The sequence below is a fragment of the Bos taurus genome, chromosome 10, assembly GCF_002263795.3.
Source record: "Bos taurus isolate L1 Dominette 01449 registration number 42190680 breed Hereford chromosome 10, ARS-UCD2.0, whole genome shotgun sequence".
In the NCBI taxonomy this organism is placed as follows: domain Eukaryota; kingdom Metazoa; phylum Chordata; class Mammalia; order Artiodactyla; family Bovidae; genus Bos; species Bos taurus.
The window spans coordinates 64,507,343-64,651,521 of NC_037337.1; the positions used below are offsets into that span (position 1 = coordinate 64,507,343).

Here is a 144,179-nt window from a genome sequence, read left to right on the forward strand (position 1 = left end):
AACCCCCACAAGACAATCAGCAGATTTTTCAGCAGAAACTTTACAGACTAGAAGGAAGTGGCATAATATGTTCCAAGTGCTGAAAGATATAACTGCCAATCAGTAATACCTTACACAAAAGTTGTCCTTCAAAACTGGAGAGACAAAGAATCTTCCAAACAAGCAAAAGATGAAGGAGTTCATAACCACTAGACTAGCCTTACAAAAAGTTAAAAAGACTTCAAGTTTAAACAAAAAGGCTATCATTAGTACCAGGAAACATGAAAATATAAATCTTATTCGTGAAAATATATATTTAAATTCAGAATAATGTTGTAATGGTAGAAAGTAATCACAAATTTACTGTGAAAGTTTAAAAGGCAAAGGCAGAAAGATAACTATAACTATAGTTATTTGTTATAGGATACACAAAGTAAAAAGATTTAAACTGTGACATAAAAATACAATGTGTGCAAAAGAAAAAAACATAATATGTGGGAGGGGTGAGAGTAAAAATGCAAACCTTAATTATGTGTTTAAATTTAAGCTATTATCAGCTTAAAATAGACTACTCTAAAATGTTATACAGTTCTAAAATGTTATATATAAGCCCCATGTTAATCACAAACCAAAAAACTATAGTAGATACACAAAAGATAAATAAATCTAAGCACACCAGAAAACCATCAAATCACAAGGAAGAGAGCAAGAGAAGAAAGGAACAAAGAAACTGCGAAATAGCTAGAGAACAACTAACAAAATGTCAATCATCCATATCTATCACTAATTGTTTTAAATATAAGTTGACTAAATGTCCAAACAAAAAAATACAGTAGCCCAAAGGACAAAAAAGATGCTGCCTATAAAAGATTAATTTCTGCTTCAAGGCCATACAAAGACTGAAATTGAAGTGATAGAAAAGATATTTCATGCAAATGATAACCAAAAGAAAGCAAGGTTCATTATATTTCTTACACAAAATAGACCTTAAGACAAAGACTGAAATAAGAAACAAAGAAGGGCATTATATAATATAAAAGGGTCAAACCAAGAGACTATAACATCTGTAAAAATATTTATGCACCCAACATAGGAACACCCAAATATAAGAAGCAGATGTTAACAGACAAAAAGGGGGAAACAGAACAATAATAGCATAGGACTTCAATATCCCACTGTCAGTGGATAGATCACCTAGACAAAAACCAATATGGAAATATTTGATGTAAACACGACTAAGCAACTTCACTTTCACTTTTCACTTTCATGCATTGGAGAAGGAAATGGCAACCCACTCCAGTGTTCTTGCCTGGAGAATCCCAAGGGCAGCAGAGCCTGGTGGGCTGCCATCTATGTCGCACAGAGTCGGACATGACTGAAGCAACTTAGCAGCAGCAGCAGACCTTTACAGATTATTCTGTAGACAGGCCTTTACAGAATATTCCATCCAAAAGCAGGTGCACATTCTTCTCAAGTACACATGGAACATTTCTCAAGATGCATCATATGTTAAGCCATAAAATAAGTTCTTAATAAATTTAAGGATGAAATCATATCAAGCATTGTCCCAACCACAAATTGAAAGAAATTAGAAATTAGAAATAAATTCTGAAATTAGAAATAACTTACAAGAAGGAAACCAAAAATGTGGAGATTAGACAATAAGTTACTAAACAACCAATGGGTCAAAGAAGTTAAAAAATATCTTGATATAAAATGAAACTACATCATACAAAACTGAGGGGATGAATCAAAAGACAGTTCTAAGAGGGAAGTTCTTAGTGATAGATGTCACATAAAGAACTTACACCTCAAGGAACTAGAAAAGGAACAAATTAAGCCCAAAGTTAGAAGGAAGAAAATAAAGATTAGAACAGAAATGAAAGAGCATGACAAGAAAATAAAAAAGATCAATGAAACTAAGAACTGTTTTTTGAGATGATAAACAAAATTAACAAACCTTTAGCTACACTCACCAAGAAAAAAGGAAAAGAACTCAAAATCAGAGAACAGGAAACATAGTACCTGATACCATACAAACACAAAGGATTATTAAAAAAACTACTATAAACAGTTATACAGCAAACTGGAAAACATAGAAGAAATTAATAAATTGCTAAAAACATACAACCCACCAAGACTGAGTCAAAGGAATAGTGAGTCAGAACATACCAGTAATGAGTAAGCAGATTGAATCACAAATTAAAAACCATTCAACAAAAGTTAACGACCAAATGGCTTCACTAGTGAATTCTACCAGACATGTAAGAAGAATTAAAACCAATCCTTTACAAACTCCTCCAAAAAAATAAACAGAACACCTCTAAACTCTTTCTACAAGGATAGCATTGCCTAATAGACCACTTACTTGCCTCCTAAGAAACCTGTATGCAGGTCAAGAAGCAACAGTTAAAACCAGACATGGAACAACAGACTGGTTCCAAATTAGGAAAAAAGTATGTCAATGCTGTATATTGTCACCTTGCTTATTTAACTTATATACAGAGTACATCATGTGAAATGCCAGACTGAAAGAAGCACAAGCTGGAATCAAGACTGCAGGGAGAAATATCAATAACCTCAGATATGCAGATAACACCACTCTTATGGCAGAAAGCAAAGAGGAACTAAAGAGCCTCTTGATGAAAGTGAAAGAGGAAAGTGAAAAAATTGGCTTAGAACTCAACATTCAAAAAACTAAGATCATGGCATCCGGTCCCATCACTTCATGGCAAATAGATGGCGTAAAAATGGAAACAATGACAGACCATTTTCTTGGGTTCCAGAATCACTGCAGATGGTGACTGCAGCCATGAAATTAAGACACTTGCTCCTTGGAAGAAAAGCTATGACCAACCTAGACAGCGTATTAAGAAGCAGAGACATTACTTCACCGACAAAGGTCCATCTAGTCAAAGCTGTGTTTTTTCCAGTACTCATGTATGGATGTGAGAGTTAGACCATAAAGAAAGCTGAGCACCGAAGAATTGATGCTTTTGAACTGTGGTGTTGGAGAAGACTCTTGAGAGTCCCTTGGTCAGCAAGGAGATCAAACCAGTCAATCCTAAAGCAAATCATCCCAAATATTCATTGGAAGGACTGATGCTGAAGCTGAAACTCCAATACTTTGGCCATGGGATACAAAGAACTGACTCACTGGTAAAGACCCTGATGCTGGGAAATATTGAAGGCAGGAGGAGGAGAGGACGACAGAGGATGAGATGGCTGGATGGCATCACCGACTCGATGGACATGAGTTTGAGCAAGCTCCGGGAGTTGGTGATGGACAGGGAAGCCTGCTGTGCTGCAGTCCTTGGAGTTGCAGTCAGACACGACTTGATCTACTGGACTGAACCGAATGCCAAAATCAGAGAAGGACCACACAGTAAAAAATATATATATACATATAAACAAATATTCCTGATGAACATAAATACCAAAATCTTCAACAAAATATTAGCAAACCAAATTCGAAAATATATTAAAGGATCATGCACCATGATCAAGCAGTATATATTCCAAGGATGCAGGGATAGTTCAACATATACAAAATTGATGTGAAACACCACACTTGTAAAATGAAGGATAAAAATCATATGATCACCTCAACAGATGCAAAAAAAAAAATAGCATCTGACAAAATTCGACACTCATTCATTAAAAATCTCAAACTTGGTGTAGGGGAACATACTTCAACATAATAAATGTCATATATGACAAACCCATGGCTAGCATCATACTAAACAGTAAGAAGCTGAAAGCTTTTCCTCTAAAACAACAGAACTGAGGATATACAATGGAGAAAGGATAGTCTCTTTAACAAATAAGATTTGGAGAACAGGACACTCACATGCAAGAGAATGAAACTGGACCCATATCTTAACAACACACAAAAAAACTCAAAATGGATTAAAGACTTGAATATAAAGTTTGAAAACATAAAACTCCAAGAAAACATAGGAGGTGCGCTCCTTAATATCAGTCTTCACAATGATTTTTTGTGTTGACCAAAAAAGTTAAGGCAACACAAGCAAAACCAAACACGTGGGACTACATCAAACTGAAAAGCTTCTATTAAAAAAGAAAAAGAAAATGATGAACAACATGAAAAGGCAAACTACAGAAAGGAGAAAATATTTGCAAATCATTTATCTGATAAGAGGTTAATATCCAACATACATAAAGAATGTATTCAACATAACAAGAACAACAAAAACTCAAATAATCTAATAAAAATGGGCAGAGAAACTGAATAGACATTTAGTGAAACAAGTCAGACAGAGAAAGACAAATACTGTATGATTTCGTATATATGTGGAATCAAAAACAAAACAATAGACTCATAGATACACGGAAGAAATTGGTGGTTGCCAGAGGTTGTGGATAGCATATTGAAAAGCAGAGACATTACTTTGCCAACAAAGGTCCGTCTAGTCAGGGCTATGGTTTTTCCTGTGGTCTTGTATGGATGTGAGAGTTGGACTGTGAAGAAAGCTGAGCACCGAAGAATTGATGCTTTTGAACTGTGGTGTTGGAGAAGACTCTTGAGAGTCCCTTGGACTGCAAGGAGATCCAACCAGTCCATTCTGAAGGAGCTCAGCCCTGGGATTTCTTTGGAAGGAATGATGCTAAAGCTGAAACTCCAGTACTTTGGCCACCTCATGCGAAGAGTTGACTCATTGGAAAAGACTCTGATGCTGGGAGGGATTGGGGGCAAGAGGAGAAGGGGACAACAGAGGATGAGATGGCTGGATGGCATCACTGACTCGATGGACATAGGTCTGAGTGAACTCCGGGACTTGGTAATGGACAGGGAGGCCTGGTGTGCTGCGATTCATGGGGTTGCAAAGAGTCGGACACAACTGAGCGGCTGAACTGAACTGAACTGAGAGGTTGTGGGTGGGTGAAATGGGTGAAGGTAGTCAAAGGTACAGACTTCCGGTTATAAGATAATTCCTGGGGAATGTAATGTACAGCATGGTGACTAAAGTTAATAATAATATATATTTGGAAGTTGCAACACCAAGTCTTAAAAGTTCTCACCACAAGGAAAATAGAATTTCCAACTATACGAGGTAATGGATATCAGCTAAACCTATTGTGGTAATCATTTCAAAATATATATTCATATGAAATCGAACTGTACATCTAAAACTAATACACTGTTATATGCCAACTATATCTCAATAAAACCAAAAAGAAAAAAAAATGATACATAGCAAAGTAACTAACATATACACAGAAACAGCCTATTTGATTTATTAATGAAATTCTTACTCTGTTTTGAAAAACTGTTTAGGCCTATGTATGTATTATATAAGTATATGTAATATAAGTATAATACATATAAGTATATATGTAATCCATATACTTTGTTAGGGCTAGTGGGTTTTAAGGCCCATTTAAAGCAAAACAAATTATTGTAAGATCATAGGTTTCCCAGTCAGGAACCCAAAAGGTGTAAGAATCTCTTTGGGAGCACAGGTCATTCATCAGTCAGTCATGATCCCAGCAGGAGATGAAAGGCACTCTCAAAAGGCATAACTAGATCACTTGCAAAGGGTTTAGGGAAAAGTTAAGAGAAAACAAGGCAAGATGAAGCTACTTCCTCTTTCTCCTTTTGGCCCAGAGGTGGTAATACCATCTGCCTATTGCTAGGCTTGCTGCTGCTGCTGCTGCTGCTAAGTCGTTTCAATCATGTCAGACTCTGTGCGACCCCATAGACAGCAGCCCACCAGGCTCCCCCGTCCCTGGGATTCTCCAGGCAAGAACACTGGAGTGGGTTGCCATTTCCTTCTCCAATGCATGAAAGTGAAAAGTGAAAGTGAAGTCACTCAGTCGTGTCCAACTCTTAGCGACCCCATGGACTGCAGCCTACCAGGCTCCTCCGTCCATGGGATTTTCCAGGCAAGAGTACTGGAGTGGGGTGCCATTGCTAGGCTTAGGGTGCATTTATTCCAATATAGTGAGATTTATGAGGCTTCCCTTGTGGCTCGGCAGTAAAGAACCCACCTGCCAATGCAGGAGACATGGGTTCGATCCCTGGGTTGGGAAGATACCCTGGAGAAGGAAATGGTAACCCAGTCCAGTATTCTTGCCTAGGAAATCCCATGGATAGAAGAGCCTGACAGGCTACAGTCCATGGGGTCACAAAAGAATTAGAAAAGACTCAGTGACTAAACAACAGCAACAAAACAAGATCTATAGCTGTAGCTGAAGGAGAAAGATCACTCTCTGAGATCTGTGACATCACTGAAAGGCAACCACTGCAAGTCTGTGGCCTGAGAGGGAGGAAGCAAGGAAATAAATACTCCCGCCTCTCTTCCTGCTTGTTGATCTAATGATTCCTCATGCTGGCCAGAGGACAAAGGAGTCGCATAGAACCAGATGATAGAGATCAGTCTTCTGGGAAAGAAAGCAGGGAGGAGAAAGGTGAAGAGTAGATCCAGAGGGAAAAATAAAAAACCATCCCTGCTGGCAAGCTGTCTTCATACCACATTTCTGTTATCATGGGGAAGAATGAATAATCTACATAAAAAATAAAGCTAGACTGGCCTTTAGGTTCTCCATCCACATACGGAGGGAAGATGGCCGCTCTGGAGCTCCTAGATTTACTGGTCATCTGGTCAGGAGATCAGCCCCATCTCATTGCTGATCTCTAGCTCTACTTCCAAATTCCTGAGAGAGAATGTTTGGCCCAGCTTCATCAGGTTGTCATCACATCTCATTCAATCACATGTGACTGGGGCATGCTGGGGTATGAACGCGACTGCCACATAACCTACACTATCAGTAAAAATGTCAAAGATCTAGGGCAGCACAGGCATTTCCAGGGAATCTGCAACTGAATCCTAAGGACAAATACTTAAAAGCGACGTCCTCAACTCTCAGTCACGGTCATCAAGTTACCCATGAGTTCATAAGGAGAAAAATAAACTGGAAATTAGGGCAAACCTATTCTCTGGGCCCCATCACTAAGGCAGCAAAGTGTGGTAACCACCCTAACAGGCTCTATTGCAGCCAATGCATTAAAAGGAACATTTTCATTTACCAACAGAACTCAGTATTCAAAACACGCTTAGGAACAATTTCTGTTTATTTGCCTCAAACTCTGCCCCAGGCTCACTGAACACTGCTTCTTGAAAAGAGCATCTCAGAAATAGTCCAAGGCAAAATCCCCACCTTAGGAAATGTATTAACAACCATTTAAAAAACTGGGAGGAAACAGCATGCCTGAAAATCTGTCTTCACTATGGAAAGAGCAAGTGACTCTTTCATCATACTGTTGCCCCAAGACGTACTAGCAAATGAACATTACAGGAATCTAGTATCACTGTGCTTTACAGTTCCTTGTCCCCAAATATGTGTATGTTAGATTGAACAGACTGAAAGAGCCAGAAATTGTTCCTTCTAACAGACTAACTCTATTTTGAATAACAAGACAATCTGAGACCCGTATCCCGTGTCCTCCTGAGTGGTTATTAGCAGAGAAATAGTGTGTTGCCTCTGCTATGTATTCTTCACTTTTAAATTTAATTTCCTCAAAATGAAACCAGCTATCCTGAAATTAACTCAAGTTCTATGGCCAGACTTGCACTCAAATTCTGAATCTGTCAATTATTATGTGACTGACTCAATCCAGAAAGCAGAACTGGGGTAAGGCTTAAAGTGTGAACATCTTATTTGGGGCGTGCAGATGAAGGGGAAAGAAGTGAGCAAAGTGTGATGTGACACATTACCAAGCTGGCAGCTACTCACAACAAACTGCAAAAAGACAAAGCAAATTAAGCAGGAGGTGCATTCCTTTGGCGGGTGGGACTTCTTTGGAAGAGATACAAAGAAAAGAGAAATTAGAATAGTCCACTGAGGGCGAGGGGAAAGAGTGAGGATTGGTGCTTCTCTTCTTTCTTTCATTCCCACTGGTCGATCTTTCCCACGTGGACTTAACTGCCCTGCATTTCTGAGCTATGTCATCTGACTCTAGCAGTCACTCAGGAGCCAGATCTCATGCTCCAAGGTGTTTCATCTTATATTAGTTTCCTATAGATTCTGAAGGAGATCAGCCCTGGGATTTCTTTGGAAGGAATGATGCTAAAGCTGAAACTCCAGTACTTTAGCCACCTCATGCGAAGAGTTGACTCATTGGAAAAGACTCTGATGCTGGGAGGGATTGGGGGCAAGAGGAGAAGGGGACGACAGAGGATGAGATGGCTGGATGGCATCACTGACTCGATGGACGTGAGTCTCAGTGAATTCTGGGAATTGGTGATGGACAGGGAGGCCTGGAGTGCTGCGATTCATGGGGTCACAAAGAGTCGGACACGACTGAGCAACTGATCTGATCTGATCTGATAGAGGCATATCAAATTACTACAACTTATCTTCTTAAAAACACAATTATTCATCTTACAGTTTTTGCAATTCCTCTGCCCAGGGTGTGTAAGGCTGAAATCAAGGTGTCAGCCAACTGCAACCTTATCTCAAGGACTAAGGAAAGGTCTGCTTCCATGCTCCATTGACATGTTGACAGAGTTCATTTCTTTGTGGCCCTGTGACTGAGGTCTCTTTTCTTACTAGCTGTTGGTGAGGGAATCAATTCAATCTAGAAGCCTCTCCTGGAACTCTGCCCAGTTGCCGTCGTCACAACTTGGCAGTCTGTTCCCTCAAGACCAGCAGAAGCATCTCTCTGAGGCCCCATCTTCTAAAGGTCAAGTCCACACAGAATAATTTCCCTTATAACTTAAAAAAAAAAAAAAAAAAAATTGGTGAATAGGTAATGTAATCATGAGAATGACATCCCATCATAGTCACAGATTCTGAGCCCATTCAAGGAGGGTATTATTATTAGACAAATGCAAATCAAAACTATAATGAGGTAACACCTCCACCAGCCAGAATGGCTATTGTCAGAAATTTCACAAACAATAAATACTGGAGAGGGTGTAAAGAGAAGTGAACCCTCCTACACTTCACATTGGTGGCAAGGTAAATTGGTGCAGCCACTAGGGAGAACAGTATGGAAGTTCCTTAAACTAGAGTTACCATACGACTCTGTAATACCATTCCGGGGCATATATCCAGAGAAAGACATGATCCAAAAGGATACATGCATCCCAGTGTTCACTGCAGCACTGTTTACAATAGCCAAGACATAGAAACAACCTAAATGTCCATCCACAGAGGAATGGGTAAAGAAAATGTGGTACATTTACACAATGGAATACTACTTAGCCATTAAAAAAATGAAATAATGTCATTTGCAGCAACATACATGGACCTAGAGATTGTCACACTGAGTGAAGTAAGTCAGACAGAGGAGAAATATCATGTGACATCCTTACATGTGGAATCTAAAGACAAATGAAACAAACAAACTTACAAAACAGAAGGAGATTCATAGGTTTAGAGACTGAACTTGTGGTTGCCGGTAGACACCGCTGTAGTTAAAATGGATTATCAGCAAGGACCTTCTGAATAGCCCTGGAGCTCTGCTCAGTGTTATGTGGCAGCCTGGATGGGAGAGGAGTTTGGGGGAGAATGGATACATGTGTATGTATGGCTGAGTCCCTTCTCTGTTTACCTGAAACTATCACAACATTGTTTATTGGCTATACTCCTATAAAACATGAAAAAGTTTTTTAAAAACTGTAAAAATAAAAAAAAAAGAGAAGGATATTACATAGGGTATATATTTAATGGACAGAATCTTAAAATTCTGCCACCACAAACTCCAAAAATAGGATGATGACTGGGTGTTTCCAGGGCATTTAAAAAGAGAAAAAGGAGGAAGTCAGGGGGTACTGAAAACATAAAAGTTTTGTCTTAATACATTGATCTTGGCCAATTTTCTCTTGTATCTTTTCCACATTAAAAATGGGGGAAATGAAGCTAAAAACTTGTATCATTTGGTGGAAGTATTACATTAGAGTACATACTAGTTATCATTTATTCCTATTTCCTCTGTGTCAGACACTAAGCTATGCACTTCACATGCATTCTTATGTAACTACTTCCTATTTTGATAAATCAGTGAGTCTGGTTTTCAAAGCATTTCACGGAAGCTATCCACTTGTTACTGCCTATACATCATGTAATATAGTGTCTCACATAAAAGCCTATTTTAAATGGTGGCTATTATTTTAGGAGTTAGGTGTTTTTGGTGAATCGTACTTTTATATTTGTATAGAACTGAAGCAATACGGGCCAACAAGAACCCTCATGCCTCCTGCAAAATGGAAGAAATAATTTAGGCAAACTCATATAAAATCTTCTAGTAATTAACTAAATTTATCTTTCGGTTATTTATGTTACTATTTTAAGTATTGATCTTCAATGAATAAAATAAAAGCTTTATTTTACTAAGCGTACGAGTGTATGTGCTGTGCTGTGCTGAGCTGCTTCAGTCGTGTCTGACTCTTTGCAGACTTATTAACTGTAGCCCATCAGGCTCCTCTCTCCATGGGATTTGCCAGGCAAGAACACCAGTGTGAGTTTCCATTTCTTTCTCTAGCATGTGTGCATATGTGAGTGTAACTGTGTGAGAATCCAACAAATGTATATTATCTTTAAGGGGAGAGCTAAGTGCAAGAAAACTTTACATTTTTTGCCTTGATCCTACCAGATTGCAGAACAGACTACTTATAGCATTACTTTCAAAAGGATTAACAATACATATCATCAAAATATGCAAATTAAAAATGAAAATTCTTGCTTCTAATTACAGAGTTGTTATTTCCACCCATTATCTCCCTGCCCTCCCCAGTCACGATTTTTTAACCAGTTTACCTTCCCTATGTCCCTGTCTTCCTTTCTTCTCCTTGTCTTAGCTATTGTCATGAAAGTGAAAGAAAAACAAAACACTGAAAGGACCAGATTATAGGAATAAAATACAAAGGTAAATTTCACTTTAGCAATATTCCTACCAGACAGAATTATTACAGTCTAGTGCCCCTTCGTCATGGAAGTACGTATATCAAGTCTCCACATGGAAATTATACCAACAACGAAACCTATGAAATTAAACTCTATCAATCAGTTTTATCTAAATTATACTGTGGTAACAAGCAACCCTGGAAAATTCTAGTATCCTACAACAGCAGAGGTTTATTTCTCACCTAGTGCATTATCAACACGGGTCAGCTATGACTCTGTTCTGTGAACCTTTATGTCAGGGCCCAGACTGCTAGAGCAGCCCCTAACTGGAGCATTTCTGGGAAGAGGAAAAAGGGGCCAAATCACAGGCCATGCAATGATTCTTAAAACTGCTATTCAGAAGTGACACATGATTTTTACCCATTAGCCATTTTGCTTCATTGCAACGCACATAGCCAAGGCTAATATCAAAGGATCATGTGAGGATATATACACATAATCCTTCCTTAGGGAGAAAGCAAACATTCTGAACAACAGAATCTACCATGGTAATTTACATTAATGCCACAAAGGTAAATTACTCCACCATCCTGAAAACAGAAGTAAAATCACACTTCTTTGTATATCACCAATGAAACAATTACTTAAAAGACTGATTTTTCTTTTCACCAATTTGAGTACATAGGCCCCCTGAGCTAGGTCCATTTCTATTTAGGTAAAAATCAACAATGATAATAGAAGATATAGCTCAACTACACAAGGTCCTATTACATTAAGTTTTTATCAAGTTATCACACTATATTATACTTTATTTCAGCACAACATGGACAAAGCGATATACATCCATGGAGATAAGTTAATTAAGAAAATCTAAAAGTGAAACCTGAGCTCTGAAACAGAAATAAATATACCGGCAACAATCAAAGTCTATAGGCTAGTTGAGGACTTAAACACCACCATATAAGCTAAATGAAACTGCTCTAACTTTAAACTTATTTTGTGAGTAATTGACTAGAGTTAGTAATGTAACCACAGGACAAAAACACATTTTCCCTTTAAATGCACATGCCACAGATTACAAAGGCAATGGACTAGAGTGTGAACATATAACTCATTAGTCCCAAGTGTATTGGGGAAGAAGGAAGAGGAGGAGGGAGAGGGACATGAATGCATTTAGTTTTTCTCCTTTTTTTCCACAAAGATGCAAGACAACTTTCATCCCATCTCCTAGTGGGGATATACCTGGTATCTCACCAGAACCATCCAAAGCACTTCTGTATTTCTTGCTCTCTAATTCTCTGTTCAAGTCCTTCTCCTTCTTCAAACCTCAGCAGTAGCAGGCTAGGGACAAAGTTGCCTTTTACCCTAAAGGAAAAGATTAATACCTTGATAATAAGTTTTCACTTCCCTTTTCTTTCTACTTCCAAACTAGCAAACTTCTTTACAGAGTCAACTTGCTTTTCAACCCAGACCTGTTGTTTTGTCTCTTATATCTTTCTTTTGGAATTTGGGATTTATTTTTAGGGCTTCTGTGTTTTTGATGGGCTCCCCTGGTAGCTCAGACGGTAAAGCGTCTGCCTACAATGCGGGAGACCCGGGTTCGATCCCTGGGTCAGGAAGATCCCCTGGAGAAGGAAACAGCAACCCACTCCAGTATTCATGCCTGGAAAATCCCATGGACTGAGGAGCCTGGTGGGCTACAATCCATGGGGTCGCAAAGAGTCGGAAACGACTGAGCGATTTCTGTGTATGTGTGTGTGTGTTTTAGGGAGAATGGGAATTACTATCTGTTCCTTCTGTATTTTACTTCCCTTTTGTTATAAGCTGTTTTCCCCAAGAAGCAGCCTCTGATGGAGTTTAGTACTCAGCATGTTTATTATGGAGTGCTCTTAGGATTAAGCAGGTAGAAGGAAGGGGAAGAGCTCTGAAGTGAGCAGAAGTCAAGCCATAACACAACCCAACAGCCCCACCAGCTAGAGTGCTGGAGGGAACTCGAGGGCAGGGCAGACCCATCAGAGTTCTCTCAAGTTCGGCTAAAGCGGCTAGACCTTTGCATTCCCACCTTGATTAGTCCTTAAAATGTAGTTCAACTATATAATTAGGATTCTATAGAAAAAGAGAGAAATTAAGCTTAAACAATTGCTTACCGAATTGCGGAGGCCTGGTAAATCCAGGATTCACAGGGTAGGCCACAGGATGGAGACACGAGGAGGTGCTACAGTTTGAGCCCAGAAGCAGTTTACTGTAGAATGCTCGCCTTTGCCGGGGTGATCATCTGTTTTCTATTAAGATCTTCAACTACTTGGATTAGGCCCACCCACAGTATAGAGGGCAAGGAGTTCTACAGGAAGTCTCCTGATTTAAATGTCAATGTCATCTAAAAAGATACCTTCACAGAAACATCTATGATAAAGTTTGACCAAATATCTGGGTATAGTGGTCTAGCCAACTTGACTCATACTTTTAACCATCACACCACCCTGGAAAGGCAAGATCTTGAGAAAGCAGTCTCCAACCTCTGAAAGGGCTGAGAGCTGAAAACAGTCTGCTAATAGCATTGCACAGTTAGGGAAACAAAACCTTTCCTGGAAAGGAATCTTTGCAGCGCCTTTCTGTGTTAAGGTTAATTAAATGTATTCAACAATTAAATCCGCAGTTTAGAAGTTTATTTAATACAATGTTTCAAAGCAAAGGTTAATAAATATATATTAAGATAAAGACATAGAGGATTACATATACTTTATTCAAAAGAAATGACTAAGGGTGAAATCATTATTTACATATGCAGTAAACCAAATGTAAGGTCTACACTGTCTAAGCTACACAGATTAGTTACCATCACTGATCCACGGTAACTGGTAACCCTGGTAACTGATCCAGGGTTATCTTATATCTCATTCCTTTCAGAGCTTGAAGCGGTGCTCTATTAAAATGGTTGTGATGAAGGAGGGGCAAACAGACAGCTTAGAGAAACTTACCCTGTGACTTAAGCAATTATTTGATAACATTGCTTGGAACAACTAGGAAGTGTTGTTCAAGGATAGCTTGTCAGGACTCAGAGCAGAAGCACAAATACACAGAGATCTCAGTTTCTCTCTCTCTCATTCTTTGTTTCTTTCCAAGTCCTAGCAGGCTTTATACCAAACATGAAAGACTGTCAAACCAAGAACTGGGTGGATAAAGAATGATTAACGTGGAAGAATGATCACTTGAGATGTCCCTCCCCTGTGTCCCCATCTACTGGAACTGGTTCCATTGCAGATTCATCTGTGCTCCAAATTCAGCTAATGAAATTTTCATGGAAGTGAGTCCTCTCCACCTTGGCCACATTGATGAGCTGAGGAATGGGCATGTGATGCAGAAAGAGCATGAAAGATAACAATGAAATATTTACTGAAGTTTCTGAGAAAAGGGAAGGAATATCAGTGGGTGAAAGTTGAGATTGTTTCAGCCACCCTCAAAATGAGATGGGATGACAGAGAAGAGCCTTTTTGGCAATGATTGAACTTCTAAATTAAATATACTTAAAGTTAGTCCCAGAGAAGGCAATGGCACCCCACTCCAGTACTCTTGCCTGGAAAATCCCATGGACAGAGGAGCCTGGTAGGCTGCAGTCCATGGGGTCGCTAAGAGTCAGACATGACTGAGTGACTTCACTTTCACCTTTCACTTTCATGCATTGGAGAAGGAAATGGCAACCCACTCCGGTGTTCTTGCCTGGAGAATCCCAGGGATGGCTGAGCCTGGCGGGCTGCTGTCTATGGGGTCGCACAGAGTCGGACACGACTGAAGCGACTTAGCAGCAGCAGCAAAGTTAGTCCTTTCTCTTAGTTTTTCAGTTTTGTGAACTATTAATTTTCTTTTTTGCACTTTCTGAGAAATAAACCACACACACAAAAGAGAATGTGAGGTTTAAAGACAGAGAGCAAACAGCAATGTAATCACTAGTCAAGGCAAGAAATTGAACATTGCCAGTATCTCAGAAGGGTCCTGTACACTTCTCCCATCCCCCACCCCAGAGATGACTGCCTGCCTGCATGTTGTGATCATCATTTCTCATCTGTACCCCCTAGCTTCTGTTTATGTTGTGTTAGTCACTCAGCCGTGTCTGACTGTTTGAGACCCCACAGACCACAGCCCCCAGACTCCTCTGCCCATGGAATTCTCTAGGCAAGAATACTGGAGTGGATTGCCATTCCCTTCTGCAAGCTTCTGTTTACCCTCCAGATATACTATCCATCCTTCACCTTGCTCTATATCCCAAGAGACACAAATCCACGAATTATATTAACAGGTCCTCCTGTCCTCTGGTTTTCAGTGAAGTGTGACCAAGACAAGGTATTGAAGGAAAATTAGAACATGAGAGGAGAAACCAGGGAGTTTCTTTGTCAGTCGCTGTAGGACAGTGTCCAGCAGCAGCTCTGTCTCTTCTTTGAAGCTTCTCCCAGGCATAGCCCTTCCTTCCGTGGTCCCCACGCCACCATGGTTCCAGCTTCTATCAGAGGACCCCAGTGACTAGGGTCCCACATCACTCCAGTCCAAGTGGTTCCTGCTGTTTGTAATCTCTGATAAAATCCACCACCCCTCTCTGGTTTCTTAACTCTTCTTTGCCTGTGTAATACTTAGAATCTTTTTTCCTGACTAGACTATGAGATTAAGAGCAGTAACAGACTAGCCATATTATCAGCCAAAGGGAATGCTTTGAACATTTCAAAAACTGTAGTTTTTAATGAGGGTAAGGAAGTTTCTTCTATTCATAGATTTTTTAAAGTTTTTATTATGAGTAGATGCTGAAATCTATGATAGCATTTTTCTATATCTATTGAGATTATCACATGATTTTTTTATCCTTTAATCTATTAATGTGGTCAAGTTATATTAATATTTTGTTTTTTCAATTTGATCCTCCCCAAAAGCAGAGTCTGCTACAATGAAAAACAAAATTAGGACATGGTTCTTCATTTTCTTCTGTGCTTAACTGCCCAACCCCCCTCTTTTTTTTCTTTCCTGTGTGTCATTCAACTTAAAAATGTTCTTGCAGAAAATTTTTCAATACCTACAATAAAGGGACATTCACCCAAAGATCTGGATTTCCTTCTGCCAGTCCTGGACTACCCGTTGAATCAACAAAGTGATACATATTTAAGCTAAAACTTTACTTGATGGCCAATATATTGGTCAAATTTCTCAGGGTCTTTTACCTCCCTGCTTTGCTTACCACAAAGGTTAAATCTCCTAAGGGCCCTGGAGGTAGAGATCTAGAGCATATTTAATCCTGAAGCACCCTTACTCTGAAGAATGGCCTTTGGAGTCTCAGCTTTATGGAGGGAGGGTCTACCATGAGGTGCCCCATCCTGGGGAAATGCTCTGCTTTGCCTTCTGAGGCCTGTCCCTGACAAAGCTGCTCCCCCAAAACCAAAAATAACGGCAACAATAAAAACAAACCAGGCTTTGTAAGTGTTCTTTGAACAAAACAAAATTTAACGCTCAATTTACCTTTCTAGATTCCCACCTTCTTTGACAATGACCTTATAATTCTTCACTATCTTCAATGCTTTTAAGAATAGCTTCTTAAATAGTTTTAGCCTCTCTTCAATACTTTTAAGAGTAGTTTTTACTTAATATAGCATTTTTGCCTTAAGAAGAAACGTCAGTTCAAATACCTAACTAGCCATATTCTCAGAGATGGGATTCTATTCTCTTTTGTTAAAAGCCAAATTGAGTTAGGTTTCCTGTCACTGGCACATGAAAAAGTCCTAATAATTTAGAGGGAGATATGGCTACCCATGCATCAAAATGATGTACTAAATGACTGGCCAGGTGTAGAGGACACAATGTCGCTGCATGGTCCTTTGTCACCTGATTGCTCCTTGAAATAAACCTTCTCAGAACTCGAGGTACACTGTGTACACACTGTATTCTGTGCACATGTTTATATCACCCTCTGGCATTACTGGGTGACATTTATCTATGTTTTCTACCTGTCCATATAGGCTATAAGGGCCCTCAGGACTATGGACCAGACTCATTCATTTATGATTCAGTCAACAAATACCCATTGAATGTGTACTGAACAGACACTGAAAATACAGTGGCAGACAAAGCAGCCAGGAGCAAGTGAGTAAGATGGCATTCAGTAAAATAATCAAATAACAAGACAAGACGTGATGCTATGATGTCTATAATGAGGGAGTGCTCTAGAAAGTAAATCAGGAAAGGCTTTGAGGAAATAATATTTGAAGCTGTTAGCTTCTGTGGAACATGTTATTGACTTTTTAAGGTATTAAGAATTACAGGGAAAATTTTTCCTGTTAATTCTAAATTGTTGATCTAAAAATAAGTGTGAACATGATGGTCTCCACGTTGGGTAATTTGAAATTTAATCAAGTAAATTGTTTTAACCCCTGTCCACTCCAGCGAACTCTGTATGGGCTACCTTTAAATCCATAGGGCCCTGCCCTAAATCTAAGCATTCAGCTCACACAATGTGTCAGGACATTTCTCTGGTACCCATTCTTTCAATTCTCTCTGACACCCTTCCCCCAGAAGAATCACTATTGTAAAGCAAACTAAGGCCATCACCATCAAATACTTAAGTGATAAATTAAAGATGTCATCCCATTTATCCATGTTATCCTAGTGTCTGTCATTTCAGATGAGGTACAACTGGCCACGGATTATTTGCCAGCTAAGCTTAAGAAAATGGCTCAATTGAACAACTCAAGGAATCTCTGCTTCCTCAACATGAAACACTAATACATGGTAAGCATTATTTTCTGGACATGTTTTTTCAGTGAAGTGTTTAAGATTTATGGGGTCATTTTTTGTGATTATTTCTGATGTTTCCTGACTACATTCACCATTTTCAGAACTCAAAGCAGCAGCTCCAAGTCACTAAATCATGTCTGGACTTCTCATAATTCATTCTAGCAGGATACTAACTGAACCAGAACCATTCTGTGTTGCCATCTGCAAAGCAAGGTCTAGGAAGTAGAAAACTTGTAGTATTTGAACCAAAGTAGAACCATTCAATTTTTTTATAAAAGTCACCTTGAATTTTCAACCCCCGGATACATCTATTTCTCTTCCCTTCACCCAACTCTTTGTAATCTGTAGAAATTCATTTTTAAGGGATGCATTTTAAAATAAAGGAACATTTGAAATACCACAAATCTGTATCATGTTCCTATTAAGCCAATAGGCTTAAAAATGTTACTTGACTACACCAAGATTTAATTCCCAAATATGAATATTCTATTAAGAAAATGCTCATATTATGTTAGACACATAACATGCATTGCAATTACAAAATAAACAATTCTGCAATACTGTCAGCTGTCTAAAATTCAAACCAGCAAGTCAAGGAAACAATCTGTTCACACATCGTAATGTATTTAATCACATTAAAATGAATATTGATGATTTTGATAGTTAAGCTGATGGTGATATTTATTTTTTCCATTTCTTCATTAATGCCATACTTGTGCAGTATTAGACAATAATTTGTCAAGGTGCTAGAACACATTTTATTGAAAAGAGTGTAAATGTCTTTGTCAATTATAAGAACCATCTGTATTATAAAACTGTTCTTCACATAACTCAGAGAAACTTTTCAAAGCTGTTGTTCAGTAACTTCTTAAGTGTAAATTTCATAAGTTTTAGGTAATGGTCATGTTCTACTTTGCATTATTTGAAAGAAAAAGTCTATAAATTGATCATGAAACAAAAAGGTATTTTACAAAATGAAATGTAATTAGCAGGCTGTTCAGTCCATATTTGTCTTTACATTTGAAGAACAGGACGAGTGATCAAAAGAAAACTTCAGTCATCACTTAAAATTGCCAGTGTCAACCCAGAATGACATTTTATGGGACTAAATAATACTTTGTGATGCTCTATGTGTGCTTTCATGTCTCCAGCTTATCTATACCAGACACAGAGATCAATAAATCAAACTTCAAAGTAAAAATTTTATATCATCTCCCTTCCTGAGTCCCCATCTATCTCTGCTTCCCCTCCAGTTCTTCTCAAAAAGACCAGAAAAGTGGAGAAGGGGACTGAAGGTCTTGGCAGAGTGTAAGAGGTTTCAGCTAGTGTGTTACTAGAAAATAAATTATTTTAAATTCACCAACAAAGATGAATTACTGATTATTTTAAACCTTTCTGTCACTGCAGTCATCTGTCTGTCTGTCCACTATTGTAGGCGCTGCACCCGCGTCTTTTACCAGGCTGGTGTTTAGGGCATATGCATTATGTGGTGGTGTATAAACCAGGGCTGAGCAAATATTCAAAAGTACTGATGCAATAGTCATTAGCCCTTCCCTTCTTAGGATTAGAAGTGTGGCTGTAAACACCTCAAGTCCAAGGCTATAAATCCTCTTTCATTACCTTCTACAACGAATCCCACTTAAAAATACCACTGCTGCTGCTGCTAAGTCACTTCAGTCGTGTCCGACTCTGTGCGACCCCATAGACAGCAGCCCACCATGCTCCCCCATCCCTGGGATTCTCCAGGCAAGAACACTGGAGTGGGTTGCCATTTCCTTCTCCAATGCATGAAAGTGAAAAGTGAAAGTGAAGTCGCTCAGTCGTGTCCAACTCTTAGCAACCCCATGGACTGCAGCCTACCAGGCTCCTCTGTCCATGGGATTTTCCAGGCAAGAGTACTGGAGTGGGGTGCCATTGCCTTCTCCATAAAATACCCCAACCCTACCCAAAGTTGCTCTTGAAGCCTTTACCAAACAAGTTTAAGCTTTTAATTTTTGTTTTTAATTTTGTTATACTGAGCTCTGCCAAGATAAGACTCCAGAAGGCCCTATGGGAGAAGTACCTTAAGAAGATGGGGAACCTGGGATAGAAGCAAGAGTGCTGCCTGGAGAAGTTGTTCAAAACCCAAACCAACATTCTCTCCCTGAATCATTGCATGTGGGCTTTGGCATTTGATTGTCTCATTGTGCCAACATATGCTGGCATCAACCGGGACTGTGTTTGTTCAAACTGAATACAGTAAAGCTGGTTATGAATATGGACCTAGCTTATGATTATCTACATTTGGAAGAAGCCATGAAGTAGTGGTATCTGCTTGGTTCTTCCTTGGGAATCAACAGAAACAAGATGGGTGTGTGGGTGGGTGGGTGTGTGATTATTCCATAGAAAATATTCCATTCCAGTTGGAGGGTTTGCATTTTCAAATTAAACTGGCTACTGAATGAATGGATGAATAATGGGTACAATGGAGAAGTGACAGTGATAATACTCTGGCTTCCCAGATTGATGCTATTAAAATGTAAGTCAGATCATGTCACTCCTCCAATGACTTCCCACTTCATTCAAGGAGCATGATATTCTGTCAAAAGTAATCAAACCTTCATTAACTACCAAGTACCAGGTACTTCCCTAGGCCCTGGGGATACAATACAGACAAAAATCCCTGCCCTCATAATATAAGGAGTTACTGGAAGATAATGATAATAAATTAAAATACCATACTACATAGTGATAGTTGCCAAGAGGAAAAATAAGTGACTCAAACTAGTTAATCTTCAAGGAAATCAACCCTGAATAATCACTGGAAGGACTGATGCTGACGCTCCAGTATTTTGGTCACCTGATACCAACAGCCAACCCATTGGAAAAGTCCCTGATGATGGGAAATACTGAGGGCAGAAGAAGATGGCATCAGAGGATGAGATGGCTGGACGGCATCACTGATGCAATGGACATGAACTTGGGCAAACTCCAGGAGATGGTAAGAGACAGGGAGGCCTGCTGTGGTGCAGTCCATGGGGTCACCAAGAGTCAGACACAACTGGGCGACTGAACAACAGATATGAATTCTTAACAGGGTGTTGACCTTTTAGGTAAGATGGTAAGAGAAAACCTCAAAAAGGTGGCTTTTGTTTCAATTTCTGAGTATATTGAGGAACCTAAACATATACATTTCTTGGGGAAGAGAATTCCAGGCAGAAGGAATCTTTACTGTTGCTGATGGTGATCTGTGAAAGGAGTTCTGAAAATTCAGGGACCCTTTTGACATCTGATGAATGAGAATTTGAGGTTACTTTGGGGAACATTTCCTTATTAAAAACAATGTCTATTAATCCAGGACTTAAGTGCCAGGCTCTGTGATAGCCCTTGATAAATAACTTAATCCTCTAGTATTCCCACACATTTTGATATTATTTTATTTTACAGATGAGGAAATTGAGGCTCAGAGCTCTGTGATCCAGCACACATAGCTAGTAACTGGTAAATCAGGACTGGAATGCTGGTCTGAATGATGCCAATCCTGGAACTCATTACCACTATTCTCTACTATCTCCATGCTGAAAGATTGCAAGACTGTTGCCTAATTAAGAGCTGTCAGTTGCTAGGCCAACCTTCACCAAAAGGAAACAAGGAAACTAAGCTTATAGCCAAGGCAGACCTGTAGGCACTTCTGTTGATGAATTTCAGGAAGTGTTGTCTCCAGTCCTGGGACCTTCCTTTCAAAAAACTACAAGAATCAAAAATCCCCATGTGAGGGCCTGAGGATACCAATCTCTCTGACCCACTGTGACCAGGTCTGGGACAGAATCTACAGGCTCTATATCCTGGAGAGAGATGATTTCCCTCATTGGATAGAGTTTCCGTGCTGCTGCTGCTGCTAAGTCGCTTCAGTCGTGTCTGACTCTGTGCGACCCCATAGACGGTAGCCCACCACGCTCCCCCGTCCCTGGGATTCTCCAGGCAAGAACACTGGAGTGGGTTGCCATATCCTTCTCCAATGCATGAAAGTGAAAAGTGAAAGTGAAGTCGCTCAGTCGTGTCCGACTCCTAGCGACACCATGGACTGCAGCCCACCAGGCTCCTCCGTCCATGGGATTTTCCAGGCAAGAGTAAGAGTTTCGGTAGCAGTGGGTAAAAGGAGGCTGACACACAAAACTAGGAGCAGACAACCTAAGCAAATGAGCCCACACAGTAGCATACAACCCAGTAGCTGCCCTCCCTTTCGATGACCTAGCAGCACACTGGGAATCAGGATAGCAGACTCTTCCTTCATCTTGGGTGTGGTTTTGGTAGCCCCAGCAATGCACTAGTCAGAAAGGAAGTGAAGAAACAGAATCCCTCTGGGATAAGAGATATAATGGCCCCAAGCTAAGCAGCCGGAGTTTGTCCCCTGTAACCAAAACTCCAAAATAGCAGAAGGGAGAAAGGAGCTGAGCTCTGCCCAGAAGAGATAAAAGACCACATACTCCTCATTCTCCAAGTCAAAGAAACCTTCTTGACTACACATGCACAGAAAGGCTCCTTGGAGGTCAAAAAGGGAGACCTACCCAGAGGCCTCTTGGCCGGAATCCACCTTGGCTAAGAGATGCATGTGAGTACACACACAGGAGGGTCCTGAGATAAACAAAATATGGACTCAGAACGAGGTAAAGCAAGATGATTGGCCAAAGGAAACCCAGAAGAGATGCCCCACATAAGTGATCTGAATTACCAGAAGGGCATGACTCTATGAGCCTGCCTGTGTGTCTATCCACATGTACTCTTTTTCTACCTAATAATTATTTTTCTAGTTTTGCTACTTCCATCTCTTTTTGGGAATTCATTTCTGCCCTGCTGATGGAGCAGGTCCTTGTCACTGCCCACTGGTCTAGTGGTCAGAATTCAGCTCTCACTGCTGCAGCCTGACTTCAGTCTCTGGCTGGGGAACGGAAACCCTGCTTCAAGCCACTGCAAGCCAAGGCCATCTGAAATCATCACTAATAAAGCACAGGGTACTCTTCAGTCCTCAGTCTCCCAGTACCTCTCCAGGCAGTAGGAAGGTGAAGTGTCTATTTGGTCTTTTCCAGTTCAGTCAGCTATAAATGTTAAGTCTTACTACCCTCAAGATTAGGCTCAGCTGGACCCTGAGCTAATGAGGACAGAGGTAGACAGTACTTTAATAAACAAAGCCACCCACCCCACAGCAGAAACTGCAGGAGTACAAAGGTGAAAAATTCATTGAACATGATCTCACTAAACAGCCACAAATGTTTTTCCTATCCTGATAACTATTAACTTTAATATCTTAAATGTCTTTCATTCCTTGTAAAGCTAGTTTGATGGTGCTGAATTCTCTTAGCTTTTGTTTGGCCTATAAAGCTTTTGATTTCTCTGTCAAATCTGACTGAGTCTTACTGGTTAGAGTATTCTTGGTTGTAGATTTTCCCCTTTCATTAACTTTAAAGTATTATTCCCTTCTGGCCTACAGAGTTTCCACTCAAAAAAAGTCAGGTGATAACCTTATGGGTTTCTCTGTATGTTATTTGTTGCTTTTCCTTTGTTGCTTTTCAAATAATTCCTCTTAAAACACAGGCAGGAAAAAAAATAGGCAGAATACTCTCTGACATAAATTGCAGCAGTATCTTTTTCCCAGAATAATGGAAATAAAAACAAAAATAAACAAATGGGACCTACTTAAACTCAAAAACTTTTGCATAGCAAAGGAAACAATAAACAAAATGAAAAGACAAGCTACAGATTGGGAGAAAATCATTGCAAATGATGTGACTAATCATTAGTCTCCAAAATTTACAAACAGCTCATGACACTTAACAGCATCAAAACAAACAGCCCACTCAAAAAAATGGGCAGAAGACCTAAATAGACATTTCTCCAAAGTAGACTACAGATGTCCAATAGGCACAGGAAAAGATGTTCACTATCGCTAATAATTAGAGAAATGCAAATCAAAACTACAATGAGATATCACCTCACATCAGCCAGAATGGCTATCATCAAAGAATCCACGAACGATAAATGCTGGAGAGAGTGGGCAGAGAAGGAAACCCTCCTACACTGTTGGTGGGAATGTAAATTGGTACAGCCACTGTGCAGAACAATATGGAGGTTCCTTAAATAACTAAAATAGAGCTATCATATGACCTTGCAAGCCCACTCCTGGGCATATATCTTGAGAAAAACATGATCTGAAAGGATACATGCACCCCAATGTTCATTGCAGCACTGTTTACAATAGCCAAGACATGGAAGCAACCTAATTATCCATCAACAGAAGAATGAGTAAAGAAGATGTGGTATATTTGTACAAAGGAATATTACTCAGCCGTTAAAAAGAATGAAATGCCATTTGCAGCAACATGGATGGACCTAACGAGTGTCATACTGAGTGAAGTAAGTCAGGCAGAAAAGGAGAACTATCGTATATGTCCCTTATATGTGGAATCTCAAAGGAAAGGATACAAACGAACTTACAAAACAGAAACAGACTTACAGACTTTGAAAAGGAACTTAGGGTTGCCGGAGCTGGGGAAGGGGGGGCGGAAAGGACAGTTAGGGAATTTGGGATGGATGTGTACACACTGCTTCATTTAAAATGGATAATCAACAAGAGCCAACTGTACATGCAACCCTGCTCAATATTACGTGGCAGCTTAAATGGGAGGCAAGTGCGGGGGAGAATGGATACACGTATGTGTATGGCTGAGTCACCTTGCTGTTCACCTGAAACCATCACATTACTTGTTAGTAGGCTATACCCCAACACAAAACAAAATTTTTAAAGTTTTTCTTTTTAACTATCCTCTTTATGGACCTTAAATGTCCTCCATTCCTTCTTATCATTCCATGTGTTTTCTAGACACAGAATGGCTCAGCAATGCCTCCCTTTGAGTCCTTACTCAGTGACCCCAAAGTGCTCTAGATAAAACAGTTGCATGCTTTCATTATAGAAAGGCTGTGTCACTGAACGAACGTAGAAATGGAATTTTTCCACTCATACCTCATAACTTGAGATTCATTTCTAAAGGAATGATTCTGGCCCCAAGATGTCACTGAAAATCATACTAAGAACATAAAATGCTATTTAATGAACTAACTCTGATAAAATATTTATAACACCAGTTGAAAACCATACCAAAAGGCCGGACTCTAGACATTCAGGAGCTGAAGTGACCACTACTGAGTTGTGAGCATGAGGCCTCACTTCACCAGAGGTGCACTTAGCAATTTGTGTTACAAAAAAAAACTGCTCAGAAAATTAACTACATCAAACAAATGTTCTTCCCATTCAGTTCCCTGAGAAGCCATTATTAACTGTCCTTGAAATGTTCAGGTTACATATCTGACTGCATCTACTTGACAGGATTGCAAATCTGCCTTCAATTGCCCCAAAAACTTCTGCTTTGACACTTGAACCTAATTAGACTAAAGCCCTCCCCAAATTTACTGATTTTTAAATTCTCTTAATGCAGATGATGAAGCCTTAATGGAATGCAAAATACTTCACACAGGTGCCCCAGAAAGTTCCTTCTCTCAAATCTAAGAAGTATGAAACTAAGCCAGAATTACTGCAGTTCCTACAAGCATGGGAAACTGGGGAAGCTTCGAGAACATAGAGTTGGATGGAATTCGGATCTAGTGCCTCAGCCAAGTCAAGCCCCAGTCTTGGCCAACCTCTGAGTTCCCTATAAAGAGGACAATGTATAGTTCACAGATTTGTGTAAGAAAAAGAAAAGCCTTTATCCTGGAGTATGTGACACATAGTGGGTACTCAGATGCTGACTGATTAAGTCCATTCTTCTACACTACAGGTCACAAATACAGTGCCTGTAGGACCAGGTAGAAGTGTTCAGAGTTAGCAGCTGGGCTGGGGGCAGGAGGTGACTCGCTCCCTCTGAGGGAGTAACAGACGCTACTAAGCACTCCTGGGGAGGGTGGCTCCAGTGTGGAGAGTTCTGATTTTGCCTTCACCATGGCTTCCCTGGTACTTAAGATGGTAAAGAATTTGCCTGCAATGCAGGAGACTCAGGTTCAATACCTGGGTGGGGAAGATCCCCTGGCAAAGGGCATGGCAACCCACTCCAGTATTCTTGCCTAGATTTTTCATGTGAAAAGTCTCTATTTTTAACTATAGCCTTTTTACAACAAAACATACCTGCTATACCAGACCACCAGCTTTATATTTGCTCCTGTTGTTTGTTTAATCAGAAAAAAAGCCAGAAACAGAAAGAAGACCAGAAAAGGGAAGATAATTCCACAGCAAAACACAGAAAGGAAGACATTTATTGACATGACCTTCAGACGGGAAGGTTTTAGGCAAAGTGGATAAACTTTATTAAAGTAATTTTATATTACAGACTTTTAAAACTGCATATATTGAATTATCTGGACTAAAGCACTTGTTTTCAAATGTAGCTACACTCTAGATTCTCTTTGGAGGCTTTTTTAAAACACCGATGCTTAATTCCTACACATTCAGAAATTACTTAATTGTATGGCCAGCCCCTCATGTTGTATTTTTTTTTTTAAGAAACTCCCCTCCTCTCTCCCCCTTTCCTCCATGCTGGGGCTTTCAACCAAGATTAAGAACAAGATACAAATCAGTGACTCTCAAATGGGACAGTTTTTTGTTTTTGTTTTTTTTTAATAGCATCTGAGAACTACAGGAACAAAAATCAGTAGCTCGAGGGAAGGCCCAGGAATTTGTTTTGTTAGTTTGCACCCAGATGCAAGTGATCCACAGACCACACTCTTCCAAATATTGCTAATGTTTTGGGTTGAAACACAAGGCTTCCACCCTACTTAGCGTGTTCAGTGTGTGCACACTCTGACCTGAATATCATTTCATAAAGAGGAGTAGCAGGTAAGGGCCGTAAGTGTACTCACCAAGAAGCACGGTAGGGCCGACACTGGAAACTAAACCTGACTGAAATGAACTTGGGCAACAGAGTGGCAGCAAGGGCAAAGCAAGTACAGCCGAGAGCTGGGCAATCGTTGGTCCCAGAGGTCCTTGCCAACACAGAAAACACCAGGAAACAGAAGCATAGGGCCATACTTGATGTCAGGAAGGTGGGGGTTGTTTTGAGAAAGCCACCAAAACACAGGACATATAGCAGTGAGAGCAACGAGGAGGATGGAGGTGATGTGAAGGCGGGCAGCAGAGAGGCACTGAGGAAGGGGGCGGTAGAAGGAAGGCAAGTTCAGAGAGCTCAACCATCCACTGGTGCTCACAATAAGTCCTGCATCTTAGTCGGATTAACAAGCAAAAATCATACATGTAGAATTGACTGCTAGTGGGAAGCTGCTATATAACACAAGGAGATCAGCCCAGTGCTCTGTGCTGACCTAGAGGGGTGAGATGGGTGGGGGGAGGCTCTAGAGGGAGGAAACATACACACGCTACACACACCCACACCCACACGCAACTTACGGCTGATTCATCTTATTGTATGGCAGAAAACAACACAACATTGTAAAGTATCCTGCAGTTAAAAATAAAATTAAAAAAAAAAAAAAGGAATCATATGTGGGAAACAGAACCCAGTAGAACAAGCATGTGTCTTGTTGTTTTCTAAGTCTAACATTTCTTAAGTCTTTTTCTCCTGGCTTCCCTGCACTGGGAGTTGAGTACAAGGTTTCTGGTTGGTTCGATATATTTGGCTAAGTAAATGGACTCAGCTTGCTTATAATTTACAAGCATGCCACATTTTTTGTTAAGCATCAAATCATTCTTAAAAGATTTGCCTTCACGGGTCTCTCAATCAGCATAATTAGTTCAACACCTGTTATGTACACTGAGCTGTGGCCTAGGTATTACAGTGTGAGACAGAGGAAATAAAGACACAAACAAATGTGTCTTATCCCTGCCCCCAGACCTTCCCCATCAAACAAACACAACTGAAAGTGACAAGTGAAGCAACTATACCTCAATTAAATTTACATATATATATATGAAAGTGAAGTGAAAGTTAGTTGCACATGTCCAACTCTTTGTGACCCCATGGACTGTAGCCCCCTAAGGCTCCTCTATCCATGGAATTCAACTATCTCATCCTCTGTCAACCCCTTCTCTTCCCGCCTTCAATCTTTCCCAACATCAGGGTCTTTTACAATGAGTCGGTTCTTTGTATCAGGTGGACAAAGTATTGACGTTTCAGCTTCAGCATGAATATTCAGGACTGATTTCCTTTAGGATGGACTGGTTGGATCTCCTTGTAGACCAGGGGACTCTCTAGAGTCTTCTCCAACACCACAGTTCAAAGGCATCATTTCTTTGGCACTCAGCTTTCTTTATAGTCCAACTCTCGAATCCATACATGACTACTGGAAAAACCATAGCTTTGACTAGACGGACCTTTGTTGACAAAGTAATGTCTCTGCTTTTTAATATGCTGTCTAGGTTGGTCATAGCTTTTCTTCCAAGGAGCAAGCATCTTTTAATTTCATGGCTGCAGTCACCATCTGCAGTGATTTTGGAACCCAAAAAAATGAAGTCTCTCACCGTTTCCATTGTTTCCCCAAGACATATCCTCTTTTAAATCGCTCTCTCCGGTGCTTCTCAAACTCTAGCATTCATCAGAGTCATCTAGGGGACTTATGAAAACTCAGATTGCTGGGCCCTATCCCCAGCTGCTGATTGAGTGGGTCTGTTGTGGGGCCTGAGAATTTGTATTTCCAGCACATTTACAAGTGATGCTGAGACTGCTGGTCCAGGCACCACACCTTGAGAACCACTGCATTAAACCAACATCCAGTTCCTTTGCATTTATGAACTGAGTGTAATGTCACAGTGAGCTTGCAAACAGCATCAAATAGCCACCAAAAATCAGACACTGGAGCTGAGTGTATTTGTTCCCCTCAGAAATTATCTTACCTTGAGCCTGCACTTCCTAAAGCACCATTTTCACTTTTCCTGCTGGATTTTGTATATTCTGGCTTTAGTGATGAGAATTAGAATAGGATGTTTATTAGACTTTTTAGATAGTCACCATGTTATCATGTCTCTTCATCTGCTGAACCCAGTGGCTTGAGAAATCTTTAAAACAAACCTTTAGTGCTGTTTCCAACTAGCTTTGCAAAGCATAAAATAGGAGATTGCAGGAGCAGCCAGACTAGTAGCCTTAGGTCCCCCGAGCATCTGCCAGGTCAAAATGCCTAATTGCACTACCATAATTACAGTCAGCCTTGAGTTCTCCTCACACATAGGGGTTTCAAATAAAGAATTATTAAAATATTGCTTTTAATAATTATGGGCTCAAACTTGGCCTCCATCAATCCACCCTAGCAGTCATGACTTTTAAAACAAATTTTAAAAACCCATTTAGTCCCTGGACAATAATAAGTATTGGTTGAAATAAACAATATAAAATACAAAAGTGTTTATTTGCCAAGCAGCAGACATTTATGCTTTGCTCCAATTAAACCAAAATTTTAATGATATAAATGTAATCATTCGGTGAGCTAGGGCTAAAACTCAGTAGAGGAACAATTACAAACTGCTCTACTGTTGAAAGCCCTTGTTCTAACTAACTTGGAGAATAGGCTTAGTGCTTGAACCACACAAATCTAGACTTTCTTCACTGCTTCATCAGTTCAGTTCACTTCAGTCACTCAGTCGTGTCTGACTCTACGACCCCATGAATCACAGCACGCCAGGCCTCCCTGTCCATCACCAACTCCCGTAGTCCACCCAAACCCATGTCCATCGAGTCGGTGATACCATCCAACCATCTCATCCTCTGTCATCCCCTTCTCCTCCTGCCCTCAATCTTTCCCAGCATCAGGGTCTTTTCAAATGAGTCAGCTCTTCGCATCAGGTGGCCAAAATATTGGAGTTTCAGCTTCAACATCAGTCCTGCTAATGAACACCCAGGTCTGATCTCCTTTAGGATGGACTGGTTGGATCTCCTCACAGTCCAAGGGACTCTCAAGAGTCTTCTCCAACACCACAGTTCAAAAGCATCAATTCTGCACTCAGCTTTCTTCACAGTCCAACTCTCACATCCATACATGATTACTGGAAAAACCATAGCCTTTACTAGACGGACCTTTGTTGGAAAGTAATATCTCTGCTTTTTAATGTGCTGTCTAGGTTACTCATAACTTTCCTTCCAAGGAGTAAGCGTCTTTTAATTTCATGACTGCAATCACCATCTGCAGTAATTTTGGAGCCCAGAAAAATAAAGTCAGCCACTGTTTCCCCATCTAGTTGCCATGAAGTGATGGGACCAGATGCCATGATCTTCGTTTTCTGAATGTTGAGCTTTAAGCCAACTTTTTCACTCTCCTCTTTCACTTTCATCAAGAGGCTCTTTAGCTCTTCACTTTCTGCCATAAGGGTGGTGCCATCTGCGTATCTGAGGTTATTCATATTTCTCCCGGCAATCTTGATTTCAGCTTGTGCTTCCTCCAGCCCAGCGTTTCTCATGATGTACTCTGCTGCTACTGCTAAGTCGCTTCAGTCGTGTCCGACTCTGTGTGACCCCCACAGATGGCAGCCCAACATGCTCCCCCGTCCCTGGGATTCTCCAGGCAAGAACATTAGAGTGGTTGCCATTTCCTTCTCCAATGCATGAAAGTGAAAAGTGAAAGTGAAGTCACTTAGTCCTGTCCAATTCTTCACGACCCTATGGACTGCAGCCTACCAGGCTCCTCCATCCATGGGATTTTCCAGGCAAGAGTACTGGAGTGGGGTGCCATCACTTTCTCCAGATATACTCTGCATATAAGTTAAATAAGTAGAGTGATGGTATACACCCTTGACATACTCCTTTCCCAATTTGGAACCAGTCTGTTGTTCCATGTTCAGTTCTAACTGTTGCTTCCTGACCTGCATACAGGTTTCTCAAGAGGCAGGTCAGGTGGTCTGGTATGCCCATCAAGTAATAATCTAGAGTTGAGAAATGTTAGCATGACAGGAAGTCAAGTATTTATAAAGCCTCAGGTAAGTGGTGGGGGTATGGGGGTAGGTAAGAGGCCAAGAATGTGAAAGATTAGCATGCAATCCCTTACCTGCAGCAGCCCTCTTCACTGAGACAGGATTTACAGATGCTAGTTTTGGGGTTTCCAAAAGATCCTTTTTCTTTCGGCATCCTCTCTAAAACTGTAGCTGAATCGAAGGCTAACAAATTGTTCAATATTCAACAATATTTAACTAGCACCTACTGTGTAAGCACTTAATAATACACACATTAACAACTGTTACTGAGCACTGAAGAATTGATGCTTTCAGATTGTGGTGCTGGAAAAGAGTCCAGAGGGTCCCTTGGACAACAAGAAGATCAAACCAGTCAATCCTAAAAGAAATCAACCCTGAATATTCATTGGAAGGGCTGATGTTGAAGTTGAAACTCCAATACTTTGGCCACCTAATGTAAAGAACTGACTCACTGGAAAAGATCCTGATGCTGGAAAAGACTGAGGGCAGAATGTGACAGAGGATGAGATGGTTGGATGGTATCACCAACTCAAAGGACATGAATTTGCACAAACTCCGGGAGATAATGAAGTATAGGGAAGCCTGGCATGCTGCAGTTCACGGGGTCACAAACAGTTGGACGTGACTTAGCAACTGAACAACAACACTTATTGACACAATTCAAATGTGTCTTTAAAATTTCCTCTGTTCTCGTAAGATTTTAGCACTAGAAGAGGCATTCTGGGCAAATCTAGAACAAGAACTAGGCTGTACAAGCTGTTACCTGGGGCAAATAAACCAGCCTCTCATCTCAAGTTCCTTCGTCTGCAAAAAGACCGTATCAGTGGTTCTGAAACTTCAGCAGGCATCAGAATCACTTGGAGGACCTATCAAAACACAGAGTGCTGAGCTCCACCCTCAAGTTTCTAACTCCAGAAGTCTTGGGTGGAGCTCAAGAATCTGTATTTTTAACAAGGACCATACTTTGACTAGGAGAAGGAAATGGCAACCCACTCCAGTGTTAGGGTTTAACAGTTTATGTTTAAAAGTTTTCTGTCTTGCCAGGCTGCTCTTTCCTGGTCCAAGACCAGACTTTTTCTGGAGAAGTTTTTTTTGTGTTTGTTTTTTTTTTTTTTTTTGGTCTGTGGCTGTTTGTGTTTCTGGGTTGCCAGTAACTTCAGTTGGAGGTCTATACATGAAGCTAAAAGAGAACTCAGGGAACTCATCACTGTGCCATTTCTTGGGCTCCTGATACCAGTCTGCCTTCTTTTTCTCTTATAGACTCTTAACGTTTTCTTTACAAAAAAGTATCCTGAGTGTTTAGTTGTGCTTACTAAGAGAAATAGTGGGAAGTGGATAAACACCTCTACTCCATAATCCCAGAAACAGAAGCCTCTGGACCACATTTTGAGAACCACTACATTAGATGATACCTCAAAACTAATCAAACTGACCATATGGACCACAATCTTGTCTAACTCAATAAAAGTATGAGCCATGCCATGCAAGGCCACCCAAGATGCATGGGTCATGGTGGAGAGTTCTGACAAACACGGTTCACCTAGAGAAGGGGATGGCAAACCGTGTCAGTATTCTTGCCTTGAGAACCCCACGAACAGCACGAAAAGGCAGAAAGATAGGACACTGAAAGATGAACCCTCCCAGGTGCCCAGTATGCTACTGGGGAAGAGTGGAGAAATAACTCCAGAGAGAATGCAGAGATGGAGCCAAAGCAAAAACAAAGCCCAGTTGTGGATGTGACTGCTGATGGAAGGAAAGTTCATTGCTGTCAAGAGCAATATTGCATAGAAACCTGAAAAGTTAGGTCCATGAATCAAGGCAAAGTAGAAGTCGTGAAACAGGAGATGGGAAGAGTGAACATCAACATTTTAGGAATCAGTGACCTAAAATGGACTGGAATGGGTGAATTTAACTCAGATGACCATTATATCTACTACTATGGGTGAGAATCCCTTAGAAGAAATGGAATAGCCATCATAGTCAACAAAAGCTTTCAAAATGCAGTACTTGGGTGCAATCTCAAAAATGACAAAATGATCTCTTTTTGTTTCCAAGGCAAACCATTCAATAGCACAGTAATCCAAGTCTATGCCCCAACCAGTAATGCAGAAGAAACTGAAGCTGAACGGTTCTGTGAAGACCTACAAGACCTTCTAGAACTAACACCCAAAAAAGATATCCTTTTCATCATAGGGGACTGGAATACAAAAGTAGGAAGCCAAGAGGTACCTGGAGTAACAGGCAAATTTGGCCTTGGAGTATAAAATGAAGCAGGGCAAAGCCTGACAGAGTTTTGCCAAGAGAATGCACTGGTCATAGCAAACACCCTTTTCCAACAGCACAAGAGAAGACTCTACAAATGGACATCACTAGATGGTCAATACCAAAATCAGATTGATTATAGACTATATTCTTTGTAGCCAAAGATGGAGAAGCTCTATACAGTCAGCAAAAACAAGACCTGAAACTGACTGTGGCTCAGATCATGAACTCCTTATTGCCACATTCAGACTTAAACTGAAGATAGTAGGGAAAACCACTAGATCATTCAGGTATGACCTAAATCAAATCCCTTATGATTATACAGTGGAAGTGAGAAATAGATTCAAGGGATTAGATCAGATAGACAGAGGGCCCAAAGAACTATGGACAGAGGTTCGTGACATTGCACAGGAGGCAGTGATCAAGACCATCCCCAAGAGAAAGAAATGCAAAAAGGCAAAATGGCTGTCTAATAAAATCTGAAAAATAGCTGAGAAAAAAAAAAAGAGAAGCTAAAGGCAAAGGAGAAAAGGAAAGATATAGCCATTTGAATGCGGAGTTCCACAGAACAGCATAGAGATAACAAAGCCTTCCTCAGTGATCAATGCAAAGAAATAGAGGAAAACAATGGAATGGGAAAGACTAGAGATCTCTTCAAGAAAATTAGAGATACCAAGAGAACATTTCATACAAAGATGGTCTCAATAAAGGACAGAAATGGTATGGACCTAATAGAAGCAGAAGATATTAAGAAGAAGTGGCAAGAATAGACAAAGAACTATCAAGAAAAGATCTTAATGACCCGGATAATCATGATGGTGTGATCACTCACCTAGAGCCAGACATCCTGGAAGGTGAAGTCAAGTGAGCCTTAGGAAGCATCACTAGAAACACAGCTAGTGGAGGTGATGGAATCCCAGTTGAGCTATTTCAAATCCTAAAAGATGAGGCTGTTGAAAGTGCTGCACTCAATATGTCAGCAAATTTGGAAAATTCAGTGGCCACAGGACTGGAAAAGGTCAGTTTTCATTCCAACCCCAAAAAAGGGCAATAACAAAGAATGTTCAAACTACCGCACAATTGCACTCATAGCACATGCTATCTAAGTAATGCTCAAAATTCTCCAAGCTGGCTTCAACAGTACATGAACCGTGAAGTTCCAGATGTTCAAGTTGGATTGACAAAAGGCAGAGGAACCAGAGAGCAAGTTGCTAACACCCACTGGATCATAGAAAAAGAAAGATAATACCAAAAAACATCTACTTCTGCTTTGTTGATTACACCAGAGCCTTTGACTGTGTGAATCACAACAAACTGTGGAAAATTCTTCAAGAGGTGGGAATACTAGACCACCTTACCTGCCTCGTGAGAAATCTGTGTCCAAGTCAAGAAGCAACAGTTAGAACTAGACATGGAAAAACAGACTGGTTCCAAATTGGGAAAGGAGTATGCCAAGGGTGTATACTGTCACCCTGCTTATTTAACTTATATGCAGAGGACATCATGTAAAATGCTGGGCTAGATGAAGCACAAACTGGAATCAAGACTGCAGGGAGAAATATCAATAACTTCAGATACGCAGATGACACCACCCTTACAGCAGAAAGCAAAGATGAACTAAAGAGGCTCTTGATGAAAGTAAAAGAGGAGAGTGAAAAAGATGGCTTAATACTCAACATTCAAAAAACTAAGATCATGGTATCCTGATCTTATCCTTCATGGCAAATAGATAGGGAAATAATGGAAACATTGACAGACTTTATTTTCTGGGGCTCCAAAATCACTGCAGATGGTGACTTCAGCCATGAAATTAAAAGATGCTTGCTCCTTGGAAGAAAAGCTATGACCAACATAGACAGTATATTAAAAAGCAGAGACATTACTTTGCCAACAAAGGTCCATCTAGTCAAAGCTATGGTTTTTCCAGTAGTCAAGTATGGATGTGAGAGTTGGACCATAAAGAAAGCTGAGCACCAAAGAAATGATGCTTTTGAACTGTGGTGTTAGAGAGGAGTCTTGAGAGTCCCTTGCACTGCAAGGAGATCAAACCAAAGGAGATCCTAAAAAAAATCAGTCCTGAATGTTCATTGGAAGGACTGATGTTGAAGCTGAAACTCCAATACTTTGGCCACCTGATAAGAAGAACCAACTCACTACAAATGATTCTGATGCTGGGAAAGACTGAAGACAGGAGGAGAAGGGGATGACAGAGGATGAGATGGTTGGATGGCATCACCGATCCAATGGACGTGAGTTTGAGCAAGCTCAGGGAGTTGGTGATGGACAGGAAAGCCAGGCATGCTGCAGTCCATGGGGTCACAAAGAGTCAGACTTGACTAAGTGACTGAATTGAACACATCCCTTTCAGCTCTAGTCTCTATAATTATGATTTCTGAAAGTATCCTCATGAAGTCGTAAGCCACATGGCAGAGCACACACTGAGTAACACAGAGAAGAGATAGGACTGCCTTTCTGGGCCTCCCTCTATCTTTTCTTTTGTTCTAATTAGCAACCAATTAGCACTACCAGGCATCAGGTCTGGGGAAGCCTCAGCTAATTCTCAGCTGCCAAGGATCCCCTACCACTCCTGTCTAGACTACACCTCCAAGTAAAAATTCTGGGTTCTACAATTTACTAACCTAGAACCCATTCTCTGGGGCCCCACTCTGTGCCAGAACTAGTCTATCAAACCCTTCCCTGTCTGGTACTGATGAGTAAATGGCAATCTGCCTCCAAGTACATACATGTTCAAGGATTTTTCTTTAACTTGGAGGAGAGGTTGGTGATGATTTCAGATACTTTGAACCATCCTGGTCAAAGCTGGCATCACTTCTTCCCTGGTTTTCCACACTTTCTAACTGCTTTTCTTCTATGTATTTTTGCCCCTTCAAACATCCTTTCATCATAGAAGCCTGAGTGATCTTGTCAAAATGAGAGCCTCATGCTCCACTTAATTTTAATGACTTGTTCAGCTCTTAAAACAAGTAGTAAAATATTGGTATGCCCAATGTGGCTCTGCCTGACCCAGGACCTGCCCACCTCCAAACCCTTCTCATACCCCTCCCCTTCTCTGCTCCCTGCACTTAATTACAATAATCTGCACTGGTTTCCTCCTCAACCTTCTTTGGTTCCATACACCTTCCTACCACTGGGCTTTAACTCTCATTGCTCATTCTCTCTGAAATGCTCTTCTATTCAGCTAATTAATTCCTACTTATCCTCCTTTAGGTGTTAACTCAAGGCTTTCTTTAATTACTTAGACCTGGTCATGTCCTGCTGCTATTCATTTATAGCACTGTTTCCTTTCCTTCACACCAAATATTATGAAATAATCACAAAATCTCTTTTATTTATTTATTTCTGCACCCATCACCAGCACCTGCCATAACACCTGGTACATAAGATATGTACAATAAATCTCTCTTGAATAAAGTATATTTGAGCAGGAGAGAATTCCCCCAAAATATCACATCTTAGTCATATGCATTGTAAAAAAAATAATTTTCTTCATTTCAATCAATAGTGCCCATCACTGAGTGGTTTTTCAAACACACTGAAAGAGATAGAAGATTTTTACATTTCATTTCATGTGTTAAAGAACTTGCAAAGTGCTCAATACTCAACATAGCAGAGTTTTACCATTCAGAAGGGCTCTGTCTGGAAACTTTGGTTAATCCCTCAACACATGAACAATTCCATAGCATTTTATTTACTCCACAAAAGTGTGGTTCAACAATGAGAGATAAGCCTTTAACTCCTAATGCTTCAATGAAATGACTGTCGAGCCTCCTGACTTTAAGCCGCATTAGCAAAGAGACTCAGTCATGAGTTTCCTAAGCATATTCTCAACCACTGAGATAACTGCTCATTCAGCATTCACTGAAGTTTTCTCTTATTTGATGAGCCTAACCAAAGCACACATTGCAGTCTTATAAATCGTTTTTATTGTTCCACAGAGTGCATATGGTAAACTTGCTCTGGTCAAGGACAGAATAATAGCAAGAAATAATTTGGGATAAATTAAACATAGAGTGTTGAATTCAACTAAGAATCCTCACTTTCTTTGACCTTGCCTAGAGTCACAAATACCATAAGATGAAGAAGTATCCACCCAGGGCCTCACAGGTGCAAGAATCTTGATAAACTGCAAACTTCAAATTAAATCATGATAATTTAAATGTGAACAAGATCTCAGTTCATTTACTTAAATGTAATTTGAACAAACTATATAACATTAATTAGCATATATTTGCAATTATTTTTAAAAGGAAAAATGTTCTGAGATATTGCATTTATAGAATTTAGCTAAAGATTATCAGACATTCATAGAATCACCAAATATATATACATACACATTATATATATATATATATATATAATATAAAACACATAAAACATGACTCTAGTGTGAGAGTGGTTATTCAAAGCTACACCTCAGTAAGCAAACCTGGCTTAACCTGAAAAAAATCCAACCAGTGAGAATTCTGTAATGTGTAATCACAAATAGTCACACACCTAGAGAAGTCTGTGTCAACTATCAAAATTTAGTAACTAATCTGTAATAGTTCCTACAGTGTTTTAAAAACAAAAGTCAATTAAAGGGTGTGAGCCATCAAAGCACAGATACCAATAAGGAAAAGAACATGGTAAGGTCAGAAAATCTGAAATGAGTTATGGGAAAAAAAAAAGATTAAAGGTAACTTGAGAAAAATTACTTTGGACTAAGGCAAATATGGTTAACAAGTATGTTAAGTGCCTACTCTGATGTATTGATAGAGACTGCCCAGAGAATTCAGCTTAAAATTATTGTGCGACAGGGGCTAAAGTTAGCAGGAAAGAATGAATAGTCAGTCAACTTGCAATATCTGCCATGGGCTTGAGAGAAAAGGATAATGAGACAAATTCCATCTTTGCTGACCCTGACATGTAGAGTCTCTCTAGTTTTGGAGCTACTCCTAACTTCTTGTTAGCAACATAAGCAGTTGGCTTCACTGGGTGTGGCGGGGGGTGGGGTATATTTTTCACAAAGAACTAAAGTACTTTTCCTAAGAGTTAGCATACCTAAGAGACAGCCATGTCCCACCACGTGTCATGCAGTCTACCAGCTGATTCAGCAGCTTGCTACTACCCACTAACCTGACAATATGCTCAATTCCAGATCTTGCTTCAGTATTTTCAAAACTACTACATGGGCGTTTAGGGTCACTCACTATTAGTTAAGTGTGGTGGTTAAATGTGTAAAGGAGCTTTGGTATTTGGTTTATGTATGTGATTAACTATTTTAGACATAATCCTTGATACAAGTTGTCAATTTTGTATGGGAAAGTAGATATAGTAGTAGATGAATACTCATGTAAGTATTTTGCAAATGTCAAGAAAAGAGTCCTCTAGAACTAAATTTTGAAGAATTAATAGACTTTTGAAAGCAGATTATTAGCAAAAAAAAAAAATAATAATAAAGCATTTCAGTCAAAGCAGCCTGGAGAAAATGTTTTCAACTCTAGTTACTGCTACTTCCTCCAACGATCCCATGGCTACTTTACCAATACTACTAAAACTTTGATTTATGTTAATTCTCCACTCTTCTGCTTCATGGTTGTATTAGTGGATGTTAAACTAGGACATACCAGTGAGAGAAAAAAGTAACTTCACAGTTAGAAAACCATTGTTGTGGTCCATGAGTCCCTTTCTAATTTTTCTGGACTTCCACAAGTAGAAGAAACTATGAAGAAGACGAATAATATAGTATGTATCTGAGAAATGGAGTATTCCTGCCATATCAGTAAATAAGGCTGTCACAGTCATCAGCGGCTCTGGTCTCCAAATGTAAATTTCTGAGCCTTAAGGGCACCAAGGAAGGAGAACAATACCTGCAATCTGGCAGCCATGAGGCTGCAGCCACTCCCTATGGTGAACATCAAGGAACTCAGTTTGTGAAAAATGTAAAATACTGGCCCCAGATAGCTAAGATGCGTATGAAGGAAAGGATTTAAGTGAGCCCAGACTCCTGCATCTTCCCATATTTAGAAAAGCACTAAATTTCTTGAGATATCTAGTTTTAATTCACAAAAATACTTTTGATGTTGAGACTACCTGCCCCTTGCTATAAACTTCTATATAACCTGAATCCTCCTCAGAGGAGGAGCTCTCTCAAGGCTACTTGAGATGTTGCCTCCCAGGCTTAGGTCCTAAACATTTCCACCAAATAAAACAAAACTCTCAACTTTTAGGCTGTGGCTTTTTTAAGTTGACATATCCCAATATACTCAGATGATGAAAAGAAATAGAAGAAATTCAATAGATTGATAACAGGACAGACATCTCTTTGCTGCTGTAGAACCCAAGGCATTTTCTGGTTGGCTTAGAACACAAATGGTTTCATGGATTTCAAGCCACAGAGAAAGTTCTGAATGACCTGAATGCAGTTGCTAGTTAGAAAGGCTCCCTGCCTAGTCACACACACTGGTCCAGAACAGCTTCTCGATGGATGACAAAGTTCTCAGATCTGCATGTGTGTGTTCACCATATACACAAGCAAATCCACTGCTTATGATTAAGAAGAATGTGATGTGGTAAACTGCTTTAGCCTGCTTCTCAGACCATAATTTGTAATTTAATTAGTGACAATTTTAATGATCATATTTTCTAAAGAAAATATAAAAGTCACTGTGATCTTAGGTGCTTTGCATGTATTTCCATTAAAAACTCAACTAGATGTACTTTTTGACATTAAATAGCACTGCCTAAGTCAGACTCCATAGAAGCAGGGCTTGAGAGAGGAATTCTGGTTCAAGGTATTTAGTGGGGGAGCATCTTCAGGAGTAGAGGTGTGAGGGAAACAGGATAGGGAAAACAAAGGAACAAGGGAATGTGCTCTCAGCTGGAGACCAGCTTCAGCCTGATCCCTGGAGAAGCCCGGGGGGATGAACTTCATCAGAGAGTTGCTCTCACCTTGAGGGAAGAGGGCCGGCCTTTGTACACATCAGCTGCAGACATTAGTCAAGGTCATTTCTCAGAAGGGAACATCTGCGATGGTTATCAACTGTGGATGAAAAATACTGCCTGCCATATCAGTAAACAAAGGATGGTGCAGCCATCAAGCCATCACACCATAGTCACCCCTACAGTGAGCCCTGAGGGAATTCAGGATGGAGGCAGGATGCCCCCACAATCCAGCAGTCAGTCCTGTAGCCACCCCTGACAGTGTACCCTGAGATGAGAAAATGCAGAATACTGATCCCAGAAAGCTGAGGTGCATATCAAAGGAACGATTTGAGTGAGCCCAGACTCTTGCATCTTCCCATACACAGAAAAGCACTGAATTCCTTAACTTGAGATGTCTGTTGTCTTTAATTAATAAAATTAAACCTGTTCTAATGTTCCAACTACCTGGTCTTTGATGCAAAAATTCCTATGTATCCTGCCCTCCTCCTTGCCTCTCTGGAGCAGTTTCTTAGGGCTATCTGAGATACTGCATCCTAAGCTTGAAGTTCTCAGTTTTGTCCACTGAATAAAATATAACTCTCAAATTTAAGATAGTGCATCTTTTTTTCCAGTTGATATAATGTTCACAGAAGCTGGAGGATGCAGGCAGGGCAGTGACAACACCCACTAAAGGCATTCTCATTGGCAATTGGTCACCTATGACTCTTTCGTTAACCAATTGATTTCTCCTACTCTTCCTCCTTCCCTCTAGTCCAGGTGTCAGCAACCTTTTATGTAAAAATAGATATTTTAGGCTTTGCAGATCACATAGCACTGTCACAACTACTCAACTCTGCTGTTTTGTCATGAAAGCAGCCACAGACAACATGTAAATGGATGAACCTGACTGTACACCAGTGAAACCACAGGCCACTGACTCCTGCTCTGGCTAGTCCTCTCTCCTCTACTTCCTGACTTTATTTCCTTAACTATTCATCTTCGTCTCACATGTAATCACATAAAATCGCATCTATTATTCCTCATTGCTCTCCTTCCTACTCTCTCCCTCTTCTGAAATGCCTCCCAGTCATCATCTGTTCCCTACTATTCCTCTCTACTTACACTCTCATTTGACCTTTGAAATCCAGTATCATTTAGAGTACCTCACACAGTTGCTTAACACAATCCCTACTGTTATTTCTTTCAATGATCTCATCTCTATTTTACCATTACATCCCATTTTGTTGACATCATATTTTGTCAACTGAAAAAAACGCACAAACTAAAAATTGAGAATTATGTTTTATTTGGTGGACAAAACTGAAGACTTAAGTCTAGGAGTCAACCTCTAAAACAGCTCTGAAGGACTGCTCAGAAGTGGTAAGGGAGGAGCCAGGATATGTTGCACCAAAAACAGAGTGGTCAGAATGTCAAAAGATTACCATTAGTTAAAGAAAATCAGACAGCTCAAGTTAAGGGATTGAGCACTTTTCTGTCTTTGGGAAGATGCGAGAGTCTGGGCTCATTAAAATCATTCCTTCAATAGGCACCTTAGGTACCTGGGGCTAGTACCGTGTTCTTTCCCATGCTGAGTCCCCTAAGGGTGCACCATTGGGGATAGCTGATGGGCTTGGCAGCTGGCAGTTTATTTGTCTCCATCCAGAGTTCCCTCAGGGCTCATGCTCAGGGGTGCCTGTTGTGGCTTGATGGCTGCAATAATATATGTTTATGGATATGCTAGCAACATTTTTCATTCACAAGTTTTACTTATTTCTGATTCATCAGTATGTCCATGTATCCTAATATCCTCTCAGGCTGGTCTTCTAGAACACATCAAAAATATTGTACCCACTAATCAGTAACAAATTCTGTACTTATTTCCATCTCCTACAAGAGTCCAGGTTTTCTGTTTGTCTTACATTAGTTTAGATATTTCTCTGATACACTAAATACTGGTTCAAGCTTTATCTGTTTTATTTGAAACAAGAAAAAATATTGATTTTCAACAAGTCTGGTAGTCCAATCCAACCTCACAGCCTCCTCAAGGAGCATCTAAGGACACTATGGGATCAATACTCAGAAAAGCAATCAGAGGTAGAGTTTTCCACCTCTGGATATAAAGTTGTCTTCCATGTATAAAGCTCTTTTATCCTTCCTTTTAAAGATATAACTCACTTCTTCATGTGGTTTTTCTGAAAATAATGATCTAATACTCTTTGCACGTGGCAGGAGGTATTCTTCCAGGGTTGTGATCTCACTGGCAAGAAGGCACTGAGGCTGCAGCAGAAACCCCTAGATTAGTAGTGTTCATATTAATAGTTAGGAAGTTATAACCAATTCATCAAAGTAATATATTAAGAGTTTTGGTCAAAGCTACTAATGATGTAGCTGTTTTCACTAGAAAGGACCCAAGGCATATCCCTGGAGACTAACTAGAGTAGCAACTGTCACAATAGGCAGCAGAGAAAAGATCTGAAAATCCATGATCCCAAGTAAACCTTATGCCAGAATCACACCTGATGGAGTTGGGTATATGCAGAAAAGCACTGGGTACAGGCTCATTCAGAAACATCAAACTGAAGGAGGAACTTTACTTTTCATGGGAAAAGCCCCAGGTGGAGAGAAGAAAATGTCTGGCATTGGGAGATGTTCTCCATCGTGCTTCTAGAAGTAATCTCAGTGAGGATAAGGATCTATCTTAAGGGCTAAAATAAGGGTTTGCTCCTGAAGTACAAATAGTAAGAGCAATATTCTAACAGATCCCAATCTGGAACAACAGGACCTGGTCTGAGTTGGGGACAGAAATTTATTTCTCATCTCAGGTAAGGAAGTGTCCTGGGGGCCTGACAGTATGAAGACAGAGGGCAGGGTACTCTCTACCCTATGCTTGTTTTACTTCTTTCTCTTACATTCAGTGAGAATTGGAGACTAGCATTGCTGGGAAAATAAAGCTGTGAATTTTACTTCTAGATTATCCTGTTGTCTGTGGGGAATTGCTTGCTTTCCAGAAAGTATAAATAGCTAAATTTGAATTCTCTCAGAAACAAGGAATTGAGTACAAGTAGTTTATTTGGGTGGAGAAGGAAATGGCAACCCACTCCAGTGTTCTTGCCTGGAGAATCCAGGGACAGGGGAGCCTGATGGGCTGCCGTCTGTGGGGTCATACAGAGTCAGACATGACTGTAGTGACTTAGCAGCAGCAGCAGCAGTTTATTTGGGAGGTGATCCAAGAAACAGTTGCAGGGAAGTGGGAAGTGAGACAGCTACCACTGTGGCAACTGGAGCATCATTCTGCTGGGAAACTTCAGGAATCAGTGGAGAAGAAGCAATTCAGAGATATCCCATCCAAGTTGTGAATTATGGGGCATTCTAGCCTACCTTAGGCACAAGCAGCAGGGTCCAGGTGCTTTGGCAAGCCCTTCAGCAAAGAGGTACACAGGCTGGCACCTGGAAGTAAGACAGGGAGTGTTACACAAAGGTGAGGCCCAGGAGGGTAGGTATGGCTGGGGCACCAATAACATCTCTTACAAAAGAGACTCCTGGACTCATTCAAGTGTGGATTCTGGAGAGAAGAAGCAAGAACACAGAGTCCAAAAGGGATAGAAAATATATTGGCTTCCCTTTTGCGGGGAATTAAAGTATATGCTTTAAATATGAAATGGAAGAAAAATACCTTACAAGAACCTAAAAAAAGAAATCTTACCACCATCACAAACTTAGAAATTTTATTTTTAAGACTTTTTTTTTAATATGGACCATTTTTAAAGTCTTTATTGAATTTGTTACAATATTGTTTCTGGCTTATGTTTTGGTTTTTTGGCCATAAAGCATGTGGCCTTTGCTCCCCAACCAGGGATCAAACCCATACTCCCTACATTAGAAGGTGAATTTTTAACCACCAGCCAGCCAGAGAAATTCCAAGATTTTATTTAAAAAAAAAAAAAAAAGTAATGTTTCAGAGTTGTGCATATTTTTCCTCTCCCCATCCCTCTTCCCACCAAACATGACAATTACAGTGTGAAAGTCCATTGTAAGAAGAGCTATTGCCTTAGGGTTTGAAATTCAAGGGTAACAGACTAGATAATTGGTATCAATCAGCCAGGCCTTGTGGAGAAACTGTCCGGAGGAGGGCATGGGAACCCACTCCAGTATTCTTGCCTGGAGAATCCCAGGGACAGAGGAACCTGGCAGGGAACAGTCCATGGAGTCGCAGAGTCAGGCACGACTGAAGCAACTGAGCACGCTCACACGTGGAGCAACTGAAAGCCTTTCTCTACCTTCTCCTTTCTCTTCGCCTGGTCTACTTTCTCTGTTTATATCATCTTCTAAATATACTGCAGCTCTGTGCTGGTTTCTAATTGATAACAGCAAATCAAGGTTAGATTTAAGGATTTGTCTTTAGTACTAGAAATATTGGACTGCTTGGGAAATACATGTGCATGAGGCAATTTGTACTCAGACCATGAATATTTAGTTCAGTAGATCTATGTCCTGAAAGTTCCTTGGAACTTTGGAGATATGGGAGATTTGAGATTTCTGGAGGTGCCAAAGGAGCAGTGCCATTTCCTATGGGAAATGCCCCACTTTACAGCTGTTTGGAGAAAAGATCCAGATACTAATCAGATACCAGAAAGATACCACAAAGCTGAGACTCACCCAGACAAGAATACATTTAGGGGAAAAGTACTTTGTATATATTGTTAGGCCTTTAATTCCCTTAAGAACAAGGGACTGACTATGAAAAGCAAAATAATGTTTAAAATTAAAGCAAATAAAGGTGTCAAGTGGATTAATAGGAACTAGATTTATCCTTATAACTAAAAATCTAGACAAAATACATGAAATCTCAGTTTTCAGGTAATGAATGACAAAACAGCAGTATAGAGATCCCTGAGAGAAGAGCCACAAATAAAATGAGCTCTACAACTGCACCAGGTTACTGTTCAGAGGTAGTTATCAGGCCTCAGTGCAAGGAGGGATAACGCAAACAGCCAAGCACTTCTTGACGTGAGAAGACAGAGACTGGAATTCACATGGCCAAGGCAGCTAAATTCTGTGCAGCAAAAAAACAAAAAGGAGGGATATGTAAGAGAAAGAGCTCCAGTTTTCTGCTCTGAGGTCCCCTAGAGTCTTTGGCTAAGTACAAAAAGACAAGTGTAACAGGTAAAGAATCAACAGAAAAGAGTAGGAAGAACAATCCTAGAAGCCTACTCAGAATAGAAATAATCTGTGTTCCTACAGTCAGAGTATAAAGATATTATGAGACCAAAGGCATTATGTAGAAGAGCATCACCACCATGAAAGTGAAAGTGAAAGTCACTCTGTCGTGTCTGACTCTTTGCAACCCCATGGCCAGTATACTGGAGCAGGTAGCCTTTCACTTCTCTAGGGGATCTTCCTAACCCAGGGATCAAATCCAGGTCTCCTGCTTTGCAGGCAGATTCTTTACCAGCTGAGCCACAAGGGAAGCCCAAGAATACTGGAGAGGGTAGCCTATCCCTTCTCCAGCATATCTTCCAGACATAGGAATCGAACCAGAGTCTTCTGCATTGCAGGCAGATTCTTTACCAACTGAGCTATCAGGGAAGCCATAGTAGAGCTAAATTGATGCTCAACTAAAAGATGATTCAGATCAATCCTAACAAAGCTTGCAAGCAAAATTCAAAAAAAGTCATCTGATTCCAAATAACTAACTGCACATAAGGATAAAATTCAGCACTATTTAAATGAAAGCAGCAAAACCCAGCAGCTGACAATATAGAGAGTGTAAAATCACAATGTCAGGTATGCAATCAAAATTTATGAGGCATGACAAGCAGCATAAAATTTTGACCAATTTCCAGCCAAAGCAAAAAATACAATAAATATAAGTAGATCAAGAAATGACTGAGACAATGGAACTAGCACATGATGTGCTCAGTCTCTCAGTCATGTCCGACTCTTTATGACCCCATTGTCTGTGGCCCACTAGGATCCTCTGTCACAAGGGTATAAAAATGCTGCTATAAATATTCTCTATATAATTAAAAATATAGAGGGAAATACGAGCATTACAAAGAAGTGAACAGTATTAAAAGATGCATATATGTTAAAAATTAACAATATAAAAATATGTACAATAAAACACTAATCAAAAGAAAAAGGGACTATACTAAGGAAAAGTAGGTCTCAGAATGAGAAATACTGCCACAAATAAAAATGGACATTTTCTAATAGCAAAAAAGTCAATTCATCAAAAAATACATAGGGCTTCCACAACAAAGTACCGCAGACTGGGACGTTTCAGTGAGAGTGAGTGCTCAGTCACTCAGTCGTGTCCAACTCTTTGCAATCGCTATGGACTGTAGCCCATCAGGTTCCTCTGTCCATGGGATTATCCTGGCAAGAATACTGGAGTGGGTTGCCATTTCCTCTTTCAATTTTCTCACAATTAAGTCTAAAATCTAGGTATCAATAAGGTTGGGTTCTTCTGAGGTTTTTCTCCTTGGCTTGTAGATGGCTACCTTCTCCCTGTGTCTTCATATAGTCTTCCCTCTGAGTGTATTTATGTCCTAATATCCTCTTCTTCTAAGTACATCAATCATATTAGATTAGGTTCTAACCTAATGAAATCATTTAAATTTATTTACCTCTTTAAAAACCCTATCTCTGAATGTAGTCACATTCTGAGGTACTGGAGGCTAGACCTTCAACACACGAATTTTGGAAGGACACAAATCAGTTAGTTCACAACAGTGCATAATAATCCTAAATTTATATGTACCCAATAACAGAGCTTCGAAATACATGAAGAAAAAAATTAATGCACTGAAAGGAGAACAGGCAAATCTATAATGATAGGTGGTGATTTCAACACTTTTTTTTTAGTAATTAATAGAATAAGCACAGAGAAATGTTAATAAGGATATAGAATGCTTGAACATCATTATCAGTCAACTAAACCAAATTGACCTTTATTGCAAAGTCTATCAACAACTAAAAAATACACTTCTCTTTCAAATGTTCATGAGGTGTTCACCAAAATAAACCATCTCCTGGATGTGAAACTAGTGTCAACAAATTTAAGTGAACTTAAACGATTCAAAGCAAATTTTATGGCCAAAAACAGATTAATCTAGAAACAATGGCAGAAAGGTATCTTTTTAAAATTCCTAATATTTTTAATTCATCAACACACTTCTAAATAACTACATGAGTTGAGGAGCTCACAAATGACATTTTAAAATATTTTGAACTGAATGAAAATTAAAACAGCATCTCAAAATTGGTGGGATAGAACTTAGAAGAAAATTTATAGCAATAAATGTGTACACTAGAAAAGAAGAAAGTTCTCAAATAAGTTATCTAAAATTTCCACCTAAATAAGCTAGAAAAAGAAGTGTAATCCAAATAATAAGAAAGTAAATAATAAGGATAAGACCAGAAATCAATGAAATAGAAAACGGAGAAATTTAATGAAATAGGTACTCTCTTAAGATCAATTTTAAAAATTGATGAATCTACAGCCAGTCATACTGATAAAGAAAATAGGAGAGAATACAAAAATTTCCAATATAAAGCAATGAAAGATGGATCATTATCAAAGATCCTATCACTTCAGTTCAGTTCAGTTGCTCAGTCATGTCTGACTCTTGTGACTGCATGAACCGCAGCACGCCAGGCCTCCCTGTCCATCACCAACTCCCGGAGTTCACTCAAACTCATGTCCATCGAGTTGGTGATGCCATCCAGCCATGTCATCCTCTGTCGTCCCCTTCTCCTCCTGCCCCCAGTCCTTCCCAGCATCAGGGTCTTTTCGAATGAGTCAACTCTTTGCATGAGATGGCCAAAGTATCGGAGTTTCAGCTTCAACCTCAGTCCTTCCAATGAACACATAGGACTGATCTCCTTTAGAATGGACTGGTTGGATCTCCTTGCAGTCCAAGGGACTCTCAAGAGTCTTCTCCAACACCACAGTTCAAAAGCATCAGTTCTTTGGCGTTCAGCCTTCTTCACAGTCCAACTCTCACATCCATACATGACCACTGGAAAAACCATAGTCTTGACTAGACAGACCTTTGTTGGCAAAGTAATATCTCTGCTTTTGAATATGCTATCTAGGTTGGTCATAACTTTCTTTCCAAGGAGTAAGCGTCTTTTAATTTCATGGCTGTAATCACCATATGCAGTGATTTTGGATCCTACAGACATCTAAAAGATACTAACTGAATATTATAAGCATTTATGCCAAAAAATTTGACAACTTAAATGGATATTTGTGACTTAAAAATCACAAAATACCAAAGTTCACAAAGAAAGAAACTGAGTAGTCCCATAAATATGGAAGAAACTGAATTCTTAGATTAAAACTAACTCACGAGTAAAACTCCAGCCAGTTAGCGTCACTGGTGAATTCTACCAAACATTTCAAGAAAATGATGCCAATTCATCCCAAACTTCTTCCAGAAATAGAGGAAAATACTTCTCACGTCCTGTTATGACCCAGAATTTCTGACAGAAAATAAGATACCAACATCATAAGAAATACAAAATAAAGAAATGAAAAATCACAAATAGAGATGTAAAATATTGGCAAATTGAATCTAGTGCTTGACAAACCTATATGCAGGTCAGGAAGCAACAGTTAGAACTGGACATGGAACAATAGACTGGTTCCAGATAGGAAAAGGAGTATGTCAAGGCTGTACATTGTCACCCTGCTTATTTAACTTATATGCAGAGTCCATCATGAGAAACACTGGGCTGGAAGAAGCACAAGCTGGAATCAAGATTGCTGGGAGAAATATCAATAACCTCAGATATGCAGATGACACCACCTTTATGGCAGAAAGTGAAGAGAAACTAAAAAGCCTCTTGATGAAAGTGAAAGAGGAGAGTGAAAAAGTTAGCTTAAAGCTCAACATTCAGAAACCGAAGATCATGGCATCCGGTCCCATCACTTCATGGGAGATAGATGGGGAAACAGTGGAAATAGTGTCAGACTTTATTTTCTTTGGCTCCCAAATCACTGCAGATGGTGATTGCAGCCATGAAATTAAAAGACGCTTACTCCTTGGAAGGAAAGTTATGACCAACCTAGACAGTATATTAAAAAGCAGAGACATTACTTTGCCAACAAAGGTCCATCTAGTCAAGGTTATGGTTTTTCCAGTGGTCGTGTATGGATGTGAGAGTTGGACTGTGAAGACGGCTGAGTGCCAAAGAATTGATGCTTTTGAACTGTGGTGTTGGAGAAGACTCCTGAGAGTTCCTTGGACTGCAAGGAGATCCAACCAGTCCATTCTAAAGGAGATCAGTCCTATGTGTTCATTGGAAGGACTGAGGTTGAAGCTGAAACTCCGATACTTTGGCCATCTCATGCAAAGAGTTGACTCATTGGAAAAGACCCTGATGCTGGGAAGGACTGGGGGCAGGAGGAGAAGGGGACAACGGAGGATGACATGGCTGGATGACATCACCAACTCGATGGACATGAGTTTGAGTGAACTCCGGGAGTTGGTGATGGACAGGGAGGCTTGGCATGCTGCTATTCATGGGGTCGCAAAGAGTCAGACATGACAAAATTGACAAATTTGGACAAATTTGACAAAAAACATTGAAGCTGTAAGTCAAAAACTATGAAATATTACTTAAAGAAATTAACAGAAATTTAAATAAATGGAATGAAACTTCTAATCTTCATGGGTTGGAAGACTCAGTAATGCTGATATTTTTATTTTCCTCCAAGTTCATTTGCAGATTGAACACAATGAACATTAAATTCCAGCAGGTGTTTTCATATTTGTTTAACAGATGCTTCTAAAATTTATATGGAAATCCAAATGACCTACTCTAGCTGTAACAGTTCTGAGAAAACAAATAAATAAAGGTGGGACTTCCTTGATCTCAAGGTTAACATATATATATGGAGTAATCAAGAGATGAAGTATTCATGTAAGAAAATAGACCACACATATTTAGCCAACTGCCTTTCCACAAAGGTACAAAAGCAATTCAATGTTGAAAGACGATCCTTTCCACACATGGTGTCAAAACAACTGGATGTTCAAATGCAAAAAAAGACAACAAAGGATCTTGACTATTACCTTATAACATATTTAAAAATTAATATCTCAAAGTAATATTACTTTATGCCAATATTACTTATATACAGAAAATTAATAAAATTACTATAGTCAAATGGATCATATATCTAAGTGATAAACCTAAAATTATAAAACTTTTAGAAGAAACCACAGGAAAAAAGCTAAACTAAATCTTTATGGTCTTGGGTTAGCAAAGATTTCTTACATTAAAACACAAGAAGCACAATCCATAAAAGAAAACACTGATAAATCTGACCTCATAAAAATTAAAAACTTTTAAACATCAAAAGATACTGTTAAAAAAATAAAAAAAAAGAAGGGTACAGACTAGAGGAAGAATATTTACCAAACATATATCTAATAAAGAAGTTATATCTACAACAGAGGTTGGCAAATTACAGTCAGCTGGTTTTTTAAATCAAGTTTTATTACCTGTGGCTTTTTCAAACTAAAATGTCAGAGTTAAATAATTGTGATCCAAAATTTATGGCCTAAAAACATAAAATATTTACTATCTGGCCCTTTAAGAAAAAGTCTGCCAACATCTGATAGAGAATATTTAAAGAACTCTTGCAAAAGAATAGTAAGAAGACAATCCAATTTTTAAAATGGGTAAAAGATCTAAATAGACACTCCATCAAAGAATATATATGAATAGCAAATAGAGTTGAAGTTTTGCTACTTGAATAAATTCTAGAGAGCTGCCGTATAACACGATGCCTATAGTTAACAACACATTTTATGCAGTTCAAAATTTCAGAGGGTAAATTTCATGCTGTGTTCTTACCACAAAACAAAAACAAAGGAACACAAGGAGAACTCTGAAAGGTGTTAGATGTATCTATTGCCTTGATTGTAGTAATGGTATCACAAGTATTTGAATACGTCCAAACTCTAATAGCAAGTGTCTGGTGGCACAGTGGTAAAGAATCTACCTGACAATTCAGCACACTCGGGTTCAATCCCTGGGTTGGGAAGATCCACTGGAGAAGGGAATGGCAACCAACTCCTGTGTTCCTGCCTGGAAAATTCCATGGACAGAGGAACCTGGAGGGCTACAATCCATGGGGTTGCAGAGAGTTGGACACAGTTGAGCACATACACATAAACTCAAATTATACACATTAAATGTGTGCAGTCTTTTATATATCAACTATACATCAATAAAGCTGTTTTAAAATGCCAAATAAGCACAGGAAACTATACCAAATATCATTAGACATTAGGAAAAAAGCAAATCAAAATCACAGTGAGATACCACTACACACAACCAGAATGCTTCAATATAAAAGAACCAACAAACCAAGTGCTAGTGAGGATGTGGAGCAACCAAAACTAATTCTATGCAGGCAGGAGTGCAAAATATTATAGCCACTTTAGAAAACAGATGTAAAGTTTAGCAGATATAAAGTTAAACAGACATTATTTCACCTCCAACTCCTAGATATTTATAGAAGAGAAGTAAAGACTGTGTTCACACAAATATGTTCATAATAGGCACAAACTAGAAACAACCAAATGTCCATCAAGAGGTGAACAGATAAATTGTTGCATGGAATATATGATGGAATATAGTAATAATAAAAGAAAGAACTACCAATACACAGAATAGCCTGGACAGATCTCAAAAGCATTATGCTAAATGATAGAAGTTAGAATTTAAGACCATATACAGCAAAAAGAAAATGAAAGCATCAGTCCCTCAGTCATGTCTGACTCTTTGAGACCGCATGGACTGTATAGCCCCTCCAGGCTCCTCTGTCCATGGGATTTCCCAAGCAAGAATATTTGAGTGGGTTGCCATTGCCTTCTCCAGGGAATCTTCCCAACCCAGGGAACCCAGGTCTCCTGCGTTGCAGGCAGATTCCTTACCATCTGAGCCACCAGGGAAGTCTACAGGTGGTCCATTTATATGAAATTTTAGAAGAGGCAAAACTACAGTGACAGAAGGGAACCAGTGGTTGCCAGGGCCCTAGAAAGGGATTAACTGCAAAGAAACACAAAATGACTTTGGGGGATGATGGAAATATTATTATTTTACTATTATGGTGGTGGTTACATGATTCAACTCATTTGCCATAATTCATTAAATTGTAATTGGTGCATATTTCATAAAACTAATTTTTAAAAGTTAGGAAAAGACAGAAACAAAAGTACAGGGTTTACCTGTGGCTGGCATAATTCTGTTTCACTGTATACACCAGATTCTTGACTCTAAAGATTTTGACAACATATATGAACATAGTTTAAGATGAAAAATAGAATCAGAGAGGACTTCTTGGCCTACCACAATAGTTCCTAACAGATACAAATCAGAATTTTTGGCAATGTAGTCTGAATGCATCTTTCTAGGCCCCTTCCCCAGAGGTTCTGATTTAAGGTCAGGTACATGGAAGATAGACCTCTGTGGGCTCTCCAAGTGACAATGATAAACAGCGAAATTTGAAAACAATAAGCCTAATGCATAGATTGACCTGGAGTAAACTTCACTGATGTCATAACCTGGTCCCTTTTGGAGACTTCTGAGAATAATATCAGAACGTCATAACAGACTTTGAAGCAAATAATTGCATCTGCATTGGCTCCAATAGGAGGCTCAAGACTTGGCAAATTTGCCTCCCAAAGAGGTAAGTCTTCTGATATGCCATTTACCTCCTTCCCCAACCTCAGCCTAGCTGAACGCATACTCAATCCTCCAGCCTTAGCTTTTTCATTGATTATTTGATGAGATCAATAGCATCTACCTATCTCATAGGGATATTTGTCCAGATAAAGCAAATCCATATAAACTGCCTAACACAATGCCTAGTACATAGTATGTACAATGAAACCTGGAAAAATTGGATAGTCCACTTAATAACTCATTCCTGACCTCCACAGAAAGTTCACCCTGGTCATTTCATACCTTTATAGTGAGACCTTGGATTTCATGCTTTTTTAATTATTTGGACCTCATTTGTACCACTGACCTCTTCTCAATAAATGTCCTCTATTAATAGTATCATTATGGGTTATATTTATTATTCTATTTATTAGCATTTTAGTGATTTGGATATCAATAAACCACCCTCTTCCATCATTCCTGGGCTTACTACTGACTTAGTGTTTTGTAGGATTGAAGGCATTCCTCTGTTAATTATCTGGACAGATATCTACTTGCCTACTAGCCACTGCTTACGTATAACAATCCATTTCAGATAGTTCTACAAATGCAGAGGAAAGTCAATTTTAAAACTTAGGAAAATAGAGCCAAGAATTGAATTGGTAATAAAAGAATGACATTCAACTCCCTTCGTGTCTGTTATTTGATAACCTAAAATCAACCCCGATGGTACTCCCAGCCACATTATCTCACTTTTTTCCCCTAGTCTCTGCTCTACAGGGGCTTGGGGGCTTGGTGGAGGTAGTGATTAGAGCTGATGTTGTTGACATAGGTGAAAAGAGGTGATTCATTCAGGCCAGCAGTGACAAGTGACCAGTGGCAAGGAGCCATCAGTATTTTCCTCTTCTTCTCCCCTGCCCTCCCTGGAGCTGTCCTTCCAGTGCGGTCAAAGTCAACCACAAGCATCTTTCCAGTGCACACATCAGGTGGAGCATTGTGTTCAATCTTGGGGATTCTGTATCCTTGCTGAGTTTTGGGCAATGTAATAATTATGTTTGAGAAGTACTTAACCATTTGTAAGATAGGAAGATATTCTCATTTTCTAGGTGAGGTAACCAAGGGTCAGAGGGGTCATCCCTTGGCAGAGATGATCCAAACTGTGATGAGACTTAAACCAGATTTCCTGGCTCCAAATTCTATCGCTTTTTTCATTCTCCTATGACAATTTTCCAATTAGGAGGGAGACAATGTTAGCACCTCTCAGCTTGTAGGAGAGCCAGAATCTTGACATTCCTCAGCTTGGGTGGGAACTGTGTGTCAAGACTGCCTGTTGTCCTCTCGCAGCAGTGGGCAGCCCCTGTCTTAGCAGACTGTGCTGTGCGGACTGTGATGTGGAAAATGTTCAGTGGCACTAACACATGTTACCTGATATTGATGCAGTACTCTTTTTCTGTTTCTGCTCTATACTTTGAAGGAGAGCATTCATACCTGAAAACCATTGGGATTTAGAGAATTCAAAAACTATGCTCCCCTCTGGCCACAAATACTGGTGCTGATGGAATCAGACCTCTGATGGAGACTCTCAACCCAGGGCAAAGGTATTGGTTAGTTCAGAAAGGTCATGGGAAGGTGGAATTTGTACATTATTAATCTCCTACATGTCCTTCCCAGTTATACCCATAGTAACCCATACTTCAGCATCTTGGAACAAGCTATCACACTGAATTATAATGTTCTGGTTCCTTGTTAATTTTTCCCACTAGACTAGCATCTTTCTCAGAACAGAGGATCATTCATTATTACACCCTGGTTGTCTAGCACAGTGCCTATACCATGTGAAAGTGAAAGTGAACGTCGTTCAGTCGCGTCTGACTCTTTGCGACCCCATGGTAGCTACCAACCTCTTTGTATCTATTCTTGCCTTCCTCTGACCTTTCAAGTTTGAGTAAGGTTTGAAAAACTGGGGGGCAGGGCAGGGGAGATCATGGAACCCTCTCATTTCAAACTCCCAAATGATTAGTTGTTCTGCATCTTGATTATGGTGGGGATAACACGCCATTTGATGTTGCTGTTTAGTCACCAAGTCATGACTGACTCTTTTGTGAACCCAGAGAAGACAATGGCACCCCACTCCAGTACTCTTGCCTGGAAAATCCCATGGATGGAGGAGCCTGGTGGGCTACAGTCCATGGGGTTGCTAAGAGTCGGCACGACTGAATGACTTCACTTTCACTTTTCACTTTCCTGCAATGGAGTTCCTGCATTGGGCTGCCGTCTATGGGGTCGCACAGAGTCGGACACGACTGAAGCGACTTAGCAGCAGCAGCCTATAGCCTGCCAGGCTTCTCTCTCCATGGGATCTCCTAGGCAAGAATAGTGGAGTTAATATTTCCTATTCTAGGGGATCTTCCTGACCCAAGGCTTGAACCTATGTCTCCTGCATTGGCAGGCAGAGTCCTTACCACTGAGCCACATGGGAAGCCTTAATATGACCATAGGGTTTTATCAAAATTCATAAATCTATACATCTAAAAGTAGTGAATTTTATTATATATGAATTATACCTCAACAAACTTGATTTAAGTTAAAATCTCAAATAGCTTTCCATAGCATATGAGATCCGCACTCTGCCACAGTTTGAATGGCTGTCTGATTCAGAGTCACATAAGAAACAGAAGACATTTTCAAACTGGGAAAAAGTTGTATATATGCCACTCAGAAGTGTGGGCAGGTTGTTGTGAAGCTATAGGGTAGAGTGGAATCCTCAGAGCTAGTCACTGCAGGGCACTGTTAGCACCCCAGGCCTGAAAGGAAGGCTGATTACCTGAAGACAGAAAGGCTGTGTGGAGCTGAGACTTCCAGTTAAATACCCAGGCCCCTCCTTTCCCATCTGCTAGGACTCGTCATTGGCTGGATCCAGCCACAGGGCAGAGAGCAGGGAAAAGTCACCCCCCAGGACACAGAGTGGAGTGAAGAGCGGACCTAGAGGAGAAAATGGGAGCAATTCACCAAATAGCAGTGGATTCACCTCTATAACTTCATCTCCAGCTCCTTCTAGAAGGCACTAGTCCTGGCTCACTGTGACCCTATCAGGCTGGATTTTTTGTTTCCACCTTACCACATTTACAGTTGCTTATCTCTGTGTCTCCAGTTGTCTGCCTCATATCTTTGCAGACTATTCTCTTTCTTGACATTCAACCCACCCTCCCAATAAAAAGGAAAGCCCCACTTCTCCTGAGCACTCATTGTCTCTGAAATCTTCCTGGTTATTTACCTGCTTACACATTACTCTCCATCTCTCCAACACCTGGAAGAGTGCCCAGAGCACACACACAGTGCTTAAGTGTTTGAAAGAAGGAAAGAACAACAGTGCAAGGTGGGTCCTCTGCCTTGTGCCCTGGGCAGATGCATCTAGAGGCCTGGGGTGCTAAACTGGGGAGGGTGAAGATGTGGGTGGCAGGGTTCGGAGGCCTAAGAGAGTGGCGCACTATACACGTCATGAGAACATCAGAGTTAACACAGACAGATAGAGACAAGATCCATGGGGAAAATGTGCTTTTAGCTTGCTCAAGACCAGTGGAAACCACTCTCTACACATGAGAAGCTTCCCTGGTAGCTCAGCTAGTAAAGACTCTGCCTACAATGCAGGAGACTCCAGTTTGATTCCTGGGTTGGGAAGATCCCCTGAAGGAGGGCATGGCAACCCACTCCAATATTCTTGCCTGGAGAATTCCATGGACAGAGGAACCTGGCAGGCTACAGTCCATGGGGTCGCAAAGAGTTGAACACGACTGAGCGTCTTTCACTTTCATACGTGAGAAAGCAACAGAGTCATGGTCAGAATTAAGGTCTAAACAGTGGACCAGCAACAGTCAAATCACAAACACTCGATAAATATTTGACCAATAATTCTGAATCACTGAAGCCCAATCAGGAAAGAGAAAATCTCCCTTTTCTAAGGGAAAAAAGAGATCATAAAGAGATCTGACTTCTTAGTGTGGTAAATATTAAGTCAACAAATTGTATTGCACGTTAAAGGCATTTTAACCAAGCTGGCTTAAAATAAATATCCATACTTTCCAGCAATCTTTACTTTTACATTATCATTATGTCTTATTTCTAAGAGCAATTAATTGAGGCAATTTCTTTTTAACTGAAAAAATGCATATGCCCTCCAAACCAAGGCCTGCTTTCTGCTTGCTGCCTTTTAGCTATTATTTTCCTTTATTGTTTTGTAGGGGAATAAACACTGAAAAGTTTTTCTAGCATTTACTCAGTTTTATCCAGAGCTGTCACAATTTATATACAATAGTTTTCCTCGTTTGCTACAGAGGAAATCTCATGAATTGCACAAATGGGAACATTTTGAATTAGAATACAGGCTTCCTCAAATCTTATTCTATGCATGGAATAGTCTTTCATTCTGAACATTTCCTTGTTTGAAAAGAACTATCTCAAATATTGATTGGGATTTTTCTCCATGTAGTTTAGAAGACAGAAACATTGATTACACTGGGCTTTTCTTATTTACCACCTTTTCATTTGTGATGGGCCCTCTGGGTATTCAGTGTTTAGTTATGTGTGTCTAAACTCTTTGAGGAAGACAGTTTATTTGTCAGGCTGCAAATATCTAGAGAGCTGGTAACAATTTTCTTTCAACAAGCAATTGTCAGGCTTCTTCTGGCTTGGAACACTGCCAGCTCAAATCCTCCTGGGTGGCACATGTGGTCAGGAACAAAATGGCACAACAGACTCTGGACCTGACTTGGATCCAAAATTTAACACCAAACACAAGAAAGTCCATAGGTGAACTGTGGGGTCAAGACAGCTGGAGCTCAGTACACAGACCTCTATTTTTCTTTTTTCACTGTTTTGTTACATTATCACAAGGCTATCCAAAAAAAGAAAAATTTATTGTGTGTGTGTGTGTGTGTGTGTGTGTGTGTGTATATATATATATATACTATATTGTATATATATATACAATATATAATATATTGTATGTTGTATATTGTAATATATTGTTATATATATATACATATTATATATAGTGTGTGTGTGTGTATATATATATATAATATATATATATAAATATATATATAAAACAACACATATATATTTGTTGTTGTTCAGTAGCTAAGTTGTGTCCAACTCTTAGTGACCCCAGAAACATGCCAGGCTTCTCTGTCTTTCACCATCTCCCTGAGTTTGCTCAAACTCATGTCCATTGAGTCAGTGATGCCATCCAACTACCTCATTCTCTGTCACCCCCTTTTCCTCTTGCCCTCAATTTTTCCCAGTATCATGACTTCAGACACAACTGAAATGACTTAGCACACACATATATAATATACAATGAAAGAAAAATGAAAGTGTTAGTTGCTCAGTAGTGTCTGACTCTTTGAGATTCCATGGACTAGAGCCCACCAGGCTGCTCTGGCTACCAAATTCTCCAGGCAAAAATAGTGGAGTGGGTAGCCATTCCCTTCTCTAGGGGATCTTTCTGACCCAGGGATCGAACGTGGGTCTCCTGCATTATAGGCAGATTCTTTACCATCTGAGCCACCAGGGAAGCGCTATTTATACTCTCTATATATGTGTGATGTATATAAATTGATGCATGTAACTGTAAAGGCCAAGAAGTCTCATGATTTGCAGTCCACAAGCTTGGGAATGGGGTGGGAAGGTGGAGGAGGTAAATAATGGTGTAAGTCCCAGTCCAAGTCTTAAGACCCAAGAACCAGAAGTGCTGATGTCCAAGGGCACAAGAGAATGAATGTCCCTGCTTAAGTGAAGAGCAAATTCATCTTTCTTCTATCAGGACTTCAACAGATCAGATGATGCCCATTCACACTGGTGAGAGTGGTCTACTCAAGCCTACTGGTTCAAATGGTAATCTCTTGCAGAAAAACCCTCCCAGACACACAACCCACAAAAGTTTTACTAGCTACCTGGGCATCACTCAGCCCAGTCAGGTTGACACATAAAATTAACCATCACACAACTACACCACCACCATAAAATTCCTACCTCATGTATTTCCTTTGGGGTTCATTCATTCATTTATACCACAAGTACTGTTTTCGAGTGTCTACTCTGTGGCAGGTTCTATCAGAACTGGCAGTGAGGAAGATGTGCCCTCCCTCAAGGAACCTGTGGGCCAGTGAGGATGACAAGCAGGTGTCACAGTAAGGACAGATATATGGAACACCCCCCCCCAACCCCGCCACCAACCATGTTTGATATTTGGAGAATAGTGAGAGGAGCTGACACTGGAAGCAATGTCTAGATGGATTCTGGAAGGATAAATAAAGTCTAAGTGAGGAGAGAGCAGCAGGATATAGGATCCATGGGGAGGAGTTCTAGAAAATATCAGGGAGAAAGGTCTGGAGGCATCACAGAGCCCAGTGAGTTCAGGTAGGGAAATGGTCAGAGATGGAATAAGGCTAGAGAGATAAGCTGTGGCCATGTTATATAGGGCCTCTACAAGCCACAGAAAAGATTTGGGCAATGTGGTACAGTGGTTAGGGGAGCAAGATTTCAAATCTTGGGCTTACACCTGAATCAAGGCTATAAAATGGAATTTACAGTTTACCTGCCTCATAGGAATCTGGCGAGGAGCTACTGAGCTAACCCACAAAGAATGTTAGTACAGTACCTGGCAGACACTGTGTCCTAAGTCACTTCAGTAATGTCCAACTCTTTGCAACCCCATGGGCTGTAGCCCACCAGGCTCCTCTGTCCAGGCAAGAAAACTAGAGTGGGTTGCCATTTCCTCCTCCGGGGGATCTTCCCGACCTGGGGATCAAACCCACATCTCTTTACATCCCCTGCATTGGCAGGCAGGTTCTTTTCCACTAGCACCACCTGGGAAGCCCCCTAAGTCCTTAGTAAAAGACAGCTATTATCATCCTTATTATTTAAAACTGAGGCTCCTGGAAGTCATGGAGACAGGCCAAGAAGGCAAGGCAAATACAATCAATTTACACTTGCTCCAGGGACAGTGTGATGAATGCCTTTACAAATGACAAGGTTGAAGGCAGGTGGAACAATGACACTGCTAAGTAGGTTTTTAAGAATTCTGATTGGCTGTATTATTAAAGAATAAACATTTTGTGGAAGAAACATGTTAATATATTGTCCATAGTTAATGCTTATATGTATTATACATTAGAGATAAATTTGGGGGGATTTCCTTGGGTGGTCCAGTGGTTAAGACTTTGCCTTCCAATGCAGGTGGTGTGGGTTCCACCCCTGATCAAGAGTTAAGATCCCACATGCCTTTTGTGGCCAAAAAACCAAACCATAAAACAGAAGCAGTGTTGTAACAAATTCAGTGAAGATTTTAAGAATGGGCCACATCAAAAAAAAAAAAAGATAAATTCTGATATGGGGAGGAAACCAAAGCAAGAGATCCGGGTATACAGGAAGAAGCACACTATGGTGGGGGCGTTGGGAAGAGAACACTTGGCTGTTGGGGGTGGGGGGTCAAGCGGGATGCAAGGAGCAGATAGGGTGATGGCAAAGCGGTCCTGCCTAAAAACAATCCTCCCAGGATTAGATCTTGTCAGAATGTAATCCATGTGCTCTCCTGTGCTGCACTCCCCAGTTTTTCACATTGACATTTAAAAATGATTTTGTGCCTGCCTTAAGCTACTCTGCCTTTCACAGGACATGTTCTCCAGAAGCAGTCCTCTTTGAGAAGATGATGAGGGGTCTGGAATCAACACCTTTGAGAAAAAGGGCAAGGCAGCAGGCTTAGGCTGCTGCCCCTGGCTGGACTATACTGTGTATTAACCCTACAGGAGGCCTAGGAGCCAGTGGGGAGGCGGGGCAAACCCAGAGAGGGGAACAGGCAGACTTTAGGCTAGAAGCCTCTGCTCTCAGTTTCAGCATGGAGAGGGTGGGGGGAAGGGTAGTTCTTACAGAGGAATGCTGAGAGTCTGGGGAGAAAAAAAAATCTTCCAGGACATCCATAAAGTCTATATCTGTGTCTCAGTCTATATTTTCATAACCTGTGCCCTCACCTTAGCATAATATGGCTGCCTTATTGAGTGTTTAACGTTCTTTGAAGGTTAACCACTCTGACTTCTAAATCCTGGGTTTGGCCTGTGAATTTCTCAGCCCTCCGCCTGCAGGAGATGAGAGCCAAACTCTGCTTTTCCTTGCCCTCAAGGGTTAGTTATCTTACTGTGCTATGGCTGGCAGGTAGCCATAGCCACCCAATGCTACTGCCCATAGAGCTACTTCCTCCATGGATCTCAAACACTTGCCAATGCATTCAACACACTTTCACTTGGACATCATCCCAATTTACCACTGACACAAGTTTTCACACTGAACTGCACATTATGCTTCACCTTCTACAAGTAATGGAGTGTTCAGTGCCAGGCAGTATCAGCAAACCATCTCCAAATCCCAGTCTCACTGCCAGCTTTCTCAGGAACAGGCATCAACGACAATATCACAAAGTGGGTTCTCCAAAAGCCGACTTCTAGATGGAGTTTGGGACACAGAGTATCTGTTAAGAGTCAACACCTATGATAGGAAAGCTATGGAAGCAGAAACAGTTGAACTGCAAAGCAGACCCAACAAAGTCTCCAGAAAGCTGGCAGGAGGTTCAGGAGTGCGTGTTGCCAATATGAGTTATCTGGTGGACTGACATAGCAAGGTTTTGTCCCTCCACCTCACTCAACTGCAGGCTGTCCCAGGAGGTGCAGCAGCCTTGCTGAGCAGCTCTCTGTAGCTGAGGCAGATCCCAAAGCAGCAGACAGCCAGAGGCCCTCTTGCTGAACACACTGCCCACGAGGGAGCAGACGTCCTTCTCTAAAGGGGGACACAGGCTTCTCTGATGGCTCAGTTGGTAAAGAATTTGCCTGCCAATGCAGGAGACATAGGAGATGAGGGTTCAATCCCTGGGCTGGAAAGATCCACTGGAGGAGGACATGGAAACCCACTCCAGTATTTGTGCCTGGAGAATCCTATGGACAGAGGAGCCTGGCGGGCTATGGTCCGAGGGAGGCAAAAGAATTGGACATGACTGAGCAGCTAAACGACAACAACCAGAAGGGGCACATGTCTAGGTCTACTGAAGTTTTCCTTCTTATCTTCTGAGGATATTTTTGAAGGTTTATTTTGCTGCTTTTTGTCTCAGGTTATCTTAAGTCTGAAATCATTTTTTGAAACCATTCCCATCAGACTCGAAGAATCAACACACAATCACACTCACACAGGAGCTGTCTGATGCAAAACACTGCACCGTACACCAACGGAACGGCATGTGGTAAGAGGATGCATGTTGTGTCCTGTGGAAGTTAGCTTCTGTGCAAATGCAATGAAGGAAAGATCCAGAAGAAACATCTGTCACACCTTTGACGATAAAGTTTGACTCGGTTGATATGACTGGTTAGAAAGATGCTGGTTCCTGCTCCTCAGGCCTTCCTCTTAATAAGGCAAACTTGGGCAAAAAGATGACCATCCCTAAGAAAGGGACAGCCCTCAGGAAAACGGATTGGTGTTGCTTGTGAAAATTCAGAACTTGGTCTTTGGCCACAGCTGAGACTTAAATGACACATAGACAGCAGGGGTGAGCGAGAATGGAGTGTGACCCTGACCTGATCTTCACTTCACTTCGTACCAGACTCTGGAGGCCTTGCTCCCAGTTGTGTGTGAAAGTCGCTCGGTCATGTCCGACTCTTTGCAACCCCATGGTTGCAAAGTATACAGTCCATGGAATTCTCCAGGCCAGAATACTAGAGTGGGTAGACCATCCCTTCTCCAGTGGATATTCCCGACCCAGGAATCAAACCGGGGTCTCCTGCATTGCAGGCAGATTCTTTACCAGCTGAGCTACTAGGGGCTCCCAATTAATAATAATTAAAATATACACACCACAATATATAAAATAGACAACCAACAAGGACTTATTGTATAGCAGAAGGAACTAAATACCTTGCAGTAATCTATATAAAGGAAAAGAAACTAAAAAAGAATATATGTATATATATACATAACAGAATCACTTAGCTGTACACCTGAAACTAACACATTGTAAATCAACTATATTTCAATAAAAATATTTTAAATACTGTTACCTAGAACAGTGCAGCATAATCCTGACCATCTTAACTGTAATCTCTAAAACATACATGATTCCTCACCCTGCATGTCTCCTCCAACACTTTGCCTCCAACACTACCCTACTTTCTCTTTAAAATTGTAACTATAATTACTCAGTTGGATAGAACAGTATTTTGTCCTGTTCTTAATTTTAAAATATGCAAGTAAAAATTTTTTGTGTTCTTTTGAAAACAAAACTAGATAAAGTCAGTGGCTCTTGACTGATTTTCCCCAACCATCACCCACAACTTCATTTTGCATTAGTCATATTTAAAAAAGAATTCCCCACAGAGAAATATATGCCAGCACAGATGAACTGTATTTAATCCACTTTTCCTTCTGCCTTCCACAAAGCATTCCTATACCCCAGAGCATTCTTCCACAGGTAAAGTATGGAATGAATGATTCCGCTACCTCTCATTAGAAAGAAAATACCAGAATAAAATGGAGACTTTAAAAAGAAAGAAAAGATCATTGGTTACTGCTTTGTTTTAGGGAAACATCTCACATACTAGAAAAGCTTTATAAAAGCCACTGCTGAATCAGGCTTAGAGGGGGAGGCATAGCTACCCAGCCCATCTGGTGCACGGGTAGGGGGCTTTTCAGGGAGGGAGGGAGGAGAAACACTCTCATTTTTTCTCCTGTTGGTATTCTTAGAGATTTGCTTATTTAATTATGCATGCAAAAAAAAATCATCCATTCAACCATAGGGCTCAAGGGAGTCACAAAGGGAACAAGGACTATGCCCGCACCTCGGGAGTCCACCACCAGCCAGAGTATGGCAAGTGCAGGCGGCGAGGGTGTGCTGGCACAGACCAGAATGAGCAGGGATGGGGAGCCGGGGCAAAGACAGAGGGAGACTTTCTCCAGCTCCTTGATCTATTTCGTCTCAAACTGTTCAGTAGCAAGACTCATAGCACAGAGTCCCTTAAGAGCTAAGCCACAACTCTCTATGAGATGGTCTTCCAGGAACTGGTTCTAATCTGCTCAATGCTGCTTCAACTCACATAAAAAAAATAATAAACCTCATGTTGACCCCATGGAAACTTCAGGGAATAAGCTCTGTGCATTTATACACCAACACTAAGGTGCCCAGAGGCATAGCAGGAAGCTCTGAGACCCCAAGCAAGATTTCAGAAAGTCTTTATTTTTTTAACTGTAAAAATAAATAGGCCTCTGACTCCACACACTAAAGGGGTTTGTGGAGTAGTATTTACACCTGTGGAGAGTAGAAGGCTCCTGCTGAGAGGATCGGAGTTTCTCTCACCAACTCTAACTTGTTTACCATTATTTTTGCAGTTTCCTCATGCAGGCCAGACACTCCAGAGTGTTTTATTCAAGGTGTGTGAATAACTCCAAAGATGGGCAACTTTAAAGAGATTAGTTTGCATGAGTAAATGCCAGCTGTTGGCTGTCTGTTAAGTCATTTCAGTGATGCCCAATTCTTTGCAACTCCATGGACTATAGCCTGCCAGGCTCCTCTGTCTATGGGACTATCCAGGCAAGAATACTAGTGTGGGTTGCCATTCCCTTCCCCAGGGGATCTTCCCAACCCTGAAATCGAACCTGGGTCTCCCACATTGCAGGCAGATTCTTTATCATCTGAGCCACCAGGGAAGCCTGTGTTAGTCATCTGAGCCCCACCATTTCACAGGAAATGGACATGGCAGAAGCACTGGCCTTGGGCCCTGCTGCCCTGGGCTCTGCTGGGTAGCCTGGGACATGTCACCTAAGCTCTCTGAAGAGTTCCCTTGTCCCCTTCCATGAGATAAAAGTGGCACCACTTTGCAAGAATCTATTGTAAGAATCAAATGGGAAGGGTGGAGAAGCATTTTAAAATTTCGAGATTAGGAGTCTTACGGATGTTTGCAGTGTTCCTTGTTTAGGTGGTACTGTGTTGGGAGAATTTGGAGTGGTTTTCAGATGTTCCTTCAATGTCTAACTTCCCCAAACTTGTATCTTGAGGAGAAATATAACCACACCAGTATGCTTGCTTTTCCTCTTTCACTTCTTTCCCACCCCTTTAATCCACCCTCTTCCCCCCTAGAATTTCAACCCCTTTTTACTGTCCTGTGTTTCCTTCCTGGTTCTACAAGTTCCTATTAGTTAATACTATGGCATGTGGGTCAATTACATGTTGTTCTGATCGTGATGATGCAATGGATCACCCTGAGCTGGTTTAAGAAGGTGCTCCCTTTTGCACTGCACAGGAAGTAGACTCCTTGATGGGGACTGGTGGGCAGGAGGGTTGTTAGTGAGTGTACTTGGGGAAGAAAAGGAAAGAAAGCCAGATTGAAATGAAGGGAGAAGTCGGCTGCAATCTAGTTTCAGTAAAGGTCTCTGCCCACCCTGTAGGAAGGTCTGAATCCTGCAGGGGAAAAGGTCCAGGCTTTCATATCCCCATGAAGATCAGTCATTGCATGTAGCCAGCCTGGGAAGGGGCATCACCTTCAGCCAAGACAGCAGGAGACTGGGAGCTGAGGTCTTGCCTCCATCAGCACTCTCAGTGGCTGCGGGGATGATCCTGCACTTCTGATAGGGGCTCTGCACGGCACATCTCAGCACTCTTCTCCAGCAGCCACTATCAACCATGATTATTTCCACCATTTGCTGAAGCTCTGAGCTTCTATGTAAGGAGACTCAGACATGACATCAGACACCAGTATTTGAAGTAAACGGCTCAAGCCAAGGGCCCAGGAAATACCAGGCAGAGGTAAACCTAAGAGATTTTCATTATCTGGAGCAAGTAGAAAGTTTGGGAACCAGGAGAAAAAAATCAGTAGAATTAACAAAGCCTCAGGAATCAATATTGGCAAGAATGCAGGTCTAGGTGTAAGTACAGTAAGAAGATCCAGAACCAGTAAGCATTCATGCATAAGGCAAATTCAATTTTGACCCTCACTGTTGGTTATCAGCAGAATGTGTCTCCCTAGCTCCTTTCCTCCAAACAGGAGCATAACCTACCTCTGTGCTGTTTAAAACATGTAAGGGATATGTAGTAATACAGTGAACAACAGACATCCATTGAACAAATTGTTTCTATGAATTTTTTTCAGCCAGCAAATTGGTTGATGGCCATTGGATAATATGCTTCCCTTTTACAAGCTATTAAAAGTGAATTAAACTATATTCCAATAAAGTAAAATAAAGTGAATCAGCCATTGTGATTATCCTCCCCAGTGCTGGATTCCAGGAAGCTTAGAGTTAATTTCAATGTTGATTTGCAACAGCCACCCTGTCACAGAAACATGGCAGAAATCTCCTAGCTCTTTCTCTGTGCCTCTTCACCCTTATTTCTCACCCTTTTACTTCAAATTCTATTTTTCATTAGTAGTGTAACATTTTCATTTTAACTATCTCAAATACATTACTAAGAGTGCTTTACCTGTGTTTAAATATTTTTGTTAAAGAATAGTTAATGTGTAATATTTTATAAGTTTCAGGTACACTATATAGTGATTCATAATTTTTAAGGGTTATACCCCATTTTTAGTTATTACAAAATATTGACTATAAAAGCTTGACATGTTTTATAACTAGTGGCCTATTTCCTGATCTTAGTCACAACTCTGGACAGGGAGTGTGAACTGTATCTATTTGGGGAAGTGTATAATCATGAGTTTAGGATGGGAGATAAGGCTGTGTTTACTCTTCTTCCTTCCCAGAAAGCCACAGATATAAAGAGGATAAAAACTAAAGAAAATTCCACCTAAAATGAAAATAAGAAATGGCTAAAACCCTAAATCATAGTAAAGAATATTGTCAAAATACAGCAAATTTTGGACCTAAACCAGAGGTAGCAAAAACTGACACATACCTCCTAGGTCTTGATAAGAGTGAAGATTACTCTGTAAAAACCACAATGACATATCGCCTCACACCTATCAGAATGGTATCACCAAGAAGAACACAAATAACAAATGTTGGCAAGGACGTGGAGAAAATGAAACACTTGTACACTGTTGGTGGGAATGCAAAGTGGTGCAGACACTATGGAGGTTCCTCAAAAACCTAAAAATAGAACTACCACATGATTTAGCAACTCCACTCCGGAGCAAATATTTGAAGAAAATAAAACACTATTTTCAAAAAGATGCAAGCCCTCCAATGTTCATAGAAGCAATTGCTCATATTTACAATTGCCAAGATATGGAAGCAACCTAAGTGTTCATCAATAGATGAACAGATAAAAAAGTTGTGGTATGTATATGCAGTGCCATCACCTCCACTAGAATTCAGCCGGAAATGATGGAGCTCAGCTCCAGCAGAGCTGGCTTAAAACTCAACATTCAAAAGACAAAGATCATGGCATCTGGTCCCATCACTTTACAGCACATAGATGGGGAAACAATGGAAACAGTGACACACTTTATTTTCTTGGGCTCCAAAATCACTGTGGACGGTGACTGCAGCCATGAAATTAAAAGAGACTTGCCCCTTGGAAGAAAAGCTATGACAAACCTAGACAGTGTATTAAAAATCAGAGACATTACTTTGCCTACAAAGATCCATATAGTCAAAGCTATGCTTTCCCCCCTAGTCATGTAGGGATGTGAGAACTGGACAATAAAAAAGGCTGAGCACTGAGGAATTGATGCCTTCGAACTGTGGTGTTGGAGAAGACTCCTGAGAGTCCTCTGGACTGCAAGGAGATCAAACCAGTCCATCCTAAAGGAAATAAATCCTGAATTTATTTAGGATTTAAATAGAATATAAAAATATAAATTTTATATTTATAAATATAAAAAGTAAAATTACAAGTAATTTGGATTTTTCTTTCTTTTTTTTTGTATTTGTCATGTCTTTACCGGACACTTCCAAGCAATAAGCATTAAGCAAGAGAAAAGGGTATTTTATTATGATACTTCAATCTACAATGAAGAAATAACCACTATTCTATTTTACATTCCACCAATTAAAACAAAAGAGGACACAAAGCTTTCAAAACCAGGAAATTTAAGGAATTCTTCCAAACAGAAGAGGATTTTCATTTGTTTCTCTCAGCCCCAAACAAGTCAAATACTCGAAAAGAGTGAGGATATAAAGGATCTGGAGCCTAATTCATTACATTAACATTTTTATAACTTCAGCTGTGAATACCAAATAAACCTGTTCTCAAATACTTGTTAAAAAGTTTACCAAAGTTGATCATATTGTAGGCACCAGAAAAGCATCACAAAACAAACAGGAATAGTAGTAATGATCAAGATCTCTGGTTATAATGTAAAGTAGAAATTATTAACTAATAAAACCCCCATCTGAAATGTTTTAACTCATTCTTTGACAATAATGACCATAATTTCTCTGACTCCACTGTCTCAGAATATCTAGCAAATTATAGCATTGAAAAGCTATTAATTGAAAAACATTAATAAAACTCAATATAAACACTGAAAGCTATGCACAAGTGAAAACATAAATGTCTATGCACTTATATCACTAGACAAGTCTTCAACTCAATACTTTAAAAAGAATAAAATGTAAGGAAAGCAGCAGAAACAAATTATTTCCGATAAAAAGCAGAAATTGATAGATTATAAAACAGAAGAAAGAATTAATCAATCACACCAAAAGGTGATTTTTAGGGGGGAAAGTAATAGAGATAAACCAGCAGTTACTATAAACAAAAAATAAAAAAGGAAAAAGCACAAACACAATCAACAATGAAGCTGAGGATGGGGAGAAATCAACAATGAAACGATGACTCACACGCCAAAGATATGAGTACTTTTGTGATGGGCTTCCCTAGTAAGCTCAGCTGGTAAAGAATCCGCCTGCAATGCAGGAGATCCCAGTTCTATTCCTGCATTGGGAAGATCCCCTGGAGAAGGGAATGGCAACCCACCCCAGTATCCTGGCCTTGAGAATTCCATGGACTGTATAGTCCATGGGGTCACAAAGAGTTGGACACGACTGAGCGACTTTCACTTTCACATAAGTACTTTTGTGAAACTCTGTAATAATAATATTGAATTTCTAGATGAAATGGATAGTTTCTAAAGAAACTATAAATTATCAGAATTGAGAGTATTCTTCCCTTTTTTTTCTTTTTTTTTTTTTTTTTGCCACACCACACAGCATGTGGGATCTTAGTTTCCCAACAAAAGATTGAATCCAAGGGCCCTGCAGTGAAAACACAGAATTTTAATCACTGGACTGCCAGGGAATTCCAAGAGCATTCTTAATTTCTTTCATGATCACAGATTTGTAATTTTCCTTCTGAGACCACAACAAATACCCCCAAACACATTTGTTTCAAATCTTCAAGAAACAAACAACATGATATTATGTCCAATCTTTCAAAGCATAGAAAAGAAATAAGAAGAAATCAGAGTATCCTGCTAATTCCAAAAATCCCTAATGTAATATTAGCAAACAGAACCCAATGGAACATTAAAAAATACACAGAAACACACACATACATGCATGTGTGTGTATATATATATACACACAGACGCCGGGACCAAGTAAGGTTTACTGAGAAATGAAAGGATGATTCAAGAATAATTAAAAGCTATGGGCTTTCACCTGATGTTGATCACTTCTTCCCTGAACCTGTCTTGTATATGAACCCCTACCCTCTAAGTTCATGCCTTCTCACTCTCTTCCCATTATCCCACCACCATTGATCATCTATATTGTTGATGGAATGAGCTTCCTAATATTCCTGATGAATCTACATTTTGATGTTTCCCTATTTTCACTCCATCAGAGATTCTCCACAGCCTTCAAAGCAAAGTTCAGTCCTGGATCATAGCATGGGATGGGGGCTCTGCCCACCTCTCTAGCTGTTTCCAGCCTATGCATATTGGTCAGTTCTCTAGCTGCCACAAGATACTTGAGATCTTCAACTCTTATCACTGTTTCTTGCCTCAATGCTTCCCCATTTGCTGTGTCCTCTGCCTGAAACACTTTTCTTCCTCCTCTTAGTTTCCTTCCCAGCTTATTCTGGCATCATCTCCTCCGAGATGCCTTCCTCTGCTCGACTGAGTTGGTTACTTGTCCATCTTCCCCATAGCACCCTGTTCAGACCTCAGACGGGCTCACCATAGTGCATGGGAATTGGTTTGTGTGGCAGTCTCCCATATTATACCTTAACTTCTTGAAGATGAAGAGTTAGCTTTTACCTCTTGCACTGAGCACATGCCTGCCATAGGGTAGATATTAAATAAGTGCTGAAGAGATGAGTACTTTCCCAGTCAGGTAGAAAAATCTCCAAATCAAGAAAGTCACAACAAGTGTTTAATGAAAACACCCACAAACAGGATTACTTTGGAGGCTTTGCTTAAAACTGCTCTATGCTGGTTTCTGACAGTGAGAAAGTTTTTTCAAGGCTGTCACCACTTGAGGAATAGATGATTAACTCAGAGGATGGTGTTTTCATTGTGTCTTCCAGTACTTGGGAGGATTAGAGACAGAATTTCATAGTTTAAAGGTGACAGAATGCTGAAGACTAAACGACTCATCTAAAAACTCAGTTTGGAACAAGCACAGATGGATTTTGCCATTACTGCCCAGGCAGCACTCCTGTACACACAGTTCCCTGATCTGCCATTCTAGATAAGGAGCTTCACCCTCCCACACGTCACATAAGTTTACACTGCTATTGTATCGTCAGTACAGAGATGAAACCATGGTCCTCACTCGCTCACTGGAAGCTGTCTCTGCTTCTTAGTAAGTTTGCATCTGCATTTCTGAGTCCCAGATTCTTGGATATTCCTGCTTCAACTACAGTTCCAGTTGTATAACTTTTATATTATTTCTTTTCCCCTGCAATTTTATTTAAAAACTACTTTCAAACTTTTTGGCAGGAAAGCACTCTATGCCTGCAAGCTCAGTCACTAAGTTATGTCTGACTCTGTGATGTTATGGACTGTAGCCCACCAGGCTCCTCTGTCCATGGGATTTTCCAGGCAAGAATCCTGGAGTTTGGTACCATGCCTTCCTCCAGGGGATCTTCCCAACCCAGGGATCACACCTGCATCTCCTACACTGGCAGGCAGATTCTTTAGCATTGGGAAGTCCAGGAAAAGACTCTAGTTTAGTGCAATTCTTATTTTACAGATGAAAAACATGAGGCCAGATAGATTACCTGTGTTGCCCACACAACTAGTTATTAAAATCTAAAACTGTAATAAAAATACCAAAATCCTAGACACGATGTTCTTTGTTTGGGGAGAATAATACTTGCATTTATTTATATTTCACTGTAATGGTCTAAATAAATGTCCTCATTGTCTAAGCCTCTTGATACAGTGTCAGCTGAGTACTCTTGGTATTCAATTACCTGGCATGTGAAGGTTTTAATTTTTTTTAAGTATTACTCAAAGACAAGCTTTTTAAACCAAAACTAACCAGACAACACACTCACTCTGAAGTTACCAGACCCATAGCTCACATAATTTGAAAACTACCTAGCAGATTTCCACTCTAATCAAATTCATTGTCAGTAAGTCACAAAACATTAAAATGCAACAGAAAATCAGGAAAGTTAACTTCAGGGTCCACCAGTGTGTTCATTCCAGCACCATCTGTGCATCTGCTACATGATTAGACTCTGTGTTGGGCAATATTTAAATTACTGGGCAGCCCTACCATAAAGACCATATGCTTACAAGTGAGTAAGAGTTGTCAATACAAGAGCCATTAACTGCTCTGCAGAAGAATTTACCCTGAGAAAAAATTTGGAAAAAATTTCTGTTTTTCCCTAGACTGGCACAAGATGATAGATTTTGCTCTACAATCAAGGCTACTTCTTTGGTGGTTTGTGAGATGTTTGTAGAGGGTGAGCGAGAGGCAAGTTGATAATGTTAGAAAAGAAGTTCTTTCTAAAGACCTTATAAACAAGAACCACACTGGGACTAAAGCACAGTGACCACGTGTAACCACACCAAGTCGCCTTCCCATGTGCCTTGCTGGAGACTTCAGTTATGCTCTCAGATCCCACAGAATCACACCCTACAGTTTCACAAGGCTATGGATGAAATGGAAGATGGCACTCATATATTACAGTGAGTCTCATATATACTAAGTTTTTACCACTCACATGCTAGATATGCCATTTATATGCTAAAGATCACAGTATAAATCTTTACTTGGTTCAAAAATTCATTACCATGTCATTTCTTGACAAACTGTACCTTACCAAACAGGCAGTTCTCCCCCTGCCTCTATATGGAAATCATTACATTCTTTTTAATCGTTTGTTTTTGTGTTTGTTTCCCCCCCTTAGACAGGGAGCAGTTTTACATATTCACTGCCTAGCACAGCACGTGGCACATAACAGGTACTCACTAACTGTTGAAAGAAGGGGAGTAGAGGAAGGACAGGAGGAAAGAAGCAGCAGCAATCGAGTCATCGGGACAAGAGCAATGTGGGAAAAAGGAAAAGGCAGAGACCAAATGAGCTGTGAATTTGCTGCCATGAGCATGAGGGCTAAGGAACCTCAGTTTTCAGGAGAAAAAATTAAAGACTGACATCAAGACACACAGTACACCCTCAAATTTTGTTCCATAGGTGTGTACATACAGTAAATGTTACACAATTTTCATTTCAGAATGTAAGCTCAAAAGGGTTTGTGGTACATATACAATGGAATAAGTCATAAAAAAGAATGAAATAATGCCATTAGCAGCAACATGGATGGACCTAGAGATTATCATACTAAGTGAAGTCAGTCAAAGCCAAGTATTATATGATAATGCTTATATGTGGCATGTTAAAGATACAAATGAACTTATTTACAAAACAGAAACAGACTCACAGACAAAGAAAACAAATTTATGACTACAGAAAGGAAAGAGTCGGGGGAAGGATAAATTAGGAGTTTGAGATAAAAGATACACACAACAATATATAAAATAGATAAAGGATCTACTGCATAGCACAGCAAACTGTATTCATTATCCTATAATAACCCTTAATGGAAAAGGATCTGAGAAAGTATATAGACAGATATAGACATAGATATACAATTGAATCACTTTGCTGCATACCCGAAATACAACACTGTAAATCAACTATACTTCAATTTTTTAAAAAAAATTTATTGAAAAATAAAAGTTTCTGTAAAGCTCAAGATATTAATAATAAATCTCTTTGGATATTGGTATATACACAGATAGGCATTGAAGGACAATTAGACTCAATAATTCAGGACTCAAAGTGAGAAAAATCCCTGGCACTCTGCCTGTATCTCCACCATTCTCTGTTAGATAATTTTTTTTCTGAATATGTCACTCATTGATTGAGGAGCTCCATGTGAACACATATAAACATATATAATCTTGTCTCCATGTATAACGCCATTTCATAGCCAGACAGAAGACTACTGTAGAAAAAGAAAAACCAAGTCCAAGACAGAAAGTAAAGCCAAAATAGAAACCAAAGACTAGACTGACACTTATACCCCAAAACCAAAAAATTCAATGAAGATGTATGGAAATTTCACTTGAGACTAACTATCCACAGAAATTTTAAATTGCTAGGTTACAAACAGAAGATACATTAAAAAAAAATGTAAGAAAATAATTTTTCATCAGAAAGAACTGAGAAACAAATAAAATTCTTAAGCATACACTGATAGTGTTGAAAGAATCTTAGATCATGTTCATATCCCTAGCTTTACAAAAAGAGGAAACTGAGGTTCAGGAAGGTTTCCCTTGGTCTAAGATCTTTGAGTTAATGTCATAGTGGGATTCCTAATTCTAACTGGAATGCTCGCTTCTTTCTGTCCATTTGAAATAATTCACTAATTCTGCATAATTTACTCAAAGTAATTTACGCATTTATCAGGCTTCCCTGATAGCTCAGTTGGTAAAGAATCCGCCTGCAATGCAGGAGACCCCAGTTCGATTTCTGGGTTACAAAGATCCACTGGAAAAGGGATAGGCTACCCACTCCAGTATTCTTGGGCTTCCCTTGTGGTTCAGCTGGCAAAGAATCCACCTTCTATGTGGAAGATATGGGTATGATCCCTGGGTTGGGAAGATCCTCTGGAGAAGAGAAAAGCTACCCACTCCAGTATTCTGGCCTGGAGAATTCCATGGACTGTATAGTCTTGGGGTCACAAAGAATCGGACATGACTGAGCGACTTTCACTTTTACTTTTCACTACTGAAAGCAATGTAAATAGGCCCCCAAACAGAGTAAGTCCCAGGCACCCAGGTCAGCCACTCAGTGATGTCATCAAACAGGTTCTTTCCATCTCTCCACTCTGCCTTCCTGGGTATAACTTCCTCCTCAGTCTGATTCCCTTCAGGGTTTCAAGATAGCATTGTTTGCTACCAGAAGTTGTATATTTGCTTGCTAATATTGGTCATAGGAGGTAGAGAAGAAATAGAAATCCCTTTCAATTTGGCAAATTTAGATCTTATGCTCACTCCTGGTCCTTTAAGGTTGGAAATAGGATGGATACCTGAATAGACACAAAGTGCTGTCACCCACCTATAATTTAGACCCACCTATAATTTAGACTTAGGTAATGAATTGAGCTTGACTACCCATGTTTGCCTCAGTAATAGTTCAAACCAATGTGCAAGCAGCTGGAAATCCAAGCTGCCCAAGGTCACCTGAAATGCTCCCAACTCTACCCCACCAAGCCTCAACATTCCCTCCACCAAACTTCTAAAGTGATACAGCAGCTGAGGTGAGAGAGAGAATGGCATATATTATTATACCTATTTGCAGGCAATTTCTGTTCCAGTTGGCAGAGCTCCCAATATTTTTGGTGGCACACATAGCAGTCCCTACTGAATCCAGCTTTTCAGGTTTATCTAAATCAGTGTTGCACACCACAAGCAAACTGATTAAACAGTTTCTGGGCGTGAACCCAGGCATAGGTATTTTTTTCAAACTTCCCAGGTGATTTTCATGTACAGTCAGGGTTGAGAATCACTAGTGTCCCCAGCATGCTGAGTGCATGAATCTCTTGGTTAATATCCTTGAGTTGTCTAGTTATGGCCCAAGACTTGGAATTCAGTTTCTGTGCCATTTCCCCAGGTGACTTAAAGGATAATCCATTTAAATAAAACATCATCTGTGGGATGATAACGACCACAATTTGAGGTAAGGACGCTGTGTCAGCTTCCTATTAGAGAATGCTGCTCAATCAGTCCATGGATGTCTGAACCAAAATATCATACAGGCATGAGGGATTTTGTATTGCTTTCTATTTCTGGGTGTAGTGTATAACATGTATTGGCAACATTTCATTTTTATATTGTAATGGGATCTCCATAGGCTTATATTGAAATTGGTTTTCTGCTGTAATCTTGCATTCTAACAGCCTCTGTAGACCTGCTCAGAAACTAACACAAATTGTTGTTAAGAATATTTGGCACCATAATTTATTTTTTTAAATTATACAAATGCCTCCTCCCCCTCCCCAGTCCAACCACAGGGGATACTGAAGTACCATTACAAATGCAATGGGAAGTAAATACTTGACACATCCCATAGTTCTTTTACAAAAACCAGAAAGTGTTTTTCCTCCCAACTGCAGAGTCTTCAGTCATCCTCAGATTTTTAATAGGACTTTGATACCCATTTCAAAATGATGGGGCAAGTGATTTTATCACTTGTTTTCTTTGAGTAAATATTAGATCGAAATTAATATAATAAGCACTGGACCTATTTAAAGCCCCTAGAGCACTGGGTTGGTGGCCCTCTTAGTCAGACTTGTCACATTTAATCTGCCTTCCACATCAGCCAGGCCACTCTTTTTCTCAAATCCCACCCCCCCCACCCCCCCACCCCCCACCAACAACCTTCAAGGTAATGGGAGGACTAAACCCATCTCCTTCGTGGTGAAACTGGCATTATCGGTTGCATTCAGATCAGATCAGTTGCTCAGTTGTGTCCAACTCTTTGCAACCCCATGAATTGCAGCACGCCAGGCCTCCCTGTCCATCACCAACTCCCGGAGTTCACTCAGACTCACGTCCATCGAGTAAGTGATGCCATCCAGCCATCTCATCCTCTGTTGTCCCCTTCTTCTCCTGCCCCCAATCCCTCCCAGCATAAGGGTCTTTTCCAATGAATCAACTCTTCACATGAGGTGGCCAAAGTACTGGAGTTTCAGCTTTAACATCATTCCTTCCAAAGAAATCCCAGGGCTGATCTCCTTCAGAATGGACTAGTTGGATCTCCTTGCAGTCCAAGGGACTCTCAAGAGTCTTCTCCAACACCACAGTTCAAAAGCATCAATTCTTCGGCACTCAGCCTTCTTCACAGTCCAACTCTCACATCCATACATGACCACAGGAAAAACCATAGCCTTGACTAGACGAACCTTTGTTGGCAAAGTAATGTCTCTGCTTTTGAATATGCTATCTAGGTTGGTCATAACTTTCCTTCCAAGGAGTAAGCGTCTTTTAATTTCATGGCTGTAGTCACCATCTGTAGTGATTTTGGAGCCCAGAAAAATAAAGTCTGACACTGTTTCCCCATCTATTTCCCATGAAGTGGTAGGACCGGATGCCATGATCTTTGTTTTCTGAATGTTGAGCTTTAAGCCAACTTTTTCACTCTCCACTTTCACTTTCATCAAGAGGCTTTTGAGTTCCTCCTCACTTTCTGCCATAAGGGTGGTGTCATCTGCATATCTGAGGTTATTGGTATTTCTCCCCGGCAATCTTGATTCCAGCTTGTGCTTCTTCCAGTCCAGCGTTTCTCATGATGTACTCTGCATATAAGTTAAATAAACAGGGTGACAATATACAGCCTTGACGAACTCCTTTTCCTGTTTGGAACCAGTCTGTTGTTCCATGTCCAGTTCTAACTGTTGCTTCCTGACCTGCATACAAATTTCTCAAGAGGCAGATCAGGTGGCCTGGTATTCCCATCTCTTTCAGAATTTTCCACAGTTTATTGTGATCCACACAGTCAAAGGCTTTGGCATAGTCAATAAAGCAGAAATAGATGTTTTTCTGGAACTCTCTTGCTTTTTCTATGATCCATTATCAGCCCATAATATGCAAAAAGGAGGCAGCCACCTGCTCCTTCTGGGCATCATCTCTACGCAGTCTCTCCAGGCAGATGAACTCACCCTCCTTGATCACTCCTCTCTATGGCTCTGCAGAGGTTCGAAGTGAGATGAACCACTTACTAGCTCTAGGTTATTTAAACAACTTCACCTCTATAAATATCCATTTCTTAATCAGTAAAATACACATGTTGCCTCTTAGTATCCTTGGGAGGCTTTCGTGAGACAGTCCATGGACTGTGTTCACTCAGCACAGTACACAGCACATGGTGAGGGCTCCGATTTCAGCTGCTGTTAACACACCATCGCTGCTGCTGCTGCTGATCGTTGTCCCCACAATGGTGACCATCCCACTGGCACACCTCCCATAGTTTTATAATTTCCTTACATCTAATTTCTCTTTTCTATCCCCATCACTGCCAGCCTGCATCAGGCCCTGACCGTGTCATAGCTATACTATGGCAAGAGTCCAAGAACAGTCCCCTTTTCCCACCTCTAGCTGCTTGCCTCTCTCTCCAGCAAAGGGAAGAAAACGAAATTCATCTTCTAGTCCACTTTATCATGTCACCCAAATCTCCACAGTATAACCTCTCTCCCGCTCTAAATTCTACTCACTCTCTGACTCTGTCACAATCCTCCAAAGCTCCATTCTCACCGTATCTCCTGGGAGGACTTCACTAAGATCCTCAAGCTGAAGTGAGAGAACACAGACTAAGGCAAAACAACCATTTCCCAGGCCCACCCCCTTTTCCTTAGTACCATCTTACCTCTCAGAACTGGAGCCCTGGAGGATGCACTTTGGGAAGTGCTGTTTAAGGAAATGATAAGAACAAATCACAGGAACCTAATAAGCTCCTTCCCAATGTCCCCAGGGGATTCCTAAGGGGCTCAGTAGTAAAGAATCCACCTGCCAATGCAGGAGATGCAGATGTGGGCTCCATCCCTGGGTCAGGAAGATACCTGGAGGAGGAAATGGCAATGTCTAGTATTCCTGCCTCGGAAATCCCATGGAAAGAGGAACCTAGCGGGCTACCGTCCATGGGGTGGCAAAGAGTCAGACATGACCGAACACGCACACAAATGCACACAATGCCCCCAGTCTCTAAAGAACAAAAGGCCAGAAGCTTACGAGAGGGAGCATGACCAAGCCTAATTCAGATCTCCTTCATGAGCAAAGTTACCAGGAGCATGCACTTCTGTCAGTGAGGTGAAGGCCTGGGAGGGATGATGACTCCCAGGGTGAGGTTCCAAGCATGGCAAGGACATCAAGCATCTGATGCTGCCACTCAGTCCCTTTGATAACATAGGAAGGGCACCAGCATCCCCCAGAGCCACTCTACAATCTGTCCCACTATCTTCTCAGAATCAGCCTTGCTGTATGCTTGGGTTTGATGACTCATACTTGCCGCTCTAGCTTGCACCAAAAACTATTGTATTTCAATTAAGCAAATGTAATAGCCCAGGGCTCTGAGAAGAAGGCTCTGCTACTTGGTGCAGAGATTGGTCCAAAAGCTGATAAAAGCAGGCTCCTCTGCCCTCTCCTTTAAAACACACTGCACTATAAACCGAAGGAGAGGGCTTGTGCACACAAAGGTGACCTTTTGCACTCCTAATTAGCAGTCTGGGTCTTGTGTCTATGGCAACAAAAGCTCCACTGAGTGCTGAGCACCTATTCTCCCCACCCAATTCTCAGTCTAAGGGTACAGTGGCCACTGGAGCTGCAGCCACTGCTTCATGGTGCAGTATGAGTAGGGGAAACGGAGCAAGGACCTCCACAAGAGACAGCCAGACCTGCCTTTGAGTGTTGAGTGTCTCCTGCGGAGGCATGGGTCAACAGTGGCCTGCCACAGAGTCAGAGACACTGACTGCAGCAGTCCTGGGAGGCATGCTAGCAGGCCAAACTACATGGAGGGAACACAGCCACACCCATCAGCAGAAAACTGGATTAAAGATTTACTGAGCATGGCCTTGCCCACAAGAGCAAGACCCAATTTTCCCCACAGTCAGCCCTTTCGATCAGGAAGCTTCCAGAAGACTCTTATCATCATCCATCAGAGGGCAGACAGAATGAAAACCACAATCACAAAAAACTAACCAAACTGATAACTTGGATCACAGCCTAGTCAAACTCAATAAACCATGAGCCATGCCATGTTGGGCCACCCAAGACAGATGAGTCACGGTGGAGAGTTCTGACAAAACGTGGTCCACTGGAGAAGGGAATGTCAAACCACTTCAGCATTTTTGCCTTGAGAACCCCATGAACAGAATGAAAAAGTAAAAAGATATGACACTGAAAGATGAACTCCCCAGACCAGGGTATCCAATATGCTATTGGAGAAGGGTGGAGAAACAGCTCCAGAAAGAATGAAGAAGCTGAGCTAAAGAGGAAACAATGCCCAATTGTGGGTGCGTCTGTTGGTGAAAGTAAAGTCTGATGCTATAAAGAACAATATTGCATAGGAACTTGGGGTGTTAGGTCCATGAATCAAGGTAAAATGGAAGTGGTCAAATACGAGATGGCAAGAGTGAACATTGACATTTTAGGAATCAGTGAATTAAAATGAATGAGAATGGCCAAATTTAATTCAGATGACCATTATATCTACTACTGTGGGCAAGAATCTCTTAGAAAAAGTGGAGCAGCTCTCATAGTCAACAAAAGAGTCTGAAACACATTACTTAGGTGCAATCTCAAAAATGACAGAATGATCTTGGTTTGTTTCCAAGACAAACCATTCAGTATCACAGTAATCCAAGTCTATGCCCCAACCACTAAGGCCAAAGAAGCAGAAGTTGAATGGTTCTATGACCTACAAGACCTTCTAGAATTAACACCAAAAAAAATATGTCCTTTTCATCATAGGGGAATGGAATGCAAAAAGTCAAGAGATAACTAGAGTAACAGGCAAGTTATGCCTTGGAATACAAATGAAGCAAGGCAAAGGCTAAGAGAATTTACTGGTCATAGCAAACATCCTCTTCTAACAACACAAGAGCTGACTCTACACGTGGACATAACAAGATGGTCAATACCAAAATCAGATTGATTATATTCTTTGCAGTTGAAGAGAAGCTCTATACAGTCAGCAAAAACAAGACTAGGAGCTGACTGTGGCACAGATTATGAACTCTTTATGGCAAAATTGAGACTTCAACTGGAGAAAGTAGGAAAAACCACTAGACCATTCAGGTATGACCTAAATCAAATCCCTTACCATTATACAGCAGAAGTGACAAATAAATGGAAGGGATTAGATCTGATAGACAGAGTACCTGAAGAACTATGGACAGAGGTTTGTAATGCTATACAGGAGGTAGTGCTCAAAGTAATCCCCAAGAAAAAGAAATGCAAAAAGGCAAAATGGTTGTCTGAGGCCTTAAAAATAGCTGAGAAAAGAAGCTAAAAGGAGAGATAAGAAAAACTTCCTAAGAGAACAATGCAAAGAAATAGAGGAAAACAATGGAATGGGAAAGACTAGAGATCACTTACAGAAAATTAGAGATACCAAGGGAATATTTGATACAAAGATGGGCACAATAAAGTATAGAAATGGTATGGACCTAACAGAAGCAGAATATATTAAGAAGAGGTGGCAAGAATACACAGAACTATACAAAAAAGATCTTAATGACCCAGATAACCACAATGATGTGATGACTCACCTAGAGCCAGACACACTGGAGTGCAAAGACAAGTAGGCCTTAGGAAGCATCACTATGAACCAAGGAAGTGGAGGTGACAGAATTCCAGCTGAGCTATTTCAAATCCTCAAAGATGATGCTGTGAAAGTGCTGCATTCAATATGCCAGCAAATTTGGAAAACTCAACAGTGGCCACAGGACTGGAAAAGATCAGTTTTCATTCCAATCCCAAAGACAGGCAATGCCAAAGAATGTTCAAACTACCACACAATTACACTCATTTCACATGCTGGCAAGGTAATGCTCAAAATCATCCAAGCTAGGCTTCAATAGCACATGAACCGAGAACTTCCAAACATTCAGATTAAATCGCTAATACCCATTGGATCATAGAAAAAGCAAGAGAATTCCAGAAAAAACATCTACTTCTGCTTTATTTACTATGCTAAAGCCTTTGACTATGTGGAGCACAACAAACTGTAGAAAATTTTTAAAGCGAAGGGAATACCAGACCACCTTACCTGCTTCCTGAGAAACCTGTATGCAGGTCATGAAGCAATATTTACAACCAGATGTGGAACAACGGACTGGTTCCAAATTGGGAAAGGAGTATGTCAAGTCTGTATATTGTCACCTGCTTATTTAACTTATATGCAGAGTACATCACGTGAAATGCCGAGTTGGATGAAGCACAAGCTGGAATCAAGATGGCCAGAAGAAATATCAATAACCTCAGATATGTAGATGACACTACCCTTATGGCCAGAGGAACTAGAGAGCCTCTTGATGAAGGTGAAAGGAGAGTGAAAAGACTGGCTTAAAACTCAACTTTCAAAAATTGAAGATCATGGCAATCAGTCCCATTACTTCATGGCAATTAGATGGGGAAACAATGGAAACAGTGACAGACTGTATCTTCTTGGGCCCCACAGTCACTGTAGAGAGTGACTGTAGCCAGGAAATCCTCCTGGAAGAAAAGCTATGACAAACCTTGACAATGTATTATAAAGCAGAGGCATCACTTTGCCAACAAAGGTCCATGTAATCAAAGCTATGATTTTTCCAGTAGTCATATATAGATGTGAGAGCTGGACTATAAAGAAAGCTGAGCACCAAAGAATTGATGCTTTTGAACTGATGTTGGAGAAGACTCTTGAGAGTCCCTTGGACTGCAAGGAGATCCAACCAGTCCATCCTAAAGGAAATCAGTCCTGAATGTTCACTGGAAGGACTGATGCTGAAGCTGAAACTCCAATACTTTGGCCACCTGATGCAAAGAAATGACTCATTGGAAAAGACCTGATGCTGGCAAAGATCGAAGGCAGGAGAAGGGGATGACAGAGGACAAGATGGCTGGATGGCATCACTGATTCAATGGACATGAGTTAGAGCAAGCTTAGGGAGATGGTTAACGACAGGTAAGCCTGGCATATTGCAGTCCATGGGGTCACAAAGAGTAGGACATGACTGAGCGACTGAACTGAACTGAGGAGTAGGGCAACTTGTAATAGATCATCTAGACCAGAACACTTCTGAAAGGGAAGGACGGAAGTATTAACAATTACACCAGGACAATAGGCACAAAACAGAACAGTCCTAGAAATGGTATCACCACACTTATGAGTGCTGTGGTTCTTAGAAAATGCTAGGGGAGCACAATCCCTACGTCCCCAGAGATGAGGATGACATGAGTCCTCTGCTACCACCAACTAGAAGAGGAGAAGAAGCCCCTATTCCTCTTATCTACCATGATGCAGACTTTGTTTATCTGGCATCTGGAATAGCAGTGACCACTACTCTAATCCTCCAGTATTTTTCCTAAGAAGGGCAGCTCAGTTCTCTGCCTTGATTCCATCTTTGTCCATCATCTTTACTCAAAGGAACAAAATAATTTCCTTTGAAATTAAATCATAAAAATCAACTAACTTCAAATTAATACTTCTGAAAATATAGCTTGATTTGTGATAGACAAAAACATCTAGCTTCACAGCACTCTAAAAAAATAAAGGAGAAATACCTATAACAATAGTAGCTAAAAAATTAGAGAAAAAATTTTAAGTGTGTAAGACATATGAAAATGTGCTAATATATATAAATAACTTCAATGGTAATTTTTGGCATGATTATTAATGGATGGTTAACTTTTACAAAGATTACTGGTCAGGAGATTGCCAAAGTGCTGGTTTATTTGTAAATATACTCTTTTAATCAACTTTGTTTCTGCTGTTTCCACAAATAGGGGCTATCCAATCTTTACAAATATTAGTGGCAACCCACTTCAGTATTCTTGCCTAGAAAATTCCATGGACAGAGGTGCCTGGCAGGCTATGGTCCATAGAGTCACAAAGAGTCAGACAAGACTGAGTGACTGAGCACATAAACACACAAAACACATTATAAAACTTCAATACCTAAAATATTGTTTTAAAGTATTTTAAAGTAAATGTTGATAAACATCTAAGAGTCAAATATATGAAAGTGGTTTCGTTAATCAAACCAGGATTGGATTGTTTCAAAACTCATTGGAAAAATCATTTTGGGAAAAAAATTCTAGATCCTTACAGTATACCACATAACCAAATGACCCAAATATATGCAAAAATTGGATGCAAAGTTGAAACCACCAATTGAAAGACATACGTTTGTGTGTGCTCAGTCTTGTCCGACTCTTTGAGACTCCATGGGCTATGGCTGGCCAAGCACCTCTGTCTGTGGAATTTTCCATTCAAGAATACTGGAGTGGGTTGCCATTTCCTTCTCAGGGCAGTGGCGGCAGGTGTTGGGGGCCGGGGGTAGGGATCTTCCTGACACAGGGATCGAACCTTCATATCTTGCGTCTCCTGCCTTGGCAGGTGGATTCTTTACCAGTGCAGCACCCGGGAAGCCCTCTATGTACATGTTTATTTGATTTCTCGGTGAAGAAGGATTTTTTTGGTTTTTTTCTACATGTTAAAAGAATGGAAGAAGTCACAAAGGAAAAAAACAGATTCGGTTTTATAAACCTCTTAAACTTCTGCAATTCAAAACATAATGAACATAATAAAGGGCAAGATCTAGGATGTATACATAACTTAATGGATGAAAGAGGACAGTAGTTGTATTAGTTATTTATTATCATTACAAGTGCAGAAGGAAATGGCAACTCACTCCAGTATTCTTGCCTGGAAAATCCGATGCACAGAAGAGCCTGGTAGGTTACAGTCCATGGGGTCTCAAAAAGTGGGACATGACTGAGCTACTTCACTATCATTACAAGACTGCTTGACAAAAAACCAAAGCCTCAGAGAAACACAGCATTTATCATTTATAGCTCAGTCTGAGTCAACTAGGAGTTGCCAGGTGGCTTTCCTGATCTTGACTGTATTCAGTCCCATGTCTGGTGTCAGCTAATGTCAGCAGATTTACAACGGCCTCTGCATCTTTCTACATGTCTCTCATCTTCCACCAAGCCAGTCCCAGCATGCATCAGGCAGGAGTACAGGAAGGAAATGAAAAATTCGCAAAGCTGTTGGGGGCCTAGGCTCAAAAGTGGCTCAAAATCACTTCTGCATCATTCTACCAATCAAAGAAGTTCCTTGGGGTGGGAAACAGACTCTACTTTTATGGGAGGAATTCCAAAGTCATAGGACAAAAGGTATAATGGACACATAAAGGAAAAAGTGAAAATTTGAGACCATTAATGTAACCAATCTCGTACATCATCTATCAATCAAGAAAATCACCTCATCCCAAATTGATAAATGGTCAAAAGTCTCAGGTAATTGCAAAAACAGACCCTGACGCCGGGAAAAATTGAGGGCAGGAAGAGAAGGGGATGGACAGAGATGAGACAGTTGGATGGCATCACTGACTCAATGGACATGAATTTGAGCGAACTCCAGGAGATAGTGAAGGATAAGGAGGACTGGCGTGCTGCAGTGCATGGTATCACAAAAATCAGACATGACTTAGCAACTAAACAAAAACATCAATCGCAAAAAAAGATATACAAAATTAAAATATGAAATCTAAATCATTTAGAATAAAGAAATATAATTTATAAAAAATAACATGTAAATATGTGCTTTAGAATCTATTCTAACTTAATAAGACCCAAATATATAATTTTTAGAACAAGAAAACATATTATTATCTCTCAATCTATTTTCTAGCTTGATGTATCTGAGGAACAGAAACTGGGCATTCACATGGAGCTGGTACAAATGAATATTAGTAACATTTTTTATAGAGGAAACTGGACAATGTGTATCAAACGTGTTCTCTCCATTATCTCAAACTTAGTGGAGATAAATAGATCTGAATAGGTTAGTAAAATATAGAACATACAAAAACATGTCCTTATTAAGCCATAATAGCAATACCAGTGTATCCCATAGACATTTATTAGAGTTTGAGAGCAAGAGGAAGAGAGATAGGAAGGCTGATACCTAAAGAATCTGAATGAATAGGACTCCAGACACAGGCTTTCTCTAAGTCAGGAAGAGTGCTCCTGTTCTCTGGTAGAAGAAACATTGGTTTTTTACCCTGATCCATCTCTCTTCTTTATCCTTTCTAGCAGAACCCCAGTGCTGTCCAGGCATCCATCCCATTTCCTGAAATCCTGATAAATGAAACTTAATCTCCACATAATATTTTCCAAAAATGATTGCTGGTCCCAATACAGGTATGTGACCTAGGGTGGGCCAACTGTGGGATGTGTATCTTCCACGCTTGAGGAAGATTTTTCTCATTCTTTCTCCTGCTGTTTGTGAATAAGGAATTGTGTACCCTTATCATCATTGCTGGTCATTTTGCAACCATAAGGAAAACATCCCTAGAAAGTAGCAGAGCAGAGAAATGAAAAGAATTAGGGTCCTTGTTGCCATCATTGAACCTCTGATCACTGTGCCTGGAGCCTGCTTTGCCTCTGGGCGCCCAGATATACAGATTTGTCTCTTTATTGTTTACATTTTCAGGAGCCTAGATTGTGTTACTTTTGGCCAGAGGCAACCTAACCAATACACCACACACACATACAGACACACCCCTCCTCCTAGAAGTATGTCCTTCCAAAACATGTACAGCCTTTGAAATCATTTTTTTTTTTTTTTACAGAGTTCAGAACATAATACAGAAAAACATGAATCAGTACCACTGGCCACTTCTACCTCCTGCACTAAGTTGCTTCAGTCATATCCAACTCTTGGTGGGCCTCATGGCCTGTAGCCCACCAGGCTCCTCTGTCCATGGAATTCTACAGGCAAGAATACTGGAGTGGGTTGCCATGCCCTCCTCCAGGGGATCTTCCTGACCCAGCATCTCTTAAGTATCTCCTGCATTGGCAGGTGAATTCCTTACGACCAGCGCCACCAAGGAAAGCACAAAATGTCACACATGGCTGTCCCTGCTGCCCTCCAGCCAGGTGCTATAATAGAATTCCACACACCCTTGAGAGTGTGAGATAAATGGAGGGGCCTCCCTCTATAGTCCTATTTGTGGCTATAGACACAAGTCAGAATTCTCAGACAAAGCCTGCTATATGTGACCAAAAGGGCCTGCCTTTATGCAATATCTCCAAACATATTCTTGATTTAAGACAAGTCTCTTTTGTGCTTGGTTTTTCTAATCTACAGGAATACTACTCACCTGTCTATGAAAGATCATTACAGTCCCAATATTTTCTTATCTGAGAAATAAAACACTGAAGATGTGCTACAGTAAATGTCTTTTATAAAGATATGAGTTGCAATTTTGTTCTCCAAATCACAGTTTTTAAGCTCTATTACAGTGATTATGATCTTGCATTTGAAATGTTCTTAAGATTTTTTTGTAAGCCATATCTGTTTGATTAGACATAAAAAGAATATTTTCAACGCACTTTTAATAGGACATAAGGGTCCAATAAAACAAATGTTCAGTGGATATGAGAAAGTTCAAATTATTGGTGCCTTTTTCAAATTTTTTATTAAGATTATATTGAGTTTAAGCATTGAGTTGGAAGCTATTCCTATAGTACAAATGCAAAACCTCATTAATTTTGACTGCATGAGAGTGCAAATTTTATCCTAAGTACCATAATGAATAATTAATATCATGTCCATTGATCTGGCTTCAAGCATCAATCAGCTGGTACTAATAAATTGGATTTGTATTGAAGAAACAGCTCCCTGTGCTCACCACAAAGATTACTGTTTCTTTTAGGAAAAGCCTATAATAGTATGAAATGAAGCCCTATTGGAATACCTGGCTGCTATCTGCATGAATGATTGTTCCTTTTCTAAAATATTCAGTCAAAACACAAGCTGATCTTAAAAATTAAAGTCCTGTTTATAAAACAGAACTGCTCAATAACAATAGAAATTAAATTGATTTGTATAGAACAGGTACACACCTCCTTCTTCTCTTTTGAACCTGTATTTCTAATGCTTTGGGTCCAAGGGAAGCCCTTCATAGCAAGGCAGTAGTCAAAATCCCTGCCCCACGCACTTTCCAATCACACCGAAACTTCTGCTGGTGGAATGAAAACTGTGGGAATGCCAAAATATGTGGTGTAGCCTCTGGGTTAAGAAGAGTGAATGACCCCCAAGTTTCACTGCAGAAGAAAGTTTGAAAAGCATAAAATATCAAAACCAGAAGAAAGCAGAAAGGCCATTTCATTGAATCACCATCTGACTTTTGAATCCTAATTGCAAAAAAAAAAAATCAAGTATACATATTTGTCAGAAGCATACTTGGCCCATCCAGAAGGCCCTAGGATCCATATTCTTCTTTGGGGAAGCAAATTTTCCAAAGCAATTTGGAAGGGTGAGAGCAGGGTCTGGGTTTATAACCTTCAAGACAGAGCTATGTCAATAGAGGTAAGGATAACTCAGGGTTGAGCTCAATACATGGTTTTAAACTTCGGTTAATGGGAAATTATGGGTGCCAAAAGCTCTCAAAGCAAATAGATCCTACTATATTGTTAATGCAACAATACATACAATGAACTACATAGATAATAACAGTAAACCAATCATTTTAATTCGAAAATTGTATTATAATTGCATCATAAATGTTAGTTTATCATAGTTAAACAGAAAGGCATTAGTTAATCATGAAGCAATGTGTCTGGGACCTTCCTTAGAGTTCCTAGTCTTTATCTAAAAGTATGTACAATGGTGGTACCATGCTGTCAACTGCTGAACACCATTTGTTAAATCAATATTCCTTAGGAAGCTGATAAGAGCACGTATTTCAGTTTATGAGTACCAGATTTAATAAGCCTTCATTTAGATACCTTCTGTGGTAAAATCCAATGGAATTGTGCCCTCTGGGTGAATGCCATGTAAAGAAAGGACTTGAATTCTGAATCTGTTTTTGACACATCAGGTTGATAATGGACTGAACAGAGCTACTCTAAATCTCTTCCACATGGCAGTCTTTTAATTAAAAACGCTTGGTTTTGTCCCTCTGAGTCATCTTTTCTCCAGGCTTACTAGTCCCATGTTTTGGGGCATGGCTTAAAATCCCATCACATCCTAGTCACTCCTTGCTGAATACAAATCTCATGCTGAGTTTCAGTAGAGCAGGGGAAAAAAAAAAAAAATATTTGGCAGAGAAAATGATATCATCAAATATTCAGAAAGAGGAAAAGTACTAGGTAAGTGCAGAGAAGACTGGGGCTAGACACACAGTGAGCAGGGCGGCCCGCCAGAAGTGAACCCTCACTGGGAGCATATGGAGGTGGTGCTGACAAGCTAGGCTGCAGCTGACACCATAATACCTGGCTGGAGAGTTCAGACATTACTCTGTGTTTGGGAAGTAGCCAAGAAGGCTTTCGAGCACAGAAATAAAATGTTTGAAGTAGTATTTTAAGAACATTAAATCTAACAGCAGCATAAGGCTAGCCAAGAGGCAAGACATTTGGTGAGAAGACAGCAAAGCATTAGTGATTACAGACTTAGGTTCTGCAGCCCCAACTACCTGATATGGAATTCCTGCTCTGGCACTAACTGCGTGAATGTAGGCAAGTTACTCAGCCATCCCAAAAACCCACTTCCGCACTGGTAAAGTGGGCATAGAAATATCACCTACTTCAGAAACTGGTTGTGAGGATTAAATGAGTTCACATACGAAAGCACTTCATAGGTGACACGGTGTTGTTGTTTTAGTTGCTTAAGTGAAAGTGAACATTGCTCAGTTGTGTTGGACTCTTCACGACCCCGTGGACTGTAACCTGCCAGGCTCCTCTGTTCAAGGAATTCTTCAGGAAAGAATACTGGAGTGGGTAGCCATTCCATTCTCTAGGGGATCTTCCCAACCCAGGGACCGTTAGTCACTAAGTCGTATCCAACTCTCTGCGACCCCATGGGCTGCAGCCCGCCAGGTTCCTCTGTCCATGGGATTTCCCAGGCAAGACTACTGGAGTGGGTTGATATTTCCTTCAAACACAGTGTTAGCTTATATTATTATCATCTTCATTGTCATTTATTATCATCATCATTAGGGAACACTGCATGGATTCTGAACTGGACTTGCAGTAAAGGAAACAGAAAGGAAGAGCATATTTAAGATTTGTTGCAAAGGAGATTTCTCACCTTCCTCCATAGCTTCCTTTTTCTTCCTTCTCATTTCTGATCAATGGAGAAGGAAATGGCAACCCACTCCAGTATTCTTGCCTGAAGAATCCCATGGACAGAAGAGCCTGGCGGGCTACAGTCCACGGGGTCGTAAAGAATCAGACATGACTGAAGCGACTTAGCACATTTCTGGTCAAAGACATGGGTTTGGGTCCAGGGACATATGAGAGTACAAACCCATGAAAAAACTTGTTTGGTAGAGAGGGAATGAATTTAATTTCTGTCGACGAGTCTAAATAGTCTCATTAATTTTAGATACTTTAGAAAAAGAGTTACATCTATATAGACGGTATCCCTAAACTCTTGACTGACATTAACATTCCAGGATTCACTCAAGTTCCCTATTCTCCTCTGCCATTGCTCCCAGATTCTAAAGTTTTCCCTGAACCAGGGGGGGAAACTGAATGTGTAGGCCCAAATAGTAATATGCCTCCTGGGGCTATTTTGTATAAAATGTAGGGACTTCGTTGGTGGTCCAGTGGTTAAGGCTCATGCTTCCTCTGCAGGGGACACAGGTTTGATCCCTGGTTGGGGAACTAAGATCCTACATGATGTGCAACATGACCAAAATAAATAAATAAAATTACCATCCTCCTGGATTTTTTAAATAAAAATCAAATGTAAAATAGTTCTAGGTTCTGAACTCCCTGGGTTTGGAATTTTAGAACTTCACCAACATTCTCCATTAGTTACATAATTTACTTTTCAGTGTAACCTGTAGGAATTAGGGTTTAAATTATTTAAACTAATTTATTAACATACTACCTATATTTCCTCACAAAACAGAAATATTACCCATAAAAACTTTTACAGCTAGCTTGTCTCTCCTTATCATCCACATACCTGCTTTTTTCACTGTTAGAAAGAATTGCTAAGTGTATATGACCTAAAATTTATAAGAAGAGTTCCTGAGGAATTAATTAGACCCAATTCCTGTAACATCAAACCTTCTCTACCCTTCATACCTACAAATCGAAATGGAACAAGGGAAAATAGAGTTAGTATTTATTAGTTTGGGATATTGTATAGCTGGAGAAGTTCCAAGAGAAAAGAAACCACTGGACTTACCATTTAGAAATGTCACTTAGAAACAGTTCCAGGGGAAAGGGGAAGCAACTGTGTGGTAACTTAGGAAAAACATCTAATAAAAATATGAGTTCTCTTACAATGTAGGGAGATGCAAAATGTTTGTTTACACACATTTGTTGTATTTGAGTATTATGTGTTATCAGGATACTGCAGATGCTTTATTACATTAGTGACTGACATCTGCTTTTTTAAAAATAAACATTCTGAACTACGGCCTTGAAAATGCTGACAAAGAGGCATTCCCACCAAATTAGCTCTATGTACTCTTCCATTTCCCTACATTTAAATTCTATTTTATATTTATATGTTAACAGGTCTCCATACACCCCTCCCCCAACCCTATACTCTATTAAGATGCTGTTTACGTTCATACACGTGCCAATCCACCTGCTTGCCCATGACACACCGTGGACTTTATAGTACGTTGGCACAAAGTAGGCACAAAATAGGGTCAAATGGTTGTGTTTTTTTTCAATGAAAAAAGCCTGTGCAAGACTTGCAACTATTAAATCTTTTCTCTCCTGCTGTCCTGTAGGTCCTGCCTTTATCAGTGACTAACAACAATAGAGCTTCTACAAATGAGGATGTGGAAGCTTGCAACAGGTCAGTGATGTCAAAACTTGTCTTAAAATATGGGCTAGATAAGTGATCCCTAGACGTGACTTTGGGCTTCCCAGGTGGCTCAGTGGTAAAGAATCCACCTGCCAATGCAGGAGATAGGTCTGATGTCTGGGTCAGGAAGATTCCCTGGAGAAGGAAATAGGTGTGTGGGTGGGTGGGTGGGTGGGTGGGTGTGGGTGGGTGTGTGTGTGGGTGTGTGTGTGTGTGGGTGTGTGGGTGGGTGGGTGTGCGTGTGCGTGTGATGGTTTTTGCCATACATCAACATGCATCAGCCACGGTTATACGTATGTCCCCCATCCTGAACCCCCCTTCCCACCTTCCTCCCCACCCTATTCCTCTGTGTTGTCCCAGAGCACTGGCTTTGGGTGCCCCACTCCAGTCTTCTTGCTAGGATAATCCCATGGACAGAGAAGCCTGGTGGGCTACAGTCCATGGGGTCACAAAGAGTTGGACATGACTGAGCAAGTGATACACACACAAAGAAGTGACTGCATTACTAAGGCCTAGATTCTCTGACACTGTTCATGTTGTTTCAGACCATTTCTGAGGTTTGTAATGCCTAGTGGCACTACAGAAAGGCCATCTTGATTAGGTGAAGGCCAGAAGCTCCACTCAGTATTTTGGCCAAGTTCACCCTGATATGATATGAAGCCTGGAGCTAATCCCAGGCTCATAAGTAAAATAAGGATAATAGTAGAATATGGTTCATAAAAATACTTTCATCACTAAATGGGATAATCCATATAAAGTGCTTAGCTCACTGTCTGGCCTATAGAAAGTGCTCAAGAAATGTTAGCCACTATTGAATTAACAAGAGATGGTTGAGCTTCTCCCCATCTTGATCTCAGTGACTACTCACTGCAACAAAGCAGCTGCCACATCAAATTATTCCACTAGAGCAACCGCAGCCCTTTCCTTTAGGTGGCAGGGACAGGAAAGGCACCTTCGTAACTAACTGCAAGTCCCACCTGGGTGAAGCTGTTTTCTCAGTTAAGACACTAAAGGATTCATACTGTCTTGTACATGTTGGAAGGTCTGAAAGCAGATAATGAGAATAAGGTTTAAGTTAAAGACCTCCTACTATAGATCTCCAAACGGGGAAGAACTGGGTCTTGTCTTACATGCCAGGTCCCTCCAGGACAAGTGCTGGTGATGATGGCAGATTTAAACCAATGTGTGAACATCACTGTCAAACTACTACTTAGGTTAGGTTTTTTTTTTTTTTTTGACTGCACCATATGGCATGTAGGATTTTTAAAATAAATTTCATTAGAGAATTCCCCATATTTTGGAAAAGAGAAAATGTCAGGATGAACTTAGAAAAGAGAAAAGAAGAATGACCTTAAAAATGATAGATATGTCAGCTTACTGTCACAAACCCTGGGTAATACGGAACAGATCATCAAATGATCGATTTATAATCACTCAGAAAATGAAGAGCCAACAAGTGCAATCAAGTAGTTCTGGGAGCTACCAATCATAGCACAGTAATTTAACAGAAGGACAGGTTATCTGAGTAAGGGCAGGAGGGACGGGAGAGGCTAAGATAAGTCTCTCCTGAACTCAGTGCAATTCTGAGTCTCAATCTCAGGAGATTTTCAGAGGCAAATTAGAACTAAGTCTGCAGCACAGAGCTCAAGGAGATTATCCTTGACCCAGGGTGATTTACTTGGGTGATTGTTTCCAGAAAAATACCTATAGTCTACTTCCATCCTTTACAGATATAGTTGAATACAAGAATAAGTCACAGAGTAGCCACTATCTTTTAGGAATTGCACACACATTACCTATAATCTTCCTTCCCTACTCCTTCGACGGTACTGCAAAGTAGTTATTTTCTTCACTTGCAAATGGGAAAACACAAGTCTGAATTGCCCAAGTCTATTCATCTGGTAAGTAATAGAGCTAAGGTTCCATTCCAATCTGTGTCCAAAATCTTGGCCAGTATGAATTGTCACAACCATAATTTATAAGAAGGAATCATAAACTCCTTCCCTAGAAAGGTGAATTGAAATAATCCACTTATTTTTCTCATACCTCAGGCTACAGAAATTTGGTTATGATGATAGTCAAGAACAATCTTAAAAAAGAAAAACATATATTCTGGGAGGTGGGTCATAGAGGATCCTGCTGTGATGTATGTCAGAGAGTGTTTTGCCTATGTTCTCCTCTAGGAGTTTTATAGTTTCTGGTCTTACGTTTAGATATTTAATCCATTTTGAGTTTATTTTTGTGTATGGTGTTAGAAAGTCTTCTATTTTCATTCTTTTACAAGATGGTAACAATAACCCTGTGTACGAGACAGCAAAAGAGACACTGGTGTATAGATCAGTCTTATGGACTCTGTGGGAGAGGGAGAGGGTGGGGAGATTTGGGAGAATAGCATTGAAACATGTATAATATCATGTATGAAACGAGTCGCCAGTCCAGGTTCGATGCACGATACTGGATACTTGGGGCTGGTGCAATGGGACGACCCAGAGGGAGGGTATGGGGAGGGAGGAGGGAGAAGGGTTCAGGATGGGGAACACAGGTATACCTGTGGCGGATTCATTTTTATATTTGGCAAAACTAATACAATATTGTAAAGTTTAAAAATGAAATAACATTAAATAAATAAATAAGAAAAACATATAAAGAAGAAACATGCAATCTGTATGGAAAGGAGGATATGATTAAGCACTCAGCTCTTAACTTTTGGTGACAGTGGGAAGAGGAATGGATAAGATGCAGGAAACCTTACATTGTAATTTATAGGTAGATGAATATGAATTGTATCACTTCCTAATCCTCCACTGACTATCCAGTTGCCTACGTCACATGGCACAACAGCAGGGCATGCCTGCACACGCCCATGCATACACAAACATACACACATAGTTTAAAATCTCAGATAATTATCCCTACTTCCCATATACTGTTGATGGCCCTGGTATAGCAGCATCAATTAATTTAAAGAAAAACAAGCATAAAATGTAAACAGGACAGGCTCCTGGAATACTGACATGAGAAGGTTCTTCTAGTCCTACCTTTGATTTTATAGCTGGAGATTCTAAAATTAAAGCAGGTTAAGTCACCATTTGCCCAAGCTCATACAGTAAGTTGATTTTAGTCAGTGCAAGAACCTAGTACTCCTGATTTTATATCTAAGAGCTCAGTCATCACAGTTAAGGGGCAAGAAAGTAATTCTTGAGTGAATGGATAAGTGAATAAAAGAATCAGTTCAGTTGCTCAGTCATGTCCAACTCTTTGCAACCCCATAGACTGCAGCACGCCAGGCTTTCCTGTCTATCAACAACTCCCAGAGTTTACTCAAACTCATGTCCATTGAGTCAGTGATGCCATCCAACCATCCCATCCTCTGTCATCCCCTTCTCCTCCCATCTTCAATCTTTCCCAGCATCAGGGTCTTTTCAAATGAGTCAGCTCTTCGCATCAGGTGGCCAAAGTATTGGAGTTTCAGCTTCAACATCAGTCCTTCCAATGCATATTCAGGACTGATTTCCTTTACGATAGACTGGTTGTATCTTCTTGCAGTCCAAGGGACTCTCAAGAGTCTTCTCCAACACCAGTTCAAAAGCATCAATTCTTTGGCATTCAGATTTCTTTACAGTCCAACTCTCACTTCCACACATAACTACTGCAAAAATCATAGCCTTGACAAGATGGACCTTTGTTGGCAAAGTAATGTTTCTGCTTTTTAATATGCCTCCTAGGTTTGTTATAACTTTCCTGCTAAGGAGTAAGCGTCTTTCAATTTCATGGCTGCAGTCACCATCTGCAGTGATTTTGGAACCCAGAAAAATAAAGTCAGCCAGTTTCCACTGTTTCCCCATCTATTTCTCATGAAGTGATGGGACCAGATGCCATGATCTTGGTTTTCTGAATATTGAGCTTTAAGCCAACATTTTCACTCTCCTCTTTCACTTTCATCAAGAGGCTCTTTAGTTCTTCACATTCTGCCATAAGGGTGGTGTCATCTGCATATCTGAGGTCATCGATATTTCTCCTGGCAATCTTGATTCCAGCTTGTACTTCATCCAGCCCAGCATTTCTCAGGATGTACTCTGCACATAAGTTAAATGAGCAAGGTGACAATATACAGCCTTGATGTACTCCTTTTCCTATTTGGAACCAGTCTATTCTAACTGTTGTATCCTGACCTTCATACAGATTTCTCAGGAGGCAGGTCAGGTGGTCTGGTATTCCCATCTCTTTCAGAATTTTCCACAGTTTATGGTGATCCACACAGTTTAAGGCTTTGGCATAGTCAATAAAGCAGAAATAGATGTTTTTCTGGAACTCTCTTGCTTTTTTGATGATCCAGTGGATGTTGGCAATTTGATCTCTGGTTCCTCTGCCTTTTCTAAAACCAACTTGAACATCTAGAAGTTCTCAGTTCATGTACTGTTGAAGCCTGGCTTGGAGAATTTTGAGCATTACTTTACTAGTTGTGCAGTAGTTTGAGCATTCTTTGGCATTGCCTTTCTTAGGAACTGGAATGAAAACTGACCTTTTCCAGTCTTGTGGCCACTACTGAGTTTTCCAAATTTGCTGGCATATTGAGTGCAGCACTTTCACAGCATCATCTTTTAGGATTTGAAATAGCTCAACTGGAATTCCATCACCTCCACTAGCTTTGTTCATAGTGATGCTTCCTAAGGCCCACTTGACATCACATTCCAGGATGTCTGGCTCTAGATGAGTAATCACACCATCATGATTATCTGGGTCGTGAAGGTCTTTTTTGTATAGTTCTTCTGTGTATTCTTGCCACCTCTTAATATCTTCTGCTTCTGTTAGGTCCATATCATTTCTGTCCTTTATTGAGCCCATCTTTGTATAAAATGTTCCCTTGGTATCTCTAATTTTCTTGAAGAGATCTGTAGTCTTTCCCATTCTATTGTTTTCCTCTATTTCTTTGCACTGATCACTGAGGAAGGCTTTCTTATCTCTCCTTGCTATTCTTTAGACCTCTGCATTCAAATGGGTTTATCTTTCCTTTTCTCCTTTGCTTTTCACTCCTCTTCTCTTCACAGCTATTTGTAAGGCCTCCTCAGACAACCATTTTGCTTTTTTGCATTTCTTTTTCTTGGGGATGGTCTTGCTCCCTGTCTCCTGTACAATTTCACAAACTTCCTTCCATAGTTCTTCAGGCACTCTGTCTATCAGATCTAGTCCCTTAAATCTATTTCTCACTTCCACTGTATAATCATTAGGGATTTGATTTAGGTCATACTTGAATGGTCTAGTGGTTTTCCCTACTTTCTTCAACTTAGTCTGAATTTGGCAATAAGGAGTTCATGATCTGAGCCACAGCCGGCTCCCGGTCTTGTTTTTGCTGACTGTATAGAGATTCTCCATCTTTGGCTGCAAAGAATAGAATCACTGATTTCAGTACTGACCATCTGGTGATGTCCATATGTAGAGTCTTCTTTTGTGTTGTTGGAAGAAGGTGTTTGCTATGACCAATGTGTTCTCTTGGCAAAACTCTATTAGCCTTTTTCCTGCTTCATTCTGTACACCAAGGCTAAATTTGCCTGTTACTCCAGGTGTTTCTTGACTTCCTACTTTTGCATTCCAGTCCCCTATAATGAAAAGGACATCTTTTTTGGGTGTTAGTTCTAGAAGGTCTTGTAGGTCTTCATAAGCAACTACACAGCTCAAAATCTCTCTCTTTCTCTATCTCTCATACAAACACACACACACCACATTTAAAAATTACTAATACCAATGAAGTTACTAATAAGACTAGCATATATTAACCAATTATAGCAAGAGATTTTTAATATCTGTCAGCAATATAATAGTGCTGTGAATGAAAAAATAAGGTAACAGATCCAGGGTGTAACAAAAGTAGTACGATGCCCAGATATCACTTTTCCTTTATAGAGTGAAACCCTTCTTAAAAGATTGTGCAATTTGTTCTGCCAGCTTTAAAAAAGAGGTGGTTAAGCTGGAGAGAATCCGAATAGAGGAACCAAGCCAATCTTTTTGTGTAGGATCTACTTGTCTTCCTAGTAAATGGATCATGGCTAGAAAGAGTACCTGATGGAATTTGGTACCAAAAGTGAACTATATGAGAGGGACAAGATTGGAGATGTCAGAAAGAGATTTAGGTTATTCATAACAAAAGTGTCTGGACCACCCAGATAACAGTGCTCTGGAAAAGCCTATGGAGGAGTCCTGAAATCATCTTCACCCAGAACTGCTTATACCTGCTTAAAATCAATATAAGAAGGCTGTGCTGGGTAAAGAGAAGAGCAGAGGGCTGCTGGGCTGCTCTGTGTCCTGGATGAGGCAGGTGCCTGAAGACTCTTCAGAGTCAGAGGAGCGCCCTGGCGGGAGAACAGTGTCTGATGGGAAAACACACACCTTAAAAGGCCTCTGGGTAGTGGGCCCTGATAACACTGCGGAAAGTTTTGAGGAACTGGGCCAGGGGGATTTGGTCTTAAGAAAGGAGAGATGAGAAAGGAAGAGCAGAGAAAATATGTTTAATCTACAGACAGAGTTCTGGAGCTAGACTGAGCTGCAAGATGCTTGCTGGACCCTCTCATCTCCCATTCCTCCTCCTCAGTAGAAAGGCCGGGGGCTTAGGGAGTCTCTCCGTAACATCCAAAGCACACCCAGAGCAGAGACCCTCTGGGTCCCGCTAAGAAACATGCAAGAAGGAGGGACTAACATGTCAGGGTTCCTGGGTCAGACTCTCAGCTTATGCTCCATACTTGGTCTCCTATTCATCCTCCCTACAATTGGGCAGTGTGGTCTGCACTTTAACCTTTTTATGTGTGAAGCTCAAGGAATTTGTCCCTTGACCAAAGTTCAAAAGCTAGGAAATGACAGAGCTGAAATTTGAACCCATACCTATCTGACTCTGGGTTTTTTAATTCACAGAGATGATAGACCAGGTATATTTTTAAGGCTCTGAAAAAATAAGTTCCTGTTTACTATCAAAAAAACATACCAAAACTCATGCAGCAAAGAAGACTAACTTGGAAGATGAGATACGAGGCTTTTTAATACAGATGGAACTCCTTGAAAGTACTCAAAATTTTAAAGTTAGCTCTCTTGGGTGTTCTTTTTAATATGCATGTCACAGTTGATAAGGTGTCAGCAGGAAGGAATCATGTAATACTTACGGCAGACATCTGAAGAACATAATTGCCCCAGCTGACATGTGTGACTGCTCCTTCATTATCACGTCAAGAGGACAGTTATGCTTATAAATTGTTTGCAGTGAGAATAAAATAGGAAGCACTTGCTTAAAGTTTATTATAGCCTTTTAGAGTAACATAATTATGGTTACAGAGTGTTCTTCCTCAGTGTGAACATTTTATTTGTTCTGCAGAGGATCTCTTTGAGATCAGAAAAGCAAATGCTATTTCGGTAGAAGATGTTAGGCATAAAAGTTCCATTCATGGAAACTTTACTTGAATATTCAATCATGGTCTCCAGAGGGCTTAACTATACAGGGCCTGCTGTGCCTCTTACACAGATTAAGCACATCCTAGGATGTTGCGTTGCTGCAATTCCCCTGCGGTATCAAGGCCCCAAACTAATCTTCAGGACCAGCATCAATCTGCAGGAGAAATTCAAGTGAAAAGGAAATGGGATTTATTAGAGTCAAGACGGAGATTGCTCTAACTCCCTTGCAAAACAAGCCAAGCCAGGAAGTAGTTTTCACATCTGCTAAAACAAAGACTCCTGAAATGGGTAATTCCCCCAAATCAAGTCATTGATTTCTTACTGTGAGTCAGTTTCAAATTATATTCCATCTTCATACAACTTTAGGGACTAGGAGAGGCTGAGAGATCACCTTACATGATGCTTCATCTTCCAAATGCAGTAACTAGATGGTGAAAAACCTGGCTTAAAACTCAACATTCAGAAAATTAAGATCATGGCATCTGTTCCCGTCACTTCATGACAAATAGGTGAGGGAAAAGTGGAAGCAGTGACAGATTTTATTTTCTTGGGCTCCCAAATCACTGCAGATGGTGACTGCAGCCATGAAATTAAAACGTGCTTGCTCCCTGGAAGAAAAGCTATGACAAACCTAGACAGCACATTAAAAAGCAGAGACATTGCTTTCCCGACAAAGGTCCATATAGTCAAAGCTATGGTTTTTCCAGTAGTCATGTACGGATGTGAGAGTTGGACCATAAGGAAAGCTGAGTGCCGAAGAACTGATGCTTTTGAACTGTGGTGTTAAGATTCCAGAGAGTCCTTTGGACAGCAAGGCAATCAAATCAGTCAATCCTAAAGGAAATCAACCCTGAATATTCATTGACAGGACTGATGCTGAAGCTCCAATACATTGGCCACATGATGCAAAGGTGGGAAAGACCCTGATGCTAGAAAGACTGAGGGCAGGAGGAGAAGGGGGTGACAGAGAATGAGACGGTGGTATAGCATCACTGAATCAACGGACATAAGTTTAAGCAAACTCAAGGAGATAGTGAAGAACAGGGAAGCCTGGCGTGCTCCTATCCATAGGGTCACAAAGAGTCAGACATAACTTAGCGACTGAACAACAAGTAAATAGTCAAGATTACATGCTTCACCTGAGCTGATAGATATGAAGGAACTAGGAAGCAGACCCAGGACTCCTAACTCCAGCTCCAATCCCCTTTCATCTAAAAGAGCATGAATTACTAGAGCCTAAGAGAAGACAAAGAAGAAACTTGGAATCATGCAAAACATGTCTCTAGTGCCCCTCATCCTTCTGTTCTGGCCCCTGTGATGAGTGAAATGAGAAGATGGAAAATTATGTGAGAGATTTCTATGGAACAAGCATCCCATATGCAAGTTGTAGACATTGCATTGTCTGCATTCTATTGCTCAGAAAACTTAACCACATGGCCTCAAATAACTGCCAGAGAAAAGTCATTTAGCTATGTTCCCAGGAAATAAAGGACATTGGTTTAGGTAAATATTGTGTGTGTGTGTGTGTGCGCGCGCACGTGCACATACGCACGTGTGCACGCTCTGTTATGTCCAACTCTTTGCAAACTCATGGACTATAGCCTACCAGTCTCCTCTGTCCATGGGATTTCCCAGGTAAGAATCCTGGAGTGGTTTGCCACTGCCTCCTCCAAGAGATCTTCCCAACCCAGGAATCAAACCACATCTCCCACATTGGCAGTTGGATTCTTTACCACTGAGCCACATGGGAAGCCAAGGATACAGTAGTCCCCTTGAAATGTTCCAGTTTCATGGTTTCTATGACATTTTTATTTCCTTGCTCTTTTTTTGTTCTGAGATTCAGAAACCACCAATTAAAGAAGAATACAGATCCTACTGAGAGCCATATATCGCCCCCCCCCCAAGTTTATACAATGACTATTTCTCCAGTTCTTCCCCCCAAAGATGTGAAGCCATTGTGTAGGGTAACTGTACGCCAGGAAGAGAAATGTCCAAAATACCCAAAGTTTTTGAGGATTTTGAGATACAGGATCTGAGGTGCCCCTAATGGTAAGAAAACCAAAATTCCATAATAATTCTTTTGTAATGGCCAGTGCCTCTGGAAGCCAGGTGATAAATTAAGTATTATACCAAGATAATTTTAGAGTGGGTCTGAAAAAAACTGCAGACCTGTTTTATGCTCATTTCTTAGTTCCCAAGTATATAACTGGAGAGATATATTTAGCTCCTAGAAGCAGCTTCACATTTGTTGTGTAACTTACAGAATAAGAGCCATTATTGTAGGAAAGGTCAAATGAAAGCATCTGAAACTGCCTCAGCACTGGCTGAAATAGTAAGTCACAAACAATATTATATCCCAAGATGAATTTCAGAGATTAGCACTATCCACCAAAGAAAAAAACAAAGTTGGTACTCTCCATCATATTCCCCCTTCAGCGTTTTGACAACTGAGAAAAACAGATGAAGTGTGGCAGAGGACAGTGGGCCACCACAAGCTCAGAGGTGGGAGCCTCAGGTGCAGATGTTACTTTCAGAACTGGCATCTCTGGTGGAGCAAAACAAAATGGCCTTGGGCACTTATTCTGCAGCTATGGGTCTAGTGAATGTACTCGTCTCTATCTCCATCAATAGAGAGGATAAAGAGATCTAAAGGGAGACAAGGACAGAATTATATTTTAAATATCCTACCCAAGGACTTAGCTAATTCACCCATTCTGTGTCAAAATATGATCCCCAGGAACCTTGATCATCTTGACATTACACAGAACATACCAATGCTCCTCTATGTTGATGACATCATACTACGCGCACCAACATGGCAAATACTATGGGTGCTCTGGCAAGACACATTACACTGGAAGAGGCAAGAAAAATCCTACTAAGATACGGAAGCCTGCCACAACTGTGAGCTTTTAAGGAAAGTAGTGGTCTGGGGCGTGTCATTACATCCCCTCCAAAGTAAAAGACACATTGTTTTAATATTTTATCTCCTCTATTAAGCACTTGATTACTTCTTTGGATTTTGGAGGTAGTATATGTTACACTTAAAAATATTAGTATCCATCACACCTAACCCACCTACCAGATGACTTTGGAGACTGACAATTTTGAGTGGAACACAGGGTGTGGTGCAAGCTTCCTTACCACTGAGGTTGTATGGCCCTGATGATCCACTGTTGCTGATGGTATGCACAGCAGGGTATCACAGATGTGTAAAATCCTTAGCAAGCCCCAATAGGAGCGGTACACTACACAGCCCTGGTAGCCTGGAGCACGGCTGAGCCTACTGCATTAGAGAAGCACCATTTGAAAAGTAGCTTTTGGTGTGCAACCAGACCTTCATAGAGATAGAGCAATTTCAAAAACCATGATTAAATGGTTTGAACAGAGCCTACGTACCACATCCTTGATCTCTACTGCACTGATGCCTCTCCCACAGCTCATGACAAACTCTTTCCCCAGGACAAACTAAGGCAGAAAAAGTCAGGCTTGGTTCACAGATGAATTGGGAAATATGTTGGTGCTAAAAAAAAAAGTGTCTTACTGCTGTAAAACAGCACCCCACCCCTGCAAGTGGTCCTAAAAGAGAGAGGAAAAAACCAGTCATCCTAGTGGGCAGATCTGTAATAACTATACTTGATGGTCCAATTTGTGTGGAAAGAAAAGTAGCTAGAAAGAAAAGGTTAGCCACAGACTCTTTGGTATAGTAAATGGCTAGGTGGGTTAAGGTCCCACAGGTAACAAGAGTAGAAAACCGTAGACAAAGAATTCTGGGGAAGAGATGTATGTTTCTGGCAGAGAACACTTTGTTTCTGCTAATGCTCTTCAGTGAGCATTCATCACAGAGGAGACTCTCAACAGCCAGGGAGAATAACTTATGAATATTAGCCAGCCTCCCTCCTGGAGCATTCCAGTGTGTGCACAGTGGGCCCATGAATAGATTAGTCATGATCTATGAAGGGCTCAATAGTATGGCCTTCCTCTCAACAAAGCTGACCTATCCTCTGCCAGTACTTCAGATCCAGGTCTCTAGCCTTTGATGTGGAACCATTCCTCCAGGAGAAGAACCAATCTGTGGAAGACCAATTACACTAGATACCTTACAGCCTGGAAGAAATAACAGTTCATCCTTATTGGAATAGACACATGCTCCAGAATGAGTTAATCTTCCTTATCCTCAGTATCCCCTTTAGCCCCATTATCTAAATGCTTATCCAGTGTGTAATCAATTGACCTGAGACCCAGACAACTGTGCCTCAGACTGAGAGTCCTACCCTACGTAAAGGAGATGTAATATAAGCATATGACAGTGATCTTACCATCTACCCCCAGAAGAGGCCAATCTATTAGACTAGAGAAATGCACTTGAAAAGGCAGTGAGGTGGATGCCAAGATATACTACCAAAGTCCCTGTTCAGGAAATAAGGACATATTCTCCCAAGTACTGGGACTGCTGACAACAGTTAGGCCTCAGCTGTCAGCCCCTTTTAGGAATTGTCCCCACTAACAGGAACCATCCACCCAAGGACATGACTCCTTCCCAGGGCAGCCATGACTGAAGTATAAAGTCATGGCTCCAGCCATGGCATGAAGGTATAAAGACAGCCTCCTCACCCTAAATCAGGACTGAATCACCACCCAACATGTCTCTTTGCCCAATCCTTTTTCCTTCACATTCCTTCCCATCTACAAATGGTGAGCCCAAAGCACTGTCTAATAAACCTCCTACACCCAAATCTCTGTCCCAGAGTCAGCTACCCAAGAACTGAATATGCAACATTCAGATAAGGACCAGTTTAACAATAACACCTTACAAAATTGTACACAACTTCATTTGTCCTAGCTGCTTAGGATACAAGAGAAAATAGAAGGATAAACATGAGAAAGTACACATGTATTTATGGTATTCTGTCCCTAATAGCTAGATTACATGAGTCTGAAAATCAAGGGGTGGAAATCAGAGTGGTCCCTCTGGTTGCCCCTCCGAGGAACCCACTGAGGAATTTTGCTGCCCAGCCCATGATTTTAGCCACAACTGAATTAGAAATCTTAAGTTCAGGGGAGAGAGTAGGAAGCATTGTCTCTGGAATTACACAGTAAAGATTCTACTGAATCTGAGGCTGTGACTACCACCTGATCAATTTGCTCTTCATGTTATTAGACCAGCAGACATGAAGGAGTTACTGAAATTGCAAGAGAATTACATGAAGAACCAAAGTTGTCCTCACACAATGGGAACAGAGGGGAGCATGTCTGGAACCCAGAGGATATCCTAGAGTATATCATCATTTCCATACCCAACTATAACAGTGTAAAGGGGCATCTGTAGCAAGCATAGTCAAATGAGGGCAGAAAAACTTAGGGCTTAGACCTCCATGGGATGAAGATCTGCAGCATCCCACAGGTGAGCCAATCCTGACCAGCTGAGGCTGAGGGAAACTGGTGGTAGAAGAGGTGGATTTTAAATATCAACTAAGGCTTCAATGGCCTTCCCTGGGGGCTCAGTGGTAAAGAATTCACCTACAATGTGGGAGACACAGGTTTGATCCCTGGGTTGGGAAGATCCCCTGGAGGAGGAAATGGCAACCCACTCCAGTATTCCTTCCTGGGAAATCCCATGGACAGAGAAGCCTTGTGGGCTACAATCCATGGGGTCGCAAAAGAGTCTGACTCAACATAGCAACTAAACAACAAAAGGTTTCAATCAGGTGCTATTATGGAAACTGTACCTGTTTCACTAACTCTCTAGTATTAGCTCACTCAGATTGCAGCTAGCTACCATGGTGAGAAACTTTGTGACTGGTTAGATGAAATTTCTCACAGGAAAGAATGGATGGAATAGCATTTTCACTGGAAAAAAAAAAAAAAAGTAAAGAAAATTTGTTCCTTTTATCCCTTTCATAAACTGGGAGCTGGCTATCATGAAAGTGAAAGTGAAGTCGCTCCGTCGTGTCCGACTCTTTGCGACCCCATGGACAGCAGCCAAACAGGCTCCACCGTCCATGGGATTTTCCAGGCAAGAGTACTGGAGTGGGCTGCCATTGCCTTCTCCAGGGGATCTTCCTAAACCAGGGATCAAACCCAGGTCTCCTGCATTGCAGACAGATGCTTTACCGTCTGAGCCATCATGAAGGGTATATATAACCTGCGTGGCAAAAGTAGTGAACAATATCAGACTGTATTTATGTACCACCCCAGTTCTTCTACTTTCTGTCTCCTCTGGTTCTTCATGCTTTCTTATCCAATTTAAGCAGAAGCACCTTGAAAGGGGCTCACCTTCTACCTGTGTCTTGTCTCTTTGCTTTCTTTTCACTCAAGTTGAAGCTGCTGCATGATCCTAATTAGCACCCACAGGCTCAAATACACAATCAGGAAACGCAAGGAAGTTAGCACCCTAGACAATGGGAAGCAAGGGTTAGTGTAGAAATTCTTCCCCATCCCTTCTTTCCCACCCAAGGATAGTTCTGAGACAAAATTTATATAACTTCTCAGAGATGCAGTCCATGGTTTGAGCAATGAGTTACACTGGTGGCCAGATGGACAGCATCTTCATATGGGCTCTCCCTCCTTGCCTGCATTATTCACCTTGGTCTTTGACTCATGAAACCTGAGACTGCATTGTGTAATAAAAGAACAGTGAAGACTTCCTTGGAGGTCCAGTGGTTAAGACTCTGCACTTGCACTGCCAGGGAACTAAGATACCACATGCTGCACTGTGGTGTGACCAAAAAAATAACAACATAGATGCCTCTGCCTAAGCTTCAGCTTTCTTGGGAACTATGAATGGCTAAGATAATTATTACCATTGATTTTTATTTTTGTTGCTATTATCACCTCATGATTTGCTTAAAAGATTGTAATTAAGGTATTCAAGTGCTTAGAAGCAATGCTTAAACATTAACTATCACCATCAACATTACCATTATTGTTACCTCCCCAGCCTCTATTCTTTTCAAATTTTAGATTCTACAAAATGGAACTTGTTCATATGTTCCAAGGTGCTCATTTCTGCACTGAGGTGGGGGATGAATTGAGAGAGATTGCAAAAGTGGCAAGAGAAGGTAGCTGGGGCTCACACTGAGATGATCCCCCAAATCTTCAGACTATTCTAACCCTTGCTAATATCCTTCCCTTCAGAACTCAAGCATCACTAACTGTCTAAACCAAGCAAGGTTACTTTTGATTTTATGGTGTTCTAAAATATTTAATGTATTTCTACACACACATGCACACATATACAAATATGTCTTATCTTCCTATCTAGACTGAAGGACCCACTTGAATCCCTCTCCTAGGGTCTTATATCAGGCTGAAAAGATTCCGGGGTTTGAATAAAGTTTGTTGCTTGACAGCTGGGCAGGCTGAACAAGGTTTCTTCCTTCTGTTCCCTCATATCACCTTTCCTTGGTACTTTCAGTGGTTCATCTCACCTGTCTAGATTCACAGCAAAGCAAGACCTATTTGTCTCAATTATTTTCCACAATTCTATAGCTGCTTCTCTTCTAATTAAATAAGACTTTTTTAAGCAGAAAAATCTACAATTTAATGGAAAAAATACAAAGAGTCACCAGAGTTCGGAAGTCTTCATGAAATACTTTGCTCTACACTATAGCCATCCATGGCCAACTTCAGCTAGCATGGAAACCCTACCCTCACCATGAGAATCTTGTCTCACACAACTTGGGAGGGATTTGTGTGTTGGTGTGGGATCAGGGTAGAGAATCTTTCAAAGTTGAGAAAGATGACAAATATCCTCCCACGTATATCCAATCCCAGACTTCCGATGGCCCACACCGAGCACTTGGGCTGACTGTAGAGAGTTGACAAGTACAGGATGTGGGGTAGTAGGAACGTTCCTTCCACATCACCCCCCACATTCTCCTGTAATCATTTTTCCTTGTCTATTTCATCAGTGCTAGTGTCACAGCTGTCTGACTCCGGGACTGGCTCCTGCTCTTGCTATTTTAATTTTCTCTTACCATTTTCAAAATTAAAGGGGTTTTATTTTTATTCCAGACCTGCCTTCCTCCTCATCTCAACAGATTGCTAGGAATACAATCTGTCAAGAGGGAACAAAACCTGCTTTCTCCACCCTCAGGATCGCTGAGCTTTTCATCTTCGTCAACCAGAGGGGAGAGCCGTTGTTAATGGGGCTGCCTTTATATATATCAAACCCAGGCAAAATGAGACCCACAGGGCTCAGCAGTGCTGCAGAGTTTCTTGTTAACTTTGTTAACTTTGTGGCTCCCTTACACTTAGATGGAGGATTCCCCACCTATGGAAACTTTTATCCTTGAGGGTCTAAATAAAATAATCACTATTGTGGATATTTTTAAACATTAATTATTTTTAATTCTTAGGAAAAAAATTTAAGATCTTCAGCTCCACTGTTTTTAAAAAATTGTAATCTTCATATACAGTTTTGAATCTTTAATAATAGATTAAAGTTGTACTATTGAGGGCTAGAGGCACAATGTACAATAATGTTTATACCTAATGGGAGAAAGTTCTGATTTTTAGCTTAAACCTAACTAAGCCTATCTTTTTGTGCATGAGAACATCAGTGCATTTTCATTAGTGAATGAGTGGCAGTAAACTCTGGATTCATGGGAACTCTAAATGCACCAGAATTTTGTTTTTCTTTTTTTTTTTTTATTTTTTAATTGAAGGATAAGTGCTTTACAGAATTTTGTGGTTTTCTGTCATATATCAACAAAAATCAACCATAGGTACACCCATGTTCCCTCCCCTCCTGGACCTCCATCCCATCTCCCTCCCCATCCACCCATCAGCCTGTCACAGAACCCCTGTTTGAGTTCCCTGAGTCATACAGCAAATTTCCTTTGGCTATCTATTTTACATATGGTATTGCAAATTTCCATGTTACTCTCTCCATATATCTCTCCTCCTCCCTCCTCTCCTCCCGCCATGTCCATAGGTCTGTTCTCTGTCTGTTTCTCCATTGCTGCCCTGAAAATAAATTCATCGGTGCCATCGTTTTAGATTCCATATATACGTTTCAGTATACGATATTTATATTTCTCTTTCTGACTTACTTCACTCTGTATAATAGGCTCTAGGTTCGTCCACCTCATTAGAATGGATTCAAATGCATTACTTTTTATGGCCGAGTAGTATTCCATTGTGTATATGTACCACAGCTTCTTTATCCATTCATCTGTCAATGGACATCTAGGTTGCTTTCATGCTCTAGCTATTGTAAACAGTGCTACAATGAGTGGTGGGGAAAGCACCAGACTTTTTCAGAAGAAAGAAGAAAATCCCAGAGAAACATGTCTTCATCTAGACTCTCCACACAAATCAGACACCTCTTTTTCTACCTATAGCCTTCACCTTTCCCTCCAATCTCCTATAGCACTGTTCTAGTTAAGTTTATCTGGTTGAAAGAAATTGAAACTCATTCAAATTACTTCAAGTGATACTGAACTCATTGAAAGGATATGCAAGCACAGGAGTTCTAGGACAAACAAAATCCAGGCCTTCCTGTAGGTGATTACAGGTCTAAGGTAATTCTACAAAAAAGAATATAAAGTGACCTGCCATAGACTGTCCACATGTCTATGTTTCTTCACTAACTGGCCTCCTCACCCTCTGCTCCCCATCTCCCTCTCCCCAGTGTTAAAGCCTTTTGCTGAGTCAGAATTTCTTCACGCATTTGTTTTCATCACCCAAGGAGAGAAGGAAGACAAGAACATGAGACTCCACTCTCATATCATGATGTTCAATCTCTCACTAGTTCCTGGTACAAGTTCCTAGAAGAATCTGAACTAGCTCCCTTGACCTGTTGCTGTTTTATTGCTTGCATTGGGCCATACTGTAGGTAGCTGGCTAGCCTACAGACTAGCTACTTTGAGGCCACGTGACCACCACTGATCCAATCAACAGTCATGCCACACAAAGGTCATCATGTGGCCCTGAGTCCAGCACTGAACACAGGAGCAAATCTGAGTGCAGCAGTCACAATGGCTGACTTGGGTACACCAAGCTCTTACAGTCTCTTACATAGAATTTAGCACTTAATCATGGAAAACGTTATGTTGTTCACTATTTGTGTGTGTGTGTGTGTGTGTGTGTGTATGTATTCATATCTCTTACTCTGAGCTAGTACATAGCTACTTGAAGGCAGAGGCCATTTTTTAAAATGCTGTATTCTCCACAGTCCCTGGTACAGGGGAAGACTAGCACAGTAGCACTCAGTAAATATTAACTTATTGATTGCCTCAAGAACCTAGTTACAACAACCACCACCAAAGAGAAATGGGTTGTTCTTGAGACAATGTACACTTGACCAAATCTCCATATGCCTTCTATGCCCTCTAAGTCTGTATAATTTTACTACTCTCTGCTGCTGCTAAGTCACTTCAGTCGTGTCCGACTCTGTGTGACCCCATAGATGGCAGCCCATTAGGCTCCCCTGTCCCTGGGATTCTCCAGACAAGAAGACTGGAGTGGGTTGCCATTTCCTTCTCCAATGCATGAAAGTGAAAAGTGAAAGTGAAGTCGTTCAGTCGCGTCCGACTCTTTGAGACCCCATGGACTGCAGCCTACCAGGCTCCTCCGTCCATGGGATTTCCCAGGCAAGAGTCCTGGAGTGGGGTGCCATCGCCTTCTACTATTTCCTGCTGCTGCTGCTGCTAAGTCACTGCAGTCGTGTCCGACTCTGTGTGACCCCATAGACGGCAGCCCACCAGGCTCCCCCGTCCCTGGGATTCTCCAGGCAAGAACACTGGAGTGGGTTGAAATTTCCTTCTCCAATGCACTACTTCCTATATCTACTTAAATAACAACTTGACCCACCAAGAATTGAGGTTGTGGATGATCTCTTATTTCCCAAGTAACAATGCATAGGCCTGAGAAGAATCTGAAAAGAAAAACTCAAGGTTAACTTTTTACTACATGAGAAAAGAAGATAATGTAAGATTCAATGTAAATAAGAGTCCACATGTAACCGAGTCAATCAAACTACTTTAAAATCTTTAAGCCTTCTGGTTCCTCATAGTTCTGCTAACATTTAGCCTTCCCATGTATACCAGTTGCCTAGTGTTTCCTAAAGACCTAAAAAAAAGCCCCAGAAGTGATGTGCTCACTTCACCAGTCTTCATTTTCTGCCTAATTTGGGATTTGCATAGGAATATAGTCTTTGTATCAGTAAAACCTCACTATACAACAGATTTTAAGAAGTAAAATGTTATTTGTTTCAAAGATTTTAAACACTTTCCCAGTACTTTTGAAACATTAAACACTCTTAAAAGTAAATGCAAATAATCAAGGGACATGAGGCATACATGTAAATGTAGCATTCTGGGTAATAAAATATCAAGGAAATGTTCTCCATTGTTTTTAAATAAATATTTCCTTTTACCCATTAACTTGCTTAGTAAGCCTCCCTCTTTTAAGTGAATCATTATCAAAATACACTTCAATCCATCCTCTTAAATTGGTTCCTGGACCCATGTGTTCTTTCTCTCTTCAGAGGACACAGCCCCACAAAGAGGCCTCTGTTAATATGTGTATAGCGACCTGGAGGATGGCTCCACATCCTGAGAGCTGCCTCTGACCTGAGTTTCAGCTGCACCTTCAGCAGACTATTTCAACACTCTACTAGGCCCCTGCTTCTGAGTAGTGTGAAATGTTACATCCCTTAAGTGTGTGTGGAAGAAAGAGCTGCTGGTGCAACTTCAGTGAGTACCATGGGGCTCGGGACTACTCACTCATAAATCCTGTTTGTTCCAGATCCCAGATTACCAGCACCAACTTGCAGTGGACTGCTCCTGGGTATACCTACTTTTATGACTCAGTGGTTCACCAAGACCTTACAAATGATGAGAAGTTCTGAACTCAAGGTTACATTGTGCCCCCATCAACAAGCAGTCTGTCTTTACAAGATACTGTTAGAATGCCAAGAGCTGTTTTTCAAAAGGTGCTAAAGCCTTGCTCTGGAAATTCAGGGGTCTGCAGTTTTATTCTCACACTGATAATGGGTTTGTCAGACCAACAATCCCAAGCACCAGACCTGCCTGTGCTGCAACTTGGATGTGTATGATGCTTTTCCTGTTTCAGAGCCCATTCAAAGACGGCAGTCTCTTATGTCACCAAGCGTTTAGGCCCTAGCACCATTCCTAAATGTGGAATGTGGTACCTTCAAAACCCCATTGGTGTCAATGAGTTAAGTTCTGTGATAGTTTCTCCTGCTCTCAGGCCTGCTCTGCAAAGGAGAGCTGACACTGAAATGCTAAATAATGCTGGGGCACCTTTTACAAGTGCACCTTCCTGGTGGCCTTAGTGAGTCTGTGTTCCCTGGCCCCCTCCCATGGAACGGAACCCTCTGGTGGACCTTCTGGCCTCACGTAATGTCTCCACTCCAGCACGCCCACTGCCCTGAGACTTTGCTTCCTTCCTCCAGAATCTGCAATGGTCACTGCTGCCACTTCCACTTTACTCAGCATGGGCTGTCATTTTCTCTCGCCCTGAGAAGCCCCTCGAGTGCTGGTTTGTGCTATGCCCCGGAGACTCTGCCAAGGTTGTAAATCTGTGTCCTCAGAAAGTACATCTAAGACATTAAATTCTTCTTCATCCAGTTTTATGTTCTGGCCTTTCAAGAACCCTCAAAATTCAGGACTACGGGCACTGCCCTACTTCCTGTCAGTAAATGCCGGCTAGGTCTTGCAACTCTCTGAGAGTATAATACTGTTCATCCCTTATTAGACCCAGGATATCCCCGACTGGGACGTAACCCCAGTTATAAGCCAAGCAGCCAAGAGAAGAGGTAGGGCTTTATCTTGATGGGAGCATGGTGTTACCTTGCAGAAGAAATGGCCTACAGTGGTTTCACACATAAAAGCAGTATATATTAGTTCTTACTGGGGCAAGGTCCCACCTTTGCAAGCTCTCAGAATCCAGAGAAGTTGAAGAATCAATGTCTTGGAGACAAGCAACAAATTATTCCCCAGCCCATGTGCCAGGATGGGGACAGTTTTCTCTACCAGGGCCTTGACTTTGGCATAACAGACCTGCCTCAGCTGTATAAACAATTGTCGTTGAAGCTCACCACTCTATTTAATCTTTATTTTAGTCTTTTTCTTCTCTCCCAATGCTAGACATACAGGCCTCTTTCTAAGCTACCAAAAGGGCTTTTTTCCTCCTTAGCTATCAATTTTTAATTTCCTTCAGCTTTTCACTATCCTTCTAATAAGCATCAATGCAACTTAACAACCAGCCAGTTCCATTTTTCTTGTATGGATGTTTTTCCCCTATATTTTTCAAACGTCTGAACCATCACATTGGAACACCTCTCAGTTCACCAGGGAAAGTTCACCAGTTTGCATTTGGGCCAACATCTTGTATCAGAGACTCTCTGCCCCCACACACCAGTTGCAATAAGGTTCTCCTTGCCAACCAGGTGGTGAGTGATCGAGGACCAAAACCTCATCTTACCACCTGTTTTCCTCAAGCGCTTATAGAACCACTGTGTCAGCTGGGTCCTCTGGAAAGCAGATAGATGCTGAGACCGATTTAAGAATGCAGACTGAAGAGTAATAACTGTAAGAAGAAAAGGGAGGAGGCAGGACTGGGCAGGGAGAGATGGCAGACCATAATGCATATAGAACATCTCTGCCCGCCCAGTGAGACTCTTTGAAGCTAAGGTCACCCATTAGGGGAGTCTGGCTCAAAGGATAGGGTAGATCTGAAGACATAAAAATCAGGAAGCCAGTGAATCACACTCCTTATAACTGAGCAACAAGTTATCCTTTGAAGAGGGGTTGGAACAGAACAATGCTTCTCTGGGTCTGCCACTAAGACAGCTAAAATGAAGAGGTTTTACCCTATATGTGGGCCTGACTATACACTGATCTAATTAAGGCCAGACTGCCCCCCTGTGGGCATTTGGACAAATTCTACATGACTTAATAAGGCCCTCAACTCTAATCTCCAAAGGTTCTAAGTTCCTCTGAGTTTTTTCCTAGTGTGCACCTCAATGTCTTCTTGATATCTCCATGTAAAAGGAGAATGAGAACAACCTTAGAGAGAGAGGCAAATTTAAACAGCACTCTCACCTTTAAAACTCTGTCCTATTTTCTAACTAACTTGCTCTGAAGAGGAAGTCAAATGGCTTACAGTTGGGTCAACCAAAAAAGTAAGTCATGGCTGCAAATTCTCCACTCAGGCTCTGAATGTCAAATAGCTCCAAGTTGGCATACTGCAGGTTTAATTATATTGGTCATAGAAAAAAGAAAGTGCTGAAGATAAATAATAGTCTAATCCTGATTTTATGTTTCTATTTCTGAAAGTCTGTAGGAAATTCCACAATGCTGAGACCACAGTGAGGAAGACGGTCACACTACAAGTTCCAACTTGAGACCTACTGCCCAAAGGAAAAGCTCCGCAGGAGCTAAAAACAGCACTATTTTCAGGAGCTGTCCCATTTGTTGACATTTTAGGGAAGCGTTGGACATTCTTCAAAACAGTGAGTCTCTAGCCCATAAGAACGTGAAGTCTCTTCTATGAAGAATTGTTATGGATTAAAGAATGTGTCCAACCTGGATTAAAAACCTGGACTAAAAACCCTTGGTTCAGTTCAGTCACTCAGTCGTGTCCGACTCTTTGCGACCCCATGAATCGCAGCACACCAGGCCTCCCTGTCCATCACCAACACCCAGAGTTCACTCAAACTCACATCCATTGAGTCGGTGATGCCATCCAGCCATCTCATCCTCTGTCGTCCCCTTCTCCTCCTGCCCCAAATCCCTCCCAGCATCAGAGTCTTTTCCAATGAATCAACTCTTCGCATGAGGTGGCCAAAGTACTGGGGTTTCAGCTTCAGCATCAATCCTTCCAATGAACACCCAGGACTGATCTCCTTCAGAATGGACTGGTTGGATCTCCTTGCAGTCCAAGGGACTCTCATGAGTCTTCTCCAACACCACAGTTCAAAAGCATCAATTCTTCGGCACTCAGCTTTCTTTACAGTCCAACTCTCAGATCCATACATGACTACTGGAAAAACCATAGCCTTGACTAGATGGACCTTTGTTGACAAAGTAATGTCTCTGCTTTTTAATATACTATCTAGGTTGATCATAACTTTCCTTCCAAGGAGTAAGCGTCTTTTAATTTCATGGCTGCAATCACCATCTGCAGTGATTTTGGCGCCCAAAAAAATAAAGTCTGACACTGTTTCCACCGTTTCCCCAACTATTTCCCATGAAGTGATGGGACCAGATGCCATGATCTTCATTTTCTGAATGTTGAGCTTTAAGCCAACTTTTTCACTCTCCTCTTTCACTTTCATCAAGAGGCTTTTTAGTTCCTCTTCACTTTCTGCCATAAGGACAGTGTCATCTGCATATCTGAGGTTATTGATATTTCTCCTGGCAATCTTGATTCCAGCTTGTGCTTCTTCCAGCCCAGCGTTTCTCATGATGTATTCTGCATAGAAGTTAAATAAGCAGGGTGACAATATACAGTCTTGATGTACTCCTTTTCCTATTTGGAACAAGTCTGTTGTTCCATGTCTGGTTCTAACTGTGGCTTCCTGACCTGCATATAGGTTCTCAAGAGGCAGGTCAGGTGGTCTGGTATTTCCATCTCTTTCAGAATTTTCCACAGTTAATTGTGATCCACACAGTCAAAGGCTTTGGCGTAGTCAATAAAGCAGAAATAGATGTTTTTCTGGAACTCTCTTGCTTTTTCTATGATCCAGTAGATGTTGGCAATTTGATCTCTGGTTCCTCTGCCTTTTCTAAATCCAGCTTGAACATCCGGAAGTTCACGGTTCACATATTGCTGAAGCCTGGCTTGGAGAATTTCGAGCATTACTTTACTAGCGTGTGAGATGAGTGCAATTGTGTGGTAGTTTGAGCATTCTTTGGCATTGCCTTTCTTTGGGATTGGAATGAAAACCCTACTTGATTGTAATTACATTAAATGCTAATGTTATCAATGAATAATTTGATTCAGAAGCTTGGAGAAGTGCTTCACTGAAAGTGAAGGGGGAGGGGGTGGAGAACAAGTTTTGGATGGTTTGTGGTACAACAAAGAAACAGAGGCCAAGGAAGAGATGGGGAGAATCAGGACTTGGCTAAATGAAGGGCCACCTGAGCTCAGAGAGGACCACAGGGGACCATGGGACATTGACCACAGACATTTACTAAGCTCTCAGAGTTCTGTGGTCACCAGTTTGGGCTGATGGCCCAAAGGACCAGGAGAAAATGGTTTTATCCTAAGGTGAAGTGAAGCAAATAGCTACATCCCACATTCCCAAAGACCACAGAAAGTGAGCTCACTACAATTCTCAGAATAGAAAGAAGGCCCACTATCGAGAAAGGCCAGTGACTTCAAGGTTAGGGCAGAAGCAGCAGCTCAGAAACAGTACATAATTTGTGGGGAACAGTGAAAATTTTTAAAGGCAGGGTCCCTTGTTTAAAATTATGAAGACCTTCCAGATAAAACATCTGAGCCATTAAACCAAGTGCATGGCCCTTCTGAGACAAGGGACCTTGCAACTATATAGGTTGAAAACACATGAGCCCACCCCTGAAGAAGCCAGGCACTTCTTGCTAAGTCACTTCAGTCATGTTCTACTCTTGTCAATCCTATGGACTGTAGCCTGCAAGGCTCCTCTGTCCATGGGATTCTCTAGGCAAGAATGCTGGAGTTGGTTGCCATGCCCTCCTCCAGGGGATCTTCCCAACCCAGGGATAAAACCCATGTCTTACATCTCCTGCATTGGCAGGTGGGTTCTTTATCAATAGCACCACTGGGAAGCCAAGTATATTAGTCATTTATTGCTGTAGAAGGAGAATTAGGCCCCACCTTTGAAGAGACAAGAATCAGGGAATTTGTGGATATATTTTAAACTTTCACAGCTGCCCTCTGTCAGAAATTATTTACAATCCTCCACATACAGGGGGCTTCGTAGGTGGCTCAATGGTAAAGAATCTGCCTGCCAAGCAGGAGACCCAGGTTTGACCATTGGGTCGGGAAGTTCCCCTGGAGAAGAAATGGTCACCCACTCTAATTCTTGCCTGAGAAACCCCATGGACATAGAAGCCTGGCGGGCTACAGTCTGTGGGTCACAAAGAGTCAGACACGACTTAGTGACTAAACAACACCACCACCCACATACAGAATGTATTCACCTCCTGAGATGTCTCAAAAGTCTCATCCCTTTATGTCATCAGTTCAAACTCCAGGGCATTGGCATCTAAACCAAGCCCAAATGAACATGACCAAATTCTGTTTATCTATTGCCATATAATAAATTGCCCCCAAACATAGTGGATTTAAACAATAAACACTTCCTATCACAGTTTCTGTGGTCAGGAATTCGGGAGCAGCTTAACTGGGTCTGGCTCAAGAATTCTCCTGAGGCTGCAGCTATCTGAAGCCTTGACTGTGACTGGAAAATTCACTTTCAATGACTCACATGACTACTGGCAAGAGGACTCTGTTCTTAGCCACATGGGTCTTTCCACTGATACTTGAATGGGGAAACAGCTCTCCTCAAAGTGGATAATCCAAGAAAGAGAACCAGAGGATGTCAGTGTGCCTTTTATGTTCCAATTTCAGACATCAGACACCACCACTTCCACCATATCCTAGCTAGAAGTAAGGCACTAGTCCAACCCCAACTCAGGGGAAGAGTAACTAAGCTCCATATCTGAAACTGAAGGAAAGATATCAAAGAATTTTAGGACTTATTTTTAAACCATCATGCTGACCAATTCAGTACTTATACAGAGCATTTTTCACTCAAGAATATTTTTATAAGCATACTATTTTTAGCTGCATAAAAGGCAAAAGTAGAAAAATCAGAAGACCTAAGAAGGATCCCACAGCCCTCCAATGGTGACAAGGAGGAGCCCCCTGATGTTCTGTGAGTGAAAAGGCCATTCTCCCCTTCACTATTGACACCATTCTATCTTTGCTTAAATCCTCCTGGGTCTGTCTCGGGTTGGGGAGTCTGTGACTCTGAAATAGAGGGAAGATGGTTATGTGAGTATTATCTGCAACTTTACTTCATTGACACCATGAATCTAGCAGAATAAGCCAGTGACCAGAGTAATAACAGGGAGTGACTGCTTCTTACAGTCACATCAAGCCTGCCTTCTGCACAGAAGACCATGACTGTGGCAGGCAGACTTTCGTTTGTCAACTTTCCTACTCCCCTTTTTGTACCTTCTTTCTTCCATGCTATGGAAAATCTAGATTATTTTCATTGAATATGATCCTCTGTTGTCAGGAATTGTTATTCAGCCCAACTCTTTGCAACTCCATGGACTGCAGCACACCAGGCTCCTCTGTCCTCCACTATCTCCCAGAGTTTGCTCAAATTAATACCCACTGAGTGTGTGATGCTATCTAACCATCTCAACCTTTACTACATTCTTCTTTTGCCTTCAATCTTTCCCAGCATCAGAGTCTTTTACAGTGAGTCAGCTCTTCACATCAGATGGCCAAATTATTGGAGCTTCAGCATCAGTCCTTCCAATGAATATTCAGGGTTGACTTCCTTTGGGGTTGACTGGTTTGATCTCCCTGCAGTCTAAGGGACAAACACAAATTCAAAGCCGAAAAATAACCTGAAGACCTCAGGTATCTATATACCCTGGTTGTCGTAAGAACCAGTAGGAGGTACAACTAGAACAGAAACACAAGGTACAACCTCCAGGAAATGACCAAGGATTGGTACGAGATACACAAGGAGTAGCACAATGGATCAAAAACTATGCACAGAAGTCTAGAAGCCAAAGGAGGCAAACCCTAAGGAAGTACTTAGTTAAGGCTTTAAAAAAATGATGAAATACAAAAGTGGTACAACTTTGAGGCAGTATCAGGCAATATATTTGGATATTGTTTTTCTATTAGAGACTATAAAAGTCATAAGGAGTCATTACAGCACAGTGGAAAGAACACAAAACTTAAAATCAGGAATCTTTCATTATAATTTTGGCTTTGCAATATACCACTTATGATATCAGACAAAGCATTTTGCCACTTTTAATATCATTGTGTGTGTGAGTGTGAGTGTGTGTGTGTGTATGGCAGAGAGAGAGAAACTGAAGTTGTATGAGATTGGTGTTGTTGTTCAGTTGCTAAATTGTGTCTGACTCTTCGCAACCCCATGAACTGCAGCAGACCAGGCTTCCCTGTCCTTCATTATCTCCCTGAGTTTGCTCAAACTCATGTCCATTGAGAATGAATCTGCCCTAAGTTTCTCACAGGATGTTCTAAGGAACAAGTAATGTGTAGCAAGAGCTTAAGCTGTGTATCTACAATGAATCAGAGATTGAGAAATGTTTTTCTAAGCATATTTTTTTTAAACCTGTGTCTCAGAGGTTACAATGAACTGAATGTTTGTCTCTCTCCCAAAATTCCTATGTTGAAACCCTGATCCCAGTGTGACAGTGTTGAGAGGTGGGACCTTCATGAATGGGTTTAGTATCCTCATACAAAGAGGCCAGAGAGCCAGCTAGCTCTCTCTTCCATGCAGAGACACAATGAGAAGTTAGTCATCTGCAACCCAGAAGATGATTCTAGTATCAGACTTCCAACCTCCAGAACTGTAAGAAATAAATATCTGTTGTTCATAAGCCCTTCAGTCTATGGTGATTTGTTTTAACAACCCAAACTCACCAAGGCACGGGTTAAGACCTCCCAAGTAATTAGGGAAAATAATGCCTTTCGAATAATCCCTCAACAGTGTACTGAATGAGGGAGGGCAACACTTTCAATCAATCACACAGCTTCACTACTACATAGGGATTCAAGTTTCTCTGTCAATTTTACCTTAAAATATCCAGAATCTTAAATCACGGAAGTCTCCAATTTTATAGCCAAACCTGGACCTCATAACTATGACCAAGTAAGCACAGCGCTGTGATTTCCAAGGGAGCTGCCCTAGATTGTTTAGGGACCAGAAATCTAAAACATGTAAGAACATGGTAGCCCACATATAGATTAGAACCATGGGAATGGGGAAATCAGTATTTCCAAAAGAAGAGGGCTATATATCTGAGAAAGAGAAGGAATTCTAAGCAAACAAAACAATAGTTGTATTTTGTCGGGGGGATAAAAGTAAAACGCTAAAGTCGTTGAAGGGAATTGAAAATACAAGGTCACTCCATCCCCTGCCCTAGTTTCAAAAAGTTAAGAAATGTTCAGGGAGAATATGTCATAGCCTCTGAATTTAACCACTGATAGAGCAAAGCTACTGCCATCCCAAAAAGGGTAATATCAAGTGAGAAGCATTCAGGGTAAGGAAGGATATGGCACTGTGCCATGGGAAGGGAGCTACAGGTAGCAGAAATGCTTTGAGCTAGCCGTGAGAGACAGGCAGTTAGCAGCTCTCTCGGTGATCCTCTGGAAGAGACTGGAGGCATTTGGGAACAAAGACAGCAGAGACTTTGCTGATACTGCTATGAGTCAGAACAAAAGTGTAACATTGATTTATGCCTTAATTATATTGCCTAGGCTATAGTTGCTTGGGAAACCACTGACTACTGAAATAATAATGCCAAAGAGCTAAACAAATTAAAGGTATCAATTTTAGAAGTGATAGGAAACATCTATTAACATGAGGCAGAAGGGAACCAGCATCCATAGAACAACCATCATGTGTATGCTCTGAACTAGGAAACTTACATGAGGCCTCATTTAGTCTTCATAAGTACTCTACATGAATACAGAAAATAAGCTCCTTGAGGGCTGTGTTTTTGTCTGTTTGGTCATTGCTGTATCCACATAATTTAAAACAATTATTACAACTTAGAAAGCACCTAATATCTGCTACAAAAAAAAAAAAAAAAATGAATAGATAGAATTGCCTCCAATTCTCAGGTGCCAAACTAAGATTCAGACAGGGTAATTACATTACTGAGACTGAAGTGAAAGTTGCTCAGTTGTGTCCAACTCTTTGCAACCCCATGGACTATATAGTCCATGGAATTCTCCAGACCAGAATACTGGAGTGGGTAGCTGTTCCCTTCTCAGGGAATCTTCCCAACCCAGGAATCGACCCAGGGTCTCCTGCATTACAGGCAGATTCTTTACCAGCTGAGCTACTAGGTCACCAAGATCTTAAACCAAATCTATCTAACATCATCAAAGCCTACCTCCTTGCAAGTCATTTTCTACCAAAAGCAGAACTTCTAAAAATTTCTGAATCCACTTATAATTTAAACTCTGCACATTTCCAAAAAGAATTGGAAGGAATTAGTACATGAGTTGCCCTGCTATTTCATCTTTCAAAAAGTTAAGGAAACAGATATTTCATATTTTGGCCAATAAGACAGTAGTCCATGAAACAGTTGTAATAAAAATTTTAAGAAACTATTTTATATGCTGTAACAAATGATGAGAAGCTTGGTATAAGTGGGCATATAGCCTACATACTTCCTGAATATAAGTGAAACCCCAGGATTAGACTACCTGAAAGGGGAGATAATTTTTCCCCTTTTCCAGGATTAGATACTCTCAAAAGGAAAATTTTACCATTACAAATTTTGAAGAGAGTTTTTAAAGGGTAAGATATTTTAAAATATTAATATAAAGCAAACAAACAAACCAAAAAAAAAAAAAAAACCCTAAGCCCTTACAATGAACAAGTCACAGCAGTCTGCCTCTAAGAAGGAGAGAGAGCGTGGAGAGAGACCCCTTAGAGGCACAAGCACACAAGACCCAGTGGAAGCTGAGAGTGGACTGGAATTTGAAAACAATCCTGCGGCAGCCTCGGGGCCCACACAGAACACAATGAGCCAGCAACCTAATCCTGAAGGAACTCAGCTCTGTGGTAGACGGAAGGTAACTATAAAAACCACCACCTAAAGGTTTAACTACTGACTAGGTTAACTCAACCACTCCACACTAAAAGCCTGACAGAAAAAGAGGACTTCTCATTTTCTGACATAAATTCTATTTTCCTCAGTCTCACTAATTCTATACAAAATGTCCAGGATCGAATTTTAAAAATTACGAAACACACAAAAAAGAAACACATTCACACACTGTCAAGGGATGAAGTAATCAACAGAACCAAGCCTAGGGAAAACCCAGCTGGTGGAACTATTGAATGTAAACTTTGAAATAAGTATTAGTAATATTTTAAAGTATCTGGTAGAAATTATGGATAGCATGCATAAACAAATGGGGAGTTTCAGGAGAAATATGGAAATTATTTTTAAAGTCAAATGAAATGCTAGAAATAAAAGTACAATACTAGAGAAAAAAAATTTCTTCAAGAGTTTTATGAGCAATCTGGACACAGAAGACTATGTCAACTTGAATACAGATAAAGTATCCAAATTGGAAAACAAATAGGAAAAGAGAAAGAAAAAAACAGAACAGAGCACAGAGCATCCAAGAGTTGTAGGAAAATGTCAAATAACCTAACATATGTAAAACTGGAGTCCCCAAAAGGAGAAGTCAGAGTGAGAACAGGAAGAGGAAACATTTGGAGAATAATAGCTGTGAATTTGAGAATCAGTGAAGACAACAACCCATGGATTAAAAAAAAAAGTCAGAGAAATCAAAGCAGCATAAAAATTTTTCCTTACATACATGATAATCAACTTGATGAAAACCAAAATAAGGAAAAACCTTGAAGACAGACAGAATAAAGAAACATTAGGCTCTCAGATCAAAATAATGGATCCTGAGTTCATCTCCTCCCACAGACACACTAAAACTCCACCACATATAGAACAACGTATCTGAGAACAACTGAAGACTAGTGGAACGGGCTTTCTACAACTAAGGATATAAAGAAAAGGCCACACTGGGACAGGCAGGAGGGGCAGAGACACAGTTTAGTCAGAACTCTCAGAGCAGCAACCCACAGTGAGAGATTTATCACAATCCTGGCGTTCCCCACTGAGGAGCAAGGAGTCTGAGCCCCACGTCAGACCTTCCCCAACCTGGAGAACTTGCAGTGGGAAGACGAGACAACCTAACGTCTGGCTTTGAAAACCAGTGCGGCTCAGGAGGGAGGGAATATATGTATTATTATGACTGATTCGCATTGTTGTATGGCAGAAACCAACACAGCTTGGTAAAGCAATTTTCCTCCAGTTAAAAGATTTTAAAAAAGAAAAAGAAAAACATATAGAGGATTGTGGGAAATCAAGACTCCAGTCTATAAAGGCTCACACTCAGACACATTCAGTCAGAGTTCCTGCACAGAAGCAACAGCTTCAAAAGCCCCTGAGTCCTACACGAATGACTGCTTACAGGACATGTGTTGGAGGAGCAGAAATATAGTGAAACTTTCTCAGGGGACAAAAACATGGTTGGGCACCATTTTTTTATTTTTTTTTTTAAGCTCTCCTTCCACCTGGCTAGTGCCATTTTGTCCCTCTCCATCGACCTGGTTAACACCTCTGTGCTCCCATGAGGACTGGCCACACCCAACCATCACACTCTGGCCAGCCCCTTCAAAACAGTTCCTCTCCACTCTACCTAGCAGGTAATCCCACCAGCATCAATCCCCCTCCAAGGTGACTCCCACTCAGAAAGGTTAGCCACACCCCACTTGGGAAGCAGACCCAGCCAGCATAAGACTCTTCCAAAGTGACTCTCACTTCAGGGGGCTGGCTGTACTCCACTCAGCAGGATATTTAAACTGGCACTAGGGCCTCTCCAAAGTGGCTCCCACTCTGGAGGACCAGTCCCACACATCAGCATAACCAAAGCAACTGCAGCCCAACCATAGCAGGAAGGTGCATGCAGCCTAAAGGGGCTACCCCTGGAGCACGTGGCTCTGTGGACAGGGAATGCCCTACCACGTCACACAGCACATCTTCTACATAAGGCCACTCCTTCAAGCCCAGGAGATATAGATTATGTACTTAATACATTGAAACAAACGCAATTAGACAAAATGAAGAGATAAAGAAACACCTTCCAAATAAAATAGCAAACAAAACCTCAGAAAAAGAACTAAATGAAATGAAGATTAGCAATTTGTCAGATCAGTTCAGTTCAGTTCAGTTGCTCAGTCGTGTCCGACTCTTTGTGACCCCATGAATCGCAGCACGCCAGGCCTCCCTGTCCATCACCAACTCCCGGAATTTACCCAAACTCATGTCCATTGAGTCGGTGACGCCATCCAGCCATCTCATCCTCTGTCGTCCCCTTCTCCTCCTGCCCCCAATCCCTCCCAGCATAAGGGTCTTTTCCAATGAGTCAACTCTTCGCATGAGGTGGCCAAAGTACTGGAGTTTCAACTTCAGCATCAGTCCTTCCAATGAACACCCAGGACTGATCTCCTTTAGGATAGACTGGTTGGATCTCCTTGCAGTCCAAGGGACTCTCAAGAGTCTTCTCCAACACCACAGTTCAAAAGCATCAATTCTTCAGCACTCAGCTTTCTTCATAGTCCAACTCTCATATCCATATATGACCACTGGAAAAACCATAGCCTTGACTAGACGAACCTTTGTTGGCAAAGTAATGTCTCTGCTTTTCAATATGCTATCTAGGTTGGTCATAACTTTTCTTCAAAGGAGTAAGAGTCTTTTAATTTCATGTCTGCAATCACCATCTGCAGTGATTTGGGAGCCCAAAAAAATAAAGTCTGACACTGTTTCCCCATCTATTTCCCATGAAGTGATGGGACCAGATGCCATGATCTTCATTTTCTGAATGTTGAACTTTAAGCCAACTTTTTCACTCTCCTCTTTCACTTTCATCAAGAGGCTTTTGAGTTCCTCTTCACTTTCTGCCATAAGGGTGGTGTCATCTGCATATCTGAGGTTATTGATATTTCTCCTGGCAATCTTGATTCCAGCTTGTGCTTCTTCCAGCCCAGCATTTCTCATGATGTACTCTGCATATAAGTTAAATAGGCAGGGTGACAATATACAGCCTTGACGTACTCCTTTTCCTATTTGGAACCAGTCTGTTGTTCCATGTCCAGTTCGAACTGTTGCTTCCTGACCTGCATACAGATTTCTCAAGAGACAGGTCAGGTGGTCTGGTATTCCCATCTCTTTCAGAATTCTCCACAGTTTATTGTGATCCACACAGTCAGAGAGTTCAAAGAAATAGAGAAGCTCAACAAACTCAGAAGAAGAATGAATGAACTCAGAAAAAGTATCAACACAGAGACAGAAAACTAAGTTTTTGGCTACAAACTTATGGAGATCAATTCATAATGGATATAAATGTCAAATTATTACACTGTACACCTGAAATGTCAACTATACTTCAAAGAAAAATAAAATTAAAAAGAAAACATCACACATAAAAGATAAAAATAACAGACATTCATCAGAAATTATGCGAGCCATAAGTCAAATAAAAATAAAAATTAGTCACTTCAGAATTCTTTATCCAGTGAAACTATCAAAAATGAAAGGGGATTTAAAAAATGAAGAGAAGGCAAAAATTTTTCAAACAAACAAAAGATAAAAAAACTCAAGTGGTAGCAAATCAGTACTGTAAGAAATGTTAAAGGAAGTTCTTTAGGCAGAAAAAGTAAAATACCAGGTGAAAAACTGTATTTACATAAGACATAAAAGAACTTTGGATATTATTTTTAAATGAGAGTAAATATAATTTTTATTTTTAATTTCTTTAAAATATAATCAGCTGTCTAAAGTTAAAAAAGAAGATCAAAATAAATTGTGAAACATAGAGAAGCAAAATGTATGACAATGATAGCACAAAAGATGGAAGGGAAGACATAAAAGTGACCTGTACACAATAATATTATTGAAGGTAAACTGCAAGTTAAATATGTTTCTTAAACCCTAGAGCAACAATTGAAACTATAACTAAGAAATATAAATCTGTGTGTGTGTGTGTGTATATATATGCATGTATGTGTATGCACATATATGCATGTATATGTATATATGTACATATTTACATCTATGTACTATATATCTACAGTAAAACTATATATCTATAGAACAGATAAAATGGAATTCTAGAAGAAAATGTTCAATTAAGCCAAAAGCGGGAAGGAAAGGAGAATGGAAAAAAGCAAAAAACAGATGGAATACATGGAACACAACTAATAAGAGTGAATTTAAATCCAACCAAATAAATAATTACATGATATGTAAATGGTCTACATACCTCATTTTTTTTAAAAAGGAAAAGATTATAATGTTGAGTTTTAAAAAGCAAGAACCAAGTATATACAATCTACCAAAAACTCACTTTATATATATATTAATAGATGTTAGAAGTAAACTGATTGACAAAAACATACCATTCATACAATAAGAGAAAGAAAGCTGGAGTGGTTATATTAATACCAGACAAAGAAGACTTCAGGACAAAGGCTATAAAAAGGATAAACAAGGTCGTTACATAATTACATCCTTTTGTTTTGTTGACATGTACCTGGTGGCTCAGATGGTAAAGCGTCTGTCTACAATGCGGGAGACCCGGGTTCAATCCCTGGGTTGGGAAGATCCCCTGGACAAGGAAATGGCAATCCACTCCAGTACTATTGCCTGGAAAATCCTATGGAGAGAGGAGCCTGGTAGGCTACAGTTCATGGGGTCGTAAAGAGTCGGACACGACTGAGCAATTTCACTATACTTCTATGCATGCTATAAACTCACAATACGTTTTTGCATTTATCTAGCCACTCCAGTATTCTTGCCTGGAAAATCCTATGGCAAGAGAAGCCTGGCAGGCTACAGTCCATGGGGTCACAAGAGTCGGATATGACTTGGCAACTAAACCACCACCAGCCTTTCTTATATGAAGTATGTGACTAGGTAATAGCACATGAGGGCAAGCATCTTTTTATAAAAGTATTATAATTAATAAAAATAAAATGTCTCTATCTTGCTACTCCCAATCAGTTAATAGATTTGCATATTGACCATAACAGCTGCTGCTGCTGCCAAGTCGCCTCAGTCATGTCTGACTCTGTGTGACCCCATAGACAGCAGCCTACCAGGCTCCCCTGTCCCTGGGATTCTCCAGGCAAGAACACTGGAGTGGGTTGCCATTTCCTTCTCCAATGCATGAAAATGAAAAGTGAAAGTGAAGGCGCTCAGACGTGTCCAACTCTGTGCGACCCCATAGACGGCAGCCCACCAGGCTCCCCCATCCATGGGATTTTCCAGGCAAGAGTAATGGAGTCGGGGGTCATTGCCTTCTACATAACAGCTGCTAGAATCACAAAAAGATGAACAGACTATGTGCTTCCTGATGAAAGACCACACAACCATCTACCATCTTCTAAAGGGACTGATCATAAATCTGAAAAATACTTTGCATTAGCTACCGACTTGCAGGAAATTCAAAGGACAGAGGAGCCAGGTGAACTGTACCATAAAGATACAATCAGCAAAATCCAGGCTAAGGGTAATGCTACAGTAATGGGTAGTAGTGGTGGGTAATTCTGGTCAAATGTCTCAGGTTCTTCAACAGATAAATTACAAGGAAAATAAAGGATGGAAGGATGCTGTAGGTTAAAAGAGAATTTTTTAAAAAATAATGGGCAAGACTAAAATACACTGTTTAGGGATGTGAGAAGAGACTACTATAAAACCCCAGGAAGTATTTACTTCAGAGGGTAAGAAAACAGAAACTGTAACAGGCACATGGAGAAGCTTCTGGATTGGGTGGCAAAGTTCTGTTTCCAAGTCTGAGTGATAGATATAAGAATACTTGTCTTGGGAATTCCCTGGTAGTCCAGCATTCACTGCTGTGAATCAGGTTCAATCCCTGGTCAGGGATCTAAGATCCCACAGCCAACTAAGAATTAAGGCAAAGCAGAAAAGTAAAGAAAAAGAATGCTTGTCTCATAATAACTCACTAAGCCACAAGTTTGCTTTACATGACTTTTATCATCTATGTTTTAGTTTACGATAAAAAGGTTAGGGAAAAAAAAAAAAAAACAGTGCGTCTCAGGGCTCAAAACTGATGAGATGTTAAATACATAAAAGTTGAAAGATGGGGGCCTGATAAAAGATAGATCCTAACAAAAGACAAGTCTCATTCAGGATAATGCAGAATGGATTCAAAGAAAAAATATAGCCAAGAAAAGTAGAGTCACTACTCACGCAAAAGGGTTAAAATTAATACATTCCTATGAGAGCAGAAATGAGAGGCCAGAATTTCCATCTCTAATTAGGATCTTCAGTCCTTCCTAACCAGAACTGATCTTGTCTTCTTGGTTCAAAGTCTAAGACTAGTTTAAAAAAGTTATCCAGGCTCTAATTCCCTTAGAATTAAAATTTCCAGATAAATATAAATTATCACAGAGTACAAATGTGATATGATTAAAGGAATGTTGTCAGCCAGCTCTAAGGAATCACGGGGAGAAGCACTGTCTATTTAAAATGACTTGTTTAGATTCCATGTTATTAGGTTAAACTGGAAATTATGAATGTTTTCGACAACTGCTTAAACTATCTATGCTACTAAAGTTTCTATTAATATGTATTTATATGTGCATAGTAACTACACATAAAGATTACTTGTCAGAATATGAAAGCATCACAAGCATTTTCCTTAAAACACGATAGTTAAACATTTTTTATCTTTTAATTATTGTAGCCACAGCATTCGATTCAATATGTGCTACACAGTGACATGAATATATAAAATGTCCTTCTTCAAATATTGAACATTCACTGCCTTTAGCTTTCATTTTTTCTATTTTACTTAAGTACCTTTATTTTCATGGAGTTTGCTAACACCAGCATTTCTAGCTATAATTATGATAAAATAACTGTTATTTGTATTCTCACAGTGTAGGGTAGTAGACTGGAAGTCAGAAAATCTGGTTTTAGTCTAAATTCTGTTATTAGCTAGTTCTGTGACCCTGGTCGAAGCACCCTCCAGGAATTTCATTTCCGTATCTGTAAACCTTAGATGCTGGATTATATCTGAGGGTCAAAGAGAGTATTTTCACTTTAATAGAAGTCTCCAGGTTTTGAAAATTTCTCGGACTTAAAAGGGAACAAGTCTCTAATGGTGTCATTTCTGACACCTTTTCACAGTTTATGATTGAGATTTGGTACAAGAGACCATATACGGTTTGCTTCTCTGCTTCTGAGTTCAATATCCAAGCCCACATAAGCCAAATCCCAGGCACTCAATAGAGGGTGGTCCCACCAGAGATCCAACAACAGAAAGCCTCAGGAAGCATGGATATTAGAAACCCCCCACTTTTAAACTGACTTATTTAAAGCCTATATGTTCATTTTTCATACATAAAATTGGCACAATTGAAAAGAATGACCATACCCAGGTTGGTATAACAGTAAAGGAAAGTGCACTGTCATATACTACTCACAGAAGCAAAATCAAAACCATTGTGGCAGAATCTATCAAGCTTACATTTCATGCCCTTTGACTCAACAGTTTCAATGATGGGAATTTACCTTATTTAAAAAGTTACACATGTAGATAAAGATATGCATGTAAGAGTGAGTTTTATGGCCTTGCTTATAGTTGTGAAAAACTAGAAAGACTACAAATGTTAATCGATTGTGATTAGTTGAATAAAAGTAAATACACCCAAACAATGAAATTCTATTCAGTCTTTTTAAAAAAAATGCAGAAAATACATATGTACTGATATGATATTCATAGCAAACTATTAGTTAATGAAAAATGCAACTTGTACAATAAAACAAAATGTAGAACATGGCCCTATTTATGAAACCATAAATGTTTATGCAGATATGTATGCATGCATATTCATACAGATATATGTGTGGGTAATATATAAGATTACAAAGGCCTTTTTAAAAAAGTTTGAAAAACTATGCACCTTGACAATGTACCTCTTAGATCTTCTACTGCAGGGAGCACAGTTGACCAATGGCCCCTGGCTTTTGTGCTCTGAAATCCATCACTGTGTTAACACCAAAGCCACATTCTCCTGAAGCAGATTCCAGCCAGTGACTAAAAGCAGCAGAGATACCAAGGCAGACTCTTCTCTGGGAGATGCAGGACTCCTGACAAGAGATCATCTCAAAGGTCCCCCATTTGCCTGGTTAAACTTACTTAGAACTAAGAACTTGCTTCCTTCCTTAGAACTAAGACAGGGCCCAGACCTGCACAGCAATCCAATGGCTCTCTACTTACCTCCTCCAACTCCTTCCTCACTGTCCCTCACCAATGTTTTCCTTTTAAGTCTTTTATACATCTCATCCCAGGTTGGTATCTGTTACTTGGACTATCCAGACTAACACTAAGCTGGCAGTGGCTGCTACAGGGAAGTGAAAGTACATATAATCATTTTACTGCAATTCATATGACTTTTGCAAATTCTTTTTCTTAAAGATTCAAATTAATAGTAATAGCAGTAATACCCATGTGCTTAAGGTTAATGCCTTTTCTGCAGGAGCAGAGATGCATGTGCACAGACTCTCATACAAATACTCTGGTCCCTCCATCAACAGAGCAGGTAATCTAAGGATTCCCACTAAGGTTTGAACAGCATCTTATAGTTTTCACTTCCATTAGACCTCCACCATGGCTTTGGCAAATAGGTGGACTTTGTACCATGTACTTCTTTTTACAGTAGAACTTCAGCCTTCTGATCCCCAAACTTCTTGATCCAACCCAGTGTTTCTTTGCTGATTTGTCCCCCTGCATTGGAGAACTTGAGCTAGGAATTACTGTCCTGATGAACTAGCATACTGTGCTCACGACCACCCAAAAAAGTAGATGCTACCATTATCCTCATTTTGTAGATGCAAAACTTGAAATCACGGAGGTTAAGTCTTGTCCAAAGTCACATAGCAGAGCTGAAGTTTGGACCGAGGTAGTGTGAGTCCAAATTAGCTTGTAGCTTGAAACTACTAATTAAGAAAAGCCAACTTTCAAAAGGTGGTAAAATAGGCCAATTTGCTTTCTTTTATTTATATTTCTTTATTGTTCTTCCTCATCTTTCCACTTCAACAGAGGTATATTTTCACCCTCTTATTCCATTATCTCTTTCCCAAGTGGTTGTTTACTCTATGGAAATCCTGTCTTCGCATCATACTTGAGTAAAGTCACAATCTATAATTTTGACCCTGAAAAAGTGATAAAGACATCGATCTGGCACTGAGGATAGGCCTGAGATTCAGACAAGCCTAAAGGAGAGGTCTTATGACTTAGGAGGAGATAGAAAGGATTCCACAATGCCATGTGAGCCTGGAACCAGCAGAGCCAAGTTATGACAGTTTTATAAGCTCCCCTATTACTACTCTGAACTGAAGAATACCACAGGAATTTTAGACCATTCTGAGACCTATGTGCTATTAGCTCCAGGAGTGACCTTCAAAAGTGGACAGAAGAAATTGGGGAATGGAACATGGGGATATAGGAGACCACGTGTCATAAAGGAGCAGTAGGAACTAATTTCAGTGATGTGGGGGGTGAGATTTTTCTCTGATAGAGGGTAGAAGATATTTCAGAAATTAGAGGCATCATAAGTAAAATCAAGAGCTGGCACCACTGCATCACACCCCTATGCAGAAGGCTGTGTTACTTTTCCCCTTCTTTTCTTGAAAGGGACCAATATCTGGTGTTTTCTCCCCAGGAAGAGATGGAAGAGGGAAAAGTCTCTATATCAACATCCATCACTTCTAAGGTAAGTTCTTTAAGTCAAAATCCCAAAGCATTGGTGGCGGTGGCCAGAGGGATAAATTAGAAGTCTGAGATTAGCAGGTACAAACTACTACATATATACATATACTACATATAAAACTTGACTTCCCTGGTGGCTCAGATGGTAAAGCTTCTGCCTACAATGCGGGAGACCCAGGTTTGATCTCTGGGTTGTGAATATCCCCTGGAGAAGGAAATGGCAATCCACTCCAGTACTCTTGCCTGGAAAATCCCATGGATGGAGGAACAGCCCATGGGATCGCAAAGGATCAGACACGACTGAGCGACTTCACCTCACCTATAAAACAGATAAACAACAAGGTGCTACTGTACAACACAAGAATGTATATTCAATAACCTGTAATAAATCAAAATGAGAAAGAATATGAAAAAGAAGAAAAAAATCCCAAGAGGTCCATAATCATAAAAGAATGAGATTACCATTCATTTTTTACTCAGAGTTACATGACATGTGAGAGAAAAGGGTACCAATTCCCTGATAGTGATGGTGAAAGACCAAGCAGAAGTCAATGGGAGTTCTCTGAGAACTTTGAGGCCAAAGACTGGACACAGCCAGGTGAACCTTAGACTTGCTTCCACTCCCTAAGCACTCACTTATACAGCATCAGCTATGTACATGGCCCCAGAATGGTTGGGACAAAGCTAAGCAGTTGGAACAAAGACTGCCAACAAATAGTGCCAGCTCAAGTTATCAGTGGGAAAAGGGCAAAAGCAGGTAACAATGCACAGAGACTACGATGGGCTATGAGAGCCACGAACCTTGTAGGAAGGAGGTTTGATGACTCCCAGTGAATGTTTTCAACATTTGGTGCCTAGGATCCTTTTGGCCCTGCCCTACACTAAAGTGGCACCCCTGCGTGATTGGCAAAGTGCAGTGTGTAGGAGGGCAATTCTTCACCAGACTAGTAGAGTCAAAGAAAGGTTTGAGTAGTCCAAAAGTTTTCAGTTTCTAAATGACCCAATGAATGTTGTTTTTTGTTTGTTCAGCAGCTCAGTCATGTTGGGCTCTTTGAAACTCCATGGACTGCAGACCCCAGGCTTCCCTGTCCTTCACTATCTCCCAGAGTTTGCTCAAATTCATGTCCATTGAGTCAATGATGCCATCCAAACATTTCTTCCTCTGTCACCCCCTTCTCCTCATGACACAGAATGAATGTTGGATTAATGAGAAAACAACTGTTTTCAACAACCTCTCCTGCCCCTCCAGCTCTGGTTTGGTTTTCTCAGACAGTGGATCTTTCCCATGTTTAACCACAGTAAAGTCATTTGCATTCTTTTAAAGGCCAAGGTCAGTCTGGAGGAGACGCCTGCCTTTGCAGCCTGAAAAATGAGAACTTTGCCCATACAGAGACAGAAACTAACTTATGAGGATTCACTTTAGGAGCTACACCGGGAAGTGTCTCAACATAAGTATTTCCTACTCAAGCCTGAGCTTCCCTCACACTGTCACATCTTCTGAAAGTTCCTTTCTTCCTCCTCAATCACATCCTCTGGCTTTCCTGGTGGTTTAGCAATGAAGAATCTGCCTGCAGTTTAGGAGACACAAGTTCAATCCCTGCATCGGGAAGATCCCCTGAAGGAGCAAATGGCTACCCACTCCAGTATTCTTGCCTGGAGAATTCCATGGACAGGCAGCCTGGCAGGCTACAGTCCTGGGTTCACAGAGAGCCAGATGAGTGAGCACACATGCACATCCTTCTTTAGAAGTGCATAAGCACTTCTTTAATGCCATGGACCCAGCTTATCCAGCATACTTTGTTAGCCAAGGATTTTCCAGGAGAGTTTTCACTTCTGGGAAATGTTTGATTGTTCCCATAAGTCATAAAATTGTACCAGAAATTTCATTATTTCCACATCTAAATTATTCCCTCTTGTACCCAGAAATGGCATAAAAATCCTGCTGCCATATTTTATATCTTATTTTTTTTAATGGGCTATTCAACCATTGTCAGAGGATTTAGGCCTTGCATAACCAAAAACCATCCTGAATTTTCTCCCTTCAAAACCACAGCATAAATTATTACTGGAAAAGTTCCTTGCCATTGAAGCTTCATTCTACCTTGGAATCCTCAAAGCAATAGAATCAAGGTTAAGAATAATAGCCAATCAATTATCTAAGCTTTGTAAACTTATTTATACTGATTTCACTGTCCAGCAGGTTAGTGTCACACTCCCATGCAGTTCTCTCTCACCTAGACAGCTGTATCCCAAGATGCAGATCTGTATTTTAACTTTCATCCTACATGGTAAATCTAATTTAGAAGAAGACACCTATGTAGATAATTCTGTATCCAAGAAATGTGTTCCTAACTGTAGAATTTTAGGAGTTCAAAGAGATGGGAAAAACAGAGTTGAGCACCTTCCTGTAGCTTCAAATGGAGTCATGTGGGAAATCCCAATTCCATCTGTGCCCAAGAAAAGCCTAATACATAAGTAAAAGCCTCTGTTCAGATTAGAACCTTGGAAGTCTTAGTGAAATAAAGTTAATAAGCCATGATCCACTTTTTATCTGTAATAAAATACTAAAGATACAAGGCATTCCACATTCACCAGGACTACCTGAGTCCTCTCTGGTGACCAGGAAGGTTCCAGGAAGAGTAGAAAATGACTTTTCCTATTCTCTGCATTATATCACACCATCAGAAATGTGTCCACACATAAGTCACGCCCATAAAAGGATGATCTGCTGATGTATTTATTATAACAGAGCTATTTCAGAAAATGTTTGGCATCTAGGGGATTATTTTAAAGATGATAATTAGCATTCATTCACCACCTCCAGAAATAGTTCTGTATTAGCAATGCTGTTTAATTTCTGGATTTATAATGTCACATTTTACGAGTTCAAATAAAGATGGAGACAAGATCCAATGCTGGCTGAATGGTCTGTGGACAGCTTACAGAGATAATAATAGTAATCTGAAGAGCAACTGCTGTAATTTTCCATTTCAGTCCCAGTTTCAAATATGAAACTGCAGGCTACCAAGGACAGCCTGGTTCCTTAGTAAATTTATAGAATGGATGATTTGAGAAGTTTGAATGAAAAATGTGGTGGAATATTTTCTTTTGAATGGAGGGGGAAATGCAGATCACTTGCCAATTCTTTATGTTGTTCAATGACCACAATCCCAGGACAATATATGAGCTTTTTCCCTTTCAAGTGAAAAACCATCATTATGAGATTACAAAAATGTAAAGCAAACCCTTTTTTGCGCTTTGGTTCTCAACTTGGAGGTAGTTACAGAATTGAGATTTGCAAAGACCTTAGGATTTGGCCATCATATATTTTAACAATATGCTATAATAAATCTTAGAAACAACCTAAATATCCACTAATTAGATAATGCTGGAAGAAATTTGTCATCATCCACACAAAGAAATAATATGAAGGCATTAAATTTGTCTATTTTTCAATAGGAAAATACACGCAATCACATAACAGGACGCACACACTATCTTTTTGACAGTGTTCACGCCCAAGGAGGAAGGCTGACAGTAGATGGTGGTAAAGAACTTACTTCTTATTTTTTCAGGCAAGAATACTGGGGTGTGTTGCCATTTTCTTCTCCAGGGGATTTTCCAAACCCAGGGATCGAACTCAGGTCTCCTGTGTTACAGGCACTCTTTACCCTCTGAGCCGCCAGGGAATCCCACCCGTTATCATACTATCTGAATTTCTTATTATAAGTATTTTTCACTTAAAAAGTAACTGTAAGTGCAATATAATTGCACAAATAAATGACCTTATGTCACTTTCTTCTCCATACTTTTGTGTATTTTCCAAATATTCCTCAAAAAAATATTACCCTTTTATTGAAATATTGTTGACTTATGTTAGTTTCATGTAAACAATATAGTGATTTGATATTTTTATAGATTACATATAACACAAAATCATTGAAAAAATTGACTATATTCCCTATGCTGTACCTCTCTGTGACTTATTTATTTTATAACTAGTAGTTTGTCCCTCATAATCTCCTTCACATATTTCACCTCATCCCCTTCCTGTAACCACTAGTTTGTTCTCTGTATCTGTGAGAGAAGATATTTGCAAATGATATGTTCAACAGGGAGTTAATATCCAAAATATATAAAGAACTCCTACAACTCGTCGAGAAAAAAGCAAACAATTCAATTGAAAAACAGGCAGAGGGAGGTGGAAGTATGAGAAAAACAGGTGAGGGAGATGAAGAAGCACACACTTCCAGTTACAAAAGCAGCGAGTCACAGGCATGACATGTACAGTATGGGGAATATAGGCAATGATAACATAAGCTCTTTGTATTATAGATAGAAACTAGACTCATTGGAGTGATCATTTTGAAATGTATGGTGGTGGTTTAGTCACTATGTCGTGTCCAACTCTTGCAACCTCATGGACTGTAGCCCACCAGGCTCCTCTGTCCATGGGATTCTCCAGGCAAGAATACTGGAGTGGGTTGCCATTTCCTTCTCCAGGGGATCTTCCTGACCCAGGAATCGAACCCGGGTCTCCTGCATTGCAAGCAGATTCTTTACCGACTGAGAGTATAGCAACACTGAATCACTATGCTGTGCACTAGAAACTAACACACTACTGTAGGACAATTACACTTCAAAAGCAAACAAACAAATGTGTTAAAAAAGAGATCAGATCTGTGGTTACCAGAGGCAGGGAGTGAGGGGGAGAGGAATTGGATGAAGGCAGTTAAAAGGTACAAACTTCCAGTTAAAAGATAAATATGTACTAGGGATAGAAGATATAGCATAATAAATATAATTAACATTGTTATATGTTATACATGAAAGTTGTTAAGAAAGTAAATCCTAAGAGTTCTCATCACAAGCAAGAATTTTTTTTCTTTTTCTTTTATTCTGTATATGAGATGATGAATGTTCACTAAACATATTATAACCATTTAATGATGTATGTAAGTTAAATCAATATGTACGACACCTTAAACTTATACAGTGCTATACCTTAATTATAATATCTCAATAAAACTGGATGGAAAAAATGAGCAGAGAAACTAATTAGATATTTTTCCAAATAAGACATACAGATGGCCAACAGGCCAACAGACACATTAAAAGATACTCAACATCATTACTCAACAGGGAAGTGCAAATCAAAACCACAGTGAATATCACTACACTCCTGCTAGAATGACTATTATAAAAAAGACAATACATGACAAATGTTGGCGAGGATATGGTGAAAAGGCAGAGCCAGCATACTCTTGGTGGGAATGTAAATTGGTACAGCCACTATGGAAAACAGTAGAGATTGCTCGAAAATTTAAAAATAGACCTAACCATACTGTCCAGCAATTCCATCCCTGGATATTTATCCAAAAAAAGCAAAAACACTAATTTTAAAAAATAAAAACCTTTTATTTCTTTCTTTCTGTTCCTTGACATTTCTGATTTTTTTACCATAAACCTATGATTTATGTTTTTAAGTTAAATGGATACTGATGAAGGAGTTGTACCTCCAGAGAAATTCAATAATTTACTGAAGTCCACCCACCCAGGTAGAGGAGAACTTGGACTCCAACCCATATTTGTGAATCTTAGGAGGTTTTGTCTGAAATCCTGAGTAAGGGGTTTCAAATGTTTCTATTTCAGCAGGACAAGAAGGCATCCTTTCTATGTCCTAAGGAATCTTTACACATTAAGTCCCAGAATTACTGGCCTTTGTATCTCAAGAGTAAATTCATATGCTAGATACAAAGATCAATTTCTGTTCTCCTTCAAGAAAGGGTGTTGGTGCTGTTTTTGGCTCACTGTTTCTTTTCATGGCTTCTGAAGAACTAGGTTGAAGGACTTCTCCCCGGAACTAAGAATAGCGTCATTGTTTATTGTTGCTTAGTCACTCAGTCATGTACGGCTCTTTTGCGACCCCATGGACTATAGCCTACCAGGCTCCTCTGTCCATGGGTTTCTCCAGGCAAGAATACTGGAGTGGGTTGCCATTTCCTTCTCCAGGGGATCTTCCTGACCCAGGGATCAAACCTATGTCTCTTACACTGGCAGGCAGATTCTTTACCTCTGAGCCACCAGGGAAGCCCAAGAGTTGCGGGGAAGACCCTTGTTTAAAACATTGCTATGAAGGGAATGAAACTGGGGGTTTTCTGACTGCTCTAAACTTGCATTTCTCCAGAATAAATGTATGTTCTGTTTCCATAGAGCTCAGTTCACTGGTTTGCAGAACAATCTGGTACTTTCATCAGGAAGAGTGATTACCACGTAGCAGTTGCTGGAAACAGTATCTATTGTGCTGATTATTCATTGTCTAGAATTCTTTGTAATCAGATCTGGGAAACATTGTTATCTCTGAGCAGTCCCCACAGGGTCCCTCACACTGTTATCTGCACATTTGCGCAGAGGAGGATTTAGCCTATACTGTTTAAACACAGGGATGCAAGTTTTCCCAATTGCTGCAGTTTTTTCTGCTGAAAAGACTACCCTCACACCCATTTCCTCCTTCCATCACACTCAACAATCCAAATGAATAACATTAAAGTGCCACATCGTGGGCTATAATGCAAGTATGCTTGGTTAGATGAGCAAACAATATGTCTGGAAACATAAAAGCATCCTTCATCCCCCAAAAAAACACTGGTAACAAAAAGGATAGCTGGAGAAGGAAACAGTTATTAAGTTAATGAAAGTTGCTGTTCAGAAAGATTCTGAATCTCAGCTGAATCAAGAAGCATTTCAGAACTTGGGACCTGAGTAGAAACGCTTCCAAGATTTCCTGGGGAGCCAGGAAGAACAAAGGCCAAGGATAGGCTAGGTCAGCATTCAGAACTAAGATTCATGTCCCAAATTCTTAGATTATGCTCCTGCTTGATGCATGCTCTTCTCAGTGCATGGCTTGTCTATCACATCATCATGGATGCCTGCCTATTCCACTCGTTATATCTCATGACCATGTTTGAGCAGACTGTTGTACTCTAGAAGTCTGACTTGAGACTATATCGTTCTTTAGTTAAGACTTGCCTGTGGAGGGTGAACAACGTAGAAGGAAGTACAGGCCAAGGCCACACAGAAGAGCCTCTCAGAAGAGCTTCACTCAGTGAATTAGCATCATGGCATGAGGAAGCCAGTGAATCAGCCATTTTCTGCACATGGGTGGTTTCAGATGGTTCCATCCACCATGTCATTTATTTGCCCCAGAGAGAGGTCTGGTGGTTCTTTGTTGTCTAGCAGGACACCTCATGTCAAAAATATTTATTCATTTATACTGATAGACTTTCCAGGTGGTGCTAGTGGTAAAGAACCCACCTATGAATGCAGGAGACATAAGAGATGCAGGTTCCATCCCAGGGTCATCCCCTGGAGGAGGCACGGCAACCCACTCCAATATTCTTGCCAGGCAGGCCACAGTCCATGAAGTCACAAAGAGCTGGACACAACTGAAGCAACTTAGCACACACATATGCATATATATATCACACACGTCATTGGAAGGACTGATGAGGAAGCTGAAGGCTCTAATACTTTGGCTGCCTGATGCAAAAAGCCAACTCATTAGGAAAAAACCCTGATGCTGGGAAAGACTGAAGGCAGGAGAAGGAGATGACAGATAGCAAGATAATTGGATGGCATCACCAACTCAATGAACATGAGTTTGAGCAAGCTCTGGGAGTTGGTTATGAACAGGGAAGCCTGGTGTGTTGCAGTCCATTCGGTCACAAAGAGTCAGACATGACTGAGCGATTGAACAATAAAAAAAACACACACACACCCATACATACACTAAATATATATATATTACTTTGCCTCAGTGAGTCCAATCTTCCAAATCTCAGTAACACTAACTTTGCCCATCAGATGTATATGAGAAGGTTAATCACAACTTGCTTAAATCCCCAGAAATACCAACAACAAACACCAACAATAATACTAGCAAATACTTATCTGGCATCCACCTGCAATGCAGGAGACACAGGTTCAATCACTGGGTTGGGAAGATCCCCTGGAGGAAGACATGGCAACCCACTTCGGTATTCTTTGCCCGAAGAACCCCATGGACAGAGGAGTCTGCCGGGCTACAGTCCATAGGATCACAAAGAGTCGGACATGACTGAAGTGACTTCACACAGCACAGCAGGTGCCAGGAGCTCTTGTAAGCATTTTCATATGTCACTCTCTCTGAGCCTCAGTTATCCCATATGCAAAATAGGGCTCATAGTACCTGCTTGGACTACATACAGAGAAGGAAATGACAACTCATTCCAGTGTTCTTGCCTGGAAAGTTCTATGAACAGAGGAGCGTGGCGGGCTACAGTCCAAGAGTCAGACTCGACAGAGCACAGACTATATATAATGACTGGACTAATATAAAGATTAAATGAGTTATGAAATGTACTCAAAACCATAAGGCCAATATGTCATGGGAAGCCAAGGGTGAGCCAGGATTCGCATTCAGGCAGTCTGATTCTGGATTCTGCACTCTAAACAATTTGTTTTAACCCTGTTCTAGTGTCTATAAACTTGACAACTTCACCATCTGCCCTACATGTATATGTCAGACACACTTTGTGCTAGACAACACAAGTCACCTTGCCTTGGCTTCCTGCTACCCTTATCAACCCTTTCCTCAGGAGTCCTCCTCCTCCCAAAAGCATGCTTTTCAAATACAAACCATGCAATACAAAGCTCATACCCCCAACCACCTCCTCGATCGGGCTCTCACATTCCAGACCACTATCCACCTGCCAGATGAAATTTAATTAGCCTATGGCCAGATTCTAGAGAACAAGGGACAGCCCTATACCCCCAGAGCACTGAAAGTATTCAGCTAGCCAATCTGAAGCTCATTTACCTTGCCTCATCTGTCTCTTCATGAAAACCACAAGAAAGGCTCTCACCCACAGCTTCCCCCTCTTCCTCTGCCTCCTGACCAACCCCTGTGCTTCCCATGTGGCCTCCCTGGTATGGTATGCCCCTTCTTCCCATGCACCGTGAGTATTAAATCATCCTTTCAATGTCAATCATCTCCTGATCTGATCTGCCCCTCAAAGTTTCTATTAATACCCTATATTAATAACACCCACTTTCCTACACCCAGCAAACAAGTTTCTGTGAATCAGAATGGTATATTTGGTTCATTTCATCTCTGAACACTTTCTTGCTTCCTACCATAACCGGGTGTAATTTCAAAGAATTCATCTGGGTATGAGGAGAGACATGGGACATTTCTCCAAATGGTGTCTCTGATCCTTGACCCCATCTTATAATGATATTTCCTTTTCACAGAAGTGGGTAGGACTCCTGTCCTTAGGCACAGCACTGCCAAGGTTCATCTTCAAAATCTATGGAGATACAAAATATATATATAACAACATCCAGATCTATATCTATATATATCTACTCCAAGAAAATAAAATATTTTTTAAAAAAATTTAAGTAAATGTATTTTGACCAGAAATTCTGCTCTCTTGATGGTTATAGGAATGGGTAGAATTGACTTTAAAAAAAAATAGAAAACTTATCCCTTGGTATCCTACATTAGGCAAAGGAAAGTTATGACTGGATGTATGACAGGCCTAAGGAAGATAATAAACGAGGTCACAATGTTCCTCCACCTTCAGATGGAATAGATATTTGACAGGGGATAGGTCCCCACCATGGTCTGCAAACAAAACCCCCAGTGTGAACACCAATATACCAGCCAGCTTGAAATCCCCAATGTGCTTGAACCACATTCTGAGTTCAGAGGAACTTGTTGTACAAGGCATTATCTGACAGAGGAGATAATATCTGAAGATAATGTGACATGTTATTTGATAGGAAACAAAAGATGAATAAAAGCCTTGACTATTCTCTGACTGTAGGTGTCCAAAAATATCCATCTCCTTGTAATCAGAAGAATCAGCACAATCAAACACAAAGAGGGAAAGTTTTTCTAGCGATAACAGTTACTGGGACAGACTACCCATGGAACCTAGTGCAGAAGGAGATGCAAGTTTTAAAATAAGAGCATCACTTTGAAGCAATTCACTAAAATGAAACATTGGGACCTCACCATATCTAACTTGCTTCCTCATTTAAGTAAATTGTATTTGTGAGAAAATGCTTTATTTGCATCAATGGCATATGCATTGACTGCCAGGTTTATCTCAATTCAGATATGCATTTTAAAGTTGTAAACATATGGTTACAATTTCCATGGAGCTGTTTAGGAAATTTTTATGGATCAAATCCTTAGTCCTGACATCCCAGACAGGTTCAGAGATTTTTAAAACTGCTGCAAAGCACTTTACTTCCTAAAGGCTCATATATAACAGGAATTGGCTTTGGAAGTGTTTATATGCTCTTTGCTGTTGTCTATAATTACTTTCTCAACTGAAGTGGCGGGAAGGAGGGAGATCTAGGCTAGGAAAAGTGATGAGAAAAGCCTGAATAAATAAATAAAAGTGTCTTATGGGAAATCTGTTTCATCTCTCTGGTCTTGTAATTTTCTTTTTTCCTCCAACTATAATTGAAAAAAAAATGCCTGAGTCCTAGTGCAGATATTAAAAGAAACACTGCAGGTTTTTGTTCTGTGGATCTCATAGGCTTAAAGTTGGAACAGCAGCTATATAAAGGGTAGTGTCCAGTGAGGAGACTGGGAACAGTGATAAGTGAGTTTTGTCTCCATGGTTATTTAGACATACTTGAGAAAACCATTTTCACCTTACCTGGGAGAATATGAAAAATATCTTTTTCAGCTTTCCATTATGTTAATAGTATATGAACAAATCCAAGGTAGGGTACATGAAAGTAAAATTGCTATTCTGAGGGTGACTGAGCTAATATACAAAATGTACTATATGAAGCTGTAAGCTTCCTGAAGGTGAATAGTTGTGTGTGAGCCAGGCTCTCTGGGCCAGGCAGTCTGGATCTGAGAGAGCCCTAAAGCAAGATTTGGATAAAAATCAACCAAACTTGAAAGCAGTGAAGCCCTGTAGGACAGTGGAAGTCCTTCTTTCTCACATTTCATTTCTGTAATCTAACCGCTGCCTCCTGCTGAACTGAGCATACCTCACTCCTCTTGCTACATTTGCCTGCCCACTGGACCATGTTTGCCTACAATGAGCAGAAAAATGGTGAGAACCCGAGAAGAGCAAGTGAGCCAGCTGGGATCACCTGGCAGAAATCTCTAGTAAGACACTTCATGGAACCATAGTTACCACTTACAATAACACTGATATAGCACTTTTTCATTCCTTCAACTGCAATGCTTATAAAGACGTGACTGATATTTTTTAAATGAAGTAGATACAGGTATAGAGACATACACGTGTGTTAACATGGAACACTTTTAGATATGCTTTTAAATTTAAAAAGCAAAATTCTGAACAATGAGTACAATGCTCTACTTTTTTAAATCAAGAAGCTACTTATATACATATGCTTCTCTACGTACGCTGCTGCTGCTCCTGCTAAGTCATTTCAGTCGTGTCCAACCCTGTGCGACCCCATAGACGGCAGCCCACCAGGCCCTGCCGTCCCTGGGATTCTCCAGGCAAGAACACTGGAGTGGGTTGCCATCTCCTTACCCAATGCATGAAAGTGAAAAGTGAAAGTGAAGTCGCTCAGTCGTGTCTGATTCTTAGTGACCCCATGGACGGCAGCCCACCAGGCTCCTCCATCCATGAGATTTTCCAGACAAGAGTACTGGAGTGGGGTGCCACTGCCTTCTCTATGTATAGACTATCTCAAACTACAGAGGTAGGCACACTGACAATGCAGTCGCATGAGATAAAGTGAAACTGAAAGTGAAGTTGCTCAGTCGTGTCCAACTCTTTGCGACCTCGTGGACTGTAGCCCACGATGCATGCGACAATGCAGTTGCATGAGATAAAGCACTGGGCAATTCATGGTCAGAGATGGGAGGGAGGCTTAATTTTCATTTTGTCCCATATAAATGTTTACCATGTGCACATATATTAATCAGAAATTAATAGAAATAAACAGTGATTCATATGGTCTAGTTCTCAAAACAGTATCATCTCTAGAGAAATATAATCAGCAGGAAAAAAAAGCAATTTCAGAAAAAGCTAAATGTTTTATTTGCATTTCCTGAGTACCACATGTTTATATTTGTGTGTGCTTAGGTGTGTCTGACTCTTTGCAACCCCATGGGCTGTAGCATGCCAGCCTCCTCTGTCCATGCGATTTCCCAGGCAAGAATACCGGATCAGGTTGCCACCTCCTACTCGAGGCGATCTTCCTGACCAGGGATTGAACCTGTGTCTCTTGCGTCTCCTGCATTGGCAGACAGATTCTTTACCACTAGCGCCACCTGGGAAGCCCCTTGAGTACCATAAAGGAAGCTTATTTCTCTGTTCTGCTCCCTTCACATCAGAACCTTTCTCCCCTTTTCTCTCCAAATTCTTTACAAAACTCCACCCCTAGACCTGGAGTCCTGTACCTCCTGTTCTTTCTCCCTCTCTCTTTTCTCCAAGTTTTGCATAATAAAGCCCCAAAGAACTTGACTATGGACTCAGGACCCCATTCACAGGACAGGGGAGGGTATGAACTGATTGGACCATCCCAAAAACCTCTTGAGTGGAGTGGGGAAGAGGAAGGCTAAGGCAAACCTGAGTCATTAATTTCTCATCCTATTTCATAACGTTTATTGACCTGATAAGGGGAATTTCAGAGCTGTAGCACTAAAAGCTGAGGCCAGGACACCTGCTTCATCTTCCCAGGAAGACTGATCTGGATTGTAGCAAATGAGTCTAGGTAAAGAACCAGAAGAGCCCTACATTTGTAAACCAGCCCTTCAAAGTTATATATAAAAAACAGTAAGACATAAAAGTATGTGTTATACATATGGGCTTCCCAGGTGGCTAAGATGGTAAAGAACCTGCATACCCACCATGCATATAAAGACTGTTGATGTATAAGCCTCAGATATAAAGGGGACAGCACTGAAACACAAAATCAAGCATCTGAGATTTGGCAAGTCCCACCTTATGTGGACAGCATCACTGTGAGCCGTGTACCCTCCCACCAGGGGCTCTTAGGTCTTGGGAAGTTGGGTCGAGACCCAGAGTGTATACTCCCATTCTGCGGTCCCTCCCTTCAGTTAAGTTCTATATCCTTTATTAAAGACAAATTGAAACCTGAACCTACTTTAAAATGAGTGCAGATGTATGTGCCAATGTCAATTTCATCAGAAACACTGCACATAATTAAAGACAGAGGTGATCAAGAACAAGACAAACTTTGGCAACACCTGTGCAATCTCAGTCCACAAAAGAGGACTCAACTTATCTGGCCTTGGTGGCATATTTATGCCCACTGCAGACCAAGAGTCTCATGCAATTAAAAATTGATGCAATGGAACATTAAAATGTTATAATTAACACTCCCACTTCTGATCCCCTGCTCACAAGACAATATTATGTTTATAATCTGGTTTCCCACACAGTGAGCTACAGAAAGAAAATAAATTAGCCAGAGGGCACAAACATCTAGTTTTCTCCATAGTTCTATATCCTATTGCAACTTAATTCATTGGAATTGTATTTTTAGACCTCAGTGTCTACAAACTTAGTTAATGTGAGTCTGTCTACATTAAATTTGTCTACATGTAGTGAGATGAAAAAGTGGATTTCACAATCTGAAAGGCTGTACCCTAGACTGTAGTTTTGCTTTTAAAAAAAAAAAAAAATAGACTGTAGTTTTATATTCTCACTTTGGGAGGACCCTTTAGAGTACAGCCTATATCCCAACTTAAATCTTACCATTAGGACAATGGAATATTCCTCAACCATAAAAAATAGAAAGAAATATTGCCACTTGCAGCAACATGGGCGGACTTAAAGGATATCATACTTAGTGAAGTAATTCAGACAGAGAGGCACACTATGTGATATCACTTTTATATAAAATTTTTAAATCATATAAATGAGCCTATATACAAAATAGAAACAGACTCATAGACGTAGAAAAGAAAACTTATGATACCAAAAGGGAAAGGGAGTGGGGAAGACATAAATTAGGAGCATAGGATTAACAAACTACTATACATAAAACAGGTAAGCAACAAGAATTTACTGGATAGCACAGGGAAAGAAAGTGAAGTCGCTCAGTCGTGTCCTACTCTTTGCGACCCCATGGACTACAGCCTACCAGGCTCCTCCATCCATGGGATTTTCCAGGCAAGAATACTGGAGTGGGTTGCCATTTCCTTCTCCAGGAGATCTTCCCAATCCAGGGATTGAACCCAGGTCTTCTTCATTGTAGGCAGATGCTTCACCATTTGAGCCACCAGGGAAGCCCATAGCACAGGGAACTATGTTCAATATCTTTTACCACCTATAGTTTTGGGGTATTATAGTTTATAAGATTGAGGGTAGGAGGAGAAGGGGACGACAGAGGATGAGATGGTTGGATGGCATCGCTGACTCAATGGACATGGGTTTGGGTGAACTCCGGGAGCTGGTGATGGACAGGGAGGCCTGGCATGCATGGGGTCGCAAAGAGTCGTGTTCACGACTGAGCAACTGAACTGAACTGAACTGAATACGTATAGTGGAAAATAACATGAAATATATATGTGTGTCTGTGTGTAACTGAATCACTTTGCTGAACACCTGAAACACAATATTGTGAACCTTAATTATACCTCAAAGATTAAAAAAAAAAAAAAGCTTACCATTAGCAAACT

At 40.5% G+C, this 144,179-nt stretch overlaps 2 long non-coding RNA genes across 2 annotated transcripts in view; one reads left to right on the forward strand and one right to left on the reverse strand.

The window, feature by feature from the left end:
* Positions 1-39,563: 39,563 nt before the first annotated feature.
* LOC132346308 (uncharacterized) lies at positions 39,564-104,296 on the reverse strand. The gene is made up of 3 exons (XR_009496095.1): positions 104,183-104,296; positions 43,118-43,186; positions 39,564-39,857 (listed from the first exon to the last, which is right to left on the reverse strand). It is a non-coding gene; the product is annotated as an uncharacterized lncRNA (long non-coding RNA).
* Positions 104,297-129,186: 24,890 nt separating this feature from the next.
* The window catches only part of LOC132346309 (uncharacterized), a 17,275-nt gene continuing 2,282 nt past the window's right edge, over positions 129,187-144,179 (forward strand). The window contains exon 1 of the long non-coding RNA XR_009496096.1: positions 129,187-129,485. This is a non-coding gene — a long non-coding RNA (uncharacterized lncRNA). The remainder of the gene's footprint in view (positions 129,486-144,179) is intronic.